Source organism: Ambystoma mexicanum, chromosome 4q (genome assembly GCF_040938575.1).
Source record: "Ambystoma mexicanum isolate Mex_15411 chromosome 4q, UKY_AmexF1_1, whole genome shotgun sequence".
NCBI lineage: Eukaryota > Metazoa > Chordata > Amphibia > Caudata > Ambystomatidae > Ambystoma > Ambystoma mexicanum.
In genome coordinates, this window is record NC_090928.1 from 277,346,238 (window position 1) to 277,490,416 (window position 144,179).

Consider the following 144,179-nt stretch of genomic DNA (forward strand, 5'->3'; position numbering starts at 1 on the left):
CCTCTGGTTTTCCAATTAACCAGGTGCTCCACGAACCCGTTCCGTACATAATCCGAATCTGTGATTATGACCAGTTCGTTGAGTTGATGTTGGACAGCAGTGAGGATGGCCTGATGCACAGCCATCAACTCTGCCACCTGACTACTTCGGGGACCAATTTTGTACCCAGCGGAGGGTTCAGGAAACTCCTTCACCCTTGCGTTCCCTACGCCGGCCACCAGTTCTTTCTCCCTGTGGTTGTCAGCATGGTAAGAGCATCCATCCACATAGACAGTGGGCATTCCCTCACACTTGTCCTCTTGAAAGACTTTGTGTGGGGAATTGAGGTATGCCTCCATGTTGTCCTTGATTTTTAGACTTTCGTCCTCGAGACAGTTTTCTCTGGCACAATCATGCAAGTCAGCCAGACCTTGCGCGAGGGGACTCTTCTTGTTTTGGCCATATCTGACCTCCACAGGAAAGCCTTGCATTGACAGAATCCAGGAAGTAATTCGGGAATTACTCACATTTCCGGCCCGGATTCTGTCACTTTGGAGATATTGCAGAGGCTGGTGTGGAGTCTCCACTATGATGTGTTCCCCCTGGATAAACGGGTGGTAATTCTTCAATGCCCACACCGTTGCCAGGAGTGCCTTCTCACAATCATTGAATTTTTCCTCCACAGAGGATAAAGTTTTGCTCACATAGGAGATTACTTTATTGGCCTTGTCATGCTTTTGGTATAATACTGCCGTCAAGCACGTATTAGAGAACCCTGTCTCCAGGAAGAACTCATTGTTTCTGACAGGGTAAGCTAGGCAAGGCGCTCGTGAGAGGCTTCTCTTGAGTTGTCTTACTGCCTGGGATTGTTCTGGACCCCATTCCCACTTGACCCCCCCCTTCAAGAGATGAATCAGGGGTCTAGTGATCTCTGCGTAGCCCTCAATGAACTTTCTGCTGTAATTAGTCAGTCCAAGGAGGCTCCTTAGTTCCCGCAGAGTTGTGGGATCCTTCAGTTTCTGGAGTACTTCCACTTTCTTTTCCTGGGGACAGAGACCCTGAGGAGTAATCTCATGCCCCAAGAAATTAACACGAGTTCTACACCACTGTGCTTTCTGAAAGGAAAGTTTTGCTCCGGCGGCCCTCAACTGTGTCAGAACATAACGGATCTCCGCTATGTGTTCCTCCACAGATGAACTTTTGATGAGGACATCATCTACATAAGCCAGGTTAGCCCTCGCACCCAGGTCGGGCATGGCCTTGTGTAGGAAAATGTTGAATTCATTGCCGGAGTTGAGGTATCCGAAGGGAGTCCGGGCCCCCAAAGGTAAAAGCCAGTTTGTATTGGTCCTCCCTACTGACAGGCACGGTCCAGTATCCATTGGTCAGGTCTATTGCTGTGAATACCTGTGACCCCTGGATCTGGGCCAGCCCTTGGTCAATGTAGGGCAGAGGCCATCGGGAAGTATGGACCCGTTTGTTGAGCTCCCTAAGGTCAGCGCAGAGTCTCCCCTGGCCGTTTGGCTTCAATATTCCCAGCACCGGATTATTGAAGGTGCTGTGTACTGGACGGATTATTCCCCGCGACTCAAGGTTCTTAATTATTTCAGTAAGGGACTCCATGGATGCGAGAGGCAAACGATATTGCTTCACAAAAACTGGATTCATTCCAGGGTCCGTGGGAATTGTTGTGGTGTGGATGTCGGTGCGACCACAGTCATATGAGTCTACCGCAAAGAGATCTTGAAAATCCAAGAAAACTTGTTTCAACTTTTGCTTCTGTTCCAGAGTCACACAGGCATCAGCTAGGTTGACGCTCTCTTCCACCATCTGCCTGAAGCCTGAAGCTATCTCAGCGGCCTCCTCCAGCTGGGTGGAGAAGTCCCTGGTCAGAGTGCTGATTTGGACCGGAGGCTTCAGGTGGGCAAGGCAGCCCTCATGGACCTGGAAAATCACCTCATCCCCTCTGAAGTCACAAGTCACATCTTCCTTACCATAAGGGCAAGAAGTGTACACCAGGAAGTTCCCCCCATGCCGGGTGAAAATCCTGTCTGGTGTTGTGTTGTCATCACTGTCACTGTCAAAACAGTCCTTGGGGATTGGTCCTAACAGTTCATTTCCTAGATCAATGGAAAAATGTCGGTCATCAACCGCCATTCCAATAATGGTGCCTGCGGCTAGAGTAATACTCTTTAAGTCGCTGTTATCCACCTCTATTGGAATGGTGTCATGTTCTATGTTGACTAATGGAGTTGGGTTTACCCCCAACCCTTGCTGTTGGAGAGAAGCATTTAGATGTTTGTAAGCATCAGGGTTTTTCAATTTTTGTCCTCTTTTAACTTTCACCTCCAGGGAGAATTGTCGGGTCCTTTCTGTGATGATGACTTCCTCTTTGATCTGAATTTCAACTGCATAAGGTAGCAATTGAGCTGACCTAAATGCTTTTTCTGGATCATCAAAGCCCATGGGATTATCCGCTAATCGGGACCAAGCTTTGAAGTTTATTAGGTCCAAACTAATGGCGAAGCGATTGAGAATGTCAATGCCTAAGTAAAAGGCGGCAGTGACATCTCGCACGACCCAACAATTATGGACTATGCTCTTGTTGCCAATGGAGAATTTGAGCATACACCTGCTTGGCAGGAGATGTTTCGAATTGGGTGCTTCCAGGTCCATTTGCCATTTGTCTATCAGTTTGAATGTGGGAATGGCTGGATCTTTTGGGAATTGGCGGAACATGGCTTCGCTGATGAAGCTCTTACCGTTGTTCACACACACTCGGGCGAGAACAGAGTCCTTCCCATCATTTAACTGAACAGGGATGAACAACTGCTCTCCAATTTGCTGAATATCAACCAGTCTCTGAGCTGCGTTCACCTCTTTCTGGACTATAGGAGTGGGAGTGTCTGATTGTGGATTGGTAAAGAATTTCAGAGTGTTTCCTTCCAGTGTGGAATACCACCTTAAACTGGAAGGAAGGTTGATTTTCAGAAATAGAGAGGACCCCCCATCACCAGTCTGTTGTCCTACTGCTATTACTGTCACGTCTGGAATCTGGTTGTTCTGGAAGTGAAATTCTACTTGGTCATATTTTTGTTCAACCATGTGGCCGGTGCCATTTAAACTAACATGGTTGACGCTCTGTTTTAATGTTATTGGTCGGCTAGTCTGGGTCCAGAGGACCTTGTTTACGCAATCTATTAGGGGTGACAACCTTGTCAGGAGGTCATTCCCCAGTAAACAAGGTATGTCCTCTGGAGTTACTACTATGACCGGGTGTTTCACCTTGTGTCGCCCAATTTTAATGTCCAAGTCTGCAGTCCCCTCAACGGGAATTTCCTTCCTGTCAAAGTTCTGCAGTTGTCCAGGAAGAGAGGTGAGAGGAATTCGGTAATTCTCCCCCCTTCCTGCATTTAGTTCATCAAAGGCCCTTTTGGACAGAAGGGTAGCTTGGGATCCAGTGTCCACCAGTGCCAAAATTGTACCCTGCCCCTGTACTTGTACCGGGGCATAATATCTTCCCTCCTTCTCCTCAAGGTGGCACAGATAATGCACATTTTTGGAGAACTGGTTGGCTAACTTTCTGGTTTTGGACATTGCTAGCGAAGAGATTTGGGCAGAATTCTGTGGAGAGCCTGGGGAATCTGAAAGAAAAAGTTGGCAACTGGAAATGGTTTCAGGTTCTGGGCTGCCCCCGCCCTTTTTGGAGGCAGTCATCAGGATGGGTTTGACCCTTGGGATTTTGGTATTGTCGGTTCTGGGATGAGATGATGGGCGGCGGTAGCTCAGTCTCCACATCTCCCCAGTCTGAATTGGCATCCCTGGGGACTCATTTTTCCTTGGGAGGAGTTCCCCCATCTCTGAAGGAGAAGATCCTTTTCCCAGGATCTTCTGAGGATCCCTCTCCCTCAAATTGGAAGACCTGTACCTCCTCCACAAAGTGGGTCTGTTTGGGTCCTTTGTTTCTCCTACCCCCCCTCTGCTCCTTGGGAGGCAGGCTTTCAGGGGCAGGAGATTTTGTTTCCGGTTCCTGGTTTTCCAGGGGCTGTTTACAAGCTGGGAAGGAAGCTTCCTCCAAGGCTTTACACCCCCCTTCCCCTTGTGCCTCCTCCCTGGGAACCGGTGGGTTATCGGGGTGCTGCCCCCGTCATTGTTCTGGAGCACCAGGTCCAGAGTTTGGGGCATTCTGCGGTGGCATACTCATCTGAGGGTTCTGTTGAGCCCTCATTATGTGACCCAGAACTCGTGCCATATTTTGGACCTGGCGCTCAAGTTGTGAAACCCGCTCAGGCTGATAAGGGGCTCTATTTTCTCCCCTGGGCTGATCCCGGTAAGGGTAGCTATCCCTTCTCTGGTAATACCGCGGATTGGGAAGATTTGGGTACCTCTCCACCCTTGGCCTCCCCTCTCCCGGATTAGGTTGTCTGGGCTCAGGGAATTGGGGGAAGAAGGATGGATGATTTTGGGGCTGGAAGTTGGGCGGATACCTGGGGAAAAAGTTCTACCCAGGATTTGGAGAATTTCTGCCCTCCTGTGGGAAGTTGGGAGGGAAGTTCCCTGGGTTAGGTGCTTGGCTGGATCCCCCCCTTGGGCTGGAGGAGTCCACACATAACCCAGGATGGGTCGGTTTCCCTTGTAGAGGGGACTTACATAATCAGGGGAGCGAGGGACCCCATTTGTGGGACTACCTCCTCGACTCCCTGTCTGTGACTGGCCCGAGGGCCTTCTGGGCTGTGAATTATTAGGTGCAGGCAGGTTTTTAGGCCCCCCATCTCCAAATCTAAAACGGGGGTGACCTTTACCTCTGCCACCTTGGCAGCAGCAGGGGTGCTGTTGGTTTTGGGGTTTTTCTGCGAATTATTTTTATTTTCTATGGGCTTCTGCACCTCATAGATCCGGGTAGCCTGTTCAAAGACCCAGTCTAGTGACCTCTTCTCGTGCAAATCTCTCACTAGCTGGGTCATGATGTATTTGGGCAAGGCATGGAAAAAAGTATTAACAAACTCTGTCTGTGCGCACCCTTTTTGTAGTCTGTGCAAAAGCACGCTTTAACTCCTGCACAAATTCTTGTGGGGCCTGATCCTCCCCACATTGCAAATTGTAGGCTGCATTGCGAGCCTCTTGAGGATTTCTATGAACAGAAAAATGTTTCAAGATGGCCGCCCTATATGTGGACCATCTTGAATGATTTTGGTCCTCCAGCCCCGCAAAGAAACTGGAGTATTCAGGGGAGAATGTCCATTTGACGCACTGAATGCAGCTACTGCTGTCCTTCAAATGGAAAAGTCTCCATCATTTGCTCATAGAGCTCCAAGTGTTCCCAAACAGAATACTTGGCGTTCTTATGATAAGGCATGATGACACTCCTTATTGCCTTTATTTGTTTAATGGGTCCTTAAGCAAGGCCCTTTTTGCCTTATTGGCCTTTTTGGTTCGGGTCACCCTGGTCCATTCATCCTCCGACTCAGAAGCGCTGCTCCCAGAAGTGCCCGTCTGATCTTCCAGGTTTTCCCGGATTCTGCGAGCCTGGAAATGGCTGGCAGAATGTGGGGACCTGGTCTCCTGTGTCCTGTGACGCTCAGAGGAGACTTCAGATCCCTCCTTGCTGCCAGGATTCGATGGGTATCCCCCCCACAGACCTAACTGGGCAGAGGTTTTCAGGATGCCCTTAGTGGGCCTACTCTCCTGGGGTTCCCCACTAAATTGCACTGTGCTTGGGTGCCCATACCCGGATGCCCACCCCTCCATTCCTGGGTGGTACTGGCCTATGAGCCCCATACTTTTAGCTGGATAGTAATCTGCCATCCCTGTGGCCCGTGCTCATGTGAGCCAGGGAACATGGTTGTGGCAGAGTCCAGGGACTGGTAGAGGTGAAGGTGAAGGCCTCTGGCACTAGGGCTCCTGAGGTTATGCTCAGGAGTTTCTCTTTCCCAGCGAACCTCATCTCTATCCGCCCCTGTTCCCTGTTGCAATGCAAGAGCCTGCGCTTTCAGTTCCTCAGTTAAGGCCTTACTAGACTCTATCAGTCTCTCCTGCATCGCTACCTGTTGCTGGAGCCTATCATTGTGCTGACAGAGAGCCTCATTTTCTCTCTGTGCCTCCTGATTGGTCCTGGAGTACTGGGCCAGTCTTTGCTGCAGAAGGATTACCTCCTGAACTGTGTCCCTATTGGCCTGCTCCTTTCTTGCCAGAGCATCCTCCACCCTCCTGGTGTGCTCTAACAAGTTCTGGTGTTCTTTTTGGAGGTCATCCAGTCCCTGGAGGGCCAGGTGATTATCTTCCATTTCCTTTTTAAGTGGCAGACTTCCTGGCCTAAGGTATCCCTTTCCTGACTAAAAGCCTGCATCTGTGCTGCCAGGTCATCCCTTTGCCTTTGGAAGGCACCAGCTTTCTGGCGCTCCTGATCAAACTCTGCCTGGGTATCCAGGTCTTTCAGAGTCAATTTATTGCTTTCCTCTTTCTCTCTGTCTAATCGAATTTGCAGGGTGGCTACCTGCTCTGTGCATGCCCTGTTGAAGTCCAGTTGTTGCTCCAGTTTTTTCTGGCTCTGCAGAAGGGAGTCCAAACCGTCTTGGTGCTCCTTCTGCAAAGCCAGAATTCTGGTATCCTGGTCTGGCTTTTCCTTTTGCAGTATATCCATGTCCTCTTTTATTTTAATGATATACTGCCTACTATCATTTTCTGACTCTTGGCTCCTTTGCAGCCTCTGCTCAGAAGAGACCAGGTCAGATTGGGCCTTTTCTAACACCATCTGTTGCCTATTTGCCAAATCTTGGCCTTCAGCACATTTGTCCTACATGACTTCCATATATAGATACAAATATGCCGCTATCCTGGCAATCTTATTGTGTTCATCTTTTGCCTTAGGGGCCATATATAGTTCGCTCAAGGCCACATGTAGGGGACCCTGATCTCTCCATGTATCTGACCCTGTTTCAGTGACCTGTTGCGCGATTGCCTGCAACCAGACCGCCTGGTCCTGATGAGTCCACTCACCTCTCACAAATAGCTTATGTAAGAGGTGCTCCCTCCCTATTTTCATATCTACCAAGGTCGTCATGCTGGAGATTGATCTCCCTCCTGACTTACAACAGTTAGTATTTTATTTTGCAAAACAGACTGTTTCCTTAGAGCGTTCCATTGAGGGGTGCTTTCACAGTGTAAAACAGCGTGGTGATCTAACCGGATATGTGTATCTGGTCAGTTGGCATACTGTATTAATCTGCACAAGTGGTAAATCTAACCCAGAACATCCCGGCTCCGAGCCCCCACTCTGTAAGCGGATTCAATTCAACACTACAGCTAAGTCAATGCCTAGTCTGGGATGCTGATGGAAACCCTTATTTATATATTTTTATGGCAAGTTATAAACTGGATGATGAACCCTTGTATAACACCCCTCTCTGAGAATCCCCCTGACCCCACTGAGACAAGAAGTAGATTTGTTTTGCAAATTTAAAAGGTTTATTTGGAAAATTAAACAATACATATATATATATCACTTCTATAAATAAATTGATAATGGATAGTACACTTGTGAATATGAGCAGTAATCAGCAATAGGTACAGTAGCACAGTTCTTACAATCAATGAGGAGTTAGTATAGGATGGATAAGGTAGCAAAAATACTTGTATGGTTTCAAGGGAAAAGCAATGAGGATGCAGTACAGAAATACTTGATATGATTTTAGCAAAAGATAAGATAATCACTTTTTCTCTGACAATTCACCCCCCCCCCCCTATGCAATGTAAGAAATGGAAGGAGATGGAAAGAGGAGCACACAGTTCTCAGGAAAGCAATGAAATACAATACGAAATTCAGTTCCCCCCCCCCAGCAAGCTGAGAGGAAACAGGTAGAAGTTTGAAACACAGGCCCAAAATGCTTTTAAATGTGATGCAATGGATGGGAAAATGTGCTAACTGATTTTAATTCCCTCTAGAGATTCATGGTGAGTGAGAGATGCTTGTTGGTTTTAGTTCAGGCTCATTTTAGCAATGCTCTATGAGTTATTACCAGGTTGCAAACGGATTTTAACAAAGAAAAGAAGGGAGCTGCTATTTTGACAAGTGGAGAATTGAGCCAAATCGCAAATCGCGGTAAATTTCGCGAGTGCGTAAATCGCGATTGCGGAAAAAGTATAGGAGTAGGAGTAGGAAGTTGGTTTTAGGTTCGTTTTAGGTTAGTTGGAAAGCCTAGAATCACAGCTTTAAAATGAAAGTTAAATTTCGTTCCTAGCCCAAACGGTTCAAGAGATACGGACGATTTAACAAAGGTAGATTTTCGGATTTAAAGTAAAACTCAAAATGACAGGTGACAGTTGCAGCTTTAGAATGACAGATGACAGCTCGCAGCTTTAGAATGAGAGATGACAGGATTACTAGTTGGCAGTTCTAATAGGCTAAAATAGTTTGGATTAGATTATTTTAAACTAAGAGATTGGTTTTGGCACAATGAGTACTCACACTATATTTTTGAAATGAATGGGCCTCGTCACGGATCTGGTCAACACGTCCTGCGGCGGTTCTCTCTGCTCGGCGGGTCAATCAGGCACTGGTTCTACTCACAGCGATCCGGATCTCTGGTTCTGCTCACAGCGGTCTGGGTCAGCTCTCTGGATACAGCGGCCTATGGTTCTCTGGATCTCTGGTCTGGTCTCTGGCAATTGTTCTTGGCAAAGAATTCAAACAGCTCGCCCGGCTGTTGAATAGTTTGGTTAGGTTTGCTGGATTCTGAAGGCCTGCTGAGAATACTTTTGATTGCAGTGGGCCTTCTAGGTTCAAAGTTCTGTAGTCTATGGGTGCCTGGTTCTGGTCTCTGTCTGGAGGGGATGTCGGCCGTCAAAATGCTCCGCAGAAATGGAAAATTAATTTCTCTACCTGTCCCAGCAGTCTCTTTTTATGTGTTTTAAAAAGTGGGTGGAGGGGCTAGCATCACTAAGCCTGCCCCTCTCTTGATTTGATAGGTCAATAGATTCTTTGGTCCCTGATTTGGGAAGGGATAGTGTGTCAGAGTGATGTCATTTTTATGACCTGCAGAAATGACACTCCCCTGGTCAATGTGCACACAAATCTATTCCTGATCCAAATACATATTTCCCAGGTACACAGTTGTTTGACATCACATACACACATCATATATTACTAAAGATAGTCCCTGTCCCGACTCTGGCGTTTCTAGGAGCTTGCATTCAAAAATGGCAACTTATTTTCGATTTTAGTGGGTTTTGCAACATTGGTTTTTCATCAAAAATTATACAAAGGTACATTTCCCTTACTCATATATCCCAGTAACTTTCCATGTCTCTAGCTTAAATACATTGTCTACAATATTGATAATTAGCAGGGTTTTGCCCCAGAACATGGTACAAATTGGAGTTTGGACTCAAATCGTGAGGGCATTTTTCAAACTAAGACTCTCAAAGTTGTACATTCCTGTCATTTGGTTACAATAAGTTATCACAGTTTCTATAAAATATATATTTGTTGCAATTCAACTCCCCAAAGTGTTTGGGTCCGCCTCCAGAAGTCTGAGTGGGTCAGTGATCACATGTCTCTCCTTGCTGGCAGAGGGCTGTTGACAGGAAACACTCAAAATTAACATACCCCATTCAACTGAAAGAGCCTTTTGTGTGGGCTCCAGCAGGCTGCCTGGAAGTCTCTCCTCAATCAATCAACAGGGTCATGTGATATCCTGCCTCCTGGTGTGGGAATCTCTGAGATGTTAAGGTTTCCCAGCCTCTTGGCCTCTGGGAACAGCAGGTGGCTAAGATTTTCAATTAACCAACATGCTTTGAAGTCCCTGCCCCTCTTGCAACTCCTAAATACAGTTTCCCTGTCAGAGTTTAGACCGCTAGCGCCTCCTTGGGGAATTTGTCGGTACTGCATCCATTTTTGAGTTGTCTTGAATTACTGCATTTCAATAGAGTGGTCTTTTGCTTGATAGTATAGGACCCTTGCTTAACATTGTTTTGATGGCATCCTTATAGTAGAGTGGTGATGTGGAACCCCCCACAAGAAGGTTGTATCTTTGGAGTAGTCTCGTGCCAACTGCGCAGTTCTCCTGGATTCTGGCGTGAATGTGGGCGGCGATAGCTCATCCCCACATCCACCCAGTCTATTGATTTTGTTTGTTCTGGGATAGAATATTGGGCGTCGACAGCTCATCCCCACATCTACCCAGTCTATTGATTCAACATGGGTCAAAACCCTTGACAGTGGGCATGGAATGGGTGATCAAATGCCATCAAATATAGGTCATCCTGGACACGTACTACAATTATCATCCGGCCAAGGACACATAGGGGCATTCATGGAATGCACATGGAGCATGAATGGGCACTCATGTCCCTGCGGAGCATCTGCCATCTGCACAGTCCGAGTGAGACACCCTGCATCAAGGCCAAAGAATGTACCCCACTGTATGTGTCTGGCAAGTTGGCAGGGGGGAGTGTGCATGTACACAGGAGCATTGAACAGGCCATTGCAGTACTCCAACATGATACCCACCAGTGCCATGGTGAAATTGGGGTGCAGGGGGTGGAGGGGCATGGGAGCAGGCCTACGTGGAGTACCCTCATGCAGGCAGAACATACATGCAATCAGTCATGCCATGACATAGTCCAAGTGCTGAGTGGAAAGACACCCCAGGCTACAAGCAGAAGGGCCAGTGAGCTGGAACATGGACCAGAGGGGCAGCCGGGTGACTAGCATGTGAGTAGGGTGGAAGTGTGGTGATGAGGACAGTCTCTGTCTGCTCTACATGTCTAGCATGCTGCACAGCAGGCACGCATCAGTGAAGCATTGCATGACTCGCACATGAGAAACATGTACACATAACATGTAGTGGCAGTCAAGCACAACACATCACACATGCAAACCACACATGGTCTGGACAAACACGCAACAACACTCACTGGACTGGGCATCAAAGTCCAGCATCTCTCCCACTCCTTCGTACAATTCTGCTGGTATGAACTCTGCAACGATCGACTCGTGCGGAGTGAGATCTTCCTCCTGAGCTGGTGACCCTCCGCCAGTCAACCCAGTCATGGCATAATTTGAGGCACGCTTCGCCTTAGCACAGCGTCGGAGGTCACCCGAACGCTTTTTACACTCTTGAGCTGTGCGCACCTCATGTCCGAGTGCACTCACACAATCTGCAACATGCTTCCAGCGGGACATAAGATGGGCAGCCGTAGTGTGACATTTCGGCCCCACTAGCATATCACGGTTTTGTTCCCGCACGTAGTACACAAGGAAGTCCAGTTCCTGGAGACAGTAAGGCTTCTTCCTCGACGTTCCAGGGGACGGAGCTGTGTCTGGGGTCAGAGCCTCTATTGCAGGTGCAACCTTCCTCCTCTTGGACAGTGGTCCGGACCCTGACTGGCAAATGCCGTCCTAATCAGTATGGGCAATGGCGCTGGTGGATTGAACCAAGGGAGTGGCAGGTGGAACAAGGATGGAAGCCCTGACTTGCGTTGGTGGCTGCTGGGTGCCCCTGATTTGACCCTGCGCAGCAACATCTGCTGTGCTAAGGTCACCGACCGGACTTTCCTGGATGTTAGACTCACAGCCGGGGTGCTGTCGGGTGCATCTGCCCATGCACTTGCCGACACCCGGCTGCTCGGCGCAGCAGATGATAATACTGCCCCAGGGACATGTGCCTCGGTCAGGGAAGCCCTGCGTGCACTTAGCCTGTACCTCCTGAACTCCTGCAAATCATCCAGGGACTCGTCAGGTGCCAAAGCAGCATACGCTGGCCTACCCTGAGTCTGGGTGATGGTGTCCACAGCTGCACCTGCAGCTACCACTACCCTTGGGCCCATGGCAGTCGATGAAATGGACTTGACGGGTTACATGGTCGCCAGTGCCAGATGCAAGAGCTGCATCTCCCGTAACCACAGGGGGTGGTGGCATGACTGCACCAACATCTGGCACAACATCGTGCCAAACTGGCGCACCCCTGCCTCTTCCCCCTCTGCGGCCACCCTGGACACCCTGGAGTCCCCCTACTCGCTGATCATCCCGGCCATGACCCTGACCATGCCCGCCACATCCAGTACACCCATCTGAGGCACCCCTCACCTTTCATGGCCTCCCAACCATGGCAAAGATGGAGTAGTGCCAATGGGAGTTGTACACGACAATTGTCCTGGGCAATTGGGGTGAAGGGGTGGGATTACAAGATGTTAACAGCATCCCTGTGCACCTGCAAGGCTGTATGTGACCGCGGTGATAAAGTGACAGGTCACGCAACGCTCAGACACCCCAAAACTGCAGTAAAACTCTGTACGCAACCGCCGGTAGCCCACGTGTGTGGAATTAATCCCCTGCAGTACGCGGTGGCACCCAGGGAAACGAACAACACGTACACGTGGGACACGCAGGCTCCTATAACCTCGAAAACAGGTACGTAATACACAGGGGCACCCGCAGTGGGAAAAATAGTATGCGTGACTCACCATCAGACTAGCGTGATAATGAAAAACACGTGTAGCGAATACCCCCGCCAAAAGAAGAGATCCGTCCTCGATCCGCTGTGAAGTTCTGATGGCGCGCGAAACAACCAGAAGTAGCAACACACGTCGGTCTCCACGATAGGCATGTACAGCGAACTGCTGGCCCCGCTCACCTTTAACCCATGCTGAGGGAAACGCCCGCGCGCGTCATGTCACTTACGCGCTTAGGCCCTTTCCTCAAATTACACGCATTAACACGCGGACGTGCTGTTTTTTCATGTGCTGAATCACTATGCACCTGTGATGCGGGGAACGCCCGCGCATGTTACGTCACAGATGCGCTTACGCGCTAATGGCCTTTTCTCGAATTACACGCTGACCTGCAGTTTTTTCACATGCAAAATCACTCAGCATCGGCCAGAGGGCAGTAGGACCCTGGATAGGGAGTGTATTCCGTGTGGCAGCAGTTGGGCTAGCGGATAGATGCGGAGCGGCGGCAGGCGGAAGAGGCATGGCTCACTATGCTCAGGGCAAAGAACTCCATGTGCAGGGCATTGAGGTGGGCTGAGTGCCTCGAGGCAACTCGCAGGGAGTTTGAGAACGTCATGGCTACATCCCTGCGAGACCTTGAGGCCAGGGAAGAAGCCCGCCTCCGGGACGTTGTACAGGAGTTCGATGATGTCCTGGACCGGAACATCAAAGAGTGAGCCGTAGGACTTGCCCACCGCCATTGTACATAGTCATTAGTGTTAGGTTTCCTTTGTTTTTTATTTTATTTTTGAGTAAATGGACATTGCTCCACTTCATGTATATAGTTTTTTCTTCATAGGACTTTTTTGTAGGTTTCATTTGCTTTGTGGATCATGGACCCTTAGGACTTGGATTGTATATAGTTGAAGACTTGTACATACTTTCTTTTTCAATGTTCCCATGGATCAATGGTTTACTTTTATTAGGATTATTTATTTCTTATAGTCATTGGCAATGGACCACTTTTTTCATTCAACATGATGTTCATTTTCTTTTTCATTGGATTACCATTTTTTTGGGGTCATATCTGTCATTGTATATTGCTTTTCAAGTTTGATGTCTTCTTTGTTACTTTGTTATGTTTTTAATGAATTTCTGATAACTTCATGATTGGTGTTGTGTACTATCATTGGTTTTGTGCATGTCTCAATGAACATTGCCTCAGTCATGTGTTGCCACTTACTCATGTCCCCCAGCCATACCACCCGCCCACCATTGACAGGCACCTGCCAGCAGGCCCCGACTCATGTGCCCCACCAACCCACCAGTGACGGGCACCTGCCAGCAGGCCCGACTCATGTCCCCCAGCCAGCCATATGTGACGGGCACCTGCCAGCAGGCCCTGACTCATGTCCCCCACCACCCACCCATCAACTCCCAACGGTGATGGGCACCTGCCAGCAGGCCCCGACTCATGTCCCCCACCAACCCACCAGTAACGAGCGCCTGCCAGCAGGCCCCAACTCGTGTCCACCAGAAACCATGCCACCCACCCACCATTGACGGGCAACTGCTAGCAGGCCCTGACTCATGTCAAAGTGACGGGCACCTGCCAGCAGGCCCCGACTCATGTCTCCCACAAACCCAACAGTGACAGGCACCTGCCAGCAGGCCCCGGCTCATGTCCCCCACAAACCCACCAGTGACAGGCATCTGCCAGCAGGCACCACCTCGATCAAGCACATGTCACAGGCAGAAAAGACAGATGTCAACAAAGAGATGGCACATACCATAAGCATGTCCGAACTGCAAATTGACAACTGCTGCAAATAAATCCAAACACACAATGACACACGTAATATGCATGTACACATGCATCACTAAACCATCATCACCAATATAGCTTCATCCATCTGCAGCTCGGCCTGTACCGGGTGTCATGGGAAATGTAGATATAGTGAATGTCCCAAGCAAAGCAAGGGCCTGCACCAGGCATGAGGGACCATAAAGCCCAGTACGATCCAAGCTGCAGGACATGAAGCCTCCACAACACCCCTCAGGGCCTGATTGAGCACATTGTGCTATGAATGTGCCCTATTCCATCATTCCTTGTGTAAAATCTTCATGGCCAGACCCCACCATATTAGCTAAGTGGGCCTGGGCGTACACATACTGCACAACAGTGCACCTTCAGGATTATGCAAGTTGAACATAACGTGTGCAATGCTGAAATCTCACCAGCATTAACGTCAATCAACTACATATTAGTCAGTCAACTAAAAAGCTGCGGAAGACACATGTGTAAATTAACACTTTCACACACACATACGTGTACGTGAGTAGCCGCAATGTTGCACTACCCAATGTTGAAGCTGCTAGCATATGTACATGTGAAAGCATTAAAAAACACCTCTTTCCCCATACACCTGTATTGTGAACATGAACAGACTCCGATACAGCAAAGCAAGCAGCTACAATGCTGTTTGCTTTGATGTATGTGAAAGTGTACACATACACACGTGAAGGCAGCTCCACAGTCATTGCAACCCGATTGGCAGGCTACATTCAATCTGTGCCCTATGCCAGTTGGTATAGGCCGCAGATTGACCAATTAACTTTGCTAAACAACCACTAGGGAGTTCCAACACTGAGTACATGTGTCACAGGATGCACCTCTGCCCGGGGCATTCATAACAGAGAAGGTATGAAAATCTGACCATACATGCCAGGTCACTTTGACATTGCAGCAGTGAGTAGGCATGCCGATCGGTGTAAAACGGCTCAGAAGTGGGTTGATGCAGTGCAGAACATGTGTACTTTACTCAATATCTACATGAACAAGTACATTATGATGTCTATCAATAAACATGAAGGCAGTGAAAGGCCAAGTTCAGGAATCACGTGCAATGTGCTTGCAATGGGTTGCATGGCTATAAGCAAACTCACCCCCCCCAAGTGAAAATGCAGGGAGGCATTGCATGTCAGCAAAAGGGTGACCAGAGACCTGTGTATTGGCAGGCAGTGTTGACTAGCATCAATTGCATCATCTGAGTCAACTGACAACACAGCAGATGAGAATGGTAGAGTAAGCAGGACACATGATGAACCCTCAGTAGTACACCCATGTGTGCAGAAGCCACTACACCAGTTGAACAGAGTCACAGGGCCTGAAACAAGGGGAGGCCTGTGCCCCACACAGACGGTGATACCCTAAACATGTGCGTGATGCAGGACTGAGCCAGAGTGGGCATGGAATGGATGATCGAATGCCATCAAATATAGGTCATCCTGGACACGTACTACAATTATCATCAGGCCAAGGACACATAGGGGCAGAACTCAGAAGTGGGTTGATGCAGTGCAGAACATGTGTACTTTACTCAATATCTACATGAACAAGTACATTATGATGTCTATCAATAAACATGAAGGCAGTGAAAGGGAAAGTTCAGGAATCACGTGCAATGTGCTTGCAATGGGTTGCATGGCTATAAGCAAACTCACCCCCCCAAGTGAAAATGCAGGGAGGCATTGCATGTCAGCAAAAGGGTGACCAGAGACCTGTGTATTGGCAGGCAGTGTTGACTAGCATCAATTGCATCATCTGAGTCAACTGACAACACAGCAGATGAGAATGGGAGAGTAAGCAGGACACATGATGAACCCTCAGTAGTACACCCATGTGTGCAGAAGCCACTACACCAGTTGAACAGAGTCACAGGGCCTGAAACAAGGGGAGGCCTCTGCCCCACACAGACGGTGATACCCTAAACATGTGCGTGATGCAGGACTGAGCCAGAGTGGGCATGGAATGGATGATCGAATGCCATCAAATATAGGTCATCCTGGACACGTACTACAATTATCATCAGGCCAAGGACACATAGGGGCATTGTTGGAATGCACATGGAGCATGAATGGGCACTCATGTCCCTGCGGAGCATCTGCCATCTACACAGTCCAAGTGAGACACCCTGCATCAAGGCCAAAGAATGTACCCCACTGTATGTGTCTGGCAAGTTGGCAGGGGGGAGTGTGCATGTACACAGGAGCATTGAACAGGCCATTGCAGTACTCCAACATAATACCCACCAGTGCCATGGTGAATTTGGGGTGCAGGTGGTGCAGGGGCATGGGAGCAGGCCTACGTGGAGTACCCTCATGCAGGCAGAACACACATGCACGTCAGTCATGCCATGACATAGTCCCAGTGCTGAGTGGAAAGACACCCCAGGCTACATGCAGAAGGGCCAGTGAGCTGGAACATGGACCGGAGGGGCAGCCGGGTGCCTAGCATGTGAGTAGGGTGCAAGTGTGGTGATGAGGACAGTCCCCGTCTGCTCTACATGTCTAGCATGCTGCACAGCAGGCACGCATCAGTGAAGCACTGCATGACTCGCACATGAGAAACATGTACCCATAACATGTAGTGGCAGTCAAGCACAACAGATCACACATGCAAACCACACATGGTCTGGACAAACACGCGACAACACTCACTGGACTGGGCATCAAAGTCCAGCATCTCTCCCACTCCTTCGTACTATTCTGCCGGTATGAACTCCGCAACGATCGACTCGTGCGGAGTGAGATCTTCCTCCTGAGCTGGTGACCCTCCGCCAGTCAACCCAGTCATGGCATAATTGGAGGCACGCTTCGCTTTAGCACAGCGTCAGAGTTCACCCCAACGCTTTTTACACTCTTGAGCTGTGCGCACCTTATGTCCGAATGCACTCACACAATCTGCAACATGCTTCCAGTGGGACATAAGATGGGCAGCCGTAGTGTGACAATTCGGCCCCACTAGCATATCATGGTTGTGTTCCGGCACATAGTACACAAGGAAGTCCAGTTCCTGGAGACAGAAAGGCTTCTTCCTCGACGAGCCAGAGGCCGGAGCTGTGTCTGGGGTCCCAGCCTCTATTGCAGGTGCAACCTTCCTCCTCTTGGACAGTGGTCCGGACCCTGACTGGCAAATGCCGTCCTAATCAGTATGGGCAATGGCGCTGGTGGATTGAACCAAGGGAATGGCAGGTGGAACAAGGATGGAAGCCCTGACTTGCGTTGGTGGCTGCTGGGTGCCCCTGATTTGACCCTGCGCAGCAACATCTGCTGTGCTAAGGTCACTGACCGGGACTGTCCTGGATGTTAGACTCACAGCCTGGGGGGCTGTCGGTGCATCTACCCATGCACTTGCCGAAACCCGGCTGCTCGGGGCAGCAGATGATAATACTGCCCCAGGGACATGTGCCTCGGTCAGGGCAGCCCTGCGTGCACTTACCCTGTGCCTCCTGAACTCCTGGAAATCATCCAGGGACTCGTCAGGTGCCAAAGCAGCATACGCTGGCCTACCCTGAGTCTGGGTGGTGGTGTCCACAGCTGCACCTGCAGCTACCACTACCCTTGGGCCCATGGCAGTCGATGAAACGGACTTGACAGGTTACATGGGCGCCAGTGCCAGATGCAAGAGCTGCATCTCCCGTAACCACAGGGGGTGGTGGCATGACTGCACCAACATCTGGCACAACATTGTGCCAAACTGGCGCACCCCTGCCTCTTCCCCCTCTGCGGCCAACCTGGACACCCTGGAGTCCCCCTTCTCCCTGGTCATCCTGGCCACATCCCTGACCGTGCCCGCCACGTCCAGTACACCCAGCTGAGGCACCCCTCACCTTTCATGGCCTCCCAACCATGGCACAGATGGAGTAGTGCAAATGGGAGTTGTACACGACAATTGTCCTGGGAAATTGGGGTGAAGGGGTGGGATTACAAGATGTTATCAGCACCCCTGTGCACCTGCAAGGCTGTATGTGACCCCGGTTATAAAGTGACAGGTCACGCAACGCTCAGCCACCCCAAAACTGCAGTAAAACTGTGTACGCAACCGCCGGTAGCCCTTGTGTGTGGAATTAATCCCCTGCAGTATGTGGTGGCACCCAGGGACACGAAAAACACGTACACGTGGGACACACAGGCTCGTATAACCTCGAAAACAGGTACGTGATACACAGGGGCACCCGCAGTGGGAAAAATAGTGTGCGTGACTCACCGTCAGACTAGCATGATAATGAAAAACACGTGTAGCGAATACCCCCACCAAAAGAAGAGATCCGTCCTCGATCCGCTGTGAAGTTCTGATGGCGCGCGAAACAACCAGAAGTAGCAACACACGTCGGTCTCCACGATAGGCATGTACAGCAAATTGCTGGCCCCGCTCACCTTTAACCCATGCTGAGGGAAACGCCCGCGCGCGTCATGTCACTTACGCGCTTAGGCCCTTTCCTCAAATTACACGCATTAATACGCAGACGTGCTGTTTTTTCATGTGCTGAATCACTATGCACCCGTGATGAGGGGAACGCCCGTGCATGTTACATCACAGATGCGCTTACGCGCTAATGGCCTTTTCTCGAATTACACGCTGACCTGCAGTTTTTTCACGTGCAAAATCACTCAGCATCGGCCGGAGGTCAGGAGGACCCTGGATTGGGAGTGTATTCCGTGTGGCAGCAGTTGGGCCAGCGGATAGATGCGGAGCGGCAGCGGGCAGAAGAGGCACGGCTCACTATGGTCAGAGCAAAGAACTCCATGTGCAGGGCATTGAGGTGGGCTGAGTGCCATGAGGCAACTCGCAGGGAGCTTGAGGACGTCATGGCTGCATCCCTGCGAGACCTCGAGGCCAGGGAAGAGGCCCACCTCCGGGACGTTGAACAGGAGTTCGATGATGTCCTGGACCGGAACATCAAAGAGTGAGCCGTACGGCTTGCCCGCCGCCATTGTACATAGTCATTAGTGTTAGGTTTCCTTTGTTTTTTATTTTATTTTTGAGTAAATGGACATTGCTCCACTTCATATGTACAGTTTTATCTTCATAGAACTTTTTTATAGCTTTCATTTGCTTTGTGGATCATGGACCCTTAGGACTTCGATTGTAGATAGTTGAAGACTTGTACATACTTTCTTTTTCAATGTTCCCATGGATGAATGGTTTACTTTTATTAGGATTATTTATTTCTTATAGACATTGGCAATGGACCACTTTTTTCATTCAACATGACGTTCATTTTCTTTTTCATTGGATTACCATTTTTTGGGGTCATATCTGTCATTGTATATTGCATTTCAAGTTTGATGTCCTCTTTGTTACTTCGTTATGTTTTTAATGAATTTCTGATAACTTCATGATTGGTGTTGTGTACTATCATTGGTTTTGTGCATGTCTCAATGAACATTGCCTCAGTCATGTGTTGCCACTGACTCATGTCCCCCAGCCATACCACCCACCCACCATTGACAGGCACCTGCCAGCAGGCCTGACTCATGTGCTCCACCAACCCCCCAGTGACAGGCACCTGCCAGCAGGCCCGACTCATGCCCCCCAGCCAGTCATATGTGACGGGCACCTGCCAGCAGGCCCTGACTCATGTCCCCCATCACCCACCCACCAACTCCCAACGGTGACGGGCACCTGCCAGCAGGCCCCAACTCATGTCCCCCACCAACCCACCAGTGACGGGCACCTGCTAGCAGGTCCCGACTCATGTCCCCCACAAACCCACCAGTGACGGGCACCTGCCAGCAGGCCCCGGCTCATGTCCCCAACAAACCCACCAGTGACGGGCACCTGCCAGCAGGCCCCGGCTCATGTCCCCCAGCCACCCGACCACCCACCCTCCCACCAGCAAGCCCCGACTCATGTCCCCCAGCCACCCATTGACCCATCCACCAGTGACGTGCATCCGCCAGCAGGCCCCGACTTATGTCTCCCAGCCACTCAATCACACACCCACCAGTGACGGGCACTTGCCAGCAAGCCCCGACTCTTGTCCCTCAGCCACCCACCATTGACGGACACCTGCCAGCAGGCCCCGACTCATGTTCCCCACCAACCCACCAGTGACAGGCACCTGCTAGCAGGCCCCGACTCATGTCACCCAGACACCCACCCACCAGTGACAGGCACCTGCCAGCAGGCCCCAACACATGGACCAACAAACAACATGTCATGAGTAAACAGACCCATGTCCCTAATTCCAACCACAATTCCCCCTAACCCCCAGTCCAAGCACGCAAACATCCACTATGCCCACTCCCAAATTACCCATGCCAGACTTAAAAGAACCACCATGCCCATGCATAAATGCACAACGGAGCCACACAATGGCAACACATGATTGAGACAACGTTCATTGAGACATGCACAAATCCAATTATAGTACACAACACCAATCATGAAGTTATCAAAAATTTATTAAAAACATAACAAACTAACATAGAGGACATCAAACTTGAAAATCAATATACAATGACAGATATGACCAAAAGAAAATTGGTAATCTAATTAAAAAGGAAATGAACGTCGTGTTGAATGAAAAAAGTGGTCCATTGCCAATGTCTATGAGAAATAAGAAATCCAAATAAAAGTAAACCATTGATCCATGGGAAAATTGAAAATGAAAGTATGTATACGTCTTCAACAATCTACAATTCAAGTCCAAGGTTCCATGATCCACAAAGCAAATGAAACCTACAAATAAATCCTATGAAGAAAAAACTATATACATGAAGTGGAGGAATGTCCATTTACTCCAAAATAAAATGAAAAACAAAGGAAACCTAACACTAATGAACTATGTACAATGGCGGCAGGCAAGTCCTATGGCTCACTCTTTGATGTTCCGGTCCAGGGCATCATCGAACTCCTGTTCAACGTCCTGGTGGCGGGCCTCTTCCCTAACTCCGAGGTCTCACAGGGATGCAGTCATGGCGTCCTCAAACTGACTGCGAGTTGCCTCGAGGCACTCAGCCTGCCTCAATTCCCTGAGCATGGAGTTCTCCACCCTGACCATAGTGAGCTGTGCCTCTTCCGCCCGCCACCACTCCACATCTATCCACTGGCCCAACTGCTGCCACACAGAAGACACTCCCAATCCAGGGTCCTCCTGCCCTCCGGCCGATGCCTCCCCCTGTGATGTAGATGGCCCCAAGCCATGATGCCTCCCATGCTGAGCCTGCCGCTGCCTCCGACACAGCTGCCTCTGCCACCACGATGGCATCCGGGATGATGGAATCCGCTGGCGCCATCGTGCACGTGCCCTGCCCGATGATGCCGGCAAATCCTCCATCCACTGGGGTCCAGATGGTGGGGTGTCCACCCCTGCTGGACCTCCGACTCCCGACTGTGGCAGGGATGGGATTTCCACCAGGCTGGCTGCGTTGGTTGGGGCAGATCCACACGGGGCCCTGGTTGCATCTGGGCCAGAAGACAGCACGGAGAACGACTGACGTATGGTGTGCACAGCGGAAAAGAGGGCCACAAGACTGGCCGATACATGGAGGAAACCCCCGACCATGGATTCTTCCAACCTCCGAATGTCATGTGTGCGCAACGTGACACCAATCAGGACGGACTCCATCCGGTCACGGGTCCCCTCATCTGCAGGTAGAGGAGTGCCAGATGACGTGGACCTCCCCATTACCTGCGGACGGGCCTGGGACGGGCATCCCTGCTGGTGCATGGTGATGCAGTCACAGTGTCAGGGACAGAGACATGCACAGGCACCTCAGCGGTGACCTGTGCTGTCTCCTGCACCTTCCCCTGGACTGCACCACTTGCACCGGTGGTACCACTCCCACCAGGCCCCATGTGCAGCTGTGTAGCGGCCTCCTCCTCTATACCCACCACCAACCTGGATGGGTGTGCACCGTCTTCCACCGTTGCAAGCCCCTGCGGGGGCTCAACCGCCCCTTCCGCTGCAGCCTGATGTGGCAGACGTGGCACCAGTGCCCTCGCTCCCGGATGATGGTATTTCCTGGGAGGGTGACTGGGCCTTGCGTCGCCAGCCGGTGGAGGCATCCCTGCCGCTTTCCTCCACAGCGCCGTCTACGCCCTCTTCTTCACTCGCCGCTGTGTAAAGGGAGATATTGAACACAAGCATCAGGGTACTGAACTATAGTCCCCTAGACGCAAAGCAATAGCATCATGTCCCTCCAGAACACATGGGTCAGTGCGGGCAACACACATGCAGGAAAAGGCATGGCACATGCAACATACATTGCCATCCATGTCCAAGGAACCGTAGTTGCATCCAATGGTGGGCTAATTCTCACATGCACCATGGGACATGCTGGTCACATGCACACACATCACCGGAGGGTCATGCATTTGGCCCGGTATACCCCCAGACACAGTGGATACAAGGATGACTAGGCTGTATCAGTGAATGGACACATCGTCACGGACATGTGTCATGTATCCATGGCGCACACACTACTCAGACACACGGACATGTACATCATGCATGTCCATGACAGCAGCACACATCTCTCACACCACAAAAATGTCAAAGTACAGACACAGGCATGCATACATGTGTGCGTTCCGCATGCTGGACCGCATGATGCATTGTAACACATAGACCATTGATGTGCCTCACACATGACTGGACTCACATGCAGCAGGCTCATGACCCTGCACATACACATCCATACATGGGCCTTTAAAGACATATGTCCAAGCTGCACACACCTGGCACACCTCAACATGCACTGCGTCCAATCAGTACACATGGACACTTACAGCTCGACTCCAGATGGGTATGCCTCTCAAGGACCTGGAGGTGAAGCGCTGGGCGTATACATTCTAGGACCCTGATCTGGTCATCGGTAAGGCAGACCTGGCACCCCTCTGCATCCACTGCCTCCAAGAGGCACTGGGCCTTCCTGATGGTCCTGGACCTGAAGTTCTCCCTGGGCTTCCGGACGTGTCGTATGTCGCGGGCTGCCACCCCCTCCACGTTGATGGCAGCCATGATGTCCTTCCAGATCCTCTTCCGTCCATCATTGTCTGCACGTGGTCTTCCGAAGAGGGCATCATAATGCCCCAGAACTTGCTCCACCAGGATACCAACTTCCTTTTGACTGAAGCTGGTAGCGCTCTGCCTCTCTGGCTGGGGGTTGCCACTGGTCCCGGAAGGTGCTGTGTCAGACATGGCAACTCTCGAGGCAGGTGTGGGTGGGCAACTGGGTCCTGGGGCTGGGCTGTGGAGTGATGGTACTTCAGTCGGGAGTCTTCTGTTTCAGTAGGGGTGGTCTCTGCAACTGGACCACTGCAGATGACAGATGTGCAGGCACCAAATGGCAGGGCACGGTGGCAGCAGGCAGGCAGGCAGCAGCAGATGGCTCATGGGACGCTGCTCGGGGCTCTGGGAGGCAGTAATTCGGCCTTCTGGGCAGGAGCGTGGTCTTCCGTGTGTTGTTGCATGGCCAGCTTGATATGGAGTGATTTGGCATGTGAAAAAACAGCACATCAGCATGTAATTCTTGGAAAGGCCCTTAGCGCGTAAGCGCGTCGGTGACGTAACATGCGCGGGCATTTCCCTCGCCACAGGTTGAAGGCCTCACGTGGGTTTCCATCGCTCTGTACGTACTCTTCATGGGATGGGGTATGTGTATTCTGGGGGTGCACGTGGACTTTTCCACGTGTTTTCGCTAGCGCGAGTGGGGTACGTGTATTCCGAGGGGTGCGCTGGGAGTTTTCCATGCGTTTTTGTGCTTGGGTGGGGCTGTATGCTGGTCCCCTGGCCTTTGCGCCATGTAGGTGATTTGTGTGATGTTTTTGGCGCACGGGGCGGGGTTGGGGCATTACTGGCGCTGCTGCAGGGTCGCTGCACCGCTCTGCGCCACGGCTGGTCATGGATGTTGAAATCCATGAATACACTGTGCGCCTAAATGGGTTTTGGCGCACGCGGCTGGCGCAGACTGCTGCACGCGCACTCTGTGCGCCAGCCACATGCGCCACTTGTGCACCGAATTCTATGAATTACCTGTGCAATGTACACCAAATTGACCTACAATAGAAATGTGACACTATCTGGGTCAATCAACTGATATAATTTGATCTGTCATACAATTAGTAATAACAGACTATCATTGCGATATAGATCACTACAATTCAAGATACACAGTTCATCATCTTCGCTTTCAAAAGGCAGCAAATGTGCAAAAGCACATTCAAGTTACATTATACTTTCCTTAAAGGATACAAGCCTAGCCTGCTTGTCATTTTTAGATACATTTAAAAGGTTAATTTAATTTTTAGTTTCTTTTATCTGTTTAACATTATTTACTTGTTTTTTTCAGTGCAAATTATCATTTTTATCTTGTATCATTTAATAGACAGCGTTACATTCAGTCATGAAATATTGATGTCTGGTAAGATAGCTCAGCGGGATGAGTGATCCCAGCTGCAATCTGTTTGTGAACTGCAGGTTTCAGGTTTGAATCCTAGCAAGACCAACTCAACCTTTCATCCTTCTGAGGTTGATAAATGAGCAACTTTGGTTGGGTGATAATTGTATGTAGATGTTTTATGTACAGTGCTTGGGCAAAAGTGCTATATAAATTCCAAATATTGCTATTTGTGACATGTTATGGATATTATATGTAGCAAAAATCCTCAGTGAAGTTTTGAAAGCATCAAGGCAAGTATTTTTTATTTTTATTTTTTTATTGTGATATAGTTTATTTAAACGTTTCACAACAACATACAAAACCATAAAAAATCCAAACTTCTAAGTAAAAGTGAGCCGATAATAAAAGTCAGTTAAATATACATGCCGTACATGCCTGTTAACGTGCAAATTAAAATGAAGCTCCATCAAACCAGTATATATTGAACATCTTGACGATTTACCTCAAATAGTAAGGTAAATTATATAATGCATCCCTGGTTGTTCCCACTCATGAACAGCTCCCAGATAGCATGCCCAGGCAAAGTTACTGTCATGCCTGCAGAACGTAGTGCCCCCACCCTTAAAGATGCCAATGCCACACAGTGCCAAAATAACTGCCTGGCGAATTCTATTGCCCCTTCCCTGCAAAGGCGACATTCCCTTCCGTCGCTTGCTGTCTGGGACCAAGCTCCCTCGATTTCCCCTTTCTGATGGTATTCAATTTCAGTTTGAGGTAATCCCACAACAGATAATTACCCACAAACTCTCGGATGTATGAAGGGAAATTTTTTCTGGTCATGAAGTAGGCCGTGAACTCGGTAGCTGAGTTTTTGGTGCTGATATTTATTATCGCCTGTTACTGTGCAAAATGTACTAATACATCCTTCATTATTCTTTTGAATCAGGGCGCCCAGGGGCAGTCTTAGCCATCAATTGGCTAATATTCAGAGCTGGTCCACATTGCTAGACGGCATCAAGGAAGCTCTTGACTGGTGAGCCTCAAATATCAATGCCAGTAATGTGCCCACCGGGGCATTAGTTAACTTCCAAAGGGTTGCAAAACAACTCAGATATATTCTGCAAAGGATGGGCATCAGGTTAAACTCCAATACGACCACCTCATTCACTGTTCACTGTGGTAGGCACAAGAGGCTCTTCAGCAGACCTCTTTCTAATGTAGCCACTTCCTCTAGTCTTGACAGTAACCAGGTTTCGGCTCCATAAAGCACACGAGATACCAGCTTAGTTTAGTAGAGCTGTAGTAGTGATCCAGTAGAGAACCCCCCTCCCTTCAAAGCAAAGGAACGGCTACCTCCAGGGTCACCTTAGATCTGAGCTTAATTTGTTCAAGTTGGATCACTCCTTTGAGACCAGGGTGCTAGTGCATACCCAGATATTTATAGGAGGACCCCCTCTCTAGCCTGGTGCTGTCTATTGTCCAGTGCCCACTTTTCATTTTCCCTCTCAGAGTGTTAATAACCATGAGTGTTGGTCTAGAAATGTTCATCACTAAAGAGTTAGCGTCAGCATCTGCTTTCAGTTTGTTTAGGGACATTTGTAGCCCTCCAGCGGTAAGGTCCTGGATTATCATGTTGTCTGCGTATCACAGACATTGAATCGGTTGGAGCCCAGTTTAGGCGGGATAGCGGAGGACGATGCCAGTGAAAGGCACGTATTTCACAAATGAATCTACACTCTATTTTAGCAAAAGACACACTGCTATTCCAATTTTGGTTGGGTAATGATAATCGTGTATACACATTTTCTATGTGCAATACTTTGGCAAAAGTGCTATGTAAACTGTAATGTTCTTCTTTTCTTTTTTTTTTTTTACCTTAAAGGGTTTACGCAACACTTGTATTGTAAGGTGACACTATTAACAAAGAGTACACTGTATCTGACATCTTTTGAGTGCATGGTTATTCTAAACCATTATCACAGGCTTGCTCAGAAACATTAGTCACATATTGGATTAGTGCAAGCATCATGTGGGGATTCAAGTCTGATGTTTATTATCACCACAACAAGGTACATCGACCGTTTATTATATACATAATCAACAAAGTGTTTTGGGCAGAGACCAGAATTGATGCAAGGCCTGAATTAAAAAATCAATTCTTTCAAGGAAATAGCGTTTGCTACTTTTTAAATGTCACAATCAAAGTAATGCCAACCTAGAGAAAGAACAGGAAAGTGACAATAAATATCCATAGGTGTGCATAGAGTTTGAATCTGTGATGTTTATTCAATATGTGTTCAACTTAGATGAAGAACACAGTTTTGATGGATTGGCAGCTTCAGCATCAGGATTCCAGGTCTCACCATTCCAGGTCCCAGCATTCCAGGTCTCAGCATTCCAGGTCCCAGAATTCCAGGTCTCAGCCTCCCAGGTCTCAGTATTCCAGGTCTCTTGGCAAAATTCACATAGGGTCCTCTTACTACAGAAATCAGGACATCTATGATTCAAGAAATTAATAGCTATGCACACTGAGGCCACAGAGCGACTGAAGTGAATGCTGGTAACATTACAAACAAGTTGCCAGACTACAACTCGTGTCCTGCTGTTTCATTAGGGTTGGCATGCATACAGCAATTCCTGTCAGCACAAAATGTACCAGCCACTGCCTGTTTTGGCTGATTAACCACCCTTTTTGGGGTATTCTTCACATCTGTCACTCTGCTAGGTTTTTAATTGGTTGTCATGACCAATAGGGTGACAGTTGAACACTGAATAGGGCTTTTAGCACTTAACCCGTCTGATGCTATTTAGTATACGATTTAATGTGATGCTCTCCATTATAAAATGCAAACTCAGAATGCTTCACCCTAAAATTTCAAGTAATTAATATGAAAGACAAATTTGAATATTTAGAAAAGCATGCAATGTCATAGGCATTGATAAAATTAAAACAGAATTGAAAGGCATGTTTGCATTTTTGTTGCCATGTGAAAGGGGAATTTGATAAAATGTGTAACTTGAATTTTATTATCCTTGTGTGGAAATTGTACACAGAAAGTCACACAAGAGATCTACTATATTTAAACAGAGCCCACATTGCCAGATTGTCATTGTTAGTGGAAAGGATGTAAATAACACATTTCTGTTGCATAGGACAACGCATTTTTCATGTAGCTTTTACATGCTGTGCACCTAAGCTTTGTAATTTGGTTCACCCAAAACTGTATGTTTGTGCAAGTGACAGCTTTTTGGAAAACAGGAATGCATAGAGCCACCACATTCACTTTGATCAATGCATTAAAACAGATAATGGTCTATCTCTGCTTGACTGAAGACAAAGGCCTCGCTAACAAATTACACAAAGAGTACAAAATGCTTGCTTTATGTTACAGATACAACCCACATGAATGCCCTTGTATTTTTAAGCATACTGCAATGTTAATACACCAAGTGTGATCAGTAAGTTCATTCTTAAGAAAAGAGGCTTTGAAAAGCCCTAACCTCTGACCTTGGCAGAGCAATAGGATATCAAAAAAAATGTACCTGTTCCATTAAAATGATCTTTTTGTTCCACAACCTATCTGTCTAAGCAGATGCATTCTGCTGATAAAAGTGGGTAAACACAGACACACACATACACATGACATTCAAGATGAACTGTACAGTGTAATGTGCACAAAAAACATAGGTCTGCAGAACAAGACAAAGCAAGGGAGTCCGCACAACAAGAAAAAAGCGGATTGGGACTCCAACTGGAAGCAGGTAGGGGCAATCTCCATACATTGGCTTTTGACAGATAGGAAAGGATAGAGAGGCTTCCCCAGCACAAGGCTACCAGAGGGGGATTTTAGAAGCAGGTGGCCAGACGAAAAAGAAGAGCTTGCCTTGAAGGCGCTGCCTGAAGCTAGTTGGTGTCTCTATCTGCCCTGGGCCTTTGAAAGACAAACTAAAAGTGAGCACAATAATTCCAGTTCATTAAGACAAGTGACCCAAGAGTTAATTAAATCCAATTCTCAGTTAAATATATTTTGAGGGAATCCTGTGTACAAACTAATTCACTGAAAGGGAGAATGTAGTATACGGTGCAAGTGCTTTTTTGTTGATAATTAATATTCAAATCCTATGTAGCTTCACCATTATAAGGCTTTTCCCCAGTAATATGGTATCTCTGCAGGCCTTAGATATACTGAAGTAAAAAGTGGATTGGCAACCCTTTCTGAATGGTTCTGCCATAGACGAATCAAACACTTAAATCTATTTCTTAATTAGCACATTGAACATGGGCTTTGTGATAGTAAACCTGAATCCTTGAGAATAGTGAGCGAGTTAGACACTGTTGAGTCTGCGTTCCAAAAAGAAACTCAATTCCTGAACCCAACCAATCAAAGAAAGCAAAACAATTGTAATTAAATCAGCAAAACAAAGATATCCAATTGTATCTTTTCCTACCCAATGAACTAATATTTTGTCACAAATAGTGTCCCATATTTTAGATTTTAAGTAGGCCAAGAATAAGATGGCCATATGTTGCATTAAATATGTATTTCTGATGGCAGTACTTGTCAATAGCCTCATAGAAATATGAGTAAATTGTTTTCATTAAACCATTATTCTGAGATCTGCTTTATCTTTTGTTTCAAAGGGTAGGTGGGTTTCAGACATAATTTTCTATACTGCGCAATAATAATTTCAAAATAATGTTAACTTAAAAAATCAATATCCGTTTTTGTTCACATTGTGAGGTGGTGAATCCTATTGCTCAGAATAGCCGCTCATATGTGTTGCTATGTATATGGATGTTTGTGTGAATTGGAATGAAAACCTAAGACAGATTGTGTTTTTTATTTCTAACGACAGGCTGCTTGGATTTGTTTGATATATTTTTGGTGGCTTAACCTGCATTGTTAGGGGATCGCTTTTAATTCTGTGATTTATTATATTAAATAAAACAAAATATTCAGATAAATTGATGTCTTGTCCCAGATTGTGGAGTGTGATTGTTACATTGGCAAGGGGGTGGTAGATTAGGGTCCTTCTTCCATGGTAAAGAATGATTCTAAAAAGAAAAAAGAATCTTGCTTAGATAGAATTCACTAAACTGACTTAGTTCTATGAATTATTGCCTGATCAATGGACAGAAACACCTTGCAGCTAGAAGCTCATACCAACATAATTAAACAGAACTGCAGCCTTCTCTTTCAACGTTATAGTCTACTTTCTGAATTGCTGCATGTGTTGTTTGTGACATTAGGGAGGTTTGTGCAATCGAATCAAATACACAGATTCAAAATGTATAGCTGCTTTTGTTTTGTTATGTTAATTGTTTATTTTTAAAGTGATAAAACCTAGGGCGTATTAGAACAATGGTGATGAAAAGAAAATTGTAAAGATAATATAAAAATAGTGTATTGTGAGCAAAAGAAGTTTAAAATTGACAAATTAACAAGGTCATATGTGTTTATTGAAGATGGGTCGATCAGAGTTAGAACAAAAAAACAGAAGGAAGTGAACTCCAAGCACTGAAAATATCTACCTCTAGTAGAGGAGAGGATAAATTACAAAACCATGAGTAAGCAATCATTTGAAGATAGGAGATTGTGGCTATATTAACAACTAATAATTGAAGAACCTAAATAGGAAGGGGCCAGGTTATAATTATGGGAACAATTATGATAATGAACAGTGTATTTGAATAAGATTCATGCTGAGATTAGAACCCAATTAAGTCACTGGAAAAGGGAAGAGCTAGGGTTAAATAAGGGACATAATAAACTGTATGTACGTCTTAGTTTTTGAAAATTTGAAGTTTCTTAATGAGTGTTTTAGAGCATTCATCCAGTAAAGAATTAAAATATTACAACTTTGGATATTATATAAACTTGAGCAATATGGCATAAGTCGACTTCAGTAAGAAAAGGGTGAGTTTTCTGTAAAATAAACAGGTAAAGTGTTGCTGAACTGATGACTGAATAAACGTGTACTGACACATCCATAAATAGGTCAAAGAGACCACAACAAGATATAATTTTGTCAAGATTAGGAGCTTTTTTGTTTTCCATAATAACGTGAATATTCCCTAATAGTCTTAAGATTGATTTAGTTATGATAATGGACAATTCTGATTTACAAGTATTTGGGCTAAGCCAATTCTGGATCATCCATTGTTTGTTTTTAGAATTGTTCGATGTTACCTTTTTTGACATTGCAGGGTAACTTGAAAATGAGCCCAGCATCATCATTGTAACATTGAGAATCCACATTAAGACCAAGTAGAAGGATGTGAAGGAGTTTGACATAAACATTCAACAAAAGCAGGGAAAATGTTGATCCATGAGAATCACCAAAATGTATGGGAGTCTGTACTGATGACAAATTGTTTCATTTAACATGAGAAACCTTATTTGAAAGAGAAGACAACAAATCATTTAAGCACTGCATCCAACACCCTCGGCACTGAAGTAAACAATCTAGAATTCTTTGGTGGTTCGTTCAAGGTATCAGTCCAATCCAGACTGACGATCTCCCAAAAAATAGCTTTGCCAAAAAAGAAGCATTGACAGGTGGGCATTATTTGGAGAGTCATTCTGTGTCAACAGAAGCTTTTTTCGCCAGCAAAGCAGAAATCGCAGAAAGGTTATCCAGAAAGGTTTAGCCAGTCAAGTACTAGACCTGGATAAAAAAGAGGTGTTCAAATGTAATTGTCCAAATGGTAAAGGTTCATTCAGACATTCTAGAGCAAGTTATTCGAGGGGCAAGAAGAAGGCTGAATTGTACGAACAATATCAAAGTGCCCCTGTGGTGAGACCAATTTAAAATTAAAAGCTAGATTTTGAGAAAGTCTGGATCAGATGAAGAATAGGAAGAACTATTAGCAATAGGTCCCTGATGTTCAATGTTCTCAGCAATTTGAACGTGTATTTTAGATCTTTTTAACTTAAGAAAAAAAGTCTGAAGGGCTTAAAGTCAACCTGAGGTAATGAGATGCAACGGTATAGGGAAGGTTTGTTCTCTAAAATATGGATGGTTGAGAAAATCTGTTTAGAGGAATTTGGGGCAAGCTCAATTGAAAACCTAAAAAACACTCTGAGTGTGACTTATGAGCGAATAGTTTTTATATACTTCACCAGTCGCACTGTATATTTCTAAGAGTACTGAGGTTTCTCCAAAAGATGGTGAAGTATACCCTTGCCAATGGTATCAGGACTTTACTCAGTGGAGGATTGGAAAAGGTCATTGGGGAAAGGAAAGAAGAAGGGGGTGAATAAATAAAAAAACACTAAAAATACATGCACAGTTACGAAAGGGGATGGAAGGTAGGTATTGTTATTGTGATAGTTTGTATGCCTGTAGGATCAGTAAAGAGCAAAGCGCTGATTAGGAAAGTGACTCATGCATGAGGCTCTGAAGAAGTAGAATGTAACCTTTGAGGGCAGTTTCTAGTAATTTCGTGGAGTGCTGATGTTCATCAGTAAGCAGTCTCATGGTGGGCTGGTAGTGTGCCCCAGTGCACCTTGAAGTATGGAGTTCACATTGTCTTCAAGGTGTTACCATAGCTAGAACTCTGACTGAGATATCTGGGGTTCCCCAGCCAACTCCCAGAAGCAACAGATTCCATAGTGGACTGACTGCAAGGTGAATGGATCTGAAATGAAAGGGGAAAAAGGACAGGAAGAATGGAACAGCCCTTAGAGGGCTATATCTGCATGACCACTTTTTTTGGGTTTACAACAAAGCAAGTACAAAAAGCTATGAAAATATATATCTGCCATGCATGGTCTTTTTTAAATAATACTAAAATGACTTAATATTGTGATTATTTCTAGGAAGGTTGGAGAAACTTGAACAACGTGTCATTGAACTAAACTTGATTTGCAAAAATGTGTAACATGTTGAGATTTGGACATTCGTTTGGCATTTTGGACCCACTCTTGTGTCAGACGAATAGCATTTATGCAAATTACCACTTTTCCTGACCTGTAAAATGAATATACTTTGCATTTTCAGACTCACCATCAAATTCCTTATAAGAATATATTTTGTCTGACTCATTTGGTGGATGATCATATTTCTTTTTTATTTTACAAGTCTGGCCCCTCATATGCAATTTTCAAAATTACCCTTATCATTCCTCCTCAATTTACTAAGTGAACACATTGTCATGTCACATTACTGGGCTTATATGCAGATTTTGAACTTCACCAAATCAATCTTTTAAGGTGCCATTCCTCATCAGTAGTGAGTGGCAATGTTGCCTGGACTGGGCCTGTAAAGGATAGACGCAGGACCGGAGCTCAGGAAACACACATGTCTTTATTGAATACAAACTAGGAACTGAACACGTTCCGTTAACTCTCCTCCCTCCATCCTCAGTGTCATCAGCTCCTCCCTCTGCCTCGGAGGTTGCTTTCCTTAAAGCGACAGGGCTGATAACACCACCCCCGGATGAATGTCCACACCTCCGGGTCAACACTCTTCAACCTAGCGGGTTGGCTTCCGAATCAGGCATTGGGGTGGGGCACATCTGTCACCCCGGTCTTCCGGCACTGGTGACTCAGCTGCCAGCACCCTGGGATGGCCCAATCCATCTGGGGGAACCCGCATGTTGTCTCGTGGCTCCTTCGGATCCGGATCAGGCTCTGGCAGAAACGGCTCCCAGTCCACTCTCTTGACGAGGTGTTTGAACAGGGAACTATTTCTCGTGACCTCCCTATCTTCTTTTTGGGCTGTCACCATCGTTCCCTTGATGGTCACAGTGTTCATCGGCTTCAGGGTATACAGCGAGTCTGTTTTCTTGATCTTGGCTGCTGGACAAGGACTTCGTCCCGAACCTGGAATTCCTTGGATTTTGCTTTTCGCTGCACATACTTACTAGGTCCTCTCTTTTAGCTCAGTGTCACTGCGGATGACTCCTACATCTTCTTCATCCAGAGCTTTGAAATCCCTCACAATCCGAGTGTGCACATCGTAACGTGGCATCAGCTCAGCTGGGGCTTTGTTGGTGGCCTTGTGTGGTGTATTACGATATTCACGCAACAGCCTGCACAGCGCCTGCTTGGGGCTGGTGCCCTCGATGCAAGCTCTTTGCATCGTCTTCTTTATGGAGGCCATGAAGTGCTTTGCCATTCCGTTGGCTTGTGGCCACCTGTGGGTTATTTTCAGATGTTTGAAACCCATATGCTTGGCAAAAGCTGCAAACACTTGGCTATTGAAAGGTGGCCCATTGTCTGAATAGATGACCCTTGGAATGCCCCACTCACTAAAGACTTTGTTGAATGTAGCTGCTACATTAGTGTATGCCGTGGTGGCTACCTTCTTGATGATGGGGAATCGAGAGTATTCGTTCTATCAGTAGTAGGAGGTACCCCCCTGACTCCATCGGTCCATAGAAGTCAACGGCTACTCTCTCCCAGGGTCGATCCGGGATGTGCGTCGGCTGCAATAGTATCAGGGCATCTGCTCTTGCTGTACATTGGTAGGCCAGGCAGTTCTTAACCCAGCTGTCGACCAGAGAGTCTAGGAAGGGGAACCATACATGGTGACGTAGTTGTCTCTTTGTGTTTTCAGCCCCTCAGTGTCCTTCGTGGGCTGTCTTGTCGACTTCAGCTCTTAGCGTCACAAGAATGACGAGCCGGCATCCTCTCAACAGAATGGCGTGGTCTTTGATGGCCAGTTCGGTATGGATCCTTGCCAGTCTCTCAAGCTCCTCTCTGCACACCCCCGGATGGCTCAACATCGCACGTTGGTAATCCTTCCACTTGTCATTGTTGGTTAGGCTAATGGCCAGTGCCATCATTGGGTCAGCTGCCAACGCGGCTGCGACCTCCTCGAGAGATCGTGCGGGAGGCAATGAGTTGGTTGCAACATAGTCAATGAATTCAATGTCACCAGCGCAGGTGGTTGCAGAGCGTGCAGGATGGTGGGATAGGTAGTCTGCCAGATTCAGGTCTCCACCAGGTTGGCGGGCGATGTTGTAGTGGTACTCCTGTAGTCAAATGCCCCATCTTTAGATCGTAGAGGGCATTGTCATGCATGGGTTGCCGAACAGCGATAGTACCGCTTGGTGGTCCATAATGAGTGTAAACTTTTTCTCAATGACGAAGTTGTGGAAATGCTCACAGGCCCAGACGGCTGCCAAACTCTCTTTCTCAGCCTGCAAATATGCATATTCAGGGACGAAGAGGGCTCTGCTTGCATAGGCAATGATGTGCCTAGGGTGGGTGTCTTTGCCGCTCGTCTGTGCCAGGATGGCCCATAGGCCAACAGGACTGGTCGTCCACCATGATTTCAGTGTATAAACTGGGGTCAAAGTACAACTGGCAGTGGGGTTCTGCAAAGGCTCTCTTGATGGAATCGAAGGCTTTCTGACAGGCGGGGGACCAGATGAATGGCGTGTCTTTTTGCAGGAGTTTCTCGATTGTCTTAGTGATAGACGCATAGTGTGGAATATATCTTGCTCAGTATCCGGCCCTGCCTAAAAAGGAAAAAAGTTCTGCTGCTTGTACTGGTTCTTTTAAGTTGATAATAGTGCTGACTTTGTCCTGGTTTGGAGTCATGCCTTCAGCAGAGAAGATTTGGCTGAAGAATTTCAACTTGGATTTGCTGAACCGGCACTTCTCAATGTTGAGCGTCATACCGGTGTCTTGTATCGCTGTGCACGTGGTGAGGAGCACCGCGTCATGCGCCTGATGTGACATGCCAAACACAAGAATGTCATCGCTGTAATTCAGCGCACCCTGGATGGGTCTGATGATCTGCCTTATCACCTCCTGGAAGATTTCGGCAGCCGACAAGATGCCAAAGATCAGGTGCCAATATCGAAACAGGACCTCGTGGGTGGCGAACATTGTGATGCCTCTCGACTCAGGGAAGAGTTCTAGCTGGTGGTAACCCTGGACCAACTCAAGCTGTGAAAACATCACTGATTTGTTGATTTGTACTATCATGTCCTCAATGCACGGTTCTGTGTGTCGCTCAGTGCTTAATTTGTGGGGGTGGTTGCCAGTTCCCAACACCGGCACACTTTTTTGGGTACCGGAACATCAATGGGAGGCTGGCGCACGTGTAATTCCTTTGTTTGCACACTCAAACTAGTTTCATGATCATCATAAATCATTCTGATGCTGCTCTCCTTGCAGAGATATGGCTGGCTCCTGGCTGGCTGGGCCTATAGAGTACAACAACAACAACAGCCAATGAAAACCAACATTCTGTTGTTACTATGTAGTATCTGATACCTTCTGTAAAGTAACACAGAATGCACAGTTTTCATTGGCTGTGTTGTTAACTTGTTGACACCAGGCTCCAGCCAGTGAAATGACATGATGACGTGAGTGTGTGGGGGTGGGTGTCACGTGGGTCCGTTGTTGAGCAGAGGCAGGAGCACACTTGTTAAGGCGTGGTGAGGGTGAGACTTGTGTTCTGTTTGTGCTCCGCCTGCGCGTCCAGGCCTACTTGAGTTCCTCAGGGGCAGGTCAGGCCGCGCTTGCTGAACAACGCAGCGCTGCCGGCGGTAACTGTAAGTGAAGAAAGTTAACTTGTTGACTGTCTTTTTTTCTATCTGTTGTTCGGGCCTGCGGTGCCGCGTCTCCGCCTGCCGCCGTGAAATGTACATGATGCTGTCAGTGCTCAGACAGTTCTGTGACATCCATGGCGGCGGGCCGCGCACGCGTGCTTCCACCATCCATATGACGGTGACTGCAAGTGCAGTGCGGTGCCGCGGTGTGACCCCCCGCACCTGCCCGACACGCCCCCCCCAACTTTGACCCCGGCCGCCGGTGTCGTGTGGCATGAAAAAATGCAATGCTGTATGCATTTGTAGCAGTGTGTGTGCAGTGCCACTGCCGCCGCAGCTGCCTGCCCCGTGGCCACTCTGCCTGCTCTGCAGCCGGGATGGCGCCTGGCCCGAGCGCCCGAGTCCGACTCAGCAGCAGGCCGCGGTCCGCGAGGCAAATGCAAGCAGGCCGCGGCCCGCGAGGCAAATGCCAGCGTGCCGGCGGCGGCACTGGCTAATGGGATCATGATCTGCATGCATCAATATTGATGATGCAGATGATCCCATAGCCAGTGCGGCCGCTGCCCGGCTCCACCGCAATAACAAGCCAAACGTGAAGAAGTGCGGAAAGCGCCCCGCTCCCGCAGTAGCCTTGGTCGGACTCGGAGTCGGACGACCAAGGCTGCCTGGGGGGACATACATGGCCACTGGGGTCACGCAATTTCGTTATATCATGTATTTCTAAAATAGTATGTATAACACGGAATGAGTGATATGTTAAAAAGTGACACGGTTTAGGCGTGCATTTCATTCATTTTATGGCAAAAGTTTCTGTGCACAAGAAAATGGAGGGTTTTAGACTGTCACATGCCTGATTATGCTGGAGACGTGCACGTGGTGAGTCAAAAGGTCACTTGACTTTGTCCTCTGGACCCAGTGGCCATCCCGGTCGCGGGAGGACACAGGAGATATCCCCTGGAGAGGGAGGTTAGTTTACAAATCAAAAAGTTGAGATGTTGGAGGTTGCTCTGAGTCCTGTTACTCAAGTTTTGGGAGATTGGTGGAATTTGCAAGGGTCAACGTAATTAACTATTTGAAGAGTGGTTTGGCTTGGTTGCAAAAAATGCCAGCAAACACTGTAGTGGGGCAAACAATAAAACAGAACAATTACCATGTGAACAGGGAGAGCCACCCCGTTACAATTTGCAATGGAGAATGGTTGTATTGCACCGCGCAACGTTGGCTGCCTTTCCACAACCTCCTTACCCCCGCCCCCGTTAATTTTAAGTTAGAGCTTGGGTAAACAATTATTTATGGCAACCATGACAACTCAGGGGTGGACTGGGAGCTGAAAGAGACCCTGGAAATAACATTTAATGTCACCCTGTGTTACACGTTTTCAGAAACCCCAACCCTTTTAGTATGAGAACATGCAGCAATAAAATAGGTTACCACACAAAAGAGGCCCAATCACTTGCCGTTCGAATAAGACAGCACTTTTCTTCCACAGTTTTGCTTGATATCCCATGTCACAATGAGTCAAATTCCTGTTTGAGGCCCCAAAATGGAACTTGCCATCCAGGCCCTTAACATGGACACGGTAGCTTGGGGAACCTTGTCTAACAGCTCACTGAGGATATCCGTGTATTCTTCCTCGGACTTCAAAGGACACATACGCCTGCAGGAGCTTTCCATGCGCATGGAAGCCACCTGTTCATAGCACCTACCAAAAGCAGGAACATCACATAGGAATCCGTTGCAAATGCTGTCTTCGTGGCATAATTCCCACACGCCATTTACATGTTTTACGAAATGGAGAGTAAAAGGAAAGGGTGAAAGTGATTTTGCCTGTTTTTACTTTTGCCCACATCATTGTTTAGTTGAAATCTGCGTGCAGGGGACCCAGCAGCACATAAGGGCTACCATTGGAGGTCTGCTGCTGTTGCATCCAATTAAAATTCTTTTTACAAAATGACCCCCGGAAGGCTGCACGGTTACAGCTGGAGTGCAGATCCCCACACTACCTGTTTCCCGTTTTCTCTGTTTCACCCCCTCCCCATCGCTCCAAACATATATGTCTTGCTGTCAGTCTCCCTCATTCTCTGTCTCTTTATGCCTTGTTCCCCTTCCCAAATCTCCCTCCCTCTCCCATTCTCACACTCAAACTCCACCTCTGTCTGCCCCCTTCTCTCACGCTTCAACTCCCCTCTCAAGCTCTGTACCTCTCTCCTGCCCTATATATTCCATTATTCTTCCTTTTCAACTCTGTATGCCCCTGTCTCTTGTTCCTAACTGTCTTTCTTGATTTACTCCTAATCGTGTCTGCTTTTCCATTCTTTCTCCCTCTCTCTGCCCCCTCTGTGTGTCTCTCTCCCCTCTCTCTCACTCTCTCTCTCAATATATATATATATATATATATATATATATATATATATATATATATATATATATGTATCTGCTTGTGTGTGACCGCACAAGCGTGCCCCTACATATAATTTCCTCTCTCCCAACTGGATCTCTAAGGATCTCTCCACAAGGGGAAAGATGCAATTATTTCGCTGTTTGCCATTTAAAGTCCATTTGTCATTTTCCCTGCTTGGCTGGCTCCATCTAACATTCAGACCCCCACCCACTCCTCCACGCTCCCCGCCAGGCCACTTCTCCCTCTATCTCTTCAAGCACCCCAGTGGCATCAGCTTCTCTTCAAAAGCAAATCCAGCTCAAACTTTGCATCCATACCTTCGCAAAGGTCAGATAAACCCAGGGATATACCTGCTCACCTTAATGAGCATGTTATAATTCCAGCTAGACAGCAGGCCTGTGGGAGGCCCTCACTGGCAGGTTGCAGATGAGATGAGGGGGCGCCGTAGGGAGGCAGATACACTTATGATGCTGAGCTCGACCCTCTAAATACTGAGATGCCTAATCCACGGGAGCTACTAGCCTGTGCCAGCAGTTGCTGCAGCACCAAACATGTGACATGAAGCAGCAGCAGTGTGATGGGCTGCTGGTGGGCCGATCTAGGTAGATCTAGCACTGAACGGGCGCGGGGCTCGCGTCCGCACTGCGGGACGGCGCCGCACCCGGCATTGTGGGGCCAATATTTTTTGGGCACTGGCACATTTTTTGGATTGAACATATATCCCTCATAATTCAGTGTGGTAAAATCAGGTTGATCCGCAGCGGGAATTGTTTTGACAAGCGTTTTTATCTCAGTGTTGACCAGATTGATGAACACGTCACGTAGGTGGGGAGATTCCCCTTCCCCTGATGCACGCACAAAATGATAGAAATCCTTTATCCATTCGGTCCATCATGGTCCCTTGTCAGCCTGCATAGTCATTGAGAAAGGGAGTGGCATGCGTAGCATTGCTGATTTGGCCCTGTGGACACGGGGTGGCGCAACGGGGTCGCTCATGGCGGGTGGTGCGCCTTTTGATGCAAGACACAATGTTCAGATGTTCAGCGGTGTGAGGTTCCCAGAGAGTCTGCAGTTGTGGTTCGGGTTGTGGGGACACAGAAGTAGCAGGACCTTGCAAGCCAGATGGCCGTGTTCCCGGTGAACAAATACTGCGTAGTGATTCTTGACTGCCTGCAGCACCAACTGTGCAAACGCCTGGCCTCTCTGTATCGTGGTAGAAGCTTGGGTCACGCGGTATCAGAAATGGAGAATGTGGTGGGCAGGGCCGCCGTGCTGCTTGGAGTTTTGCACTTCATGGATGATTCCTCTGGCTTCAAGCTCAATAGAATGTCAGTTATGCCGGAATTATTTCCTCAGTGTTTGTTGACATATTTGTTCTTTAATAAACACACATGCACACGCACGTACTGGGCCTAATTCACAGAATGTTTTCCTATGGCAATGCGCCATTATAAAATGCTTCTGCGAAATAGGCCCATACACACTTAAAGACACTTGCTTGGAACACATCCCAGCTCACAATTATCCATTCTCTGCTCCTCCAAGCTCAGGACGAAATTACCTCACACAACTTGTAGACAAAGGGTCTGATTCATGGAAGTGTTTTATAATGGCGCAATCCCATAGGAAAACGTTCCATGAATCAGGCCCCATATGTCTAATGTTTGAACGGAATGGGCTGGATCGTCAGAAATGGGGTGGGCTGGCTACTGGGATGGTACAAGCAATCCAGTTGCTTGTTCATAGGCAACTCTAATAGCGAGTAATGTGCTCAAAGATATTCACTTGCTGTTGACCTAGCCGTGAGTGATGCCCAATTACAACATTGTCCAAGTGATTTATTCTGCATAAATTGGCTTTGGTGAGACAAGTAGGAAAATCAGTCTCCTCAGTGACGAACCAATCATGATAAATCGTCATGAACTAAATAAACTAATGTCTATATACGTGTCCTAGGGCGTCATGGCTATTACATGGGTAATGCTCAGCTATAAAAGGGTGTCCTCGAAATCTCAGCACCGCTTGATACATCCTCGTAAGGTAAAAAAAGATCAAAGAGGCCAGAAAGAATCCAGTTTGTCAAAATTGTCTTTTGAAGCCAGTTCTAAAAGCTACGAAATTGCATATGTTTTGCTCATGTTCGGTGTTGTACAGCACCTTCCGCCATTTTTGTTGGCATTGCTGTGCATGCGGGAGTGGGGGTTTAGTGGTACTGTACTGTGGCAATGCAATTGGAAAACGCTTCATGTATAAGGATGTAGGTCGGAAGTACCCTGTTCCTGTGTGCTAGTAGGTTTCCATAGGTTTGGAGAGGCACTTCAGTTTATGTAGTCCGAATGGGAGAATCCAAAATCGAAAACTGAAGTGCTTTGGGTACATTTACCTGCCAATACAGAGGAATGTTATTTGGATAGATAGGACAGATAAGTTGCCCCCAGAGCCTGGTGAGTGTTGCCGCCCGTACCATTGCCGCTGAATCCACCCTTCTGGTGGCATCCGTGGTCCCCGTTCCCCCCGCGTAGCCCATCCGCCTCCCATTCCCTCCCCGCATCCATTTCCTCATTCCCCGGCCCTCCCCGCCTCCCGCTCCCGCCCACCCCCTCCCATTGGTCAATCGGACGCTCGCATCCACCCTAAGGACCCGCGTGCCTGGCCCGACTCCCATTGCCCCCAGAGCCTGGTGAGTGTTGCCGCCCGTACCATTGCCGCTGAATCCACCCTTCTGGTGGCATCCGTGGTCCCCGTTCCCCCCGCGTAGCCCATCCGCCTCCCATTCCCTCCCCGCATCCATTTCCTCATTCCCCGGCCCTCCCCGCCTCCCGCTCCCGCCCACCCCCTCCCATTGGTCAATCGGACGCTCGCATCCACCCTAAGGACCCGCGTGCCTGGCCCGACTCCCATTGCCCCCAGAGCCTGGTGAGTGTTGCCGCCCGTACCATTGCCGCTGAATTCACCCTTCTGGTGGCATCCGTGGTCCCCGTTCCCCCCGCGTAGCCCATCCGCCTCCCATTCCCTCCCCGCATCCATTTCCTCATTCCCCGGCCCTCCCCGCTCCCGCCCACCCCCTCCCATTGGTCAATCGGACGCTCGCATCCACCCTAAGGACCCGCGTGCCTGGCCCGACTCCCATTGCCCCCAGAGCCTGGTGAGTGTTGCCGCCCCTACCATTGCCGCTGAATCCACCCTTCTGGTGGCATCCGTGGTCCCCGTTCCCCCCGCGTAGCCCATCCGCCTCCCATTCCCTCCCCGCATCCATTTCCTCATTCCCCGGCCCTCCCCGCCTCCCGCTCCCGCCCACCCCCTCCCATTGGTCAATCGGACGCTCGCATCCACCCTAAGGACCCGCGTGCCTGGCCCGACTCCCATTGCCCCCAGAGCCTGGTGAGTGTTGCCGCCCGTACCATTGCCGCTGAATCCACCCTTCTGGTGGCATCCGTGGTCCCCGTTCCCCCCGCGTAGCCCATCCGCCTCCCATTCCCTCCCCGCATCCATTTCCTCATTCCCCGGCCCTCCCCGCCTCCCGCTCCCGCCCACCCCCTCCCATTGGTCAATCGGACGCTCGCATCCACCCTAAGGACCCGCGTGCCTGGCCCGACTCCCATTGCCCCCAGAGCCTGGTGAGTGTTGCCGCCCCTACCATTGCCGCTGAATCCACCCTTCTGGTGGCATCCGTGGTCCCCGTTCCCCCCGCGTAGCCCATCCACCTCCCATTCCCTCCCCGCATCCATTTCCTCATTCCCCGGCCCTCCCCGCCTCCCGCTCCCGCCCACCCCCTCCCATTGGTCAATCGGACGCTCGCATCCACCCTAAGGACCCGCGTGCCTGGCCCGACTCCCATTGCCCCCAGAGCCTGGTGAGTGTTGCCGCCCCTACCATTGCCGCTGAATCCACCCTTCTGGTGGCATCCGTGGTCCCCGTTCCCCCCGCGTAGCCCATCCGCCTCCCATTCCCTCCCCGCATCCATTTCCTCATTCCCCGGCCCTCCCCGCCTCCCGCTCCCGCCCACCCCCTCCCATTGGTCAATCGGACGCTCGCATCCACCCTAAGGACCCGCGTGCCTGGCCCGACTCCCATTGCCCCCAGAGCCTGGTGAGTGTTGCCGCCCCTACCATTGCCGCTGAATCCACCCTTCTGGTGGCATCCGTGGTCCCCGTTCCCCCCGCGTAGCCCATCCGCCTCCCATTCCCTCCCCGCATCCATTTCCTCATTCCCCGGCCCTCCCCGCTCCCGCCCACCCCCTCCCATTGGTCAATCGGACGCTCGCATCCACCCTAAGGACCCGCGTGCCTGGCCCGACTCCCATTGCCCCCAGAGCCTGGTGAGTGTTGCCGCCCCTACCATTGCCGCTGAATCCACCCTTCTGGTGGCATCCGTGGTCCCCGTTCCCCCCGCGTAGCCCATCCGCCTCCCATTCCCTCCCCGCATCCATTTCCTCATTCCCCGGCCCTCCCCGCCTCCCGCTCCCGCCCACCCCCTCCCATTGGTCAATCGGACGCTCGCATCCACCCTAAGGACCCGCGTGCCTGGCCCGACTCCCATTGCCCCCAGAGCCTGGTGAGTGTTGCCGCCCGTACCATTGCCGCTGAATCCACCCTTCTGGTGGCATCCGTGGTCCCCGTTCCCCCCGCGTAGCCCATCCGCCTCCCATTCCCTCCCCGCATCCATTTCCTCATTCCCCGGCCCTCCCCGCCTCCCGCTCCCGCCCACCCCCTCCCATTGGTCAATCGGACGCTCGCATCCACCCTAAGGACCCGCGTGCCTGGCCCGACTCCCATTGCCCCCAGAGCCTGGTGAGTGTTGCCGCCCCTACCATTGCCGCTGAATCCACCCTTCTGGTGGCATCCGTGGTCCCCGTTCCCCCCGCGTAGCCCATCCACCTCCCATTCCCTCCCCGCATCCATTTCCTCATTCCCCGGCCCTCCCCGCCTCCCGCTCCCGCCCACCCCCTCCCATTGGTCAATCGGACGCTCGCATCCACCCTAAGGACCCGCGTGCCTGGCCCGACTCCCATTGCCCCCAGAGCCTGGTGAGTGTTGCCGCCCCTACCATTGCCGCTGAATCCACCCTTCTGGTGGCATCCGTGGTCCCCGTTCCCCCCGCGTAGCCCATCCGCCTCCCATTCCCTCCCCGCATCCATTTCCTCATTCCCCGGCCCTCCCCGCCTCCCGCTCCCGCCCACCCCCTCCCATTGGTCAATCGGACGCTCGCATCCACCCTAAGGACCCGCGTGCCTGGCCCGACTCCCATTGCCCCCAGAGCCTGGTGAGTGTTGCCGCCCCTACCATTGCCGCTGAATCCACCCTTCTGGTGGCATCCGTGGTCCCCGTTCCCCCCGCGTAGCCCATCCGCCTCCCATTCCCTCCCCGCATCCATTTCCTCATTCCCCGGCCCTCCCCGCCTCCCGCTCCCGCCCACCCCCTCCCATTGGTCAATCGGACGCTCGCATCCACCCTAAGGACCCGCGTGCCTGGCCCGACTCCCATTGCCCCCAGAGCCTGGTGAGTGTTGCCGCCCGTACCATTGCCGCTGAATCCACCCTTCTGGTGGCATCCGTGGTCCCCGTTCCCCCCGCGTAGCCCATCCGCCTCCCATTCCCTCCCCGCATCCATTTCCTCATTCCCCGGCCCTCCCCGCCTCCCGCTCCCGCCCACCCCCTCCCATTGGTCAATCGGACGCTCGCATCCACCCTAAGGACCCGCGTGCCTGGCCCGACTCCCATTGCCCCCAGAGCCTGGTGAGTGTTGCCGCCCGTACCATTGCCGCTGAATCCACCCTTCTGGTGGCATCCGTGGTCCCCGTTCCCCCCGCGTAGCCCATCCGCCTCCCATTCCCTCCCCGCATCCATTTCCTCATTCCCCGGCCCTCCCCGCCTCCCGCTCCCGCCCACCCCCTCCCATTGGTCAATCGGACGCTCGCATCCACCCTAAGGACCCGCGTGCCTGGCCCGACTCCCATTGCCCCCAGAGCCTGGTGAGTGTTGCCGCCCGTACCATTGCCGCTGAATCCACCCTTCTGGTGGCATCCGTGGTCGCCGTTCCCCCCGCGTAGCCCATCCGCCTCCCATTCCCTCCCCGCATCCATTCCTCATTCCCCGGCCCTCCCCGCCTCCCGCTCCCGCCCACCCCCTCCCATTGGTCAATCGGACGCTCGCATCCACCCTAAGGACCCGCGTGCCTGGCCCGACTCCCATTGCCCCCAGAGCCTGGTGAGTGTTGCCGCCCGTACCATTGCCGCTGAATCCACCCTTCTGGTGGCATCCGTGGTCCCCGTTCCCCCCGCGTAGCCCATCCGCCTCCCATTCCCTCCCCGCATCCATTTCCTCATTCCCCGGCCCTCCCCGCCTCCCGCTCCCGCCCACCCCCTCCCATTGGTCAATCGGACGCTCGCATCCACCCTAAGGACCCGCGTGCCTGGCCCGACTCCCATTGCCCCCAGAGCCTGGTGAGTGTTGCCGCCCGTACCATTGCCGCTGAATCCACCCTTCTGGTGGCATCCGTGGTCGCCGTTCCCCCCGCGTAGCCCATCCGCCTCCCATTCCCTCCCCGCATCCATTCCTCATTCCCCGGCCCTCCCCGCCTCCCGCTCCCGCCCACCCCCTCCCATTGGTCAATCGGACGCTCGCATCCACCCTAAGGACCCGCGTGCCTGGCCCGACTCCCATTGCCCCCAGAGCCTGGTGAGTGTTGCCGCCCGTACCATTGCCGCTGAATCCACCCTTCTGGTGGCATCCGTGGTCCCCGTTCCCCCCGCGTAGCCCATCCGCCTCCCATTCCCTCCCCGCATCCATTTCCTCATTCCCCGGCCCTCCCCGCCTCCCGCTCCCGCCCACCCCCTCCCATTGGTCACATCAAGAGGACTTCCATTCATAGCCAATCTCCCCAGGGCAGCCCCTGCCCGGCAGCCCCATCGGCGAAGGACCCAAAGCAAAGGACGGCTCCAACTAAACGGCTCCAGATCGTATCTGCAGGTATCCGCAGGAGAAGCAAGAAGCCAACAATAAGTAAGTGCGGCAAGGGCGGGGCCAGAAGAAACCACCTCAGGCCATACTACCCTGCCACCCCTCTAAGTGTCCCAATCGCATTCTGAAGTTACGCCCAATAGCCTCTCTGAGGAAAGCTGCATTAGAAGTGTTCTTAATTGCTTTTAGTAGTGTTCCCAACTGCATTTAGAAGTGTTCCCAACTGCATTTAGAAGTGTTCTCAATTGCTTTTAGAAGTGTCCCCAACTGCATTCTAGAAGTGTCCCCAACTGCATTCTAGAAGTGTCCCCAACTGCATTCTAGAAGTGTTCCCAACTACATTTTAGAAGTGTTCCCAACTACATTTTAGAAGTGTTCCCAACTGCATTTAGAAGTGTTCCCAACTGCATTTAGAAATGTTCTTAATTGCTTTTAGTAGTGTTCCGAGCTACATTTTAGAAGTGTTCCCAACTACATTTTAGAAGTGTTCCCAACTGCATTTAGAAGTATTCTCAATTGCTTTTAGTAGTGTTCCCTGCTACATTTAGAAGTGTTCCCAACTGCATTTAGAAGTATTCCCAACTGCATTTAGAAGTGTCCTCAATTGCTTTTAGTAGTGTTCCCAGCTACTTTTAGAAGTGTTCCCAACTACATTTAAAAGTGTTCCCAACTACATTTAGAAGTGTTCCCAACTGCATTTAGAAGTGTTCCCAACTGCATTTAGAAGTGTTCTCAATTGCTTTTAGTAGTGCTCTCAATTGCTTTAGTAGTGTTCCCAACTGCAGGCAGCCGACGCGAGGTAAGGAGGCCCATCCGGGCATGCCGCCGATTTCCGGGCGCCAACTGGGCCCCCAGGCCCTCTGAGCGTCCCTCTCCCACCCCGCACCCTCTTCCTGCTTCCCGCTCCCCTCCCGCCTCCCAACCCGCCCACCGCCGCTCTGATTGGGCCGTGAGCCCAGCTGTAAGGGTCTAGCAACCCTCCTCGCACCGGCACCTGCATTCATTGCAGGCAGCCGACGCGAGGTAAGGAGGCCCATCCGGGCATGCCGCCGATTTCTGGGCGCCAACTGGGCCCCCAGGCCCTCCGAGCGTCCCTCTCCCACCCCGCACCCTCTTCCTGCTTCCCGCTCCCCTCCCGCCTCCCAACCCGCCCACCGCCGCTCTGATTGGGCCGTGAGCCCAGCTGTAAGGGTCTAGCAACCCTCCTCGCACCGGCCCCTGCATTCATTGCAGGCAGCCGACGCGAGGTAAGGAGGCCCATCCGGGCATGCCGCCGATTTCCGGGCGCCAACTGGGCCCCCAGGCCCTCCGAGCGTCCCTCTCCCACCCCGCACCCTCTTCCTGCTTCCCGCTCCCCTCCCGCCTCCCAACCCGCCCACCGCCGCTCTGATTGGGCCGTGAGCCCAGCTGTAAGGGTCTAGCAACCCTCCTCGCACCGGCCCCTGCATTCATTGCAGGCAGCCGACGCGATGTAAGGAGGCCCATCCGGGCATGCCGCCGATTTCCGGGCGCCAACTGGGCCCCCAGGCCCTCCGAGCGTCCCTCTCCCACCCCGCACCCTCTTCCTGCTTCCCGCTCCCCTCCCGCCTCCCAACCCGCCCACCGCCGCTCTGATTGGGCCGTGAGCCCAGCTGTAAGGGTCTAGCAACCCTCCTCGCACCGGCCCCTGCATTCATTGCAGGCAGCCGACGCGAGGTAAGGAGGCCCATCCGGGCATGCCGCCGATTTCCGGGCGCCAACTGGGCCCCCAGGCCCTCCGAGCGTCCCTCTCCCACCCCGCACCCTCTTCCTGCTTCCCGCTCCCCTCCCGCCTCCCAACCCGCCCACCGCCGCTCTGATTGGGCCGTGAGCCCAGCTGTAAGGGTCTAGCAACCCTCCTCGCACCGGCCCCTGCATTCATTGCAGGCAGCCGACGCGAGGTAAGGAGGCCCATCCGGGCATGCCGCCGATTTCCGGGCGCCAACTGGGCCCCCAGGCCCTCCGAGCGTCCCTCTCCCACCCCGCACCCTCTTCCTGCTTCCCGCTCCCCTCCCGCCTCCCAACCCGCCCACCGCCGCTCTGATTGGGCCGTGAGCCCAGCTGTAAGGGTCTAGCAACCCTCCTCGCACCGGCCCCTGCATTCATTGCAGGCAGCCGACGCAAGGTAAGGAGGCCCATCCGGGCATGCCGCCGATTTCCGGGCGCCAACTGGGCCCCCAGGCCCTCCGAGCGTCCCTCTCCCACCCCGCACCCTCTTCCTGCTTCCCGCTCCCCTCCCGCCTCCCAACCCGCCCACCGCCGCTCTGATTGGGCCGTGAGCCCAGCTGTAAGGGTCTAGCAACCCTCCTCGCACCGGCCCCTGCATTCATTGCAGGCAGCCGACGCGAGGTAAGGAGGCCCATCCGGGCATGCCGCCGATTTCCGGGCGCCAACTGGGCCCCCAGGCCCTCCGAGCGTCCCTCTCCCACCCCGCACCCTCTTCCTGCTTCCCGCTCCCCTCCCGCCTCCCAACCCGCCCACCGCCGCTCTGATTGGGCCGTGAGCCCTTCATCACTGGTCCTCCCAGGGCAGCCCTCTGCCCGGCAGCCCCAGCGGCTAAGGGCCCCAAGGCCAAGGGCGGCTCCAGGAAGTGTCAGCAGGTGTCCGCAGGGGAAGCCAAGGAAGCCACCAGACACCGACAAAACTGTAAGTGCTGGCTTGGGTGGGGGGTAGAGCAATTACTCTACTCCAGAAAGCTCCTGCCACTCTCACTTACCTTTCAATAGCCTGCAGTCTAATGTTAACCAGCACCATTGCCCTAGAGAACCACACTGATTAGACTGCGCCACTTCTAGGCAGTAAGGTGATTGTAAGCATATGCCGCACTTAGATGACATCTCTAATAGCCTCTCTGTGAAAAATAGAATTTAGATATACATTTAGAAAGTTGCATTTAGATGTGTACCCAATAGCTGTGAAATGTTGCATTTAGAAGTGTGCCCAATAGCCTCTCTGTGAAAAGTTGAATTTAGAAGTGTGCCCAATAGCCTCTCTGTGAAAAGTAGAATATAGAAGTGTGCCCAATAGCATCTCTGTGAAAAGTTGAATTTAGAAGTGTGCCCAATAGCCTCTCTGTGAAAAGTTGAATTTAGAAGTGTGCCCAATAGCCTCTCTGTGAAAAGTAGAATATAGAAGTGTGCCCAATAGCATCTCTGTGAAAAGTTGAATTTAGAAGTACATTTAGAAAGCTGCATTTAGAAGTGTACCCAACAGCTTCTCTGTGGAAAGTTGAATTTAGAAGTGTGCCCAATAGCCTCTCTGTGAAAAGTTGAATTTAGAAGTGTGCACAAGAGCCTCTCTGTGAAAAGTAGAATATAGAAGTGTGCCCAATAGCATCTCTGTGAAAAGTTGAATTTAGAAGTGTGCCCAATAGCCTCTCTGTGAAAAGTTGAATTTAGAAGTGTGCCCAATAGCCTCTCTGTGAAAAGTAGAATATAGAAGTGTACCCAATAGCTTCTCTGTGGAAAGTTGAATATAGAAGTGTGCCCAATAGCATCTCTGTGAAAAGTTGAATTTAGAAGTACATTTAGAAAGCTGCATTTAGAAGTGTACCCAATAGCTTCTCTGTGGAAAGTTGAATTTAGAAGTGTGCCCAATAGCCTCTCTGTGAAAAGTTGAATTTAGAAGTGTGCACAATAGCCTCTCTGTGAAAAGTAGAATATAGAAGTGTGCCCAATAGCATCTCTGTGAAAAGTTGAATTTAGAAGTGTGCCCAATAGCCTCTCTGTGAAAAGTTGAATTTAGAAGTGTGCCCAATAGCCTCTCTGTGAAAAGTAGAATATAGAAGTGTACCCAATAGCTTCTCTGTGGAAAGTTGAATTTAGAAGGGTGCCCAATAGCATCTCTGTGAAAAGTTGAATTTAGAAGTGTGCCCAATAGCCTCTCTGTGAAAAGTTGAATTTAGAAGTGTGCCCAATAGCCTCTCTGTGAAAAGTAGAATATAGAAGTGTACCCAATAGCTTCTCTGTGGAAAGTTGAATTTAGAAGGGTGCCCAATAGCCACTCTGTGAAAAGTTGAATTTAGAAGTACATTTAGAAAGTTGCATTTAGAAGTGTACCCAATAGCTTCTCTGTGGAAAGTTGAATTTAGAAGGGTGCCCAATAGCCTCTCTGTGAAAAGTTGAATTTAGAAGTGTGCCCAATAGCCTCTCTGTGAAAAGTAGAATATAGAAGTGTGCTCAACAGCATCTCTGTGAAAAGTCGAATTTAGAAGTGTGCCCAATAGCCTCTATGTGAAAAGTAGAATTTGAAGTGTGCCCAATAGCCTCTCTGTGAAAAGTTGAATTTAGAAGTGTGCCCAATAGCCTCTCTGTGAAAAATAGAATATAGAAGTGTGCCCAATAGCCTCTCTGTGAAAAGTAGAATATAGAAGTGTGCCCAATAGCATCTCTGTGAAAAGTTGAATTTAGAAGTACATTTAGAAAGTTGCATTTAGAAGTGTACCCAATAGCTTCTCTGTGGAAAGTTGAATTTAGAAGGGTGCCCAATAGCCTCTCTGTGAAAAGCTGAATTTAGAAGTGTGCCCAATAGCCTCTCTGTGAAAAGTAGAATATAGAAGTGTGCCCAATAGCCTCTCTGTGAAAAGTAGAATATAGAAGTGTGCCCAATAGCATCTCTGTGAAAAGTCGAATTTAGAAGTACATTTAGAAAGTTGCATTTAGAAGTGTACCCAATTAGCTTCTCTGTGGAAAGTTGAATTTAGAAGTGTGCCCAATAACCTCTCTGTGAAAAGTAGAATATAGAAGTGTGCCCAATAGCATCTCTGTGAAAAGTTGAATTTAGAAGTACATTTAGAAAGTTGCATTTAGAAGTGTACCCAATAGCCTCTCTGTGAAAAGTTGAATTTAGAAGTGTGCCCAATAGCCTCTCTGTGGAAAGTTGAATTTAGAAGTGTGCCCAATAACCTCTCTGTGAAAAGTAGAATATAGAAGTGTGCCCAATAGCATCTCTGTGAAAAGTAGAATTTAGAAGTACATTTAGAAAGTTGCATTTAGAAGTGTAGCCAATAGCTTCTCTGTGAAAAGTTGAATTTAGAAGTACATTTAGAAAGTTGAATTCAGAAGTGCACCCAATAGCTGTGAAATGTTGCATTTAGAATTGTGCTCAATAGCCTCTCTGTGAAAGTTAAATTTAGAAATGTGCCCAATAGCCTCTCCCTGAAAGTTGATTTTAGAAATGTGCCCAATAGCCTCTCTATGAAGTTGAATTTAGAAGTGTCCCCAATAGCCTCCCTGTGAAGTAGAAGTCTCTGAAAGGGCATGAAACCCATCATATCTCACCAACACGCTTACTCTCTCCTTACATCACCACTCAACTAGAACACAGAGATACTATGACACCATTCGGTATAACTGTTCTCATATCAACATTCGCCGCTCTCTCCACATCATTCTAAATAATCACTGCTGGTTACACACCCCCCAGCGAGGCGTTCTCCTCAGGCCTAACGCAGCCACATCCGATCTGGATTAATCCTGCCAGAACGAACACATACTCCTGACCTCTCAACCACCACACCTACCGCTAGAAAGCAGCTATTACATTGATACTGCACGAGCTGTACACATACCCGGTGCTCACACGCACCTTTTTGACTCTCTCTACTCTCTCTACTGATATGAACTTCGGTTCCCAAGGGCGTTCAACCTACCAGCGCCTTCAGACCATACCAATGGTATATAAGGCGCTATATAAATGCAAAATAACAATAACAATAACAATAACAATCGCTTAGTGTTTGAGTGGTATCAGCTAGGTCGGTGGCGGCTGCCTGGGGGCAATGTGTCTGCTTAGTGTTTGGTGTTGAAGTTTAGACAGGAACAGGTTAGTAGATCAAGGGCCCCGTTTCATGGAACTTTTAGCACAGTAAACACCCTGATTCACAGAGCGGTGCAAAGTGTATTTTTGCAGTGCAAATGTGCAAAATTGGTGTAAAGTCACTTTACACTGCAAAAATACACTTTGCACTGCTCTGTGAATCAGGGTGTTTGTTTGCAGTGCAAAGTGACTTTGCACCACGCTGAATGGAGTGACGATGCTGTGTGATGAAATGGTAATGTTCTCAACTTGGCGCAGTGAAGATGTGCCAAAAGAGGATGCCCAGGCTCCACTAGTATTCTCAAGTGGGCCTGGGTGTCCTCCTAGAGCATGACACTGTACTGTGTGGATTGCACCTCTTTCTAGTTTATGAATGTGGTAGTTGCTAGATTGGTTTCCAACCCATCCTAGCAAACGCCACATGTATTCCGAAAGTGGCACATTCCTTCCGACTTCGGAAGAAAGCGCCACCTTCAGAATAGGTCTTAAGTAACCCATAAAGGTGTACATGAACACTTTCCTATACACCATCCTGCAATGTTGAAGCTGCTCACTTTGGTATATAGGAACGTGTTCATCTGTGTTCTCGGCAGCATTTTTGTAAAAAAACCGAATATGTCATTATTTTACAAAAATGCTGCCGAGATTGGATTGCGCCCGTTAGAACTAAAAACAGGCGCAATCCACACAGATCACTGACGTGCTCTAGGAGGACACCCAGGCCCACTTGAGAATAGCAGTGGAGCCTGGCCGTCCTCTTTTGGCACAGTGAATTGTGCTGTTTAGCAACTTCACTGCGCCAAGCTGAGAATAGGGCCCTCAGTGTAAGGGCGACTATTGAGTACTCAGAACAGTATGAAAGCAGAAATACAGTTTATTTTTGCAAAACTGAAAAATGTACGTCATTTGGCTCTGGCCTTACTGTAAAATAAGCACATTTGAAATACAAGAGTCAAAGTGCTCCATTCGTTATATTTTTCAAGGTCAAATTTATTAGCTGCTCCGATTACCCTAAAAATAAAATCATGACATATTTATTTTCTGAAAAAATACATTTTTAGGCATAAGATAGATTTTTTCAGTATGATGATTTAGCAGCCTGATAAGGGGAAAAATATAAAGAGCACCGTGGGTTTTCTCAAACAATAAATGCAAACGATATTAAAACTGAAATTACTGTGTTCAGTGCTTTTTCAGCCATAGCATTTATTGCAGAATGAACGGAAAGGGAAAAGCCTGACGGAGTCCAGTTCCGGCCAGCTCTGAGAGCCCTTTTTGTGATAGGCAAAGTGATTGAAAATGTAGTTCTGTAACAGAGGCGTGTATTTTCAAAGGGCTTGGGCATGTTTTGCAGTTCACTGGAGGCCAACTGTGTCCCCGCTGTTCCTTGGCACACACGGCGAAATGAAGCGAAAGCAAGAAAGAAATTGCAGAGAGAGTGCAGATTTCATTGTTCCACGCTAAAGCTGCCCTTGGTTTGCTTCAGTCGCTGTTAACAATAACTCCCGCCAACTGTTGACATACTCTCCATTGTGTTGCTGTTGGCAAGGAAATGGACGGCTCGCTGGGATTTTCTGTCTCTCTGCACTCGGGGAACTGTGGGAGATCTCTGCGACTTCACAGGCAGGCAAATATTCGCTTTCCAAGAAATGAGAGGCCACAGAGAAACATGCCGACAGCACCCAAGGAAAATAAAGGAACGGGTCAGGGCTGACAAATTACAGCAATGTCAAATAGAGAAGGAGGGCGCTCGGCAATGGAACTGCCACTTAAGACATAAGCCAAAAAAGGCAGTTATAAGTCACTGCAAACAGAACTGAGCATCCATACAATATCCATGTGGAGAAATCAGGCTTAATTAAGCATGTTTTCACTTCATTTGTCTCTGGAGGGTAGCTCATGGGCAACGTGCTCGCCTTGGAAACAAGACAACACAGAGCAACACAGGTTTGATTGCTGGGCCCGCGCTTAGAAACCCCTCGGTATTAAGCGTGTTATAAATAACCTATCATATCATATGCAGCTATCCTACCTAGCTTGGCATTGAACAAGGTCTTGAAAGAGAATGATGCATTTCTCAGATACAGTTCCTGCTGTGACCCAATGAAAATTCCTTCTGAATAATGATTTTGGGCCTCATTATGAGTATGGCCGTAAGTGGTAAAACTGGCGATAACTCCGTAACTGCCAATTTTATCACTATGCCAAATGATAAGGTCGGGCCTGGAGAGGAAGATTTACCTCCAGGAAAATCCAGAGGTAAATTCTGCTATTCACCGCTGAAAAAATGGCAGAATCGGCTGAAATCCCCATTGAGACCAATGGACAAAAAAATAAATGGGGAATTACATTCCCACTGCCACTTGTATTAAGGCGGTAATTCCGCCAGACCAAGTGGCGGTTACTGTAGTTCAGTTGGGCGTTATTCTGCTGGATTTACTGCTGGGATAGTGCCCAACTCATTATGAGGCCCAAATTGCTCTCCCATGGGGAAATTATGGGGGTCATTACGACCTGGGTGCAAAGGGATACCGGGCACCAGTAATGACCCCGGTGCCGGTAATCCCTTTGTGCCCTATTCCAAGGTCCCTTTGCGGGTCCCTCCCTTAACGCCTGGTTTTACCAGGCATTATGGACGGGACCAGCAAACAAATACCGGGTTCAATAACAGTACCGCAATTTGCGGTACCGTTATTGACGCCTTCCCATGGAGCCCTATGGGGGCTCAAATGGGAATGGGGAATGGCTTTTCAAATGGGAACTTACCTGTCCCGTAAAGGTCGGAATAGACCGGTAAGTCCATACCACCAAGTCGGTGGCGGTACCGGTAACCTCGGAATGAGGGCCTATGTCTCTATAAGAGAAAGAACTTACCTGATATCGTAGAACATGTTTTTCTAAAGTTTGGAAATCTGATCGTATTTATTTATACTTAAGCTTTATAGACCTAGCCCGATGGCAGTACTGGAATCTATGGGCACTGAAGACTGAATTATTAAATAGGGTCAACCAACTCCCGGTACTAGCCCTTCAAGGGGCTTGGGGAAAGATACCAATATAGTGAAGATTATGCCGAATTTGCAGGTCATTAGAAAACATAGAAACACCACGTCATGTCCTGACACCGTGCCCTAAGATGGGAGCTACATACACAACATTGTTGGGGCCTTTTGTAGGAAGGTATGATGCCATCAAATCTGACAAATTTTGGGACTTTTTTTTCTAATTGCTGAACTGGAAAAGGTACATATAGAGTTACACCAAGAATGGAGTTGATATGGCCACAATTAAAGTGCCAAATGCAATAAGAAAGATACAGTGAATTTAACAAAAGAACCAGGTTTGGCATCATAAGGTATGACGCTTGATATTGTACATTTAAATAGAATGCAGCCTAGCTACACACAGAAACTCGCAGAAATGTGTAGAATTGTGTTTTTTATCACTGACAATTCTGTGCTGGGACAATTCTATTATTTTTTAGAAATTTTAAGAAATGTTTAGAGTCTAAAGAGATTCAAGGGTTTTACTATTTTATCTTAACTGCTTATAGATGTGATGTAAGGATACAAAATTAAATGAAATGTGTAATGAGTTATGGATGTAAACACAAGGTATGTTTTATGTTTTAATGTTTTGATTTCTGTTTCATGTTTGATGTTAAGGTGTATGTTTTATATTTTTTCTGTATATTTTTGTAAAGGTTCTTGTACGAACTGAAACAAATAAATAAATAGTAATTATTAAAGGCCCAAACACAGCAAGGGCCTTAAACGATATTTAGAGGACCATAACTCCAGGTACAGCCAGAGGGCATTGTCTATAAAACCTTTATGTCCGTTAAGGGGATACAGAATTAAAGAAAACTGAAAAAGGCAATATGCCTTGAAAACTGGGTAGTTCCCAGCAACCATGTACAACTTGATGAGGAGGGAGGGGCGGGTCTCCGATTCCATCTGAGTTGTGTCTGCCATGTGTTGCACGGCAAAGATTTTGTCAAGTGCAGGGACGGAGTGATCTGCCCCCCCCACATCAATAAGGTAAGGAATGGGAGAAGGCAGGGGAATTAGCGTGCCCAAGACACATTTGTCAGGTGTGGAAAAGGTGAGGTGGGGAGCGATGCTGGCATCAGGCGTCTCGGCATGGTACTCCCTCTCCTCAGCACAGGGAAATTATGCAGAATCCATCTCATATGCCAATTTCCGGGCCCTACAGAATTCTGAGCCTTGCAAGTTTGTCTGGCCTGGAAATTGGCCAATGGGGGAGTGACATCAAAGGCAACAGTTTGAAACCCTGTCATGTCCACCGATACAGCAACCGGAATCACCTTGCCATGCTCTGCGAGGAATAAGGATTGTGCCATTTTGCAAAGGTATGCCACCAAGAGTTCAGAAAAGTGATGGCCATGATGTGTATGAGACAGTAAATGAAAAGAACTCCCAATATGAATTTACAATACTAGCCATACTAGCCTTAAACACAAGCTGAAAGTCCAACTACTTTGCCCAGATTGACAGAAAAGCAGTCGATATCATGGTAGACAAAAGATCAGAACTCACAGAAATACCCATCACCACTTACAAAACAGTGGTAGGAAACAAATCTATAAACGCCTTGAAAGCAAACATTAAACAGAGAACATATAGAGGATTTCCTGCAAACCGTTTGTGGTGTGTCAACTGGAATTGAGAGGTCAAAGGGTGTACAGTATTGACAAATGTATAATTCTCACAAATACAGAACGGCAGTACTAGGAAGACATGAACAAGGAAATTTGAACATATTGTTAGATCTCAGTATCGAAGAATAAGTACTCAGAATTAAAGTAACTTAATGGGAAGACCTTGTAGAACAACATAGATGTAAGTGAAATGGAAAGCTGGTTTGCATTGAGAACTGCGTTCACAAAAATAAAGTGTGTCCAGGAACAGTCCCAGAGAAACACAAGCAACTTCCTTACAAGCACTGAGAGATTTACTACAGAAGATAAAAGGTGGCCATACTATAAAACCTGTGGAAGCCTCATAGTGGCTGTGTCCTGTGGACATTCTTAATTAAGAAAACTTCATCTATGCTTTGGTTTGAGAAGCTTAAATTAGGAGATTGTCACCAACAACTATCCAACACCCAGCATCTCGGAATTAGGACTGATGCTACCAGATGAAAATACTTTCACAAGGTTGGACATGAGTGATGCCTACCATCAAATAAGACTTCACAAGGAGTCCAAGTCTATAAAATCATTCATTCAGCATATATAGAATGACAAGAAGACCTTTTGTATTGTCGTCATCCACATAAGTGTTCCAAACAATTATAGATTCCCTACTCAAAGGCGTAGAAAATGTTACATATTTCCAACGTGGAACCTTGACCCATGGTCCAAATGAGATAAGCTACAACACAATGCTCAAAGCATTACTGCAGAAACAGATAATATCAGGCATGTTCCTTAGGAAGGAGAAGTGTTACTTTCATGTAGAGTCTGTCGAATATTTAGGGTATACACTTTAGACTGGATGCATTACACCCAAGCTCATTGTAATGGCAGCCATAGAAGAAGCAGCATCCCCCATGTCTAAGGAAGAAATAAAGTCTTATTTGGGATAACAGGAATACTACTAAAAGTTCATACCAGTATTCTCCAAGAAGACTGGACCCCTCCACACCGTCATTTAAAAAAGGCAGAGTTTGAATGGCAAGACCCCCAGCAAAAGGCCTCTGAAGAAGTTAATGCATTTATGCTAGATTATCCAGGCTTAAAGACATTAGATCCTATGTTAAAAATCTACTTCATGGTACATGCAATAGCATATGCACTAGGGGCCTTGCTCATCCAAGCAAGCAGGGATGTGAGCATGTCATGGCATTTGCATCCAAGACACTCTCTGCAGCTAAATGGAGCTACTCCATACTCACAAAGGAGATGCTAGCCTACACATGAGATACTGAATGTTACAGAACACATGTATGGGGAAACAAGTTCCAGTTCTTCGTGTGACAAGCCATTAGTACATCTTCTATGCCCAAGTGCCAATATCATCCACCCAAAATTTGGGCAGACTGGCTGCCAAATTACCAGAAACCACATGCCCTGGCTCGCGAAAACAGGAAGCCTCCACCAGTGTTTTCCTGCAAGCCAAGTGTGTGGTTGCCTGAGATCTGTGTGGAAAAGGCACACAAGCCATCAGTGAGGATATGTTTAAAGCAGTGATGGAAACAGTGTCTTTAGTCAAATGCTTTGTTACCAGTTGTTGGCCTGATTAATGATCACTCACACCAATACTACAATAGTTCTAGCATATAGCTCCTGAATTTTCCATAGTAGCATCAGTATTGCTCTGAGGAGAAAAAGCAATATCTCCCTCAAACGTCTGACCCACGATAATAATAGAAAAATCCCACTATGGACACCTAGGGGTCACTCTAACCAAAAGATGAATGTTAGACACATTGGCCCTCATTACGAGTTCGGCGGTAACCATGCCGCTATTGGCGGCATGGCTGCCGCCGAAATCGCGTCGGGGTCTGGGTCCTCGGAATGAGGATGAACCGGGCCATTCCGAGTTCAGAAGGCCCGGTAATTCCTCCCTCCAAGGACCCGGACACAGTCCTTCCCCATTCCCTTTTCAGCCCCCATAGGGCTGAATGGGAATGGGAGAGGGAGCAAACAATGGGCCATTACGAGATGTCCCGTTGTTTGCTCCCTCTTCCCCTCACGGGACCCGGTAAGCACGCCTGGTTTTCCCAGGCGTGCTTACCATGTCCCGCGAGGGGAACTCGTAATGCGGCAGTACGGAGTGAACGGCGCTGGCACCTTTTACGGCGCTATTCACTCCGTACCGCCAGGGTCCTAATGAGGCCCATTCTACAGACAGACCGTGCAATCGACAACGCTGCATAACATTGTCAGCCAGTCAGACAAGTTTATTTTGGAATTCATATCAATGAAACTCGCATAAAATCAAACAGACATAGTGAGTACATAAGAAAAAGCTCCAACCACAGACCCTTTATCATCTTATTTGTAATTCCTGTAGCCACCCACTTAAATGAGAAAGAGGCATCCAATCAACGATTAGAGCAACTTCCATTAAAATGTAATACATTGCAAGTCTGCTCTGTGCAAAATTCATATTTCTCAATAATGGGACCAACGTATATTTGCGAAAATGTACAAAGGCTGGACAAGAAAACAAAAAGTGCAATAAATATTTACGTCCTGCATTACATAGTAATTTGGAGGATGGTGAAGTAGACCATTTGGCTCTTACTAGCTGTTATTGCTCTCAGATGTAGAGCATTTAACTGAGCTCTTGTAATGAGAGAATGTTCATATACATGTCTTGACTACATCAAATAATTTTGTAACAAATTCATTGTAAAAATCGCATGTGATTGATTAAACGGTTTCATGATTTCACAAGATTTTCTCTCTGAGTCACTGGACTCTAACAGCTTTGCATTAGCTATCAAAACAGATGGGTCATGAACAGATCCAGGGTTTAGAAAAACATTGCGTGTATTTACCAAGATAGTCACATGTTTAATATTCATTAGCCAGGGAATTGACAAATAATTACCTTCAGATAGCATGGTTAAGAATAAGGTGTGTCAAAACCAATTCTCATTGTTCTCATTGCGCCATATAAGTAATCTTGGTTACATAAGTAGCTCATTTTCCAAAACCGTAATACCTAGTTCTTGATACACTCCATAATTCACAGCCAAAGTGGGGAGAACCAATAACTTCATTATGGCGTGATTTTATCACCCCTGCCTTCAGAGCCTTGCCTCCACCCCCATAGAGTGTTCAGGACCCTGCAGCAGGGGCTGTGGTAGGAGTAGGGGTAGGGAAAAGCATATTCCTCTCACTGAGCATCAATAATGAGAGCAGGCGATTAACCCTCTGCAGTGGTTGGCTTCTGCTCATTCATCCGTACAGGAGGGTTTTACCAATGTCACAAATATTTATATTGATAGTCCACTGCTCACACCATCTAGGAGCCCTTCACATAAGTGTTAAATTTGCATGCACATATACATGACATCAATACAAAATACATTTAGATAGATGCCCCATTCTTCAAGTTAATTTTCAAGTACTTCTCACTCAATAAGGAACACTCAATGAATGCTTCTTATGCTCTCATGTAAAAATTAATCTTTTAATTATGAGAAATATATAATAAAGGAACATTGCTATTGTTATTGTCACTATACACAACACACTTAAAATGGAAAAATGTCATTAATAAAAAAGATGAAATCATTGCCATTGCCTCTAACTCAAATCAAGACTAAGACTGCTCAACCTTCTCCAAGAAACCATAGTCACCTTATAAACCAACTAGCTCCCTCACCAGTTCATGCTAGATGACCTACCTCACAAACCATGCTAGGCAATCTAGCACCTGCCTCACAAAATCATTACAGGAAACCTCATAGGAGCTTCTGCCTCAATCAGTACCTCAACACCTTTCTCAATGTGATATCAAATGAATGGTAGAGGGCCTCTCATACTCAATAACAGTAGGAGCTAGAGAGTGGAGAGGGTCTGATGCTTCGCATTATCCACAATTCAAGAACAAATTGAAAAATGGCAAAAAGGAAAAATTCCAAAAACTTTAAAAAAAAACACCCTTTAATGCAACATGATCTGTGCACCAAAAGAACCTCAAAAACAAGATATCGCTATGTTCAGGGCCGGAAGCTTGTTTTATTTATAGCCTTTGGGTGTTCACTGATCCACACCTACAACCGACAAAGTTCATCCAGCACTAAAAATCTTTCTAAACAAAAATATCAGTGACTGAATCTCTCTTGTGTTGGCAATAAGGATAATCTCATCATCTAGCACTAAGAATCTTTCCCAAAAAAGTAGGACAGCACTGACCCTGTGCAAAAGAACAGTAAAGACGGTGTTTTGTAGTTCTCTGTGGTGCAGTGATATCTTATTAGAACAGTGAACTGTGTTTGTTTATACAATAGGACTGAGGTGTACCAAGCTCAAGGTTGCTAGCGCCTAGCCAGGAAAATTGAAAAAAACCTCTAATGTAGTGCTCTTCAATTGTTTTAAGTTAATGGTCATAGCTCACATTCACTGAATATGAAAGTATTTACATCACGCTCTGCATTAGCAACAAGGCCGGGCCTACAGTTCACAATATGACACTTTTAACCATGGCTGACCCAGGTAGACACATGCAGTGGAGGCGTCATGGGTATCATGGGAATAAGAGAGAAGAGACAAAGGAGCATCTAAAAAATGACAGAATATGTATTTGCAGAAACGTATTGACGGGAGGGAGAACACGGTGGGCCAATGGACAATATAAGGATCTCCCTTAGTTGGCTCTTGCTGAATTAAAAAATAAAAACTGCTTGAACTGTTTTCCCTGATTTTGATAAAATTATTTGAGCCAACAGTGACACGCCCCTTAAATAGTTGGAGTCAATAACACTTTGTAAAGTGGCAGAAAAGAGTTTAAAGCTTAACTCTGGAATCCAGCAATCTGGTGGAAGTGCTTTATTAACTGTGTGGCTCATCAGCTCAGCATATGCTTGCTACATTTGCTCTGATTTCACCATCCTCAAGTTAAAAACAAATGAAAGTTAATTTCTTCTCTTTCTGAGCTACTTTCAGGCACGGATCATGGAAATAACTGAGATTGCTCGTTTGAGCACTTGTCGCTCATGTCTCTGACTTGTGGTACAGAAGAGGAAATATGGATTACAGATGTGGTAGCCGTGGTGTTTATGAGAGGGTTCTGTGGCTGCTACACTGAATACATGCAGAGGGAGTTGTCTAAGTTTTCTCCTCATTTAAAAATGCATCCTGTTTGTGAATTTGGGATGCACTTTTAAACACAGAAAAAATACCCTCTGATTTTTTGCAAATGCACAAAGGGGGGAAAAAGGGAATCGGAATGGGTGCATGTAAGATACATCCATAGAGCTGCAAAAGTAGATGGGCAGATGCATCTGATCCCTGGCCCTACAGAATGTTTTGAGAACTTGGCACTTTGTGTTTTATTTTTAAAACAGTGTTTTTGGCAAACATAATCATTTTCACATGTGTTTTTTAATCCCAATTGATGTGGAGGTGGTATTATTAAAAACCCTTCATAGTGTCTGAATCAATTGTTCTTATTTTAATGTTTCTAGTCCTCTGGTGATCACCTGCCCATTGAAGAAGCTCCATTATGCCATAGGGGAATGAAACATGTCAGAAGTTTTGAAACACACAATGAGATAGACCCGCGTAATTGAGAGACCTATTACAAAAACATCTGATTATACAAATGTGGGATGTATTAAAGTAGCCATAGAAGTTGAATTACTACATAAAGTTCTGCACAATCTATATCTGGACCAATTGGACTTCTGACAATTTTGCAACATATTATCAAAAGGCATCATTTGTATTATCTATACATCTAGGTCTTGGGATCATTTATGTGTAAGAATGTATTTATGTTTTTTCACATCTTTGTGCTTCTCAAATATTATGTATGTTTTTACACTGTGACTTCAGCCACCTTTGCACAGCTCATATCAATGAATAATTAACAACTGTGTATTAATAATTTTCCCTAACTACATGGAAGAGGGTATAACCAATCATAGTTAGGAAAACATTTAAGGTTGGAGAATAATCTGAGGCATTAGTGGGCATTCAAGTTAACCAGGAGCAATATAAAATAACCCAGGTGTCAACAGGCATTTGAGTGGATCCGGTTTGAGTATAGAGCAGAGATCAGAAACCAGGGGGTGAGGACAATAGATCACAAAGATGCCTTATCCAGTCCCCTTTTCCACTTGTGCTTGTGAATCCTCGAGAGCAGGCCTGAGTGTTGAAAACTCTAACAAGAAGATAGGAAACTGGTCTGAGGTGGGTTGATGCGCGGCTGGTGGGTAATAATCTCTCAGCCTGACAAAAGCCATGAGAAAGGGGAGAGAAATACTTGCTGATAGGAGAATGTCAAGCAATGAGCATGGCACTAAATGCCTATGAATAAGAAAAGTAGTGGCAGGCCATTATATTCCCATGGCTGTAATTGGAAAACAAGAATAGGATTTGGTGCTATAATGCTGAGACTCTTTCATTGTTTTGGGAATTCTGTGAATTGCAGTGATCTTCCAGATTGGACATTGGCACACAAAGATAACATGGTTAATAAACTGACACTATTCGACTTTGATTGTTCTCAGAGAGGATTTACTTTGTTTGTTGTAGAACATTATTTTACTTGCCTTGTAATATTAGGTTTTCTGCTGATTTTTCGTTATTCAAATCAGTGTCATATTCCAGGCCCAGATATTGCAGTGGTGCAGGTTTCCATAGCAGAGTAGTGGCAGAATCAATCATGTCTTGATACTGTAACAGTATACCAGAGGATGAGGGGTGTTCGTACCAATAATGTCACAAGTTAGCAATGTATTTGGGGCACATCCAAACCCTTCCCCCAGCAATAACGGAGAACTCAGCCATGGGGCAAACGAACCGTTCCCCAAAAGAGAGGGTTAATACAGGAAACAACATCTCCGTCAATCACAACTCCTGAGCACACGTCACTTGGTTTTGTTTCTTAGTGACGTCACAACCACCAACCCAACCCGGAAACCTAAGGCCTGTATTCATTAGGTAGATCGGTGATATCACATATGGAAATCCCCTATGTGAGTTATTTCATTGGTCTTCCCATGTCAGGTGGGTTCACCTGAGACTTCCCCAAAAACGATCTATTAATTTGTTTCAGGGTCACAGAATGACCATTGGCCCCTGCAACATTATACAACGCACCCAGATTAGAGCGTCTGGATTGGCTGGAGCTGGTTCCCCCAGGCCTGGGTCCCTGTTCTGTTCACGGCGCTTGATGTACCATTTCAAGGGAATGGGAAAGACTGCATGTCCCCATTGTTGCCACTGATATAGCCACCTAGACAGGGAGAGTTTCTGCAGGTTGCAATGTTCTGTGTACAACGAATGTATCCTCTTGACTGCTATGCTGGGACAGCTCCTCTTCCCACCATGAGTATAAGGCTATTGTTTGGCTTGACTGGGTCATGTGGGCGAGGACCATGAAACTGAGCCTTTTGGTCTGCAATTATTGAGGATTTTTATTCTGTATTTCGCAGGTGGATCACTGCCTTGGAAGCCACACATTTTCCACCCACCCTTGTCCTTGGCTGCAAACACTGGCTCTGTCCTTCACGCTGTAGAATCTGCATCTCTTGTTTCATTTTTTGATGTCTATGGCCCTCATTCTGAGTATGGAGGTAGTCATGGTGCTATTTTCACCATGACTACCTCCCATACCGGTAGCGACTCCAACTTGGTTCAATGGGGACTTACTTGTGTAGTCCGACCTTTGCGGGACCGGTAAGTCCCCAATGAAAAATCCATTCCCCATTCCCATTTGAGCCCCAACAGGGCTCAATGGGAATGGGGAAGTAGCTAATAATGGTACCGCAATTTGCAGTACCTTTATTAGCTCTGAAGTCCCTTAATGGGTCCCGTCCATAACGCCTGTTCAGACCAGGCGTTAAAGGAGGGACCCGCTAAGGGACCTCGGAATAGGGCGCAAAGTGTTTACCGGCACCAGTGTCTTTACCGGTGCCGGTTATCCCTTTGCGCCCAACTCGGAATGAGGCACTATGGCTTCATGCAAATTCATTACAGTCCTTCTATGGTTCCCAATATGTACTAGTACTTTCTACTTTGTAAATTAGTATTGATCTAGCCCTTATTGGTTCCTTATATATCCCCATAGCTCCATATGGTTAGTTGTGATGAAGCGATTGCAAGCTAGCTCCATATATGCTTTGCTGTCTTGTGTTTCTGCATTTGGCTATTGAAAAGGAAATGTATTTGACAGTATGTATATGTGTTTGTCCTCTATCTACAGAACAGTGTAAGCATGTTCTCTGTGTTTGCAGGCATGCGAGTTTACTTCGTGACTAACGTTGTTATGTCCTGTTGTCACTAGTGACATTAGCACAGCTGGTTGTTATTATCAGTCTACCTTATCCAGTGATGAGGCTCCTGTCTCAGCAAAGACATCAGCTGGATAGGGTTTGAATGGTTGTCTAAGAGAATATCTGTTCCCATACGTGGGATACAATGGTTCATCCAATGGTTGGCGAAACAGCGAGTGGCAACTGTCATTTCTTATCCTTTGGGCTGACATGCCATTCCGGTGACCCTCTCTTCAGTCCCCCCTCTGGTCGACTTGTCGACTACTCCTCCAAACCTATTCACCTTCACCTTCGGGAGCCAAATCTTTTTTACTCCTCCTAAGTTTCAATAAAATCTTCCATGGTCATCTAAACTACATGTCATGAAACAGCAATCTCCTTCAGGGTTACACCACATCCATTTTCACCAATATTCATTGTATTGGTTGGGGTCCTTGAACACTACTTGATTTGATTTGATTTGATTTTTTTATTTGTAAAGCACACACAGCCCTGGGGCAACTGGCGCTTTTCTTGAGGTTACACAGTACATATATACATTGCAGTGGTACACAGATAAAAGAATACAAAAATACAGTATTTACATCCTGCATATGCTAAACATTGGGCATTGAGCATGTTAATTGTAGACATATTCACATGATTACAGGTGAGTTCGCAAGTAGCGGGTGGGCGTAGTCGTAGCGTCTAGTGCTGAGGGGCTAGTGATCTTGCACTAGGAGACAGATTTTGACTTTGCTTCAAAAGGAGTGAAGGAAGCTTCAGATCTCAGTGAGGTGGGTAGAGTGGTCCGTAGCTTAGCAGCAAGCACAAGGAAAGCTGCTGCACCAAGCCTTCTGAAGCTTGAACATTGGGACCTTAAGGAAGTATGCTTGAGCAGCTCTAACAGGATGGTTAGAAGTGTTGCGAGTGAATAGATTTGACAGGTAACTCAGTGAAAGGTTTGCGAGGCACTTGTGCATGAGTGACAGTGATTTGAGGGTGAGTCTTTGGTTGACCGATAGCCAGTTTAGACTACGTCTGAGTTCCGAGATGTGATGGGTTCTAGGGATATTCAGCGCTACCCTAATTGCATTGTTTTGAATTACTTGTAGTTTGTTAGTATTCTGTTGGCAAGCCCCTAAATAGAGCGTGTTGCAGTAGTCGCGTTTCGACAGGGCCAGTGTTCTGGCTAGAGTAGTGCAATTGTTGGTGGTTAGAAAGTGTCGGCAGGCGGTGATGAGTTTGCATGTGTAGGCCGCTGAGGAGGTTATTGCGTTAGTCTTTCTGGCTAGTGTTAGGGTAGAGTCTAAGTAGATACCAGGTATTTTGCATCCTTAGAGACCTTGATGGAGTTACCATATATGGTGAAGGAATCAAAGTTGGGATCTAACTTATTGAGTCTGTGTTGTGAGCCAAGGAGGAGTAGCTCTGTCTTATCATCATTAAGACAGAGGCTGTGTTGTGCCATCCTGTCCTGGGTGACAAGGTAAATGCCATTGAGTGCTTTGGAATCTGCCTTAGGGTCTCCAGTGATGTGGATGAGTATTTAGGTGTCATCTGCATAGTTTGTGTAGGTGACACCGAAACGATCGAGGATATCGAAGAGGGGCTTTGTAAACACATTGTATAGTGTTGGGGATACGCAAGAGCGTTGGGGAACTCCATACAAGACTGGTGCAGGTTCGGCAGAGTATGACGGTGAAAAGACCCTCATTGATCTGTTCTCAAGGAATGATCTAATCCAGGTAGTAGCTTTGTCTGAGAAGTGTGCTGAGGATAACCGAGTCAAATGCAGCCAACAAGTCAAGCAGTAGGAGGAGGGCCAACTTGCCATTATCTTTTAAGTCTTCTATTTGCGTCTTCAAGTCAATCAAGGCCGTCTCGTCCCATGCCTAGGTCTGAAGCCTGATTGCCTGAGGCCAGCGAGGTTATTAGATTCTGGGTGATCCTGGATCTGCAGGTAGGCTGCTCTATCCAGGATTTTCAAAGGGAAGGGGACTGTGGTGATGGGTCTATAGTTTGTGGGGATGCTCTGGTCTAATGATGGCTTCTTAAGTAAAGGGAGAACCCAGGCGTTTTTGAGGTTTTTGGGGATGATGCCAGTATTAAAAGAGGCGTTTATTAGGGAGGTGATGAAAGGAGCTGGTTCTTTCATTGACTCCTTGATGATGGGGGCAGGGCACATGTCTCCTTGACAATTAGATGGTTCGAGTTTAAGAATTATGTTTTCTAAATCTTTGTTGGAGGGTGGGAAGGAATTGAATAGCTTACGGGTATATTGTAGAGGGGCCGAAGAGGTACTTTGGTGTGTGTCGAGTGAAAGGCTGATTTTTTGTATTTTATTTTATTTTGGAGCATAGTAATTTTATCTAATAGTGCTTTTTGAATATTGGAACACCATATGATGTCTTTGACGCAGGTGTTAAGGGGGCTGCTGGGGATTCTAATTCTCTGAGTATTTTAAAGAGTTTGTTAGTACTTGATTTTACTTGGATGATCCGATTGTTGTATGTGTCTTTTTTGTTTTGAAAGATCGCCTCTTTTTTATTGAGGGATGCTATCATGAGGTTGTCCTTGTTGGATGCTATAGGTAAGCTCTTCCAGAGGGCCTCTGCGTTTCTTTTTATCTTGCGTAATGCTCTGAAAGTCGGCGTAAACCAAAAGTTGTGGTGTGCGCGTGGTTTAGACTTGCATAGTTTAAGTGGGGCAACAGTATTGATAGCTTTGAGGAGAGTTTGATTGTAGATATCAACTAATGCTGTGGGGTCTGTGTGCGACTCAATGGAGTTATTGAGGATGGGTAGTATCAATGGAAGCAGTTTCTCCCTGGTTACATCCCTATTGTTTCTGGTGAAAATGGGAGGGGAAATGTTCTGATTGGTGCGCTGATTATCGTACTTGATGGTGAATGTGATCAGATGGTGATCTGACCAGGCACAATGTGTGTTGGATAGGATGTTGATGCTGCAGTTGAGGTCTGCGAGCCAATCAAGGGTCCTGCCTTTGATATGGGTGGGTTCCAGATGCAGTGGAGGAAGCCTATATCAGTTATTGTGTTGGCGATGTCTAGGGCTTTGGCATCCTTAGCACCTTGGAAGCCCAGGCTGAGGTCACCCTGTAGGATGATTTGAGAGCTAAGCTTGGTTGTTGTGCAGAGGAGGCTGGTAATGTCTTCTTCAAAAGTGGATACTGGCCCAGGTGGCCTGTAGATAAGGTGCATGGTAAGTGTTTGTGCGGCTGAGACAAGGAGCTTGGCGAACAATAGTTCTGCTGAGGGGAAATGCTGACTTGATATAGGTTTGAGGCCCAAGGAGGTTCTGGATATGAAGGCACCACCCCCGCCTTTTGATTGTTTGGAGTCTATGTCGTATTTGGTGATGGAGTAGTCATTAGGGATGACAAGAGAGAGAGAAGGCCCCGCTGCAGCATTTAGCCAAGTCTGAGTAATCACTAGGAAGTTGAGGTCTTGTGCTGTGATAAAGTCTGGGATATCTAAAGCATGTGCTGGGAGTGATCTAGCATCGATTAGTGAACCTTTAATGGGGGAGGTGGCTTTGTCAGGGGTTTGTTTAATGTTGGTAGAGGTAGTGAATTCCCTAGGCAGGGTATACTCAGTGGATACGATCTTAGGGATGTCTGCTGATTTAATAGGGGTATTGTGGGTTGTTATTGTGGTAATAGTATTAGGCGCTGACGGGACTGGTAGAATTCTGGTGCCTTATCTGAGGTTTCTATGGTTCAGAGTGCAGGGTTAATTCGGTGTGGGTTTAGTGGTAAAGTGTTTAAGCCACAAAGCTGGTGTGTTTAGGTAGGGGTTGTGTGATGATGTGGTGGTGGTGGTGGTGTGAGTGATTCTAACAATAGGGTGCAGGCAAGAAGGCAGAAAGGCTGAAGGTGGAATGCTATCTGATGGAGGGACCGAATTGCTCAAGGTTAAAGATGTGCAGGCTATTTTGTGCATGTTGTTAGAGAAACAAGAGGGCTGGAATGATGGGTAGCTGGCGTTCTTAGTGGCCATGCTAGGCAGTAGCAGATTGCCAAGTAGTAGTAGCGGGGAGCGTATTACGTAGAGCAAGTACATAGTCAGGTACAGGTGGTGAGGTAAATGTTCGGTATACTTTCAAAGGGGTGTAGTGGTAGGGAGAGCTAGGCTCTTGGCTAGATAAACTTTTGTAAAATTAGCTAGAATACAATTTATCTGACTATTTGATCATGGCAAAGCACAGCGAGAGGTATCAGGTTGCCTGAGCAGGACGGTCATGCAAGACAGGTCCAATTGACTACGAGTGGGTAAATAGACAGATCGTTTGATGAGTAGCGGGAATGGCTAGCTGTGCGAGCCATGTTACTGTGCAAGCAGATTGGGCAGGAGAAGTCCGGCAGCTTACTTAGGCTGATGGTCTATTGTGGAGGGAGTTTTGTGGGATGGCTATGCATATAAAATCAATATGAATGAAAATTATATAAGGCATGTTATGCTATTTATGCTAAATATGTAGTGAGGAGCAATTCAGATGGGCAGTGCGAGATAAGCATAAGAGGCTTGTTAGACTGAATGTGCAGGGTAGTCAAGCAATACAATTGGCAAGATACAGTGTTACAGTATATGTCTGTATTGTTACTTCTTATGACTATGGGTTAACATGCAGTCATAGCATGTGATGACATCGTGGCTGCATCAGTATTAGCATTTGAGGGTGATTAATAGTGTGGATGCAAGCGTGGCTATGCATGTCAACCAACGGTGCACTGGGAACAGACGAGAGTGCGGTGCGCTCAGGGCTGAGGTGTTGTGGTAGCGGTTGCCAATGAAGAGTGTTATGGTAGGCAGTGGGGTGTTTGCAGCGGGTCGGGCATGCAAATGAGGCTTACCCTAGGTCAGAATTGGTTGCTGTGAGCAGGTCAGAGTCCGACATGGCGGTAGAGTGGCAGAGTCGGGCATCTTGCGGCCACGGGTCGTCCTGGACACGCACAGACAGGCAAGTGCCTTAAGTAGGGTGCCTTCAGTAGAAGGGCCGGCTTATGCCTTCTGGTGGAGCTGGGCCAGACAAATAGCAGCGTCACACCAATGAGCCTCAGGGAGGTTGCTAGGCAACCCGTAAATGAAGAGTGGCAATGGCCAGTTCGTAAGGCTCCACGTGTTTGTGCCTGGTGCGACAGGCATGGAGATAATGGGAGAATGAAGCAAAATATGTTTTCAGCAGGTCTGAGGGGGCTAGGGTCCTTCCTGTCAGTGGGGATCAATGTGGCAGAGCGAATAAGCATTCAGGTCTGCTTACCCCGCATCAGCGGTCTCAGTGCAGTGGGATTATACTTCTCCTGCGGCCAGCGACGTGGGTGCGGGCTGCGCTCCTGACCACCCGCGGAATCGAGAATCAGAGGCAACAGAAAGGGAAGAGCCTTAAGTAGGGTGCCTTCAGTCGAAGGGCCGGCTTACGCCTTCCGATGGCGCTGAGCCAGACAAATAGCAGCGTCCCACCAATGAGCTGCAGGGAGGTTGCTAGGCAACCTGTAAATGAAGAGTGGCGAAGGCCATTTTGTAAGGCTCCACATGTTCGTGCACAGTGCTACAGGTATGGAGATAATGAAAGAATGAAGCAAAATACATTTTCAGCAAGTCTGAGGGGACAAGGGTCCTTCCTGGCAGTGGGGATAAATGTGGCAGAGCAAATAGGCATTCAGGTCTACTTACCCCGCATCAGCAGTCTCAGTGCAGTGGGATTGTCCTTCTCCTGTGGCTGGTGATGAGGATGCAGGCTGGGCTCCTGCCCATCCGAGGAATTGAGGATTAGAGGCAACAGGCACAGACAGGCAAGTACCTTAAGTAAGGTGCCTTCAGTAGACGGGATGGCTTACGCCTTCCGCCTTCCTTGCGGGGAGGTTACTAGGCAACCTGTAAATAAAGAGTGGAGACTGCCATTTTGCAAGGCTTCATGCACGGTGCTACAGGCAGAGAGATAATGGCAGAGTGAAGGAAAATAGGTTTTCAGCAAAAATTACGTTGTTCCTGACTCAGGTCAGGAACAATGGATACCCTGTTATTTGTGTCCTGAGGGTATCTTGAGCTGCTATTATTTTGTCTACTTGGGCGTTGTTTCTACTAGTATTTTAATTCCTATAGTTTTCTCTGTCGTCTTTAGGCATTGTGTGATGAAGATTCTGATCACATAGAGTGTCAGTAGCAATAGAACTAATGCTGCCAGAAACAGTCTAATGGCAATCCATGTGGGTATCCATGATAAGATGTATAATGGGCAACTTTCATCTTTCTCAGCACATTTTGCTTCTTCCTCCATTGTGGCATGTAATTTATGATAGCTTGATAACTGCCTCAGTGAGGGTCCAGTTGGCTTCACCATTTGCTGAAATGAACTTACAGCAAGAAGATCTAATCTTGGCACAAACTCCTCCTTCCATTGCTGTGAGGAGATCCAGAACATATCTATTCTAAAGGCCCATTAACCTCACAACATGCTCTTTTTTATTGATGTTGAAGCCGTTGACGGTCGAGTTTATTGTTCGCATCAGCTCCAATCTCGGGATCTAGCGCCATTTCGCATTTGCGTACGTCTGGAATGCTGGAACAATGGAGGCGAAGAACATTTCTGTCCTGAATAATCGATGCTTGGGTGGTAAATCGTCTAGAGAGTCTTCCATTGCTGACGATATGTATTTTCCTCTTTTCACTCTAGTTAAATTGACAGACCTCTTCATTCTTCTGGTAGAGTCCATTTTAGGGAATTTGTCAATTTTTATGACACTTCTAAAGCTGGTGTGTTAATGTGTACCAGTGAGCATACTCCTCCCCAGTTTGCTGGTAGCTTCTAGTATGCATTAGATCTGCAAGCCCAATAGTGATCCATTAGTACTGCCATTCCATCTTTCATGCCTGGAGCATTCACTGTCTGTTTGCATTCCTTGTTCTCTCCAACTTTTACTGCTCCGTCATTCTAGAAACATAGTGTTGCTCCTTTCAATGGAACTATGGGCATGTGCCCAGCCTTATTGTTTACCCATGATACTATCTTTGCACTTGCTTCCAATTCTTTTAGGCATTTGTCATTCTCTTCTTGCACTATACCAAGTGGAATGGTTAGGAGCATATGTGCCCTGCTCCCCGCTACTCCCTCTTTCCATCCTTCGGTTGTGTATACTTGGCCATATACAAGCATTCGTAGTCTTTCCAGCATCTTGTTTCTCCTCCTAGTTCTCCGGTCCTTTCTTGCAGCAAGGTACTTCTTTAAATGTTATTGTTTTTGCCTCTCCTTTCTGTGGGCTGTCATTGATATATTCTACAGGTTGGCTCTATTTCCAATAACTGTCTATCATGTCCCATGTTTTTATATAGTTGTGTTCATAGGGAAAAGTTGTCTTGGAGATAGACCTCAAGGTTGCTATTTTCCCTTGGAATCTTCATTGGGTGGTACATATTGATAGTTACATAAGGCACTGTGGTCTTTCTGCCTGTATTTCTGTTGCCACAAATGTTCTGGTTGTACTCACAGCATAGGCGATGAGAGAGCAGACATAGCAGTTCACTCCAGTGGTCTGTTTACAAACTTTAGTCACATGCTTGTCCCACATGTTATTGGATACTCAAGAAGTATCAGTAAGGTAGGAATCAACCCCTCCTACATCTCCATCAACACTGCATCTACCTCTCCTTACTGGTCTGGCAGAGCTTACCTCCCGACCTGACATGGTAGCCACACCTGCCGGAATTGGGGTTATGCTGGTAGGGGTCACAGCTTTGTTTTCTACGACAAAATACATTTGCAAAAAATTAGGGCAAAAAAGCTTAGCGAAAAAAGGACACAAGTCAACATTATCACACTTTTAATAATGTCATTCATAATTTATTCAGCTTCGGAAGCTTGTGTAGCTTTGGAGATATTGATGAACCGCCTGCAATGCTCTAGAAATGCATTATTATGGTGTTACCATATAAGAACTTCAGTTACAGAGGGACTTCCTTGATGAAGTCGTGGGTATGTTTGGGACAAATAGGCAAGGAAAATACAAAAGAATAAACTGGGGGAGGGCTTTCTTACACAGTGTGAAAAATTGATACTCTGTAATTTGTGTCCTGAGTATCTCGAGCTGCGATTTGTTTGTCTTCTTGGGCGTTGTTTCTACTAGTTTTGTCAGTCGTCTTTCAGCATTGCGTGATGCAGATTCTGATCACATAGAGTGTCAGTAGCAATAGTACTAATGGTGCCAGCAACACCTTCAATCCGTTGACCATCCATGTAGGTTTCTATGAGAAGATGTCTAATGGCCAACTTTCATCTTTCTTAGCACTTTTTGCTTCTTGTTCCATTTTGGCATGAATATATGATAGCTTGGTAACAGCATCAGTGAGGATTCTGTTGGCTTCATCGTTTGCTGGATGGAACTTACAGCAAGAGGTTCTGATCTAGGCACAGACTCCTCCTTCCATTGCTGTGAGGAGATCCAAAACATATATTTTCTAGAGGGCCATTAACCGCACTGCTGGAGCTCTTCTTTTATGGTGCTGAAGCCGTTGACGGTCGAGTTTATTGTTTGCATCAGCTCCAATCTCGTTATTTGGAGCCATTTCACATTTGCATATGTCTGGACTGCTGGAACAATGGAGGTGAAGAACATTTCTGTCCTGAGCAATCGATGTGTGGGTGGTACATCGTCTATAGAGTCTTCCATTGCTGATGATATGTTTTTTCCTCTATTCACTCTAGTTACATTGACACACCTCTTCTTTCTTCTGGTAGAGTGCTGTTTGAGGAATTTGTCTATCTTGACATCCTTTTGTGGCACTTCTAAAGCTGGTTTGTTAATGTGTACCAGTGAGCGTACTCCTCCACAGTTTAGTGGAAGTTTCATTCTGGAAACATAATATTGATCCGTTCAGTGGTACTATGGGCATTTGCCCTGCCTTATTGTCTGGAACAGTTAGGAGCATATGCGCCTTGCTCCCCACTACTCCCTCTTTCCATCCATTCGGTTTTGTATACTTGGCCATATACAAGCATTTGTGGTCTTTCCCAGCATTTTGGTTCTCCTCCTATTTCTGTTTGTCCTTTTTTCAGCAAAGCCATTCTTTAAATGTTATCTTTTTTTTCTCTCCTCTCTGTGGGTCATCAGTGATATATTGTATAGCTTGGCTCTTTTTCCAATAACTGTATATCATATCCAGTGTTTTTCTATAGTAGTATTCACAAGGAAAAAGTTGTCTTGGAGAAACTCCTCAAAGTTGACGTTTTCCCTTGGAATCTTCCTCGGGTGGTACACAATGATAGTTACATAAGGCACTGTGGTCTTGCTGCTGGCATTTCTGCTGCCACAAATGTTGTGGTGGCACTCACAGCATAGGGGATGAGAGAGTAGACATAGCAGTTCTCCCCAGTGGTCTGTGTACCTACTTTCATCATGCGCTTGTAACATGTGTTACTAGAAAATAGAGCAGTATCAGTAAGGTGGGAATCAACCCCTGCTACATCTCTATTAACACTGCATCTACCTCTTCTTACTGGTATGGCAGTGCTTACCTCCCGACCTGACATGGTAGCCACACCTGCCGGAAATGGGGTCATGCTGGTAGGGGTCACAACGTTGAGTTCTACAACAAAAGACATTTGCAAAAAATGAGGGCAAAAACGCCAAGCAAAAAAAGGACACAAGTCAACATTATCCCACTTTTAATAATGGCATTCATAGCTTACTCCGCTTCAGAAGCTTGTGTAGCTTTGAAGATATGGATGAACCACCTGCAATGCACTAGAAATGCGTTATTATGATGTTAGCATATTGGCAATGCGTATTCTAGGGTCACTAAGAACTTTAATTACAGAGGGACTTCTTTAATGAAGTCAAGAGTATGTTTGAGACAAATAGGTCAGGAAAATACAAAAGAACAAACTGGGATAGGGCTTTCTTACATGGTTCGACCTACTAACAAAATTGACAAACTGGCCTTGGACGGTCCTGGGGTGAGGGTCTTGGGTAAACATGGGACGATGGAGAAATCACAGTTGATACTTTCACGATGAATGCTGAAAGTGTGCGAAATGAACTTATTAAACGAACAGTGTATCCACACTCTGGATGTGTAGTGAGTCCTTTCCCTATCTTTCCCGCTCGAGTAATCAAAGACTGGCCTTTGCTCGGTTGTAATACTCTTTGTTGCTCCATTCCTTCTTCTTCTTGCCAGACATTGTCCCTTTCACTGTCTTTGCAGGGAGAGGCCACTGCTCAACAGGGCTTGATGTCACTGAGGACATTTCAGGCCTTCCTGCCCTTTATCTTCACCGCTCGATCTGTTACTTCCTCAATTTTGTGTGGGCCTGTAAATCCGGGCTTAAACAAGGTTCTGGTGAAGTCCTGGAGTAGTACGGTATCCACAGGGTAGAGTTTTGGTGGTTTGAGACATTCTTTGTTGGTTTCTTTATCGTTACCTCTTTCCTTTCCTTTGGGCCTCTCTCGTCATGACTGCAGTTGGTGACAAATAAAAGAGGAACTAGCCATATACATTAAACATTGCTTCTGCTTCTGTCAAAGCCCTAGTGTGAGGAGCCAGAGGAAGTTGCATCCACTGTCCGGTTACCACCTCTTGTGGGGTTAAGTGATGTTCGGATCCTGTTTTTTTCCGCAATGTGAATAATGCTAAAGACAGACAGTGGAGCAAACTTTTATTTAAGGTCAATTTTATCTTGGTGATGCACTATTTGAGCAGCCCATTGAGACACTTGCAAAACTTGTTCACCCATGGGTGGTACGCAGAGGATAATGTGTGTTGAATACCTAGCAAACCTAGCAAACCAAGTAATGTGATGGAACATCTCATTGGCAAAGTGAAGGCTGTTGTCAGACCGCAGGGCCTCACATATGCCTCAACTTGGGAACATTTATCTAACCAGGAATTTTGCCCCCATTTTGCCCCCTGAAGGGCATCAGGATGGGAACAGGGACCAGCTTCAATCCATCGGGAGAATGGGTATACAACCACTATCATGTAGATGTAGCCCTGTCATACTTGGAGCATGTCTACATCATTGACATGAATATATCGGAATGGACCCAGTGAACGAGGTATGGCTCCTGTCGCTACCCTTACTGTAGGGGCTTCTGTGAATTGCCTGCAACAGGCAGTTATTCATAAATTCTGCCACGTTCTCCGACATGTTGTGAAAGAACCAATCTTCTCCAATGTGAGCAGAAAATACATCCTTCCCCATTTGGGTAGGATGGTGTAGTTGTGTCAGTGCTGTGTTTAACCGTGATAGGGGCATTACTACAATACCCATGCTTTCTTGCTGCCATAAGGCACCTGAAGGTGATATAGAACACCCCCTTTTTACCTATAATTCCTTCTCCTCTCTTGGTGCGCTTCCCAGTAATTCCATTATTTGTGTCAATGGTAGTGTATTGTAGCCTGCCTTCAGTGCCATTGTTCGTACATAATTATGTGCATGAGATGGGGACTCCATATATAAGATGTCCTCGAAATATGCTGCACATTTTGCTTCTGCATCTGCTGCCTTTTTGCCTCTGGATATGGGATCCTCCCCCCTTGTATGGACCTGGCATTTGCGACCGCTATGCATATTGGGATTTGGGGCTCTTCTATCAGTCTACCCAATAAAAGCGTGTGCTGCATTTGTGACCCTTCAGTATGTCAGAAGCCCCTCCTTAGCCAGCGTGACAGTCCAGAATGGACTGTAGACGTTGCATAGGCTGCATCTGAATATACTGCCACTTTCTTGTTCTTACTCTGTTTCAGTGCCAGTATTAGAGCTTCTAGCCCCGCAGCTTGTGCTGAATATTGTGACGATAAGTGTGTGCTTACCAACACCTCACTTTTCCCATCCTCCTTTATCCTCACTATGGGCATCCAAATATGTCTGTCGCCTGTGGTCTGTTCTATAGTTGACAAACTGTCAATGTAAAGTACTTCTCTGCCCTCAAGTGTATTATCTCTCACTCACTGGATGTAGTTGTATCTTTCTATATTTGTAGTGCAGTTGTGTACATAATCTCCCTCCTTTATGTGGTCGGTGATGTATCTCGCTGGGTTCACCAGTCGGCATCTTACTACTTTGATGACTGGATTTGCTAGTATCACCTGATATCTCGAATCCCTTTATGTAGTCAGTTCACTTTTGGGTCATTCTAGTTTTGCGAAGAGAGCATGTTCCACAAAAAGAGTGGTACTGCATCTCATGGTAATACTTGCTTATTTTTCCACTACAAATGCGGCAGCAGCTAGTGCCTGCTCACTAGAGTAGTGACCTCTCATCACCGGGTCTACTTTCCCACTATAAAAAGCTAATGGCTGGTGACCCATGATGGTCTTCTGTGTCAGTACGGCAATCCTTACAACTCTGTTGGAGTGTGAGAACAAGTGAAATTTGTCTTGATAGTCTGGTGTCCCTAACACTGGAGCTGTACATATTGCAATTTTCAGCTCCTCAAACTCCCAAGTCATTTATTCTGTCCATTGTAATATGCTGTCCACTTTTTGTGCTTCTTAGCGTGCTCTCAACAAGGCTGTGTTTTAGTCGAAACCCCATGCTCTGGAGTAATTGCAGAGACTTAAAAACTGCTGCATTTGTTTTATAGTCATGGTATTTGGAGTCTTGCAAATTGCCTCTGCCCTTTCTGGTGTCACTTTTTGTCCATCTTGTGATTTCAGTTGTCCAATATATAACACCTCTTTTTGACAATATTGTAGTTTGGCTTTGTCTACATTATACCCCTTTTCTGCGAGCACAGTTATCATGTGTACTGAGTCATTTCTGCACTGTACTTCTGTTTTTCTGCAGATCAAGATGTCATCTATGTATTGTATAACAGTATTTTCCAATTGTACATTCCTAAGTCCATCTGCAGTACTCTGTTGAATATGGAAGGGGACTTGGAGTACCCTTGTGGAAGCTGAGGGTGTTTTCAGTTTTTTAGTCTGGATGGAGTAGTATAGAGAAGACGGCATTCTTCAAGTCTATAACCGTGAAGTGGGTAGCTTCCGTAGCAATGCTTTACAAAATTGACGCTGGATTCGGTACTAGAGGAAATTCTGCCTCAACAATGTGGGTCAAAGGGCCTAAATCCTGTATAAAATGCCATGACCCGCTTTTCCGAACACATAGAAGGTGAATCCCATGTGTGAAACACACTTTCCCTTGATCAGTGAATGAGTTGGTAATGTTGAGTTTGTTTGTGATACAGGATCTAGTCACCCCTGTGTCTCTGAGAAAGGAAAAAGTTGTGTCACCTATGGCCACCCCTATATGTGGTTTCTCTGCCAGCTTAGGTGTAATCAATAGGATGGAACACAACAGATCCATCTGTGGGCTATCCTATTGTGGGTACAACGACATTCGATTCCCTGTGAACGGGTTGGCCCCCACCACAGTCACCTCTCCCAACTTTCGAATGGGAGTCATTCCCCTTGAGTTTTTGTGTGTCAGTGTCCCATCATTTTGCTGTGTCGTGTATGGTGGCTGTGCATTATTCTGTGTCTATGGTGCAGCTGGTACCTGTGAATATTGCTGTGCAGGCCATTGTACCTGGGGTGTCTGTGTCATAGGCTGGTATGCTTGTGTGTGTACGTCCGATAACTGCACTAGTCGCTGTGTTTGGTCTGGAGTATAGTAGGAAGTCTGTTTTCCCTGGTATGTGTGCTGACATTGCATCACCCCATTCTTTTGCATTCTCCCTGCTTCTATACACTTGAGAAATGTGCCCTATTTGTCCACAAACCCAACACTTGGGTGGTCATCCCATTTGTCTCTGATATCCCCCTGAGAACCCTTTTGACCATGCTACATCTGATACCTGTACCCTCTTCCTCTAGGTGGCCCCTCTCTTCCTCTAAACCCATGCTACACGTCACCCCACCCCATTCAACTTCCTCTCGCGGGTGTTGGTCTGTACTGCACATGTGGGGTTCCTGGTCATTCCGTGCTCATTAACACCGGCTCTTCCATCGCATACTTTGACAACTTCTTCTGCATTAAATTTGCTGCTTCCTGCTTTCTTTCCTCTCGCTTCTTTCTCATGTTATTTTGCATTAGCCTACAATAGTGCACTATAGTGAGTTGGATTTTGGACCATGGTTTAGCCTCCATCCCCACCAACTTCTTATGCTGTTTTTGTAGCTTCTCCAGCAACCCTTGACATAGTATATGGTAAAACAACCCCCACTGGTTTTTCCTACTTTTTTTGCGTTTCAAGTCTCCATTTCTCTTGACTAGCTTGAGTATACTGCAAGGGGTCTTTGTCGGCCCCGATTTTGCTTGCCATAATCACGTGAATGTCTGAGGTGTCTGGTTACTGTACTCGCAGAGTGCGCCAGATGGCCGCTCGACAGTTGTTAAACGGTGAGCCATTGTGCACCGTATTTTGTGCGTTTAATCCTGGGTGCCGGCCCTTTCTTACATCATCGGAAACCTCCCACAGAACGCCCAAAAGCACATTGTTCATGTCACCCACTGTTAGTGTTGTGACTGCCGTTAGTCTCTCTATCTCATATATTCACTACCCCACCTGCTGTCAATGAGGATAACTTACACCTCAGGTTGTCCTTATCAATCTGTTGCCATGGTATGCATTGAGCCCCCCCCCCTTCTCTAATATTGGGCATTGAGTCAGTACAGTCTTTCAACCATGTCTCTGTGTGTCTTTGGCGGTGGTAAACGCCCTCCCCAATTCTCTCTTCCTTTGGGCTTGGAGGTCTGGGAGCCTTTGCATGTATGGGGTAACTCTGTCTGCGCTGCATGGAATTTCCCTAGAGTGCTGTTATCCTTCACCCCTGTCCTCCCTTACTCTGTATGTGGCCTTGTCCTCTCCCCACACTGTGTCTCGATCCGGCTCTTCCCTTGATGATGGTGGAAAGATCGCTCCACTCCCTAATCCACGCTCTCTAATAAATCATCATTGGACCCTGTACCTCCACCTTCGCTGTCAAGGTTGTCTTGGAAGCTAACCATCCTTTTAACACTGCGCCTTCCTGCTGCCTGTCTTATATGTTATTTGTGTTTCTGCATTCCGCCCTCACAGAGGATGTGATGTTGTCATTGTCTTGTAGCGGGTTTGCTCCGCTATGTCTCCTGCCTCGGTTTCACTCTCTTCTCCTCTGCTCCTCTCTTTCTTTGTCATCACTAAAATATGCTAAACCCAACTTTACTCTCACTTCCCTTAAAGCGTGCTTATCTTCTCTGTGCTGTCGCTCTCTAAGGATCAGCTCCACTACCAACTTCCTCTTGTCCTTCTTTATTTTCATTTGTCTTTCCCTTTCTTCTTCTACCCTCCTTCTCGCCATATCATCGAGCTATCATTGACTCTGCGCCTCTCACTCCTCGCGCACTTGCGCTTATGCTTTTTGTTTCTCCCTTTGTGTTCTCTTGCCCTCCTCTTTTTTCTCTTTCTCTCGCCTCTCTTCTTCTTCCATTATCACTGCCCATTCTGTTGCTTCACTCATGTCCTGCACCCTGCTACTTCTTGGGCAGTGTCTCCCAATTCTGCCACTACCTTCCTGTCTAGTTTGAGTAATATTTGTCTACCTACCCACTCGATCAGTGTGAACTATATTCTCTGATCCCACTTTTCTCTATCCCAATGTTTTTCTCTTTTATGCATCCTTGGATCTTGCTGTGCTCTCTCTTTTCACCTCCTGCACTTTCAGCTCCCTCAACCACTTGCCCGGTCTCGTCCTGCGCTGCCTCTTGCTGTATGCTGGAGGTGCGAATATTGGATTTGTATACCCCACTGCTTTTCTTAATTCCATCGCTAATATAATCACTGTACCCCGGCTGCTGCACCTTCGCTCTCATGTTCGGGAGGAGGAGGGGTGGGGCCGAGGGTTTTTCACCTACAGCATCCTGTTGGATCAGCATCCAGTGATGCCGCACCACATCCCCTCCATCGTACTGGTACATTTTCCACAACTCAAATATAACTTCTTCCCCTTGTAAGCCCTGTGTATATGTGTGTATAATGGTTGCTGCACACATTTAGAGATGCTCCCTCTGGCCATGGATTAGGCAGTTTACCAAAAACAAAGAGGTGATGGCTGGAAGGTTTAGAGTGAATATTAACCTCTTGCATTGATCTAGGCAACCCCCCAGACCATTGTTCTTCATCTGCCAAGCCATTACAGAAGGGGAAAGACCATATGCAAATCAGGCTTGATCCCACCCAATAGGGGTAGCCCAGCCCGAACTGCAAGCTACCCCTCGCTGATGAGGCCCAACAAAACAAATGCATTTGTACATCATTCAGAGATTAAGCTGTCTGCACACCCACATCACATGAAGTGCTTTCAGACTTTGTTATAAAACAAATAATTAGGTAATATTTACTTGCAAGGTAGTTTTGGCAAAGTTTTTGCGTTTTGCATAAGGGTGAGTGAAGTTTTCGCCCGCAACCCGAAAAGTGCATAATCCACACTGGAGTTTGCTTCTGCCTGTTCCGTGAAATCAGCATTATTGTTCTGCTGCCACTGAACTTTTGCCCAGTTTTATGCAGTTTTCGAGTGATGCTTGGTGTTTTGTTCCCATGTTAGTTTCATAAAGCACAATGAGAAAATGTTCACAGGTCTTTTTTCGATCTGTGCTAGTTTTGGGCAGCGACCCAAGAAACTTTGTGCAGGTTTTTCCAAACTGTGCTAGTCTTGTGCTGATTCATGATAGGCTTGTGCAGTGACAAAGGAAATTTCAAGCAGGTCTTTTTTCGATTAATACTAGGTTTGCAACACACAAACATTCTTGCAGGTCTCTTTTGATACATACTAGTTTCATGCAGCGGAATGAGAACGTTTGTGTGGGCCTTTTTCGATCTGTTGATTTTTTTCGAGCAACGGCACGCGAAACTCTGCATGGTTTTGCACAATCCATGCTAGATTTGCACAGCGACACGAGAAACTCTGCAGGTCCTTATTTTAGATCAGTACTAGTTTTGCGTTGTGACATGAGAAACTTTGCACAGATTTTTGTTTGAATCGTGGTATGTTCACTAAGCGGAATACGAAACTTCATGCCACTCTTTTTGATTTGTGCTAGGCAAGTGGAACTTCGTGCCACACTTTTTGATGCATGCTAGGTTCATGCAGCAGCACATTAAGCTTTGCATGGGTCATTTCGGTTGCAAGACAGCACAATACACTTTGCGATACTCTTTTCAATATGCTGGGGTGGCGGTATTGTGGATTTCGGCCAAACGGATTGAAATCTTACCGTTCTCTCTTCTGCAGCTGGCAAAACGGAATTTAACATTCAGTTTAAATTGGCCAAGTCTCATGTATATATATGTATTTGAATCGCTGCATGCTGAAAATAAAACCAAACAAATGCAGTCTCTGAATCAGTGACATATCTGCATTAACACATCGAAATTATAGACTAAGAAATAATATGTTGCTGTGTACAAAAATTATGTTTTAAATTGTGGTCAGATTTGTAACTGTGCATTTTGAACTCAGTAATGTCACATTGGTAAATAGTGCTTCTTGCCAGATTCTGCCCGCATTTAAGTGCTGTATTAATAGGTGATACATCATTCCAATTATTGTAACTGTGGGATATATTGACCCACTCAACAGTATTTCCCCACATCACCAAGCTGCATGTGCGCAGAAACATCAAAATGGCTGCGCTGGCTCCTTTGTGCGCTATGGCCTCAACACTGCATTCTTGCAGCAACAAAAAGATGGTTGCACCTTCTTGCCAAGCACACGGGTAGGATGGAACAGGGGAACACACTGAAAGAGTGTGCCAGTGTGTTCTGACATATACAAAAGGAAGAAAGTGAAAAGGAAGCACTGCTTTGCTGAAAACCCCAAGATCTCCATTATAAAGGAAACTTTTCACCTTTAAAATAATGCTGCTGACGCTATTTCCATCTTTTCTTCCTTAAATCACTGTGATTAATAAGGCCCTGCCAAGCCCAGTATCGCATTATGCCTCAGAAAAACCAGGCATGATATTTGAATGACAGGCCCTGTCAAACCAACTCTGAGAGAAATCAATAAGGAACCTCACTTTTACTTGCACAGGAAAACGCATTAATTTCTTTATGTATCAAAAGCTGAGTAGTTCAAAAGAGACTCCAGCTATCTAAGCCATGTCAGTTTCAATGCATCTGTGCTTCAAATAAACTACTGCCTAGAAGAAAATAAATATGGCTATGAGGCAATATTGGGAAGTCAGATGGCAAAATCGAATTTGAAAGGAAATGCTAGCAGTTTTCAACACATGTGTTAAAATGGGCTTTTGCAAAACTAAAATGCCTGTTTGAAAAGTAAACTGTTGAAGGAAAGCCTGCCATTACCTAGCAATGTGAAGGGGTTTGTGGCTGGTGAAAATATATACATGGGCTATTTTATTCCACAGGATTGTTTTAAGTCAGGACCAAATATCAGAAAATAAAGGTTTTAAACTGCCTTAGCTGGATTTGCAAGCAGTGAAAACGGGTTATTCCGGTTGGCAGAGTTAAAGCTTCACCCTAGGAAGGGAGCCACACCATAAACTTCCAGGACACGAAAGTGATAATTGCTAGCTTGAAAAACTTTGAATGGACGAGGACAAAGAAAGTTCATACGCTCGTCAGACATTTGTCTGTGCTCCAGGCTGGGACAATAGAAGTCCTGGGACACTAACCTGTGAATTGAAGGGGGCCATAAATCTTCAATCAAACTGGGAACCCCCACCCCACACATGGCTGAAGTGACAGTGGGTTGCAGCTGAAACAGAAAAATAAATGGTCCAGTGCAAGACAAAGGACTGCCATTTGCTCCCAAAGACTATTTTATAAATAAACTTTAAAGACTTTTTATCTCTGCAGCAAGAATTTGTAAAAATGTGAAAATGTTGTAGTTTAAATGTGGGCTTTCAGTTAAGACGTCATAGACTTCATTGCTGCATGGGGAACAGAAGTGACAAAGTATTGTGGATTACAAGAAAAGCATCCATGTTGCAAATTCACATTGTTGCACATACATCCCTAATGATAATCCACACTCATATATAAAGTTATAGAATTTTGAGTAATATAAATCCCATTTGAAAAGCGTGAAAAACTGATAAAAGGACAAAACAATGTCTCACATATTGCAGGATTGGACGGCTGGGCTCTACATAAAACATGCAACCTGATTATGTCATTTATTAAGGTGCCACAACTGTACAAATGTCTACATTCTGGTATGACAGAGTTTTGGCAAAAAGATCTGTGGGAAGTGTTTTCACATCATAAAATGCAACCTCCTGAACTGAGTCACATTCCAGGGGAGGCAACCAACATTGATTGTCCAATTCAGTTGTTTAGAGGCAGGCTTAGCTAAGCTGGCACAGCAATATAGCCTATGATGTCACTATGCATTATATATAAGAGTACCTGACAAGACTCCAAACACACACACACACACACTCTTCCTGACGTTCCTGCGCTGCGTTCCTGTTCACCCATCCAGAATCCAGATTCCAACTACAAGGCCAAAGCATTGCTGACCATACTCCAGGTCCCGCTGAAAACCCAAGCATTGCTGATCCTATCCTAGCAAGACCTCAATTCTGAAATTCCACTAAAATTCCCATTTAAAAGGGGAAAGCTGTGGTATTCTTTTGAGAAACATCCTGAACCAGCCTGGCTTGCTGCCCCCTAACTGCATGCTATCCTGCCATCCAGATGACCTTTAGTATCCAGTGACCAGAATTGTCAGTCCAGAAGTGCCTACGGTGAACAGAACTGCCCAGCTGTTTGCCAGGCGCGCTGCCGTGTAGTGACCAGAACCGTTGAAGGTCCAATAATCCAAAAACGAAAAAATGGACTGTGAGTATAATCGCCATCCCATAGAAACCAATAGCATATCTTGTCTTTGTCCTTATCCTACTCTCTAAGCCATCCTATCCTTATCCTGATAACTTGCTAAAACGTCAGAATTATCCCTGCAAACTGGCCCTTGGTTTCTAGTGCTAGCGCCATCTCTTTAGTAATTTTGTCTTGTGTAATCCTAAGCCATTAGTCCTATTTCGAGTGATCGGACTGTTTTCTGGCAGGGTCAGGCGCTGAGGTGGCGGGTTGAAGTCGTGAATCAACCCTGGCTCTCACTATGTCTGTCTTTGGTAGCCTAGCCTGAATACTCAAGTGTAAAGTAAAACTGTTCTTGTCACAACTGATTTCCTTTCCTATTTCACAGCTCCATTTTACTCAAAGCGCACCATTTTATATCTTGCATAACTCACCCAATTTACCAGCTAGAGACTTAATTTCACTTACATATTGTTCCTTTGATGTACCTCTACATCCCAACCAAAGAAACCACACTCCAAATCAGTGTATTTGACCCGTTTTTAATTTCAGGTGGGAATTCGAAAAATTGCAAAGTTTCCAACGTGTCATTTTGCTGCAATCTGTTTTAAACTTTCCACTCATTTTTGAACTGTATGCTTTAATCCATTGTTTGTGATTGTTAGTATCTTTGCATTGTTGCATTAGTGCTGAATTATATTTGCTTCAAGGTTTTTAACACATATTCATTATTTATTTGTTCATTTCCGAGTGTCATTTCATAACATTGCAAGGGGTTTAAAATCAGTTTTTTGCTCTTATTTGGAGAGGGAAGGTCAGATTTGAGTTATGTTTCCTGTTTCTCATTTCTGATTACTTGTTGCTTCTGTTTATCCACTAAGAATTGATTATTTGTGGTTTGAGGAACTTTGCAGGGGGAAATTCTTACTTGGGTGCTATCTTTCCTAAACCAAAAAGTGCTCCTATTCCGCTGTGCCGTGTCTCTGTTCCACTAGCAGGTTAAACCCAGTGGGTATCATACAAAAATGTTGCCCTCATTGGTGCAGCCCTGCAGTCACTGCAACTTTGGAGATGCACAAAATGAGGGTGACATTTACTGCGCCCAAGCAGAGCAAGGGTTGCAGGGGTTTGCTCCGCTCTTCCTGAGTGCAGTAATGGGGGTCAGAGGTTGCAGGGGTGTCCCCCGCTTACCATTTCGGAAAGCGGGGGACACATAAAATAAAGAAAAAAAAGCACGTTAGTGGGAAAAGCTGACACTGCAGGGATCACAGAGTGTGGGCGGCACACGCAGAAGTGAAAGCGGGCACAGTGATCCATACGGCGTTTCAGTTGCGGGTGGCGCAGTGATCACATAGATCCACCCAGTGCATTGCTCGCATTATACTAGTAATTATCACCCCATTGGTGATTGCTGCCCCATATTAAAAAGTGTATAATTTCTTTAGAATTTTACAACAAATAAATAAATATTGCATTTTACCAACCAGCCTGGTTCATGGTTCGTTGTGACCCAGGGTATTTGAAAAGGGTGTGTGATATGAGTGGTGTACCATCTCAATATTGAATCTATATAATATAAAGAGATAAGCATTTTGGTTGTGCATTGCATGCTAGGCCACGACCAAGGTGTGTGTCAGCTCATTGAAATCCTTAACAAATTTGGGGTCTCGAGTCCGGAATTGAGTTTGGTTGTCCACCTACTGACCTTGCTGTATTATATTGCTATGTTGTAATCAATTCAAGCGCCTGTATGCCCCAGGGCCAGGCGGCGCTATACAAATAATAAACTAAACCCGTGCAGTCTGGCACAGCACACTAACCTGCAGGGTAGTGATACTTTGTGTGGTTGGGGTACTTTGTGACACTGTACAAGCACCCCCCAAAACAAATACTCTAAGTACCAGGCCTGTGTCTAAAAGTAAAACTAAAATCAACCCCAAAATAGACAGTAAAGCAACAGAATACAGGTTACCCTTAAATAAATAAATTAATTAATAAAGAAAGAACATGTCGAAAATGACTGTAGTAGAAATGAACATGGCTAGGGAGCACCTTCTGCACAAGCTATTTGTCAGAGGTGAGTGGCCAGAACAGGATGAAAAAGTCTGGCTACAAGAAATAACACAACACGTCACTGCCATGAACCTGGACATGTGGCAGGACGGTGGCCTATTACACCATGCTTTGAGTGAATTATATATGACTCAAACAATTAAAGCGGAGCAAATTATAATTGCCAGAATCACGGCCTACATGTATCTCGGCATGGGAGTGATGCGAGAAAGGCATGAGGAAAATGAAACTCTAGAGCAGAATCTATCTGAACTATTAAATAAAATCCAGGCTGAACTAAAATTATCAGAACAAGAATTACAAAAGAGCAAAGAGTTGGAGGTAGAATCTGGAAATTACATAAAAAAATTAAAAGAGGACTTGGTCCTCCAACAAAAGAATAATGTAGACCAAGAGGCCCAATTAGACACATTAAGACTAGAGTGTCAGGAAAAGGATGACTCCCTGGAAGAGAGTCAACAGAAGCTGACTCAACAATTAACCTATAACAGGGTCTGCTCAGGACAAATAACCATGTTGCAAGATCAGGTCATAAGGTTGAAAGATGAAAATAATAAATTAATTAAGAGAGACCACCACTCTGATGCAGAATTCGATCAAGAACGCCAAAAATTAAATACCATCAAGCAACAAAGGGATGACCTGGCTGAACAGAGAGGCACCCTAAATAAGGAGAAAGACAGCCTATGCCAGGAAGTAAGCAAGCCCTCTGTGAAAAGAATGATGGGCTCCACAAACAAGTGGCAGCGCAAGAGCTGATCATAGAGTCCAGTAAAGCCTTGATAGCTGAGCAAAAGGCTAAGATCTTTGCTTGTTATCAAGAGGTAGGGGATGATAAGGAGATACTAGCAAGGTTGGAGAAAGAGGGTGCTAGATTTAATCCTAACTGGAAGGATCCCGAACAGGTAGATATGGACAGGGTAACTGCTGATCATAGTATATGGACCTCTCTACTACGGGACTCAAACACATTTAATACGGTGAACACTGCCAACTTCATGTTTACCGGTTCACATGAGCCGGAAACCATGAGGCTGGCAGAATTCAATAGGCCAAGCATGATGGAACTGACAGGTCAGCGCCCCCCTGAAATTGATGGATGGGCGTCCCTGTATAGATTTCAAATATTAAGGCTAATGTCTCTGACAAGGAAGACTCCGATGAGGGGAGAGTCAGGGAATTAAACCCACAGAAATACTAACTTCCAAGGGACCAGTTGGTTCAATGTGAGGAAAAACCAAATTAAAAAAGGCCCAAAAAGAGCATCCTAAAGACCTCTACCCAATTAGGGCAGTGGGAGGTATACTTTTCCAACCCCGGGAGCAGGGAAGAGTCAGAAGACTACTCTCCTGAGCACCACAGGAATAGAGAAACTAGGCCCCTCCTTTCTGTGAGCCCCTCTCAAGCTCACAGAATCAAGGAGTGCCTAGATGATCATGAAGGGACCTCAAGTAGAAGCGCCTCTGAGTCTGAGGGTGAGTGGACTTGGGTGACTAAGCCAAAGAAGGCAAAGGCAGATAAACTCAAGAGAATTATGACAAAAGGCCCCATTAGGCAGATTAAGGCCCTTAGGAGTGTCATAACCCCCTCCCATAAAAACGCAAAATATTCTGTTTGGGAACACTTGGAACTCTAAGAGCAGATGATGGACACTTTACATTTTGCAAGACAACCCGAACTGCATAGAGTATATAAAATGGACATTCTACCCCGGGTTCTCCAGCTTCTTTGCTGGACTGGAGCACCAGAACCATTCAAGATGGTCCACCTATAGGGAGGCCATCTTCAAAGACTTTTCCGGCCACAAAAACCCCTAAGAGGCTTGCAAAGCGGTCTACAATCTGCAGTGCGGGGAAGATCAGGACCTACGAGAATTTGTGCAGCTCAAACGCGTCTTTGCACAGACCACTAGGAGGGTGCACACGGATAGCAGGGAGTTTGTAACCACCTTCTTTCATGCACTCCCAAAGTATATTATGACCCAGCTGGTGAGGGATTTCAATGACAAAAGATCTCTGGACTGGGTCATAGAGCAGGCGACCAACATTTATGAGGTCTAATAACCTGCAGAAAATAGAAATCTGAACAAAAACCCCAATCTAGCCAACACCCCTGCTGCTGCTAAGGTGGCTGAGGTGAAGGTTGCCCCTATTTTAGACCTAGAGATGGGGGGAGCCTAAAAATATACCTGCAAAACATCAGCAAAATCAAAGATCCAGAAGGCCTTCAGGCCAATCACAAACAGGAGGCAGTCAGGGAGGTAATCCCACAAATGGGATCCCTAACTCCCCATATTATATCAGCTCCCAATACAAGAGCATCCGACCAATCCCGGGGTATGTATGGACTCCCCCAGCCCAAGGGTGGGGATTCAATCAGGTAAGTACCGCCCTGGTAAAATTTCCTCCTAACTTCCCCCAGAAGGGCAGTAATCCCCCAAATGTTGGCTTACGTTTCTTCCCCTGATACTCACAAAACCCCCACCTGCAGGACAACCCTCGTTTCATTCCCGATTTCAGATCCCAGACAACCCAATCCAGGAGAGGGAAGGCCAAGGGTGGAGAGTTACCAAAATTCTCCATATCCAGGGTACTACGGGAGAAGGGATAGTTACCCTTCCCATTATCCACCTAGAGTTGACGAAAAAACCCCGTACCAGCCAGAACGGGTGTCCCAAATGGAGCGCCAGGTCCAAAACCTTACCCAGGATTTGGGTCGCAAGTTGAGTGTTCAACAGAACCCTCAGATGAACATTACGGCTCAGAACCCCAAAAACCAATGGTCTGGTACCCCAGAACAATGACGGGACGAGACCCTGAGAACTCACCGGTTCAATGGGAGGAGGCACAGGGGAAGGTGTAAAGCCCTGGAGGAAGCTTCCTTCCTCACTCGTGAAAAGCCCCCGGACACCCAGGAACTGGAACAAAAATCTCCTGCCCCCGAAAATCTGCAACACAAGGAGCAGAGGGTGGGTAGGAGAAATGAAGAACTCAGAAAGATTAATTTTGTGGAGGAAGTTAGTGTCCTCCAATTTGAAGGGGAAGAATCCCTAGAGGATTCTGGGAAAAAGATCTTCTCCTTCAGGGGCGGCAGGACTCCTCCCAAAGAAAAATGGGTCTCAAGCGATTTAAATGAAGACTGGGTGGATGTGGGGACTGAGTCAGAATCGGCCATCCTTGTACCCCAGAATGAGCATCCAGGAAACCCAATAGTAACAGAGGGATCCCAAACCTCACAAACTAATTCTGGTGACTGCCTCCAAAAAGAGGGTGGGGGGCAGCCCAGAATCAGAAAAAGGGGAGCCCAAAACTCCCCAAATATCGAAATGTCACATCTTTCTTTCAGATCCCCAAACTCCCACAAAATATTATGTCAGAAATAAGGAAATTGACCACCCAGCTTGCCCAAAATGCATATTATCTTTGCCCCCTTGAGGAGAAGGAGGGCCTTTGATTAGCTAAATTCAGGAAGGGGGGAGAGATAGCATATCCCTCTTCCTGGACAACTCCAGAGTTTCGATGGGAATAAAATTCCTGTCGATGGGACTGCGCATTTGGAAATAAAAATTGGGTGACACAAGATGAAACACCACCGGTCATAGTCGTGACTCCAAAGGGCACACCCTGTCTACTGGGGAATGATATCCTGCGCAGGCTGTCTCCCCTAATAGACTGTGAGAACAAGGTCCTCTGGACTCAGAATAACAGGCCAATAAAATTGAAACAGAGTGTCAACCATATTAGTTTAAACGGCACATGCCACATGGTTGAACAAAAACCTGATCATATTGAGTTTCATTTTCAGAGCAATCTAATACCTGACGTGACAGTATTTGCTGTAGGACAACAAACTGGTGATGGGAACTCCTCTCCATTCCTGAAAATCAACCTTCCTTCCAGTTTCAAGTGGCATTCCACACTGGAAGGAAATACTTTGAAATTCTATACCAATTCACAATCTGAAAATCCCAATTCCATAGTCAAAAGTGATGAGAAACCAGCTCAAAGTTTAGCTGATATTCAGACAATTACAGAACAGTTATTCATCCCTATTCAGTTAAATGAGGAGAAGGAATCTGTTCTTGCCCGAGTGTGCGTGAACAATGGCACGAGATTCATCAGTGAAGCCATGTTCCGAGAGTTCCCAAAAGATCCAGCCATTCCCAAATTTAAATTGATTGATAAGTGGGAAATGGGCCGGGAAACTCCCAATTCCAAACATCTCCTGCCTAGCAGGTGTATGCTCAAAATTTCTATAGGAAACAAAAGCACAGTACATAATTGTTGGGTCGTGAGAGATGTCCCTGCTGCATTCTATTTAGGCAGTGACATTCTCAATCAGTTTGCCATTAATTTAGACCTGATAAATTACACAGCCTGGTCCCGACTACAGGGTAATCCCATGGACTTTGAGGATTCAGAAAAAGCATTTCGGTCAGCCCAATTGCTGCCGTATGCAGTTGAAGTTCAAATTGGAGAGGAGGTCACCATCCCAGGACTGACACAACTATTCCCACTTTACTTACAAATTAAAAGAGCACAAAAACTGCAAAATCCTGAAGCATATGTACACCTCAATGCCCATCTCCATCAGCAGGGGTTGGGGTTAAACCAACACCATTAGTCAATGTAGAACACAAAACCATTCCAATATTGATGGATAACAGCAACCTTAGGAGTATCACTCTGGGCGCAGGCACCATTGTTGGAATGGCGGTTGATAACTGACATTTTTCCCTGAATCTAGGTAACAAACTGATAGGACCAATCTCCAATGACTGCTTTTACAGTGATAGTGACAATGACTTACCACCAGACAGGGTCTTCACCCAGCAAGGGGGGAATTTCCTGGTGTACTCTTCCAGCCCTTACGGTGAGGGAGAGGTGACCTGTGACATTAGGCAGGATGAGGTGATATTCCAAGTCCACAAGGACTGCCTCTCATACCTGAAACCCTCTGTCCACGTCAATACTCAAACCAGGGACCTCTCCACCCAGATGGAGGAGGCCACTGAGATATCAAAACCGGAAATCTGTCCATGCTTCAGGCAAATGGTTGAAGAATGAGTCAACCTAGCTGATGGCTGTGTGTCTCCGGAGCAAAAGCAAAAGTTGAAACAGGTTTTCTTAGATTTTCAAAATCTCTTTGCGGTGGACTTGTATGACTGTGGTCGCACCGAAATCTATACAACAACATTTCCGACGGACCTTGGAATGACTCCAGTGTTTGTTAAGCAATTCCGCTTGCCTCTCGCATCCATGGAGTCCCAGACGGAAATCATCAAAAACCTTGCCTCCCATGGGATAATTCGTCCAGTCCACAGCACCTTTAATAATCTGGTGCTGGGGATTTTAAAACCGAACGGCCAGTGGAGACTCTGTGCTGACCTGAAGGAACTAAATAAATGGGTCCACATGTCCCGATGGCCTCTCCCCTACATTGACCAGGGGCTGGCCCAGATCCAGGGGCCAAAGGTATACACTGCCATTGACCTGACCAATGGGTACTGGACCGTGCCTGTTAGTAGGGAGGACCAATACAAGCTGGCCTTTACCTTCAGGGGGCAGACCCGAACTCCCTTCGGTTACATCAACTCCAGCAACAAATTCAACACCTTCTTACATAAGATCATGCCCAACTTGGGTGAAAGGGGTAACCTGGCCTATGTGGATGATGTCCTGATAAAAAGCTCAACTGTGGAGGAGCACATAGCGGAAATCCGTTATGTTCTGACACAGTTGAAGGTTGCCAGAGCAAAACTGTCCTTTCAAAAGGTGCAGTGGTGCAGAACCTGTGTCAACTTCTTGGGGCATGAGATAACTCCTGAGGGTCTCTGTCCCCAGGAAAAGAAAGTGGAAGCACTCCTACAACTAAAAGACCCCACAACTCTGCGGGAGCTAAGAAGCCTCTTTGGACTGACTAATTACAGTAGGAAGTTCATTGAAAGTTACGTAGAGATCACAAGACCCCTGATCCATCTGTTGAAAGGGGGGTCAGGTGGGAGTGGGGTCCAGAACAAGCTGAGGGAGTAAAGGAGCTCAAAAGATGCCTCTCACAAGCGCCTCGTCTAGCTTACCCTGTCAAAAACAAGGAGTTCTTCTTGGAGACAGGGTTCTCGAATACATGCTTGACCGCAATATTATATCAAAAGCATGACAAGGTCAATAAAGTCATTTCCTATGCAAGTAAGACTTTATCCTCTGCGGAGGAAAAATTAAACGATTGTGAGAAGGTACTCATGGCAACAGAGTGGGCATTGAAAAATTACCACCCGTTCATCCAGGGGGAACACATCATAGTGGAGACTCCCCACCCGCCTTTGAAAATGTGAGTAATTCCAGAATTACTTCCTGGATTCTGTCAATGCAAGGCTTTCCAGTGGAGGTCAGATATGGCCAAATCAAGAAGAGTCCCCTGGCGCAAGGTCTGGTTGACTTGCATGATTGTGCCAGAGAAAACTGTCTCGAGGACAGAAGTCTTAAAACCCAGGACAACAAGAAGGCATACCTGAATGCCCAGCACAAAGTCTATGAAGAAGACAAGTGCGAGGGAATGCCCACAGTTTAAGTCGACAGGTGCACCTACCATGTTGACAACAACGGGGAAAAGGAACTTGTGGTCGGCATTGGGAATGCCTGGGTGAATGATGTCCCAGTACACTCCGCTGGGTACAAAATCGGTCCCCGCAGTAGTCAGGTGGCAGAGTTGATGGCGGTTCATCAAGCCATCCTCACTGCCGTCCAACACCAACTCCACAAACTGGTCATAATCACTGATTCAGATTATGTCCGGAATGGGTTTGTGGAGCATGTGGTTAGTCGGAAAACCAGAGGCATGCTATGTGCTAACAATAAACTGCTTAAACATGGCAAGCTCATCCAAAATATTGATTATCTGCTCGCCTCTGGTGGGATGACCATCTAATGGAAGAAGATCAAGGGTCATTCCAGAATAGAGCAACCAGACAAAACTGGAAACGACCTAGCCGATCAGCTGGCAAAAACCAGAGCCATCCAGGGAGATCTCCTTGAGATCGAGTCCCTGTTGGGGCAAATCCAGGTCACTGCTATCACTAGGTCCCAGTCAAATGCTCACAATGAACTCTCAACTGCCCAATGGAGTAAAGAGACCCCAGATGCTGATTTAATCACGGCACAAAAAGGGGATCCGATTATTGGTAAATTTTATCAACACATTGAGGACCCTGAGAACTTTCCCCTGACGGACACCGATTACATTGGGAAAGAGGACCGCAGAGTGTTGATGAAATGTCCAAAAATGTTCTGAATCCAAGACAGTTTGTTGGTAAGGAGATCCATATCTGGCTGTGACCAGTGGGTGGTCCCTACCTCATTCCGAAGCCTGATGTTAAATCACGCCCAGGATGCGGCCACAGCCGGTCATCGGGGGTTTCACACTACTTTAGAAATTTTGCGAGAGGATGCATACTGGCCACACATGGGGCAGGACCTCGGCCAATACTTGAAGGGGTGTCTTGTGTGTACACAGTTCCAGCCAACATCACTCACACACCAAGTTCCCCTCCAGAAGAGGGGGATGACACTGCCTTGGTCAGATTTACAAGTAGATTTCATCAGGCCCGTGATTCGCTCCTCTAGGGGGAACAAATACATATTAACTGTGACATGCTAGTTTACCAAATGGGTGGAATGTCTCCCGGCCCCAAATTGCAAAGCAGAAAAAACAGCTGCCCTGATGATCAATCACATCTTCTCGCATTTTGGCCTAGCCCAAAGGATTGAGTCAGACCGAGGTAGTCACTTCACCAGTGAAGTGATGACAAAGATGTGTGAGATACTTGGGGTAAAAAGGAAACTTCATATTGCAAACCGCAGTCCTCTAGTGGTGGAGTTCAGAGGTACAATAAAACCATTGTGAGCATTCTAAAAAAGTTTGTGGCAGATTCTGGGCAAAGTTGGGACATTTGATTACCGCTTGTCCTGATGGCCATCAGATCTTCACCTTCTTCTGCAACTAAGATGTCTAATTTGAGCTGATGACTGGATGAAGGATGGTGCTACCTCAGCATCTGCTCTATAGAACACAAGAGCAGATGCTGATCAACGCCTTCACAACTCATGAGTCTGTTGAGAATCTAAGAAAACACCTTTGACATTCTTTTGCGTATGCTCAGCAGAATCTAGAAAGATCTGCAGAGAGCATGAAGACTCAGTATGATCTAAAAACAACCAAAAAGGAATACCAAGTAGGAGACAGGATCTACTTGCCCAATTTCCAAAGGAACCAGACCAAAGAGCATACATGTTTGCCCAGTTGGCGCAGTGCTTTTGAAACTGTAAATAGAATTTCACCTGTCGCCTACAAAATCTGCATCACCAAAGACGAATTGACAGAAGAGAAATGGGTCCATATTAACAAGCTAAAGAGATGTCACCCTAGGCACACTTTGCAATAAATTGAGGAGCCCAGAGAGAATCAAATAGAGGAGACATCTGAAACATGAGAATAAGAAAAAGAAGAACCAGAAGGGAACAGATAGAGTTTTTGGAAGAATTATGTAACAGGGAGTATTTTTGTTCATTATGAATTGTCGTCATTGAATGCCTGCATATCCCACTTCTGTCAACCCAATTGGAGGGCAGTTAGTGGGAAATGGTAGTAACCAGGTTGTGTTCTCTTTCATAGATTTGTACTGGTTGCACCTTCATACTAAGGAGGATCTGCTCGGGGGTCATGGAAGGTAGACACCAAAGAATATTGGGGTTGTTGCTCAACACCATAAAGTAAGTTCCAAGAGAAAGCTGGGGGTGTTGTTCCACGTTCCAACCAGAGACAGTGAGAGGAGTGTTACGCACCACTCTCTGATGGATGAAGGACTCATACCTGACTGATCTTGCTCTGCCCCATTGAGAAATCCCACTTGCCCGATTCTCCCTCGAGTTGGAATTGCAGAAGAAGTCGGGGGCGGGATATGTGGGACATACTGACCCACTCAAAAGTATTTCCCAACATCACCAAGATGCATGTTCGCAGAAACAGCAAAATGGCTGCTCTGGCTTCTGTGATTGCTATGGCCTCAAAACTGCATTTTGCAGCAACAAAAAGATGGCTGCACCTTCTTGCCAAGCACACCGGGGCAGGATGGAACAAGGGGTCACACTGAAAGAGTGTGCCAGTATGTTCTGACATATATAAAAGGTAAGTGAAAAGGCAGCAGTGCTTTGCTGAAAACCCCAGGATCTCCATTATAAAGGAAAACTTGTCACCTTTAAAATAATGCTGCTGATGCTATTTCCATGTGTTCTTCCTTAATCACTGTGATTAATAAGGCCCTGCCATGCCCAGTATCTCATTATGCCTCAGCAAAACGAGGCATGATTTCTGAATGACAGGCCCAGTCAAACCAACTCTGAGAGAAATCAAGAACGAACCTCACTTTTACTCGCACGGGAAAACACATTAATTTCTTTACAAATGTATCAAAGCTCTGTAGTTCAAAAGAGACTCTATCTGAACTATGTCAGTTTCAATGCATCTATGCTTCACATGTGTAAACATGGGCTTTTGCAAAACTAAAGGAGAAAAATGCCTGTTTGAAAAGAAAACTGTTGAAGGAAAGCCTGTCATTACCTAGCAATGTGAAGGGGTGTGTGGCTGGTGGAAATACATACATGGGCTATTTTATTCCACAGGTTTGTTTTAAGTCAGGACCAAATATCAGAAAATAAAAGTTTTAAACTGCCTTGGCTGGATTTGCAAGCTGTCAAAAACAGGTCATTCCGAATGGCAGAGTTAGAGCTTCCCCCTTGGAAGGGAGCCACACCATAAACTTCCAGGATACGAAAGTGATAATTGCTGCTAGCTTGAAAAACTTTGAATGGACCAAGCCAAAGAAAGTTCACATGCTCGTCAGACATTTATCTGTGCTCCAGGCTAGGACAATATAAGTCCTGGGACAGTAACCTCTGAAGTGAAGGGGGCCATAAAACCTTCAATCAAACTGGGAACCCCCACCCCACACAGGGCTGAAGTGAAAGTGGGTGGCAGCTGAAAAATAAAAATAAATGGTCCAGTGCAAGACAAAGGACTGCCATTTGCTCCCAAAGACTATTTTATAAATACACTTTAAAGACTGTTTATCTCTGCATCAAGAATTTGTAAAAATTTGAAAATGTTATAGTTTAAATATGATTTTATGGGCTTTCATTTAAGACATCATAGACTTCATTGCCTTGTGGGGAACAGAAGTGACAAAGTATTGCGGATTACAAAAAACGCATCCATGTTGCAAATGCACATTTTTGTACATACATCCCTTCTGATAATCCACACCCATGTATAAAGTTATAGAATTTGAGTAATATAAATCCCATTGAAAAGTGTGAAAAACTGATAAAACGACAACACAATGTCTCACAGATTGCAGGATTGGACGACTGGGCTCTACATAAAATATGTAACCTGATTATGTCATTTATTAAGGTGCCACAACTGTAAAAATGAGTAAATTCTGGTATGACAGATTTCTGCCAAAAAGGTCTGTGGGACGTCTTTTTACATCATAAAATGCAACCTCCTGAACTGAGTCACATCCCAGGGGAGGCAACCAACATTGATTGTCCAATCCAGTTGTTTAGAGGCGGGCTTAGCTAAGCTGGCCCAGCAATATAGTCTTTGATGTTACTATGAATTATAAATAAGAGTCCCTGACAAGACTCCACACAAACACTCATCCTGACGTTCCTGCACTGCGTTCCTGTTCCATCCATCCGGAATCCAGATTCCAACTGCAATGCCAAAAAATTGCTGACCATACTCCAGGGCCCACTGCAAAACCCAAGCATTGCTGATCCTACCACAGCAAGGCCTCAAATCTGAAATCCCACTCAAATTCCCATTAAAAAGGGGAAAGCTGTGGTATTCTTTTGGGAAACATCCTGAACCAGCCTGGCTTGCTGCCCCCTGCTATTCAGCTGACCTTTAGTATTCAGTGACCAGAATTGCCAGTCCATAAGTGCCATCCGGTGACCAGAACTGCCCAGCTATTTTCCAGGCGCACTGCCGTGTAGTGACCAGAACCATCGACGGTCCAAAAATCCCAAAAATCAAAAGTGGACTGTTAGTATAATCCCCACCCCATAGAAACCATTAGCATATCTTGTCTTTGTTCCTATCCCACTCTCTAAGCCATCCTATTCTTATCCTGATAACTTGTTAAAACTGTCAGAATAATCCCTGCAACCTTGCCCTTCATTTCTAGTGCTAGCGCCATATCTTTAGTAATTTTGTCTTGTGTAATCCTAAACTTTTAGTCCTATTTTGAGTGATCGGACTAGTTTCCGCCAGGGTCGAGCGCTGGGGTGGCGGGGTTGAAGTTGCGAATCATCCCTGGCTCTTACTGTGTCCATCTTTGATGGCTTAGCCTGAATACTCTAGTGTAAGGTAAAACTGTTCTTGTCACAACTGATTTCCTTTCCTATTTCACAGCTCCATTTTACTCAAAGCGCAACTTTTTATATCTTGCATAACACACCCAATTTACCAGCTAGAGACTTAATTTCACTTCCATATTGTTCCTGTGATGTACCTCTTGTTCTCTTGTTTTTATTAAAAACTGATTGGTTCATTTCAGGTGTGAATTAGAAAAATTGAAAACTTTCCAACGTGTCATTTTGCTACAATGGGCCTCATTACGACCCAGGCGGTAAATTACCGCCTGGGTCGTACCTTTACCACCATGGCGTAAACTTACCGCCCCATTCCGAGGTGAGTGGGGCGGTAAGTCCCCATTAACCCATTTACCCTTCCCCATTCCCATTTTTGCCCCATAGGGCATAATGGGAGTGGGGAAGGCGTTAATTACGCCACCGTAAATTACGGTGGCGTAATTAACAACAAGGTCCCTTAGCGCCATGGATTTTAACACCTGCTAAAAGCAGGTGTTAAAACCTCCATGCCGCTAAGGGACCTCGGAATCAGGCGGTAAGGGTCGGCGCTGTTTACGCCGCCGTAAACCCCTTACCGCCTGGGTCCTAATGAGGCCCAATATGTTTTAAACTTTCCACTCATTTTTGAACTGTATGCTTTTGGTAATCCATTCTTTATGATTGTTAGTGTCTTTGCATTGTTGCTTTAGTGAGGAATTATATTTGCTACAAGGTTTTTAATACACATTCATTATTTATTTGTTCATTTCTGAGTGTCATTTCATAACATTGCAGGGGGTTTAATATCCGTTTTTCTCTCTTATTTGGGGAGGGAATGTCAGATTTGAATTCTGTTTCCTGTTTCTTATTCCTGATCACCTGCTGCTTCTGTTTATCCAAATTGATTATTTGTGGGTTTAGGGAACATTGCAGGGGGAAATTCTAACTTGGGTGCTATCTTTCCTGAACCAAAAAGTGCTCCTATTAGGCTGTGCTGTGTCTATTTTCCACTAGCAGGTTAAACCCAGTGCATTGCTCACATTCTCATTATAATTATCACCCCATTGGTGATTGCTGCCCCATATTAAAAAGTGTATTATTTCTTTTGAATTTTAAAATAAATAATTAAATATTGTATTTTACAAACCAGCCTGGTTTATGGTCCATTGTGACCTGGGGTATTTGAAAAAGAGGTGTGATATGAGTGGTGTACCATCTCAATATTGATTCTATATAATATAAAGAGATAAGCATTTCGGTTGTGCAGTGCATAATAGGCCGAGACCAAGGTGTGTGTCGCCTGATTGAAATTCTTAACATTATTTAATGCATCAACCACTAGATGATGAAGGGCTGATTTGGCACTAATTGGATTTAAACCTGTGTTCTGCAGGTTGCACGTGGATACCTTGTGCAAGCCCATTACTCATATTAACACCTCACCTTAAGATTGCGTCACATTTATGACAGTGCTCTTGTTTGTGAACTTGTATTGCGGCTAATGATTTCAAGAATCAAAAACAGATGAATAAACAATGGCACTTAGAACTGGGTAGACAGCTAGCTACACATATGTGAACATATATCTCATTCTATATCCCTCTCTGCTGCTCGAACTCCAGTTCAATAGTCAAAACAGTGAAAGTGCTAATCCACGTAAACATTGTACATGAATTCAAGCATTTCCAAATTACTACCATACACTGAATAAATAAACAAGCTTGGCTGCTGTGGTTTCTTAACACGGCCTGTCAGTCCAGTCAAGAATATCTGTAATATTAATGAAAACTAGAGGAATACAAATTGTGCTTACTGTGCTTAATGTGGTCTGCCCATAGGGTGACATAAATGTCTTGGGGATTTAGTCTGTAAATAATGCATTGTGTTCGTGGGCGCTGAACTGCGGCCTTCTTATCTATGATTTGTAGCGTGATTGATTTATTGGAAAATAATATTATGCCTCCCAGGGTTACAGTATGACCTATTCTTATCTTGTTTAAGGCAATGGCATTCATTAGAAGTTTCCTGCAAAAAAACGCTGGTAATTTCGGTGTGCCGCTATTACTGTTACCGGGAGGCCGTCTGCCATAATCATCCGGCACATTATAGGTCCACGGCTGCGCGCACAGACACTTGCATGAAACGCTAGTACCGTTGGGTGTGAATTATCAGCATCGACATCAAAGTGCCAGTGTTTCTGACATAAATGTGCCGGCAATCCAGATACCAGCATCCCAAACTGCCGGAATCACCAGCACTACAATTACCGGTACCGGAAATAGCATGATCGCAGGAACAGGAAGCTTGCCAGTGGCCATTTTAAAAACTCAATCCACTTTAAATCCCTCAGTTCCTGATGCCATCCACCCCATCTGAAAAGTGCATAAATCATGCCAGGAAGTGGGAAATCTCAAGTCCTGGATGTCCGGCTTTGCAAGCAGTGATTCAAAGGAGCTGACTGCCCTTGTGGACAATGTGGTCTGCAATGCAGAGGCCTTCCATGGGGCTGGGAATCGCAGGACTAGGCAGCAGAGGAAGACAGGCATCTGGCAGGAGGTGGTAGACAAAGTCACAGCTGTGGAGACGCCCCACATGTCACGGGACTGCCGCAAGCAATGGAACGACTTGTGTCTGAGCGTCGGTAACATCCTGGCTGCCCATTGGAGGGAATTTGCTGCCACAGGAGGATGCACGGTGGCACCCCAGACCCTCATGCCATCAGAGGAGAGGTGCATCTCCATCCTGAACATGGAGGTCATTGAGGGAGTAGGGACAGCAGAGGCCAGAGTTCGGACACAGGGTGACGGAGGTAAGTACAACAAACCCCATGTAAATACAAATGGTGAGTTCAAATACATGCATTACCAGGCAGAGAAACACCAAAATGGCCAAGGGAACAGGTCCAACGTGTGTCAGCTGCAGCAAATGGACAAATCACTCACACATGCCAGGAGTTGCAGGCAGGTGTAGCCATACACAAGCACTGTTGTCCAAATGCACTGCCCCACACATGGACACATGACATGCACCCATGTGTGCCAAGGGAGAACAGGACAGGAATCATAAGGCCACCGCACACATAAGAACAAACCTGACAGACTAACAGTCAATGTACATTCCAGCCACCCACATGTAAAAGTACACATCAGAGCAAACAGACCAACAAAACAGCATGACAAGAGCAGGATACACAAAATGTTGCATGAGTGTAATGCAAGCCCGCAGATGTAACTCCCAGAAAGATAACTGCATGCTCATCTCACGCTAACAGGCACATCCTCTGACAGCAATGTGGCTGGACCGTTGTCAGGCCAAGCATGTGCAGGCAGGAAGGCCACATCACCACACACCTCCTGAAGCACAAGCACCACCACTACCTGCTGTGTCAGCTGCACATCCACTACCACCTCCTTCTGTGCCAGATGCACAACCACCAGCTCCTGCTGGGCCAGCTGCGCAACCACCACTACCACCACCTCCTGCTGTGACAGATGCCCAACCACTACCACCACCAACATCGCCACCAGCTGCCAGCAACCCCACACCTGTAGTCAGTGGTCCCACCATCCCACCTGTGCACTATACAACTCCATTGCCACACCAGCCACTGCCATATCGTGGCAGGTACAGCACAGAGCTGGAGGAGGAGGATAACCACACCCCCTACAGCCTCGTCATTCAGAATAGCAAGAATGCACAGCCCCCCCTCCACCAATGCCCAAAATCTGGGACATTGATGTTTAGCTCTGTGTAATGGAGTACCAGCATGGGGCGATGACTGAACTTGCCAGGCAGCAGATCAGTGATCTGCAGCTACTGCAGGAGTGCATCTGTGACAGCAGCCACAGGAGCACACGGGCACAAGGCAATCCCACTGCTGCCATGCTCAAGCTAACACAAAGGGTCAGCGAGGGGAATGAGGGGTCCGCGTCACGGCTCAGTCCCTCTCACACACCCTTCATGTCACCCTAGAGCACTTGGGGGCCCAGGGATGTGACCCACATCCATGATCACTACCCCTGGGATCTTGCAGCAGTGCAGCCCAAGGAACTGCTCCCAGTGGATTTCTTTGACACCTGGGCCAGCCAAGAGCCCTGTGACCAATAGGCATCAAAAATGACTCTTGGTGTGACACTTTGGTTCACTTACTGACTATGGAGTATTTTGGGTGTGTGAGTCGGGTGAAAGGGGCTAGCGACAGGATGGGGAGGGTGGTGTGTGGGGATGGGGGAGTGGGGAGGGGCAGAGGTGCACAGGGTGTTGTATTTTGGATTAATTCAAGCAATGAGTGTACATTCCTTATTTTGGTGCAAGTATTTATTGTGTGTGTGCATCACATGCAGTAAGGTGCAAGGGAAGTGCAGTGTGAAAGGGGTACATAGAACAAGTTATCTTTGAGCTCTTGACAGGCCATGTGCTCATTGATAGCCCCCATGTGCATGTGCATAAGCCTGGCTGCGCTGCATTATCATCATCATTGTCTGGCATAGGAATGTTGAGTCTGGGGGCAGGGGTATGTCCAGATCTGGGGGCAGGGGTATGTTGCGTATGACACAGATATTTTGCAACATTGATCAGTCAAGGGCTATCTGTCCCACCCTCTCTGGCCTGTACATGAGTCCACCCACAGACCTGGTGCCCACATGCACCATGTTGTATGCCATTTCCTCCTGTGTCTGGGGATCCTTCAGAGGGGTCATCAGCCATGGAAGCAGCTGGTATTCTGAAACACCTGCAGGGGTTAGGGCACATGTGTCAGTAATGATACTCAGCAGTGGTGTTGCCTGTGACAGCAGAATCTCAAAGGTCAGTCTGTGCATGCATGCTCCATGTCTAACCAGCACATACTTCTCATGGCGGTAGGTGGGCTAATCAACGGATCTCCTGGTATTGGAAGGAGGGGTGTTGCATTCAGGTACATTACATTGCATTACATGTGGATGTCCTTTTGGGTGTGTAATGGCCTGGCCAATGACTGCTACATTTCCAGTCATGTGCTACTCCTGTGTTTTATGTCCTGTCAATTAATGGCGTGAGCTGGTTGGTCCTGGATGTGCAGGGTGCTTCCTGGACGTGCATTTGTGACATAGTCTCCCACCTTTGCCTCTGCCTCATGCCCCATGCTGCAATGTAGGTGTAAATTTACATGTACTCACCCAACATCCAGGTGCTTTGTCCTCTATGACGTGCCATGTAAGCCGACAGAGTGCTTTTCCGCAGGACCATGGAGTCATGGGTTGATCCTGGGAACCAGGCACAGCAGTGCATGATGGCCAGTCTGAGTCACATGTCACTTGGGCATTGAAAGAATGGAACTGCTTCCGGTTCCTGTAGACATCCACTGAGGCATGGCCGGGGCAACAGCTCTACTGCATGCAGTGCAATGCTGAATAAAACACATTGTGCATGCCAGCAATCACATAGAAGCGGGCCTTGTGGCATTTACCTGGGTGCTGTGCTTGTCCACATGGCAGTGGAGGGCCTCCAGTACTTGCACCAGCACTCTGGAGAAGGCTGGCTGCAAAATGCCATGCAGCTGGCTCAAGGAGTGGTGGAAAATGCTAGTAGCCAGAAAGAGCAGGAGTGAAACCAGCTTCAACAGCGGTGGTATGGCTGCCCTGATGCCGGTCCTGCTCCCAATGTCATCCTGGATAAGGATCAGGAGGTCATGAATGGTCTCCTTGATTAGGCAGTACAGGATTTGTATCTGGCTGTTTATGAGGGTCCAGGGTGTGGCCATTGTATGAGGCATGCTTCTGACTTGCCACCTACATCACCTGTATCCCCATCCTCATCCTTCTCCTCGTTTCCCTGGCCTCCTGTCACCAATGCTGCTGGACATTAGCATGGAGCAGTTTCAGGTCAATGATAGCGGCAATGAGTGGCAGCATGGTTGTGTTGGAAATTGTTCCTGGTGAGTACTGCTCCTGTGTATATTGGGTGCACCTGTGTGGATTGGCTGCATCTGTAGCCTTATTTTCTTCACCTGTGTCCATTTACTGGCTGCTATGAGGCGATGTTATCTCTGCCTTGGTTTTGGCGGTGTTTCTGGTAATTATCTGCTGGTATTACCAGCAAATCCGTTCTCGTAAATCTTTTGTGCCGGTACTACCGGCATAGTTTTCCTGCATTGCTGATATTTAATTTGACAGAATGACCCACAACTGTGATTTTTGGTGAGGTGCTATCGGCGCTGGAAATTTCAGCAAATGTGTTCCCACAAATTTAAAAGTGCCAGTAACTGGTTTAACCAGTATTTGTACTGTTTTCTGGCAAAGTTGTAATGAGGGCCAGTGTGTGGTGTATTAATCATGTGAATGTAGTAGATGGAATTGCATACAGATTTTAACATTTTATATAAATAGTATCACTATATCATGAATAACCTCTTTACCGAAAACTCCCCAAGGTGTATAGTACATCAGGGCGAACCGGTGCAAGCAAAAGTGGAAATTTCAAAATATTTGGGCATTTTGAGAAAATGAGAGCTTCAGGAAAAGTGTTTGAAGCAGTTTGGGCTTAAACAGTATATGTTAGGCATGTGCGGTTCAATTTCAGAAGCAGTTTTTTTTACATAGAGACAGGACGTTGCCAGAGAAGTGGGGGGAATAGACTTTTGCAGAGGGAGAACATTAAAAGTGACATTTCTTTAAACAATTGATTAGGGGCAGGCATGATATTCTATTCAGCGGCTGTATATTAGTTGTTGTGGCCACACCAAATACTTGTTGCATGTAGGATGTGAAAAACAAATCTTAGCTTTCTTTTTAAGCAAGAGAGTCCATTTAGTGGTTATAACTGAGTAGGGATCAACAGATAAATCACTGTCCAAAAAGACAATCTGAAATGGTTTTATTTTACAAAGAAAAAGCACCAGGTGTTAGGGTAAACTGGAAGCAAGGTTATGAACAACAGAAGGAAATAAAAGGTGAGCAAATGTATCTGTATTAAGGACCCAGGTCCATCAGTCCCTTTCTCTCTTCCTTTCGGCTATGCCAGATGGCAAACAAAATCGCTCAGAGTCTTTGTGTTTTAAGTGTCCCAGCACTTATTTCTTGACATTGGTTGATAGTCGTCCTTTAGCTGCACCAGTCTGCATCTCACTCTCCTTTGCAGAGATACCACCAACTTGGCTCTTGGAGTCTTTGGGGCAGGGCCATGTTGCAAAGCTGTGATAATGAAGGACCAGAGCAATTTTACCCCAGAAATGGACAAACGCAGACTCCCGGCTTTCGCCCAGTGCTGTCGGCAGACTCTGCCCAGTCTCCACCAGCACAGGGGTGGCAGGCCTCCTACCAGCCTGATATACTTGGATTGGGGAATCGACTCTACTCTCTTGCTCTGCTCTCATGCATCGTCTATGCCACAAAATGCACTGCTTCATCAACTTAAACAAAGAAATGTTAGCAAAGAAGGGGGATGAAAAACAAACATGTTAAAAAGTGGGGAAAGGAAATTAAAAGGATCCACTAGTAGCAAAGTGAAAGGGTTATGGGGACTTACCCCCATAAAATGTAAAAAATACAATGTCCCAAAAAATGAAAATTTTACTCATATTTCATGGAAATGAAAAAATAAGCAATTTGCATATCTGAGATACAATTGGATGTTCTCCTTCTTCCTTTCCATGGTACCACTGGTACCACTGACTCTACACACTTGCCTTGGTGGTGCCTCCATCCTCCATTCAGATCCACTTCTCCCCTGCTTCACCTGCTACCTGCCACTTTTTCCCAACTCCCTTGCCTAGAATCACTTGGCATCTTTGTTTGTACTCCGTCTACCTCGTCTCCATCTTCTCTGTACCCCTGCTCTCCCTCCTCAACAATTTATTCCACCACCTTGTGATCTTTTCCAAATTCCTCTGCTCTCTTTCTCTTCTTACTCCCATCGACTCCTAATTTCACTCCCCCATCTCCTGGACTTTTCCACCTACTCTGTTCTCTTTTTCTCACCCTGCTTCACCTCCTGCTCCTAAATCTGCTCCACCACTACCAGTCTATCTCTTTACTCCTGTTTCAGCTCATTCACTTCATTCTGCTTCTTGTCACAGCAATCCACAACCTCTCTCCCACTGAATATGTACCCTCTAATTCCCACACCAGCTGCTAGATATTTTGTACATTTATACTTACAAAGCCTGGCCACAGGGCCTGTATGTAGGCATTATATTGATCTGGTTTCTTGTTTTAGCCAATTTTGATGTGGATCCACAGCTATAGCACTCATTAGGACAGTCATCCATTGTGGACTTTGTTCTTTGTTGCTGATGCTTTGTCTCAGTCCTGCAGCTTCAAGTGAACATGTTCTGAGAAGGCACTGTTGCTATTCTGAACTGGTGTCCATGAACATGTATGTTCCTTGCTCAGCTCTGTGGGTGTTTGTGGTGTCCACAGATTGGCATCTCTGCTTACCATACTAACAAATGATTCTCAGAATTGGTATCAATGGTACCCGCATTTATTTGTACATTAACACATACTATAAAAGGAAATTCAATTGGCAAAGTCCCTCTAATATGACACGGTTTCCTGTGATCCAGTGGCCAGCAAGTGCAGAATTCACCAGATTGGAACAAACACATCATCAGGCACATTGGGAAAACTACCAGTAACTAATATCTGTGGAGGGTGAAAGTGTCCTTTAGACCTAAAAGAGGGTTTTGATATTACTCCAGGTTCAGACACAGACAAATGCGTTCACTTGTTTGGAGGGCATTTGACAGACTTACTGTAGGTGGTAAATATACAATTGTTTCATGTTAAAGTGGAGGATTTATATATGTATTTGAATTTGATTGAACTAGAATTGTGCTGTCGCCAAAGGTAGATAAATAACCAACACAATCATACAGCATGTGAAACCTAGAGGGAAGTCACTGGGACTGATTCCAAAGATAATACTGTAGCATTTTAGGGCAAAATATACTCTCACTATATTCAAAGTCAAGACAGATCTTATATAAACCAGAATATGTAACATTTTCTGTGCATAATGTGCAGTGCCGTATAAACCATAACCAAGTAAATTCAACCTGCTGCTTTCAGAGGTTCAGTCAAAGATTGGCACTATAAAGCAGTGTTCAATGCTCTATAGCCTGTAGTGGATTAATAAATTCTGACTTGTGAAGGTCATAGCTTTTAAAAAGAGAAATGCTCAGAGAACTCAAATCATTTTAGTGGGATGAAAGGGGGCTTATCTAGGCACCCTCCATTCCCTTGAAAATCACACAATTTTAAATGAACATTCAAGTCTTGCCAATGACATTGTGCGGAAGTAGAAGGACCCTGAATTGCATAGACTCAAATCATACAAATGGAATTTTGGGGGCAAGTTGTTCTGTTTTCTGAAGACCACAATATTATATGCTTGAAGCCAGCAGCCCCACACCTGCACATGATAATACAATAACAATGGGGAATACGTACTAGGTGTAATCTAGGGGGGTGGTGTGGTTAGTGTACCTATTTCTCTGATATCAATACTTGATGTTGATATTGGAGAAAACAAAGTGTTTTAAATAGTCTGCCATAAAATAAGGAAGTGAATGAACTGGTGATAATTTGAGCAAGGTTTGACTACAATGGCAGACAAGTGACAACATTACCATTAAAATGCATTGAGCTGCTTAGAAATTGCATTATGCTATTCAGGTGTCTAGATATATAGTATTTATTGATTCACATAATTGTGTGTCGTTGCAAAAGTAGTGAGACTTTTATAGGCATGTGCATTCTTCTTTTTGTTGACAAGCTGCCAGTGGCTGTGCACGCATTTAAATAAAATAGCATTTTTTGGTGGGACAGATGTAACAGGGGGTGTAAGATTAAAGGTGCCTCCTTAGAAGAAGTAGGAACTTGATTCATTAACAATCCAGCACTCCCCTGGTATGACTCATAAAATTGATTAGCACATTCATGGCATACACAATAGAAAAATGCCCAGACCTCATTATCTTGTTTTTCCAAGAGAAAATGGATCTGGGTACACTCGTGCTTAGCCTCAGATGTATTGATACATTGCAGATAATTCTGTTCCTCATGAACAATAATTAGGAAACCCAACATAACATTTTAACACATAATTAAAGTGAGTTCCCAAGGGAGGGTAAGCCTCAATGGACTTCTGTGCACCTTCATGCCAACACATCAAAACATACATGTGTTATCAAAAACACTACTAGTTTCTGTTCTATTGCATATCCCGCACAATTTCAAATCACCATGTGCACACAGTATAACGTCCTAAATTGCATCTGTACCTTTTGTTTTTCAATTACTGTTTTACTGACTTTTCTGGGATGACTCAAAATCAGATCAGAGACATTATCAAATAAACACCTATGTGATGAGCACAATGAGAGGGCCTAACAATTTCAACATTAGGGTTTCCCAAAAGTAACCTGACCCTTTTCCAAGAAACCTTGCATCATGAGTGAGTGCAACAGTTTGTTGGCCGTCTACACTGTATGTAAAGGCAGTTAATGGCCACTTGGAGTTGTCTCTACTGGAATCTCCATACAAAATCAAGTGTTGTCTCCCACAGCTAAACTGTGATCCTTTCAGACTAAATGGGAACATGATGTTATCACATAATGTCATAGCTGCTGTCTGCCTTTGAAGAGCAATGACAGCAAAGCCAAGACCTTGGGCCTCATTACACGGAAGGCGGTGGTCCAGGGTGCTATTAGCACCCTGGACCATGCCGTTAAAATACCGGCACCGCCTTGGCGGAAAGGGGATTTACCGCCCCATTCCAGGGTTGGAGGGGCGGTAAATCCCCTTTCCGCCATTGCCCTTCCCCATTCCCATTTCTGCCCCATAGGGCTCTATGGGACTGGGGAAGGCGCTAATTACGGCACCGCAATTTTGCGGTTCCGTAATTAGCTCCGAGGTCCCTTAGCGGGTTGGTATTTAACGCCTGCAAAAAGCAGGCGTTAAAACTCCTACCCGCTAAGGGACCTCGTAGTACGGCGGTAAGGGTTAACGGTCACCGTTGCCAATAACGGTGACCGTTAACCCTTACCTCCGTCCGTGTAATGAGGCCCCATATCTATTTAGATGCTGCAATGTTGTCTGGATTCCATATCATAATACATATTGGACTTAAAGCCCATGAAGGTACCAATAAATATTTGCATGTACTGTGAAGACACCCAGTGATTGGGTGTTTGCCAAAAAATGTAAAGAATGAACATTATTGATTAACATCTGAGTGTTCACTCAGTTCCCGTTTTGCCAATTTAGCCACATTGTCTGCATTAACCCTTTTTCGAGTAACAGAAGGATAGCTTTGGGACAGTTCCTGGCAAAAAGGTGAAGTTCTACCTAAGTGGACCAAGTAGAAGCTGTGCCAGACTGAATCTTGCAAAAACTGTTTTGATGTAGTGGTGCGGCCAGTGACTGTAACAAGTGAACAAAGGGAACCCAGGTGCCATCACTCTCCCCACTTAACCAATAAGGCACAGTATAGTTGTAAGATCCAAGTAAACTTTGCTCTCATCAGTATAAATGAGGATTGTCCCTGTGTCAACCCAGCATGAGTAAGCATGAGCAACTGAAAAACGGAGCAATAACATGAAACAGAAACAGAGGCCTATTCGCATGAAAAGCAACAAACAAGAAATTAACAGTGAACAAATTGCAAGGGCTTCAGAAAGCAATAATCCTAACTGAACTGGACTATAGTCACACTTTCTGGGAACTAAATCCATGACTTCTGCTTCCATAGGAGGCACTTGATGCCCCAGCCTAAGTAGTTCTCTGCTTTGATGCAGCACCTTCTTGAATGGCCCTTTCCTACACCAAATCCATGTAGTGCAACTGCGAGCCGTTACCAATGGAAACTGATATTGAGCCACCAGGCTACCCAAGAGAGAACCAGAAATAAATTGGTGAGTCTTAGTGGCCATGTAGTGTACTGCCACTCTCAGGCTACTGAACATGAAGTTGTACAGCAGCCTCTGTTTTTCCTCTCTTTCCCCCCTAAAGCCAACCTTTGGGAAACCGACTTTGAAGCACAGCTTTGCTTGAAGCGATAAATGACCCATCATAACTGTGGGGTGATTTGTCCCCCAATACCACATGGATACTTCATCCTGATAGGTATGTTTTAGATGTGTCCCATACAGTTTAGGATGTCTGTTTTAACTTACCCGCCTGGGTCCTTTGATGACTCAGTCCCTGTGATGAAATATCGCACTTTGTAGGAACCAAGTTATGTGCTCTTCATCTGGCGTGCCAGCATGGCACACATGAATATCAGAAGAGATCCCTCTGTTCCCTTTTAAATAAAACAAAAATATTTCTAGAGGAACTTTGCCTGTTTAACTAAAGGTGAGCCCACTGGTTATGGGTAGCACCTCACATGCTTGATAGAGAATGTAATCACAAGATTTTGGATTTGACTTTTGTAATGGTGTCCTTTACTCATTGGGCTTTTCCCTTGGTGTTACATTGTGGCCTATCAATTAGAAAACCTCACAGTGTTTTTATTTAGTGAAGTTCAGTATAGTGATCTCACCATTTTATTTTTTGGTACTCAGGGGTTCCTTTTTTGGTCCTGAGGAAGGCGGAGCACTACTACCTTTGCTGTCAAAATGTATTGAAGCAATTACAGACGTAGGTACGCGACTGCACAGTCACAACGATTAGAACTGTGCTCTAGGTAAAACCCTGATCCAATGATTAGCTGTTGAGTTACATGTTTGATCAGATAGCAAGGCATTTGGTCAAATTGTATTGACTGTAATGTTTTGACAAACTGTCCCTCCCTTTTTTGCCACCTGACAAGCATATACCCTTCCTGTGAACAAGCTAATTGGTTTGCTGTATGACACATTTCTGTCTAGTAGATTTACTGTGTCACACTGTGAGTGTATATGTGTGTTCCCTTTGTCTGAAGATTCGGTATATCAATTGAATAATTTAGTAAATTAACTTTGCAATATGCAAGGCATACAGCAATGAGTTGCCCTTTTCAATCTTACCACTTTTCTGTCTTAGATTCAGACTGCCAGGAATGAGCATAATGTATCAAGCACTCTGCAACCACCAACACCAATTATTTACTAAGAATGTTTCAATATGCCAATCATTGCCTGGCAGGACTCTTCTCTGCTTTTATATTCATACAAAAAGCACAAAACAAGTTAATAACAGTGAACACACTACAATGGATTTAGAAAGCAATAATCTTAACTGAACTGGACTATGGTCACACTTTCTGGGAAATAGATCCATGATACCTGCTTCCAGAGGAGCTACTCGACTCCCCAACCTAAGTAGTTATCTGCATTGATGCAGCACCTTCTAGAATGACCCTTGCCAACACCAGATTGCTTGCATATCTTCAATGCCACAGTATCTGTCACCGCATCAATGGAGACCAGGACCCACAACCATCGTGCAAAAAAAAGGGGGGTCCTGGGAGTCTCTCTGCCAGACATTAGTCCTGGTTACGAGAGCCTTACCCAGATTCTTTAGCTCACAATCTTTTACAGAGGAGAAATATCCCAAACATATCAGTCTTTGTCCTGCCCTGGTGCAGTCCAGCACTGAAATGCTAGGCAATTCTACTCTGGACAAGAGTACCAACAGCAACCCCAGACACGTGCTTCGGTCTGGTTGGACCTCATCAGTTGGGTGGAGCTGTGCCTCTCTAAAAATAGTGAGCAAGGCCTGAAGCTGCTGATGACTAGACACCACAAGTGATGAAGATGCCTATTCATAAGCTTCCTCTGTATTCAATTTCCACCAGAGAAGAATCTGGTTATTTGAAACTGTTGCCCTATCTATAACATTAAATCTATATTTAACATGTTGGGTCTGTTGGGTCCTGCATCATCAGAACCAGTATCCTGGACAGCCAATCCGAAGGTGGTCCTTTTCTCACATTGATTCCTATGAGATATTAACTTCCAGTTGAGCACAGTTGAGAGACAGGCCCCAAGTGCCCCCAGAGGAAATACCAGCCAAAATCAATACCTAAAGGACCAGTTTCACTTTGGATATTGACTGTAATTTGATTGGGAAGGATTGTAACCCAGTTCTCTGACAAGTCTTTCTAAACAACATGTGCTTGCCTCAAAACTCTACATCATGTACCTACCCTCCAGAAGAAAGAATGTGATATATTATTAATATCTCTGGTTACACTTTATCTGATTTAATATTCAAAGTTGAACATAGTATTTTGCATCTACCCTCCTTAGACTTCTCTGCTCAGTCATCGCTAACACAAGCTGAGCCAGGGAATTCTTGCAGGAAATGATTGAAGCCTTGTAGTTGGTCAGTGACTCTCATCCCCTGAATGAAGGGCATAGAGAAATCATTGTAACATCTGACAGCAGAGGCAGGACATTAGAAAACACCTCTCACTGCAAATAAGATCACACAAAAGTCAGTGCAGGATTTACTAGAGAGTAGATGGTTGCACCAGTATACACCATCCCTGGGAAATCCTAACCACCGTGGAGGTAGAACCTCTTTGAAAGTTATGTAAAGTAAGGAAGGTCAAGACAATTGGCCAGAGCAAAATGTAATTGCTGAAGGCAATTCAGAAGTATCAATGGGAGACAATCTGAGCTTCCACAAAATGACAAGTGGAAGAAGATCTGGGGACACAGAATGCTACAGCCATGATCACAGCACCAACCTCCTCTTCTGCGCCATCCATCTCAGAAACCAGCTCTGCAGAGAAAGAAATGCTTTGGTGGAAAGAACTGTAAAAGGAGAACCAGAGGGTGAGCAAAAGCCTGTGCAATGCCTGCAAATGTATTATCGGGAACTGGAAAGGCTTAAATGGCTGTCTCAAGTTGCGGAGAAAGAGGCTGAGCACTTCAAAAGTAGCTGAAATTAATTGGAACTGGAGGCAGTGACAAGAAACACATGCTGGGAGCCCAGAGTCATAGGAGGGGGCTTGAGAGTGCATCACTGATCAAGAGAAGTCCCAGTTCCAGTGTATGTGCCGTAATGCAAAATAGAGCAGAGTTCCCAGTACCAACCCCCTGGAAGTGATGGTAAGCGCGAGGGATCATGTTGTAGACAGAGGATCTGGGGATTCTCACCTTGGAGGGAAATTTGGGCCACCCCTTTGGGAAAGGATGTCTGGAAATCATAGCCGGGATTTTGTGTAACTGGGTTGCGTAGGCTGATCTGTTAGCCTTGACACCACAGTGAACAGAAGACTGGCAGCTGGGGGAAACAGGTTTTAGCACTGGGCAAAGACACCAACCTGCATGGAACTCTCACAGCAACATCATATTGGAATTGGGCTGAGCAAGTGAGGAGCATGTCTGACTTCAAGATGGAAGACCAATGTGTTATGTTATCCATCCACAGAGTGGCAGCCAATGGGGAAAGCCAGGAAGCTGGTTGAGGTTCGGTTAATCAGAAGTCTGACTGTGCGGCTCATAGCTGACAATGGTTTAGCCAGCAAAGTCCCAGCCATCTCCTGGAGGGGTCAAAAGTGAAGAAAAAAAGGATAAAATGGAGTAGTAGGCAAGTGACAACAAGACATAAGAGGAGAAAAAGCAGAGGAGACACAGAAAAGAATAGAAGAAGAAGAAAGAGGGAGAGAAGGAGAAGAACAGGGGAGAACAAAATGAAAAAGGAACATAGTGGAGAAAATAGGCGATAGGAAAAGGAGCAGAAGGGGGACAGAGGTAAAGTGAAGAGGAGGTAAAATAAATCATTAAAGCAGTGTTTGGAGACAACGGTAGTGAGGCTGGACCTAAGAGGAAATGTAGAGAGAAAGGGGAAAGAGAACAAAATTCACCAGAGCAAATGATGAGGTACAGTGAAGGAGGAAGGAAAAAGGAAGAGGGGAGAAGGGACATGAACACAGAGAATAAGAGGAGGGTTGGAAAGAGAAAAAATAAGAGGTGGAGAAGAGGAGAGTACATAGAACTAGAGATGGAAGTGAAAAGGGGAACACACTTCAGGAGAGATGGAAATAAGAGGAAGTAGAAACATGGAGAGCACGTTGAAAGGTGGCGGATATAGGGAAGCAGACAGAGAGGAAAGGAAGAGGAGAAAAGGCAAAGGGGAGCTGAATGGGGAGAATGCCGGTTCTGCACAGACCACAACAAAACAGAGGAGTAAGGAGAAACCCCCAAACTAAAAAACAGTGGCAATTGTGAAAGGAACCAAACAGAAACACCCCGGTAGAGAATAAGGGGTGAAGGCGCACAGGAGCTGGCTGTTACAGCCACTTTCCTCATGCCCACTCCAAGATGGCACTGCCTTCTGTCCATACCAAGATAGCAGAATAATGCACAGCCCTTCAACGTCCCAGGACGTCGGATGCATGGCAGCAGTGTGTCTCAATGCTTCGGATCTCAGCCTGTGCTGTTACTGTTGCTGTGCCTCTCTCTTCCTCGTGCTTGTTCCTTCCTGTGTTCAGGACCCATACTTCTTCAGCTTCCATCTGTGCTTCTGCTTCTCTGCATCCTGCTCCTGTTCACCTCCTTTCCTATCAGTCTGTGCTCCCGTCATCCTGCATTCAGTCACTCCATTCCCACTACTTGTCTACTTGTTTTCTGCTGCTTACATTTTAACCTGGAACATCAGGACTACTTCCAGCTTCTTTTTTCGAGATTCCACCCCACCACTTTGTGTTGCCTATGGGTTTTTCCACACTGGGCTTTTCCCCAGGGACTTACTCTCCCATAGGCCACACAGCATCATCGGAGGTCAAGGTGGCTTCAGGGACCGCCACCCTTTTCTGCATGACATACTTACAAGAAGCAAAGTAAGGTGTTCCACAAGACCCTCCCTTAGGAGTGGCACGCCCAGACAGAAAAGGGTGCTAAGATATATGGAGATGAAGAAACTCAACGCCAATACACAGAAAATGAAATGGGGGTGAGGAAAGCAAGATCAGTCAAGGCAGGTCTGATGAGAAAGACATGCATAAAGGTGAATGAGAAAAGAAAATATGCAAAGAGAAAGAAAAGGATGGCATACTAAGAGCAGACAAGGAATGACCACCCAACAGAAAATCAAGAAAGGTGGACAAATATAAGGAAATATGTTGGGGAACACTCGTGGAGAGGAACAAGTAATACAGACAGAGAGAAAGCTCTAGAATTCTGGTATCTGACTGGCAGAGATAGACAGAAGGGTCCAGAAAGGAAATCATGTGGTTATGGAACCTGAGCACCTGCTTGCCCCAGTGGGTCCAAGCAACAGAATACCGAGGTGGGCAAGAGCATGGAGTACCCAAGGTAGGTTACCTGAATCTGGAAAAATTGTGAGTAGTGCCCGAGGTCTAAACCTTCACCTCAACAAAAGGTACTCTGTTTTATTACCAATTCTCGAAAACAGGGAGTAAAATGGTCATCAATGGATGTCTCATAACAAGGTCTCAATGATTTACATAAAAACACACTTTTATAGTAAAAAAATGTTTTAAACATATTTTATTAGGTTTTGCATAACATAACAATTACGCCAGACAGAGCAACAGGCTCCACTATAATGCTCCCTCTTCTCTCCCCGATTTCTCCCACTACCCCACTCTGACCTCCAACCCCCCAGCCTGCTCACCTGTCTTTTAAGCAATCATGATTATTACATCTTCCTCCACCCTCCATACTTCCACATTCTCATTAACTTCCATGTTCTCAAACAGCGATACCATCAGTGATATCCATCTTTGTAAACCTATCCTGGTCTCCTCCATTTGAGTGCTCTCTCCCACACCCCTGCCTCCGCCGGGCACCACTTCTCCAGGTCCCGCCACCATCTGTCTACTCTTGGTGCTCTTGTATCTTTCCATCCCATGGCTATGCTATGCTTCCCTGTAATATATATCAAGTCCCTTAATTTATTCAACGGTGTGTCTTTGTTATTCCTTTTGAATCGTCCTAACATGCAGGCTTCCAGTGTGTTGATATCAAGGTTTATACCGCCCTGGGCTACCTTTAATGCCACTTTCTCCCAAAAACCTTGTACCACCGGGCATCCCCAGAACATGTGTGTGAGCCCGGCCTCCTCCCCCTTACACTTGGGGCACACTTGGTTCCCAGCCCCTTTGAATGTGGAGACCACAGCCGGTGTAAGATACGCTCTGTGCACAACATACAGTTGTACCAATTGTAACCTGGCATTTCTGGGACTTTCTTATGGTACCGCTGAATCCCCCGGCACTACTCCTCCTCAAATGCCCTCCCCAGTTCCCTCTCCCATTTGCTTCTACAATGCAGTTTGGCCCAAGCAGTACAGCCCAGCAACACATTGTAAATTCTAGACACCTCATGTCCCCCTTCTGCCGCTGTAAGAATCATCTCAACATCTGCTTTTTCAATTTCCCCTTTCATGGTGTTAGGCCATCTTCCGCGGAGCAATCCCAGGACCATAATGTGTAGCAAGAACTGGCCTGCACATATCCCGGACCCCTCCCACAATTCCTCGAAGGTTTTCCACCTCCCCTCACCCGCAGATCACCCACCGTAGCTACACCATAAGTCTCCCACCTTGCCTCTATTGTGCTCCTGTCACCACTCTGTTTCCCAACACTGCCACTATCGGTATCTGCGGAGAGAGCGGGTCAGCTATCCCGACCACCCTGCAAGCCCTGCACCAGATTCGAGTGCCCAGTGTCACAAGGTAACAGCTCCCTGACTGTGTCCCTGCAGGAGCCCAGAGGAGGTCTCTCAGGTGCCATCCCCTTAGCGTGAGCAGCAGTAGCGTTGTCTCAATCGTGGATTCGTCCACCATCATTTCACCACATGCCACAGCTGGCATGCCAGGAAATACAGCTCAATATGTGGCACCCGCAGCCCTCTCTGGTCATACGGCCTCTGCAATGTGTGAAGAACCACCCTATGTCGCCCTTCCTGCCACAGGAACCCTCTGCACAATTTCTCCAGTTCCCTGAAGAAGCGCCCGGTATGTCATATGGGACATTCCCAAAGCAGTGCATGAGTCGCGGCAACGTCACCATTTTCAGCGGTGCTACCCTCCCCATCACTGACAATGGCAGTTTACTCCAGAACCCCATGGAAACAACTAAACCTGCCTTGGCACCCATTGTATTAAATTCATGCTCTTGGGAGGGATTTCGGTGAATGTTAATACCCAGATATCTGAATGTAGTCCTGCACCAGGGTAGGGGGGGGGGGCGGCAGCGTATCTGCTTCCAAGGAGGTAGTGGCCACCAGAGGGACCAGGCATGATTTCATCTTGTTCACTTTAATACCTGAACGCTTGCTAGAGTTATCCAGAACCTCCAACATATATGGCAAGTTCACTTCGGGGTTTCGCACATATAATAGCACATCATCTGCATACATCAATATCACATGTCTGCCCCCATCCACCTCTATGCCCACATCCCCATATTCCTTTCTCAGGTATGCCGCCATGGGTTCTGCTGCCCGTATGTATAACATTGGGGACAGATGGCATCTCTGCCTAGTGCCTCTCTACAGTTGCCAAGCCACTGAGTATCTCTTGCCCGTCTTGACCCTGGTGATGTGTATATCAGGAGCACCCATCTCATGTACCGTGGACCAATCCCCATATTTTCCATTGTTGCATACAACCAGTCCCAGTGCACTGAATGGTATGCCTTAATAGCGTCTAGGGAGGCTACAGCCCCATGGACGGGACTGTCTGTCGCGCTGTATATTACATGATGGAGCTGCCTCAGGTTCTCCGAGATACTTCTGCCAGGTACATACCCCATCTGATCTGGGTGGATCAGTTTGTGTATCACTCTCTGGAGCCTGCCTGCCAGGACTGCGGTTAGGATTTTGCTGTCCTGATTCAATAGGGACAATGGTCTATAGGATCCGGAGTCCTTACCATCCTTGTCTGGTTTAAGCAGCGGCACTATCAGGGCCTCTCTCATACTTGCAGGCAATAACTCAGTCTCAAAAGACTCTTTGCATACCTTCGTCATCAGGGGGCCAAAATGTCTGCATATGTCTTGTAGAACTCACCCGGAAGACCATCCGTGCGCGGCGCCTTCCCTGTAGGCAGAGATCTGATAATGGCCACCACCTCCTCTGACGTTATGGGAGCCTCTAGTGACTCTGCCTGCGAGTCCTCCAATCTGGGCAGATCTATTTGCTCAACTACATCCTGTATCTCTTTGGCTTTGCTTTCCTGGGGCGTTGCTTTGTAGTATTCAGAAAACACCTTGTTTATCCCTTCCTGCGTCCTTACTTAATCCATCTTCGCATTTCTGATTAGACAAATAGGAGTCCTGATGTTCTCTCGCCTGCACAGCCACACCAGCATCTTCCCTGGCTTGTTTCCTGACGCATGGCTCCTCTCCATATATTTGGTATAATTAAACTTTCCCAGCCTGTCCCATTGTGAGAGCCCAGTTTGTTATAGTGCTATCATCTCCTCCAGCTGCTGCTGTCCCACCAAGGCCTCCCCCTCCTGCTCCCTCAATTCCCCCTCCGTTTTCTCCAGTTCCCTCACCAGTAACTTCTGTACTCCCCCTGATTCGGCTATCATCACACCCCTGATTACCACTTTATATGCTTCCCAGCCTATGCTCACCTCATTAACGCTACCCTTGTTAACTTCAATATATTCTACAGTTTCTTTCCTGACATGTTCGGGAAATGCAGCATCCTGCAGCACCTCACTCCTCACTCTCCACGTAGGGATCGGTGGTCTAGGGGCTGACACCCTCCATCTCGCAGCCAGCGGAGAGTGATCCAATAATATTCTATCTAGTTACTCCATCTCCGGGAATTCATGTCCGCTCTCTTGCCCTGTGAACATATAATCTATCCCGGTGTGCACCTTATGTGTCGCAGAGTAATGGGAATATCCTCTCATTTCGCCATGCTCTGCCCTTCACAAGTCTCGCAATTTTAAGTGTTCTACTAGTGAGTTCAGTACCTTAGCTGGGGGTATGGCATTGTATGCTTGGAATCAGACCTTTCCAGGCCTGGTTCCCTTGTAGAATTATAGTCCCCAACACTTCTGTACAACCCCAACCTTGTGTGCAACAATTTAAAAAACACTGTGATGTCATGATTAGGAGCTTATGGATTCACCACACAAACCTCATGGTTCTCTACTAACCCATTTACCATCACCATCCTCCCCTTATTGTCGAGTTTCACTGCCAATACTTTTAATGGTATGTCAGGAGCTATCCAAATCAGAACTCCTCTTGCATACGTCAAATATGTAGAGCCCACCAGCACCCCTCCCCAAGCTCTCTCTGGGTTATTTTGCTTCTGTCTTTATAAATGTGTCTCCTGCAATGACGCAATTCCCACCTTGTGGCGCCGGATATACATGCTCACCCTCTTCCGCTTCCCATAATTATTCAGCCCTCTCACATTCCAGGTCGAGATTCTTATCGTGTTAGCCATCATTGCCTGTGCTGGAGGATTCGTGAGGCCAACACCCTGTGGCAAGACTAAGGAGAAGTTCGATGCACCTTGTGACTTGTGACAGGCCCCCCATTACCTTCCCTCTCCCCCATCTGCCCCCACACGCCCAACTACCACTACTATAACCATTACAATAACTACAAACATAACTATTCCCGCTATGCGATGCGTGCTGGGATAATCCTGTTTCGTCTCCTTTCCACCTGTCATATGACAAGTTTCCTGGTGCCCTGCGGGCGGACCCTACCAACTTGGTCCTCAACAACTCTGAAAGGGCGGGGTATAGGATTCGCTTGGCGTTCCCTCTACCAGGGTTCCACAACACCCGTTATGCTCCTGGGCTGTTAACATATAATAATTAGTTATTGCATTCTGTTGGCACGTTTAGCAGCAATAAAAGGCCCACGTCATCTCACGAGCACCTGGTTGGTTTGGACGTCTTCCCAATGTGCAGCACGACCCCAGCACTATCCGGGTCCTTGGCCGGTCTCTGGCTTCTCTGGCAACTGTGTCCTATCCATCCATTTGTGCTCTTATTCAAGCGATTCGAAAAAAAGGGATTTGCCATTGTGGATCACTTTCAGTCTCGTGGGGTACATGAGCATTTACCTGAAGCCCGCTTTTCATAGTCTAGCCTTTGTGACAATGAACTCTGCCCTCCTTTTCTGGACTTGAAACATATAGTACGGGTACATAGCTACTTTTGCTGAATCTCTTTGTATCCATCCACCTTCTCTGGAAAAGGCTAGTATCTTCTCACAGTCTCTGTAGTTGAGCACCTTGGCCATCACCGGCCTGGGTGGCGCGCCCACGGGCGGTCTCCTGCCAAGGGAGCATTGTGCTCTTTCAATTGTAAACCCCTGGGAAAGTTTCCCCTCGCAATTTCCTGGAGCAGTAGATTCTCCACATAGTTATTGGGGTCCGCACCCTCAGCACCTTCCGGCAGGCCCACAATGCGTATGTTATTTCTGCGGGCAGCCCTTCCGCCTCTTCCGCCCTGTCTTCATGATATTCTTTGGAGATCTTATGTCCGATCCTCCCTTCCTGCAGGCAGTACTCTGCTCCTTCTTCCCCAGTCCCTGCTCGCAATCACAAAGTGCCTGTTATGTCCGTTGTTCAGGACTCACTGTAGGTGCCCACGATTGCCTTTGTCTCAGTGTTTGCCTGTCCATATGTTTTGAGTGGCTGGGTCAGCATAAACCAGGGAGATGTCGCTTTGTCTTTGCACATGCAGCCGTTCTACACTGCCGATGTTCAACAAATGTATCATTGGGCTACGCTGTAAGTAAGTTGCCTGTTTGTAGCATAATCTCCTCCTCATACCACTGTTACACTGTAACAAGTGTATCTTGAAAACGCCAGTATGCTACCAGCTGTACATTCATATCTGCAAACTTTGTTCCTCCACCGCTGCGCCTCGCCGAGTGGTACAGTTCCTTTGGTGTTATTCCTCCTTGAGCCGCTCACTCAGTGTATGGGGCAGCTGCCTGCTCCTCGAATTGGACGCTTCCCAGTTGGTAGATCCGGTGGCTTGCTCACCCGTCCCTCTAAGCACCCAGCCCAGGCCAGCTACACAGCAACAGTGAATCTGCAATGCTGTCTCTGGATCCGAGATGGTTCCAGTCCTTGCTCCACTCGCTAGCGGGCAGTAGTCCTTGCACGTGTTCTGACCTCAGCGTTAGTCCCTTTGTTCATAGCGGGCCACCATTTTCGTTTTTGCATCAAAGCCGCTGTAATCTCCTTCAGGCTGGATCTATGTGAATCTCTGTGCCATTCCGATCCAAACAGCGCTCCAGTCGTGCCTTGGCCATTCATCAGTCTGCACCTGCGTTTTCATTCGGCTTAAAGAGTTTAATGCAGGTCCATTTCCAGGATCAGTTCAGGATCAGCAGTAGTTTCTCGGTACCCACGTCTTCTTACATGGCCCTGTAGCCACGCCCCCTGGCACCATAGATGGTTATGCCAAATTAGGTTATCCACACCACATGGCAAAGATCTAGTCTAAGCTGATGGATGCAGTAATCGACAACAATGATGAGAGACTGTTTCACGACAAGGAGACAAACCTGACTTTGAGATGCAGGAGAGAGAAAGAGAAGGAGTAAAGTCTGCACAACCAACTTGTGAAAGGCACAGTATGTGTAAAAAAAGAAATGACAAGGAAAATGGTGAAAGGTCTTGAGTCATCCATTAATGTTATATATGCAACACAGCATACAAACAACCTGACCAAAACTCTCCAGACCGTTAAATAAACAAACAGTCCTCTGTGTTCAGTTTGCTGAAAGAGTCTACAGGAATGACAATGGTTGGTTTGGATTTCCTTTCTCAGTTAGTGCAATTTGATTTTGGCATGCACTATGTGGTTGAGGTGCATGCACTATGCAGAGAATGAGTGGGGATGATAAGGATTACTACTAATTCAGTAATTTGCCTCAGAATGGAAGTGCAATGGTTCAGAAGAAGATTGGAAGTGACCAGAACAAATGTTTGGATTTCTCACTAGAAATACAGATCACGACTTCCAACCAGACATGATCCTCTCCATGATTAATAACAGAAGTTATTTCCTAATGGGAAGGTCTCAATGAATGGTCCAAACAGAAAACGCTGGGGGTATATGTTTTCTAATCCTAGATGACTGGCTAGTAAGAGCACTGATGGGAAAATTGTCAAAGGGACGCATGAAGGTTCTGTATGCAGTATAGTAGAAATCGGGCATGTTAATCAACTGGAGAAAATTGACGATGGTTCAATCACAGGGTCTCCAGTTTACTGGTGCCAGATTCTGGACAGCAAGGAAACGGGTGCTACTCAAAATGGACAGGGTCAACAGGCTGCAGGTCTGGCTGTCACCCATTCTTGCAGCTTAATTAGTACCAGTACTTCACCTGTTGCAACTACAAATGGCAGGATGTGGTTTTGTAGTACCACATGCCATGCTTCACTTGAGACCCCTAGTTTCCTTCATATTGGAGCACTGGCACCCACAATCCTTCCTCTGTCTTGGTAGAACAAATGGTTTTAAGACTGCATGAGATTTTCATATAGGTCTGAACCCAAAGTATTCCTATGGAAGATGCCTTGGTTCGCACCTGCTTAAGACCAAGTGAATTCCATTACAAAAAATAATCTGTAAAGTGTAATTTACCAGCAGCGTATTATTAATCACTGCTGTAAAGCAGTCTCCTGGGACACTTCATCAGGGTTCCTCAGGTAAGCTTTATTTTCAGTGACAAAGTTAAGATGTTACAATGAGCCACAGTGTCCCATCACCCAGGCTAGCTTCTTCCAACTGCTGAATCCAGGAACCTCACAGCAGCATTCACACCCAAACGTTCTCTCAGCACGTCGGCATTCTCTCATCATCAGCATGCACACGCATTCACTCCATATACTATATAACACATCTCTCGCCTTTACACTCACACACAAGACCACAGAAAGAAACACACAAGGGATACACAAACACAGCATCTTTTTAAAGAGAGATGCAACTCAGTAAAGGCGTACACATGCAGAGGACTACCCCCCTATCCAACCTGGCTGAAACTCACACGTTCCGCAACCATTCTCACTATGTGGAGGACTACCCCCATGTAACCTGGTTGCAACTCACCCGTTTCGCAAGCGCTCTCATAATGCGTAAGAAAATCTCCCCTATCTAACCTGGCTGAAACTCACACGTTTCACAACCACTGTCATAATGCGGAGGGCTACCCCCCCCCCCCCCCATCTAACGTGTTTGAAACTCACACGTTTCACAACCACTCTCACTATGCAGAGGACAAGCCCCCTATCTAACCTGTCTGAAACTCACACGTTTCACAACCACTGTAAATATGGGGAGGCCTACTCCCCTATCTAACCCGGTTGCAACTCACACGTTTCACAACCACTCTCATAATGCAAAGAGCAGCCGTCCTATCCAACCTGGGTGAATCTCCCCTGTTTCACAACCACTATCACTATGCGAAGAACAACCCCCCTATCTAACCTGGCTGAAACACGTTTCACAACCACTCTGAACATGCAGAGGACGTCACCCCCTTATCTAACCTCAGTTGGCTTAGACAACTCTCCCAACCTTTCTCACTAGACACTCAGTGCAACAACCTGCATATCCCCCAGCCATTACGTCTATGCAAGTACAATACATCATACATGTGGACCCACATACCACTAACATTGCCCACTTGTAAAGGCCTAAAAGTGCATAGATGTGTGGCTCTAACCTACAAATTCTCAAATATGGTAGTACCTACAAATATGCTCACATAAAATCCCACCACTTCCATTGCATCTATACACATCAAATCACAAGGGCCCACAGCGGCACAATACCCAAAAGTCAGGGATGTTATTTGGGGGTTGCCAGGGGTCGCACATGTGACCCGTGTGGTCTTCCTTGCTACCCCTGTGGTCTCCTTTGCTACCCCTAAAAAGTTTTTTTTTAAAGAATGTTTTTTGTTTTTTACAAATCGAAGCTCCTGGACTGTGGCCAGTGCTATGTGGCTCTTTGTTTTTTGAGTGGTTGGCTTTCTTACTCAGACTTCTTACAAAACAGGCGGATCCACAGTTCAACACTTTGAGCAGGGACCCTAAGAAAGAATAGGAATAACACATAATGTGTCTTTCCATAATTCTAAACAATAATTTCTAGACTTTTCAAAGGTTTATTTCAAGCACATTTCAGGATGTGAGTCACTGATTTAGTCTGTTCTTAAACACCTCAAATTCACAATGCAGACAAAAACCTCCAAAAAACATAAGCATCCATTTCGGACTATGTGTTTTGTTTTTTTCAAGTTGCAGTATAGCATTTTTTCCTGCCATTGTCTCTGTTATGATCATCACAAGACATTCCATCTCGGTGTCCTCAGTCACTTGACAAAATCCTTGTGCCTAAAAGCTTGTGTACAGTGTATAAATGTTTAACCATAACACATAATGTGACCCTTCTTTTCATTGTGCCACAATTGATGCTGGCTGATATTGTATGTATATGTGTTCTATAAAAAGCGCTTAAGCGTAAGTGCTATACATTAACACATCATTATCATTTGTTCTTGTACATCTGCTTGCTTTTACAGTGATTTGGTAACATGGTCCTATACACACGGATATTATCGATACATATGGTGATCCATTCTTGCATGAAATGTATATCACATTGCAGTGATATTGTTACCATATTTTCTTTAGTGTACTTAGGAACAATGCTATGTGATGCCACTTCCTGTTTTGTCAAGAGGTGAAAGGTCATGTTCAATTGCTTCCTGTGATGTCACTTTCGGTTAGGGGTCAAATGATATCACTTCCTGTGATGTCATCTGAGGTCAAGGGTCATGTGATGACACTTCCGCTACCGCAGGCATTTTGGTGGAATGACATCACTGCTAAAAGTCCATGTTGCTCTGCATCTTAAAAGTCCATGCCTTCCCAACTATAAGCAAATAACAAGGGGGGTCCTGGGAGACTCTCTCACAGTCATGTGTCCTGGTTACAAGAGCCTTACCCAGAGTCTTTAGCTAACAATTTTTCACAGAGAAGAAATATCCTAAACATATCAGTCTTTGTCCTGCCCTGGGGCAGTCCAGCACCGAAATGCTTGGCAATTCTCCACTGAACAAGAGTCCCAACAGCAACCCCAGACACGTGTTTCGGTCTGGTTGAACCCCATCAGTAGGGTGTAGCTGTGCCTCTCTAAGAATAGTGAGCAAGGGGTCCACGTCTGGATTCCCCTAGTAATTTAGGGTGAGACCCAGAGTTACTTGAAATATGCAAATACCAAGGGGAGACCTGGGAGACTCTCTGCCAGACATGAGTCCTGGAACAAGAGCCTTATCCAGAGTCTTTAGCTCACTATCTTTCACGGAGAAGAAATATCCCAAACATATCAGTCTTTGTCCTTCCCTGGAACAGTCCAGCACTGAAATGCTAGGCAATTCTCCTCTGAACAAGAGTACCACCAGCAACCCCAGACACGTGTTTTGGTCTGGTTGAACTTCATCAGTAGGGTGTAGCTGTGCCTCTCTAAGAATAGTGAGCAAGGGGTCCACGTCTGGATTCCCCTAGTAACTTAGGGTGAGACCCAAAGTTACTTGAAATATGCAAATAACAAGGGGGTCCTGGGAGACTCTCTGACAGACATGAGTCCTGGTTACAAGATCCTTACCCAGAGTCTTTAGCTCACTATCTTTTCACAGAGAAGAAATATCCCAAACATATCAGTCTTTGTCCTGCCCTGGGGCAGTCCAGCACCGAAATGCTAGGCTATTCTCCTCTGAACAAGAGTACCAACAGCAACCATAGGAAAGCTAAAGACTCTGGGTAAGGCTCTTGTAACCATGACTCATGTCTGGCAGAGAGTCTCCCAGGATCCCCCTTGTTATTTGCATATTCCCAACTATAAGTCCTTGACTCGGCAGCAACCACTAAATTGAAACTTCCTCAAAAGGTCAAACTCTGGCCCTCCTACTCAGTTTCTCAACACACACACACCACTTCAAGCACACTTAAAGCCCTTCCCTTACCTCCTAACAACAATGACTGTAATCACTAAAAGTCCATATGCAAGGTAGCTCTGAGCTGCAATTCCTCAAACTGTTATGCTAGCTCAGTCACACACACACACATTACCCTTATATGTTGTCTACACACAACAAATATCAAAGTCATCACTACATGAAAACCTTCATTCTACCCAGGACAATATCGCAGACAACTCCTGCATAAGTCAGAATGGCAATCCACCCATCACATTTTTTTCGACCCGGAACTCATGGCACTTCCGTTTGAAGTTTCTTCTTTGCCCCGTCTCTGAGACATCCACTGGAAACATACCATTATACGCTACCCCACCGTACACAATACTTTAGAAACCTGAGGTTTATACGCTTCACTTCCTGACTAACTCCAGCCTTCCCCTCCACGCGAGTATTGGAGACAAGGAGCATTTTCTACCCTCCCCTTTTTGGATGCATTACTGTTTAAATTACTTCCGATCCCTCCCCGACAAGAAAAACTCATAGAACGCATCACCGGCCTCATTTCCTCTCCACATCCTTGCATGTTTGTTGGTTTCATCCGGACAGACTGCCTCTATGCCCCTCGCCCTCTCTGCGACGGATGCGTAAAAAGAGATTTCTCTTTATGTAATCCCTTCTGACTGTTAACACAGAACATGTCACGTCAACAGGCTCAGGGTACTTTACGTTCAGCCTGGGTTGGCTCTCCTCCGGACGTGGCAACCCAACTTGCATACACCAGAAGCAAACCGTTGGACTCCTTACCAAGCACAACAGCACTTCCATATGAACACAGAACAGTGCTACATCACTTCACCATCAGATCTCCTATCGCCACATCGGCCTCAGGCCTTTCACAGTGCCAATGGTTCCTACAGCATGACTTGTACTTCAACAGAGTTGCATCCCATCCGGCTGCTCATCGCTGCCACCATTCACCAGCTCACCGTCGCAAAGGTAAAATCTACGTTAGAGTGTTCTTTCTCTCGACATCTCTGCCAGCCCGCAATGTGACGTCATTAGTCCTAAGATCGCAGCTGAGCACTTCAGAGCTCCTGCTGCTCAACGGCCACTAAGTGCCCCAGCGGATCCGGGCTTCTCATTGTCCCTAAGGTGCTTGCAACACGACCTGTAATTCTGCAAGGAGTTTTTCTCCAACATTAACACCTTTATTCCTAGGGCACTGTCTCCTACTGTTGCTTTCAGGCAAAGCTCCAGCTTCTAGTGCACCCTTCCAGGGCCCTCTGTATCTGACCAGGGCTCTGGGCTTTCTCCCAGCTCCTGCATTTCTTCTGTCTTGCCCCAACTGCTTCTGGTTTGGCCCCTATTCAATCTTCTCTGGGCATGGGGTTTCTCCCTTATCAGGGCTGTGGCCTCTCAATGGCACAGGACCACTTCTGCCTTTGCCCCCCTTCTTTCTCTTACCTGGTCTCTGCTCTGCGGCTTCTTTTCCACTTATTTTTCCCCTGGGAGGTGGGACTTACTTTACAGGGGGACAGTGGTTCCTCTCCTTCTCTTCTGCTCCCCCTCAGCAGGCAGGTAATCTTTTTCTTCTCTTTTCCACGTAGGTTATTTTCCTTTACTTGAGACTCGTCGCCGGTGTTGTAAAGCAGGCTCCTGGGACACTTCATTAAGGTTCCTCAGGTAAGCTTTATTCTCAGTTACACATTTAAGATGTTACAATAAACCACTGGGTCCCATCACCCAGGCTACCTTCTTCCAACTGCTCAATACTGGAACCTCACAACAGTATTCACACCCAAACATTCTCTCAGCACGTCAACGCACGTCAACATTCTTTCATCATCAGCATGCACCTGCATTCACTCCAGACACTATATAACACACAAAGGGGAAAGTAAAAGTGAAGAGAACAGGTGATTTTGCCTTCATTAACTCTTCACAATTACGCTCAGCTTTGTAAGTGTATAAAAAGTGCATGCAGGGGACCAGCAACACAAGTGTTAGCATTGGTTGCGCTCTCCATGCAGTTAGCATATAGTATGACATGCCCCACATTAGCACACACACTGATCAAACTACCCTTAACCCCATTGCATGGCAGCATCTGTCATGGTCAAAGGAGCGCATCTGCTAATCTCTGCGTTCTGTAAAATGGGCACAGAAGCATACATAGAGAGTAGCAGGTGAAGGCTGGGGGAGTCCTAAGGGACAGGCTGTTGAAGTGACCAGGGGTGTAGTTCCACTGCTGAATTGGGGGCCATTGTTTCATTGAAACTGCGATTAAGCCTGACACAGTGTGATGGGAAGAGGAAAGAGGTGAGGAGCCCAGGACAAGAATCCTTCCAGTAGTGTTGAGAGAGGAAATGCAGGAGTCCTCCTGGGAATACTAAGCGCAAGGGGAGCATGTGGGGAGACTGGTGCCAACACTGTTGAATAGAAGGGTAGAAATGGTGCCATGTTTGATACTTAACACCTAACCCCAACCACTAACTCATAACCGCAACAGGTGCCAATCGTTCAGAATGTGTAACCACAGCCATTATATAACCTGAGACTGCAAGCTTCTCTAGCCTAACAGTGACTGTAGCTTCTAGGCATCGGCTGTGTAACCCACTATTTAGCATTGTGCACACAGCCTATGATCTGAGAGCCCAACTTGTTGCCTCAACCTGTAAATACTTGAGGCTGAATAAACCTATGAATATGTCCCCTGAAATCCTAAAAGCTAAAAGCTCAATTGAACCAGCAACTGCTATCTGTTTTTAGTTTTCCCTAAAATAATGTCCATCCTAATGTTGCTGTGTTCACACTTTGTTTAACGCTCTATCTATAGTGTACATTTTTACTCAATGCTCCCCTTTATTGAGATTCTGGAAGGAAGAAGATATGTATATATATATATAAGAAATAGCTCAATGCCTTTTCGATATTTCTGCAGCTCATCTGATTTGAGTGATTTGAATAAATAAAACGATTTGAATAAAAAATAGAGTTGGAAAGCAGCGATGTATCATTAAAATGTAAAGGCATTAGGAATGCATGTAAAAGTGTAATTTGTCTGTCACAAGTTTGTATGATTTGCTATTAAAAAAAGTACTGTAAGATTTAAAAGTCATTGGCTCCTGTTAACACGGGGGAGAAAGAAGAAATTAAAAATAGAGTGCAAGACCAGTTCAGAACACGTTACATGTTTCTAACTAAAGTGTTTTGTGGTTCTAATCTTCTATTGCTTAAACCTCTTTTCATAAGCTCGTAGGTTAGTAAAAATAAATGCATGCTTCATTGCTTAGGAGCTGGACACATTGCAATGGCAAGTGTATCGAGTCATTGTCGCAGTTGAACTCTGAAACGAGCTCTTGTGTATCCAGCAGTTCTCGTTAATTCCATCAAAGATCACTTGCTCTGCAGTAGGACAATCTGAGTTTACTTTACAATCTATTATGCTCTGTTAGCACTTTTTCTTTCTTTTCCAAGTGTCAGGAATGAGAACATTTGAAATTTGGGACATGGAGGGGGATTACCCAAAAAGAAAAGTTAGACCACTTAATGACGAGCACATTTTTGTGATTTGAAAGACAGCAGATTTTCGTGAAATAATTTGTTACCTGTGACACTATGTGGCTCTTTTAAAACTTTCCCCATTATTTGTGCTCCTTTCCACAAACGCGGGAAACAGCTTCCACTGGAACAACGAAGGGGATGGAGATCCATTCAGACGAGGCTGATTGGTATTCCGCTGTGTACACATTCTTCATCCTCCTCAGCACATTTCAATGTTTTTCCAACCGCATAAAAGATCAGTGTGGTGTCACCACAGAGCCCCTGTGTTCGGTGGCCTGTGAATTCCAGAAATGTGTCCTTGTTCATAATTGGCTCCCATTTTACCCGCGCCACTGTTAGCTCTGCAGATCCGAGCGGCCTTTGACAACACGGGCCGCCATGTTGCCATGAACTTGGCAGTGGAATGCACGGATGATAGACACCTTCCAGTAGATTTCAGCGCGGCGCCATTTTACATCCCGCCGCATGCCCTCGCCTGACCGGCAACAGCAATGTAATTGATTTCCCATTGCCGTTCAAAGGATTAACATGTAACAATTAATCTTTTTGCAGTGTTGGTTACGGTTAATCCCACAAAGCTGCCTAATATGCTTAGAGCAGAGGCAGATCACCGACTAACTTGCTTCCACGCTGTATATGCCCCGCTTATCGCCGTCCAATGTTGTTAACTTTCTGTCGGATGAGATGCTGAAGAGCGTTGAACAATATCAGTGGCTTCTGGTCTCCCCTCCCCACCCCCCAGCCCTCAATTAAACAATCTCACAGCAATGGAGCATAGCCTCAAAGGTTTTGTGACAAGCAAAAGAAATAAACTGAAATCGTAAAACAACGAAATCTGTTCACCAGGTGTATAAGTATAACACAAATGTTATGGTAAAAACAAATCTTTAAAAGTGGTAAAAGGTTATTTTTTTTTCTATTTAAGGAACAATGTGGTCACTTTATCAATTAAGGGGAACATTCATTAATTTTAAAAAAGTGAGTTGATTTATATCTATTCTGTCGGAGGCCAGATTTTGAATGTGAACTTTGCAAAGAGCTTTAAAATGATACGAACAAGGGCGAATTAGTGATCCTTGCATTCCAAGCAGCTTATACAAGTGATAAACTGCTGCCTAAAACACTTCTTGAACTATTCTTTGGCAAGTATCAAGATAATCTTCCACACTCGTCGAAAGTAATTTAAATTTCATGAACAGTTTTTCTTTGCAAAATTTTAATCTTGGAAATGTCTTTATCATTCCTTCTTGGCATCGCCTATATTTGAAAATGTGCACCTATTGTATTTTTTAGTTCAAACCTTGGAATGAATTCATCATTTCTTTAACCCAACAACTATATACTCCAAAGAAACAAGTGTCACACGCCAGGTGCTTTATCGAGACAGTTTGAGGGGGAATGTACATTTTTTGTTACTTAGTATCATAGCATTCAATTTCGGAAATGGAACCAATCAGAAAAAATATATATGAGGCCCGTGGGCGAGTCATTGCCTTATAAAAATTCTGTAGAATAGAATAGAATATGTTCATAAAGGTTTTATTACAGATTGTTTTAAAACAGGAATCGTTGATTGCGCATTTAAACAAATTGTAGTTTTTAAATTGTGTTACCTGAATTACAGCAGTGTTTTATTTGAGTATTTTCTGCATTTTTACTTCCATTTCTTTGGAAATATTGAAACCACATATTATTTTGCTGATTAGCGGGATGGTATTCTGGGAAGTGAGTTACCCTACAATTTCCATGTATAATTGAATGTCTGAGTGAAAGAGCAATTTATATCTGTCATTAGTCTGACCCTATCAATTCTTGTTCTTGGTGGAGGAAGCATTGTGTTTTAAAAACCGTAATAAAGCAATTCATGCACCCTCCTAGTGTTCTTCACAGATAATGTCTCAACTGATGATCTGAAGTGCTTAAATCAATAGTTATTTAGATATAGCTGAGTCATGCAATAACCACGTTCTCCACAGCATTTAGCTCACGTTTGAAAGGGCGCAGAGTACCGCGTGTTCCGAGCTATTGTCCATTAGACATCGAAAATTGTTCATATGTATTTTATGCCCCCTTCAAGTGGTGTTAACTCAGTTTTTCCAAGTATCTATCATTAGGAACTTTACTTGCTTTTAAGGAGGATGCTAGTCCCCGTTAAAAATAAAGTTAGCTCATTAAACTCCAAATGGTAAATGACTCATGTTCAAGCGGTTGCCAAGTGCTGCATGTTGCTCAGTTTATTTTTTCCATAGACATAAAACAAAGATGTCTAGCATGAATTTGTAGCAGCATCTTTGTCTAGTTTTTGATAAACTATTGTGTGGCTACTTCAGCCAAGATGGCCGATGGAGCAGACGGCCTGTAGCAGGCTCTGTCCCATCTTCCCCCTTGAGATGCCGAAATAACGGTGAAGTCAGTCCTACAGGCTTGCAGATCATGTAAGCCCCAAGGCGAGATTGAGGAGTGCCCTGTCAATAAAGACAGTCACCCTGTGCATGATAGAGGGGAGAAACGCGTCGGCACACTGGAGTGGACCGGTCAGTGGCAAGATGCTGGGCCGACCAGAGTGAGGTGGAGAGAGAGGAGAAAAGGTGGGACAGAGGGGCAGAGTGTGGTGGGAGATCCTCATCGCTTCTCGGGGCGAGAGGCAGTGTTTCCGGTGCAGAGTGCCTGAACTCATGATGGTAACCACGGGAGACTGAGGAAAGAGATCACAGTGATCGGCCCAGCGAAGCACCACCTGTCGGGAACAAGTCACTTCAGGAGGTGGGCCGATCTGACATCATTGGGGAGAGGACCTTGCCACCCCTGGGGAGAGTGTTAGCCGTGTGGTGGGAGGCTGCCCTATAACACAGAAGGGCCGCAAACTAGGGGTGGAGGGAGAGCAGAGCGGTGACATGGCATAGAATTGAGGGCAGAGGAACGTGGAGGGCAAAAGCGGTCTCAGCAACCCCCATTCCTGGCCCGATGCATGGAGGAGACAGCTGAACCCTTTTGATCACCACCAGCAAGAGTGGAGAGCCTAAAAGCAACTTCAATATGATTAAGCTGCATGGATGCCTCAGAGCAGGAGTCATAGGCAGATAGAGGTGACAGAGCTCGGAGCTGGCCGGGCACCAGAACACATTGGCAAAACAGAGCGAGCCAAACTGGAGAGTGGAGGAAGATAAGGATAATGCACCCTTGAGAGACGGGTGGAAAGAGCAGAACTTATAGAACCACACCAGTGGAACTTATAGAACGGCACCAGAGACATGACAAAGACCAGTAAGTAACCCAAATCAATGTCCCTAAAATCCTACCTCCAGGGCACTACAAGCACATATAAAAGAGAAAAAATACACAGAATGTCAGAAGAAGTGAGAAGGAAGGACACTACACAGACAAAAGGCAGGATGCTCTTCATAGCTGCTGGTTTTAGGGAGGATATCCATGCCCTTCTCAGAGCCAAAACGGCAGCGATCAAAGATAAACTTACCAAGGCAATAGTGGACACCAAGAAGGAAGTCTGAGAGCTGGGCAAAATGGTATCTGAGAATGAGCAATAGATAATGGCGCTGGAAGAAGGTGCTATTAATCTGAGGCAAGAATTACAGAATCTAGCAGAGAGCTACCAAACCCTACAGAGCAGGTGTGACGGTCTTGAGAACCGCTGCAGAAGAGACAATCTACAGATTCATTCATGAAGGAGGGAGTGGAACGAAGTGATATCAAGGAGTGCATTATGTAGCTATTCTCAGGGCTATATGAATTGTTTTTAAAGATTAAAGTTTTTTATATGAATACAAATATATTTTGCAGAACAAAGTGAACATTTAAATATCAAAAAAACAAATAGACTGAAGTTATTTGAGTGTTACATAAAATCCTTGATCACTTGTAGTTTATGCAATTTATTGGGAGCATAAATAGAAGCTATCGTTAGCATGCTATTCCCAATAATTCCATTCACAATCACATACTAGCCTCCCTGTTTTTAGTGGTTCCATCCACAGAAAAGATGACATTTGTGTGAATTAAGATTGCTACACCCACTCGTTAAGAAGTCACAATGGAATGCAATTGTATGGCGTAAATCTTACAGCTTAGTCTTGCTTGGTCCTGGGTTACTAGGTGTGGCTCCTGCAGTGTCACTATATCTGCCCTCTCCCACCACAGTTCTCTCTACAGCTGGACTCTTTTTTTAGGGGTGTTAAACTTCATACATTTCCTGACCACATCTTGACAGTGTCATTCATTTGGGCCATGGGTGGACATTGTTCCTTTGCTCATTAATGTGAACATCACCCCGTCCCAAGCATTGTGTATTAACACCTTCCCCAACCAACATAAACAGTAACTGCAGCCACCCTTCCCTTGCCCCATCTTGCTTACCCATTGGTGTCTCCTTCATCTAAACCCACTAAATGTTTCTTGCCCCAATAACAAACATTGTCAGCAAAGTCAACCATCAAAACTAAGAGGCTGATCCTGCCCCACTTGGCCACGTTTGCAAATCCAACTCTTAGTAGTGGTAAACCAGAAATGTTGACTTTTATCCCCCTTTGCATACACCACCTAGTCTGTGAATGTCCCATGGTGGAACACCACCTCAAGCAGCCACCGTCTGAACCTTAATCTACACACAATTGATGTACCTTCTCACTCCCACCCTTATCTACTATCAGCACTGTCCCGCCTTCTGTCTCTTCTTCCTGCCTGTGTCCACTCTCTCGGGTGCCCTTCACTCTATCGTCTCCTTCCTCCACCATGCCCAGTTCCAGGCCAAGGAGGGTGTCTCCCTCTTCTGCATTGAACAAGGTGACCACCTTTTCCTTCCATTGAAATTGCAGCCCGAACAGGTAGGTCCGGCAATATCGAACCCCCTCCTTAGTCAGTTTCTCTGAGACTGGTTTCATGTTTCTCCTCTTTGCTAGTGTGTGTTGTTACATCCTGGAAGATTTGGACTTTCACCCCTTTAAACTCGATGGTCCCTCACTTCCTAGCTTCCCTGAGGTGAACTTGCCTGGTCTGAAATGATGTAGTTTGACCAGGACATCTTGAGGTGGCCCATTCCTATCTCTCTTCCTGCCCACTCTGTGGACTCTCTTGATTCCTGTCAGCATTTTGGTCAGTAATTACAACTGGGATGCCAGTCAGAGGATCCTATTTCCCTCCGGCGAGTTACTCCGGGGTCTGCCAGTAACGAAATGAACACTCATTTTGTTACTGGCAGACCCCGGAGTAACTTTTCAGAGAAGCATAGATAAGCACCTGTATGGATTAACCTACACGGCGCAGATGCAGTAACCTATGGGTCCTGGATTTTTGACCAGACAGGAGGGCTATCGGTACCCCCTCTTGAGGATGGGCATCTACCAAAGACACAAAATGCACATTTGTGTATTAGAAATTGAACACATCCTGATGAAGTCCGCACATCTGGGGAACCACAGGTTTGGTTCATGAGACGGTAGAAACACACTGGGCCTCATTACGATTTTGGATACTTTACCAAGCATTGACCCTGACATAGAGATCCAGGGAAAATTACGGTCCTTAATTGCGCAAGCAAAGATACTTATGGCCAAATTTGGCAAATTCACGTGTAAACATATTCTCACCTTCTTTCTTCAGAAGGTGATGCCAATCTTGACCTATGGGTCTGAGGCTTGCAGTCCTAAACCTGTGGAGTGGTGGGATAGAATTGAATCCTTGTTTTGGAAACAAGTACTACATCTGCCCGCTTGCACACCTTTACCATTGATTCGATTTGAATTGGGATCACTCTCAATGTTCTCATTCGTAATTTGGAAATATTGTGCCTTTTTCCGTAAATGTCTATTGTCTTTAGAGCGATCAGACATTTTGGGAAAGATGGCCTGTCATCTTTTAGAGCAAAATCAGGCTTTTTCAAAACAATGGTGTATTTTTACTATGAATGCAACGTCTGATGCCTCAGTTGATTTAGAGTTACTTTTGAACAATGAAGCTCGTGCCAAAATGAAAGTCCAGCAACATGATTGGATTCTGACCCAAAATAAATGTCTCAACTACAAGGATTTTGATCGAGCGCTATTTGGGCACAAGCAATGTAGAACAATGTCTGACTATTTGGCCAAATGTCCTTGTTCAAAGACTCGTCAGACGTTTCTCTGTTTTCGGTTGAACCTTTGGCCGACATTAGATGTTCAGGCCCGCAGAAATCAAATTATGCAATCAGAAAATGTATGTCGCTTTTGTAAGAATGTTGACAAAAAAGAAACGTTGGAGCATTGTTTAGTGTTTTGTACAAATGTAACCACTATTCGACAAAAATGCTTTGGAAATTTTTTTGAAGACCAAAACGCACATATTAATAAGAACGTGTGGCATTGTATCTTTTCATCAACTGCCTTAAGGACCAAAATAGCAATTGTACGATTTTTGGATGAAATATTTAGTGTATACCCATAGTTAGCGTAATTGAGTTAAACTAAATTTGAATTTTAACTGTAGTGAATGAACAAACTGCAAATTTTCTTTTATGAATTGTAGTGTTTTGATATTGTGATACCTCTTGATATTTGAAAGGTTGATTTTATTAACCATATAAATAAAAAAATAAAAAAAAAAATTACGAATTTGGCGGTAGCCATGCTGCTATTGGCGGCATGGCGGCCGCCAAAATCGGGTCCGGGTTCCCAGAATGGGGAATTACCGGGCCATTCCGAGTTCAGAGGGCCCGGTAATTCCTCCCTCCAGGAACCCGGGCCCGGACCTTCCCCATTCCCATTTCAGCCCCCATAGGCTGAATGGGAATGGGGGAGGGAGCAAACAACGGGCCGATTACGAGCAGCCCGTTGTTTGCTTCCTCCTCCCCTCGCGGGACCCGCTCTGCACGTCTGGTAAAACCAGAGGGGACCTCATAATGAGGCGGTACGGGGTTAACGGCGCCAGCACCTTTACCGGCGCCATTAACCCCTTACCGCCTCACATATAATGAGGTCCACTGTGTCGACTTTAAACACAGCAACAACCGACACTTCAAACAAAGGACAGATCTAACATAAGCAAGATTTATCCTGGACTCTCAGGTTTTTCTACAAATTGCACTGAGATGAGAGATCTATGCTGTTCATAGTTTTCAACTTTGTACAACCAGGGTTTCTTTTGTGTCCGAGAATGAAATTATCTGCTATTGTTGATTATATACATTTGTATTTAGGCTCAAGATGGGTCCCATGATGTGTATATATGAATTGTTTTTAAAGATAAGAGTTTGATTATATCAATAAAACATATATTTTGTAGTAAAAAAGTGAAAAGTTAAATATAAAAAAAACAAATAGACTGAAGTTATTTGGGTGTGATATAAAAGCCTTGATCATCTGTACTTTATACACTTTATTGTAAACCTGGAGGATCAAGGCTCACCAGGTACACTTAATATACAAAATGCACTAAATAAAGGCCAGGAGCACTTCCATCTGAGCTCCCCACAAATACTCGAAAACATTTGAGAGGGGGAATGCATCGCAGTGGGGGAATGAAATTCGGTTATGGAGGGGGGCAAAGATATGTCATCTATGTCCAAGTTCCCACAGATGGGGGTGATCATGGGGTGAGTACATTTTTACTTATTGTGCATTTATAAGGCACTTATACATCGAGTACATTTTGTTTCAAAGTGCCCACAGAGCAACAGGGGGGGAGCATGGAAATTAAATGCAAATATAACAATGAGAGATAGAGGAGGCCCTGCAAGGCCTTGTGAGTATTCACAACATGTAAGTGCAGAGAGAGAGAAGTGCTAGGGAGTAAGCAGTTGTTAAGGATTTCCTGAGACAGATGGGCCTGATGCACACATGGCAATATCTGCTGCCAGGAGTTAGGCACTACACTCACTATTCTGTCGTACACCAGTCTTACTTGTGAATAGATCATATCATATTTTCCTAGCAGCAACATCACTCAAATATGTCCACTCAATGGATATACACATCAGTACGATGTCCGATCATTCATTGGTCTTATTGAAGATAGAGACAAAAGGGAGACCAAGTACAAGGCCATTGTGGAGGCTTAATGAGTTTCTCCTACAGGACGAATTGGTGAGGGATAACCGAAAGAAGGCACCGACGGACTAACTTGAACTTAATTGGGTAAGCGACACATCGGCACAGACGTATTGGGATGCTTTAAAGACAGTACTGAGAGGGAGTCTGATTGCTTCAGCAGCTGCTCGCAATAAGATTCGAAAGCAACCAGGGAATTATCTTAATGCAGACACTGAAATGAAAACGTTTTAAAAAGGAACATTTTACAATGCTGGCATATGTTATGGGGACAGCTGCAGCATCATTAGATTTTACATTTTTACTGTGGCACTGATCACGTATATTTTGGGCACGAGAGTTCTGGACATGTTTTGCAATGTGAACACTGACACATATTGTGAGCACTGACCTCATGAAAAGGTTGTACAATGATCCTATGTACATTTGGTGGTATGCTGTCTATTGGATTCTTTCATGTTATCTATTCATCCAAATGTACGGTTGTGTATGCACATTGTTTCACAAATTGCCCAATTTCAATTCATTATCCAAAAAAAGAAAATGTTTTATGGAAATCTCCAACATCCGACTACAATACTTAGATGTCCGTCCTGACTCTTGATCCCTCAAACTAATTTAAGAGGAATTTGAATGCCCCTCAACGGAATGTTTATCAGCCACCAGTAAACTGGAATCATTTGGAATGCTGTGACCCCTCTGGAGCCACATACTACTGCTTCATCAGCTGAAATGTAGTCATCTCTCTCCCCACAAATTAAAACTGTGAAAACCAGGACAGGAGGTTTCCGGTGAAAGACCTTCATGGGTCCTGTCAAGTTCCGGGCTTTCGTTCAGTTAGTGCCTACATCATCACTTTTGTACCCTCACTTGATGTGTCATGTATTGTCAAACTTCCCGCTTGCAAACAGTGGTATCAAGTGCTGTGACTTTCATGAGAGCTACACAGTGAACTACACAATACAAGGTGATGTAATGAAACTGGTTAAACTTTGCACACAGGTAGTATGATTTACATCTACTGCCACATTTTGAAGATTGTGAAGAAAACAGATCAATCGTATATAGCAACCTTCTGCCAATAAAGTTGGCCTTGCTGCAAATGGCTGTGCAAGAAAGGGGTTGAGGTAATTTTTCTTAGTAGAATAGTAGCAACGGCAGGGAGCAGAACATCTGTTGAGCTGATGATTGCATGCCAGAAGCACCTGCTCCTATGAGATTAGAATACATCTGCTGTATTATCGCAGGAAAACATACTATATGGTGTTTTAGCCATGATAAGAGCCATCTTTTATGTAGTTTCATACAAGCGTGCTCATTTGCTTCCAGATGGATGTTATTGTGTATGGATTTCCAAAGTGTAGTGGCTATCAGTTATGACAAGGTCAGTTATCCGGCCTTGTCAACAGGAAATGGGAACCCCTCTCAGCCAGGGGTGGGATGCCAATCAGGGAGAAATCCAGAGCCAGTCCTACCCCTGAGGTAGATAGGGCAGTTGAGAGGGCTCCGACTCCCGCCCCTCCCCTCGAGGCAGCATGTTTCATTGGAGACCTGCGTGCTCCCCAGCATTGTCTCTAAGGTCTGATACTCACCAGTGGCTTTGATTCCAGAGCTACCACATCAGAAGTAAAGTAAAACCACCAAGAGATATCATAACCATGGCCTGACTGCTGCAGGGATTGGCAGTGGGGACAGTGTGACAGAGATGTTGACAGGAAAATAAATGGAACTGCTGCATCAAACCTATGCCAAAGATGCCAGAGCTATGCAATGAATAGAGTGAGATGCTGCTTCCATACGTGGCAGTGCAGAGGACCTCACGGAGCTGCCGAACAAATTAGGCAAGCCCACACAGCAACCCAAAGACCCTCCAGATCACCAGGAACTGAGTGGGAAGAAGGTTACACTGTGCGCTAATAAGCTTACTATGAGACCCCACTGAACAGGGTCCCGTAACATGGTCATTTGCCTTCCTGGGCCTGCTGTCTATGGTACTGAGTGAGCCCAGTGGCAGAAGTTAGTAGTACTTAACCTCCTACTTTTGACTTTCCACATTACACTGATGCCCTTGTTGGGGAAGACCAGGCCCGAAAAAGAGATCCAATTCTGGAAAAAAAGAGGGGAATATAAACTGGGAGCTGGGAACTGGGAACTGGGAGCAGGAAGGGTGGCTTTATCGAGTGAGGTCAGAAGTGGAGGCAGAGGTTACCATGAGATTATCAGGAGGAAGGATGGATTGTTGGATAGTGGAGGTGGTATGTGGAGCAATTGAGGTATTGGCTGAGGGGTGTAAGTGTACTGCAATGTGAGTGTGAGCGTTTGTGTGGTGAATGTATAGGCAAGGTAGTGTAAAGAGTGATTGTGAAGCGGATGATTACTGTGCGTAAGGAGGGTGTTTTAGTCATTTGGATGAGGGAGTAAGTAGTGTGGAGGAAGGAGAAATAACATCAAAGGGTGGAGGCAAGGGCTAGGAGGAGTGAGAACATTGACAGGGACATAACGCTTGATGGGAGGAGTTAGGTGGAGTGCAGAACGTGTTATAGTAGAAAAGGGAGAGGTAAGAGTGATTGTGTTAGACGGAACATAAATCAAACTGCATATTTGCAAGGAGTTGTACCAATTCCCATAACCGTTGAAAAGTAAGGGCAGACTTACGATATCCAGGGGTAATTTTAGTGAGATAAGGCATTCATCCTTTAGATTACCACGACTAGCTGAAGTTAGAACTAGACAATAGGGGTCAACCTTCCGTATATACTAACCTGGGGTCAGGGATTGCTGGGTTAGGGGGGGAGGTTCTACATGAAAGATAGAGATCCAGGATGATGTAATTGGGTAACATCTAATTCAGGGGAATGTGCCACCCACCACAAATCAGGTGTGCACAATTTGTATTTATTTAACAAAGTTATGTTTATGAACGTGGAACACGCCATTTTAACAGTATTGATTCTCTACATCAACCCCTCTTCGCCCCCCACCCTAAGGAACACTTAGTGTTGCACACAAGATCAGGTCTATTTTTTTTTAATTAAAAAATCAAATCAACTTAAAATATGAACAATTTATACATCTTTACTATTCTCTATGAAATCCAAATGTGAATGATTAATAGAATAACACATTATCAATACACTGGTATATTCAATTGTCAAAGCTGCATTTAACTTGATTATATTATTTTGGGAAAACACACGTCACCATAAGTACATTTGGTTTACCCTGAAAGCACATTCACCCTGTGCTGAAAAGTGAATGAGGATTTTGGAAACATCTTTCATTTTATAGAAAGCAAAATGAAATCCAGCCTATATAAATCTTTATTCTTTTCATTCATTAAAAATAAATACCTCCTTTTTTCTCAATGGATATGTCAGTGTTTCAAATAGTACTTTAGAAAACCCAGTTTAAAGACAGGGTAATTGACAATGTTGCATGTAAATTGCTTGCAAAAAGAAATATTTCTATTTGATGTGTATGTTTTTTCCCTTCAATGGTGTTTCAATTACATTAATTTGTACTAATTGCACATTTGTCCCATTCCAGTTTGCAGTTTAAAGTGGGAAAAACTTAGTGGCAGTTAAACACACTTTGTCTGTCTTTGAGTGATTTGGAGACAAACAGAGGACTCTGCTCAGTGACATAACCAGGCAATTACTTCAATGGCATTATTTTCTTAGGCATATGCAAAGTGTGAGGTATTATGTGGCTTGCACAGAAAGGGAGTCTGGGAACTCCCAATACACACACCATTTGCATCTTTTTAAAAATCAAATCCAAAGTTTTCAGAAGCACTTAAACCTCTGAAATATTTACTAATGCCCCAGGATGTACAGTTAGTTAAAATAAACCCCTCAGTAGTTTCACAAACAGTAGTGGTTGGGAGTTAATCTATTCCCCTTTTATGGTATACCTCCCCATAGAATTGTATCACACTTACAAAGGAATTTTATTTGACTGTCTCACAGACAGGTGGATACCTTTTCAAGGAATGTTCCAATTCCCCCCTTTGAGGAATGGGGGGCATCAATCAGCAAGATGGGGCAGTTTCACTCCACTGCCTGGTTTCCCTCTTGAATTGGGCCTGTCTGCATCCTTTTCAAATAAGGAAGACCTGGGGTTGAATTCCATATAAGCGTCTCACAATGTTCTGGCAGCAATCTAAAACGTGTATTGTATTGTATTGTTTATTTATTTATAGAGCACACCTGGCCGTTAAGCAACTGGGCGCTTGCAAAGAATAAAAATCTTAAATTACAGGTACATAAATAAGTTACATTTCTTATGTTACAGGATCATATATCAAGCATTTCTTATGTTACAATGTCGGATGACTTACATGTGGGATGTGTTACAGTTTCAAGTATTTTACAATAAATGTACAGAGTGTACAAAGGATATCAAGCTTTTCTATTGTGCCTCCTGTTGTTGTCAGCAATTCCTTCTACTTCTTCCTTGCAGTCAGACCATCAGTCTGTCCCCTGAAATCAGGGGTTTGGACATAAAGACTACTCTGTTTAGAGGTGTGTACAATTTCTCAATTTTTATTATTGGTCAGTGTGTGGGATTGGACAGCATTCCAAAACTGACATCACACTAACCCATCCCATTTTTATTCATTGGGTATATTAATGAAGAAGGCAGTCTAATGGGAGAAACATTCAAACCCAGTTGTCCCATTTTACAATGGCACCTTGGATATTTGACATTAGAAATTGTGCTTTTCTAAAATGCCATGTTCCACGCATGTGAAGTTACTCATTAATTTGCCCGATTTCTTAGGTGAATCAAATTATGCTACTCTCATCTCGGGATGATATGTGATGTGCATGTGACAGATTTCTGCTCTTTATTCTTTGATATTCACTGACATTTTTTATTCCCATCTTAAAATATTAGCATAGCTGGCACCAACACAAGGGTATATGAATCAAAGATGTGCACATTTTGTGTGCTGAAATACCTATACTTTAATTTGCATACTTAAACAAATACCATACAAATACCCTTTTATATTAAGCTGATTGTTTGTTTTTCACTATGAACAGTTAAATTAAAGTGAGTTGCAATGCCACTCCTATCAGAAGATATCAAGGAAAATAAGATCCCATATGCAAGATTTAGAAATGCATTTTTTTCCTGTACATATAATGGGTATACAATAGCATTCTCTTCCCTGGTCTGTCAACAACCTTAAGGTGTTGTTCCTTTGATACTCAGAGCTAAGCCATGTATGACCCACGAGAGGCCTCGTTGTCATGGCACTATTGGCAGGAGGATCTTTGAATTTAGGTTGGTTAGGGCCAAGTCTTGACACAGTCCTATGCCCCTTAAGTGATCACAGCAATATGTTTGATGAAAGGTGCTGATAATTTTGAACAATTCACGTATCCCATCTTTCAGGATATATTTCTCTGTATTTTTAGGGAATTGTTAGACAGATCCAGCGACAAATGGAAACTGTTAAAAGGCATCATTTGTTCTGTTCCCCAATAACATAGAACATTTGGCCCTTTGGTGGAATTAAGGCCGTGTTTCAGAGTTTATAGCCCAGCCTTAAAGGCCTGATGTCATTTACTTTGAACAAGAATATGCAATGTTGCTTTGTAGCCCAAATCTTCTATCTTCATTCACAAATGTAGCATTTAAAGTCACTTTAATGTCCACACGCAGGCTTCTGTGAATACAATCTACACTTAAAGTCTCTGTAAGTTTCATTTTGTAAGTCTGATTCCCAGTCCTGTACAGAGAAAGCAGAAATAATACAGGCCTCAATTTGATGTTCACGTTTCTATAAAATGCTGTGCTTTTACATCCCACATGAAACAATTTCCATTTTATCCAGATTGCTGTATGCTTCCATGTAACTGAAAATAATTATTTTTGGCCTTTTGATTTACTGTGAACAATTATACGTTTGTTGGAGCTGGCCTGCTTACATCACAACGTTTTCCTAACATGCGTATTTTTAAAATGTTATCCACAGGATGCAGTTCATATGTTTGTTTTTAAAAGTGCAATTTGTATTTGAATCCTTTCCTTTTGTATAGATTTCTCCACAAAGGGTCAGCCATACACCCCAAAAAAATCATCCAATAAAAATCATTGCACCTGCCTATGATACTGGGAGTGATTCATGAGTCATCTGTAACAAAGTGAGAGAGAACATTGAATAGTTTTAGTATTTGTGAAAAAAGAGGATAATCCCCGAGGCAAAAAGGCATGTTGTGTAGAATAGAGAAGTCCCTATTTATGAGGAGAGAACCTGGTTGTTTATAAGAGTTGTTTTTATTATTGGTTGATATTGAGAAGGTATTGGTTGTTGAATTAATGTAGGATAGGAGTTTCTGAGTTCTGAATAAGGAAAGGTATGATGATTGAGATGGTGTGATGATGTGTGTGGATGAATGGGAAGTGAATTTGTTGAGGAATTTTAAATACTTTTTGAGGTATATAATCAAAGATGGGAGGGTGATTTGGTTTAAGGAGAAAACAGAGGATAAGGTGAGAGACGCTGCTGGAACAGTGTCAATTGAAATTGGTAAGTAGAATGTATTGTGGTGCATGATGGATTCCCCATTGGCCCATATTTGAAAGTCAGTCCCCCAATATCAGGAGAAAATAGTAAAAATGTCATAGAGAATGGGTATATAAGCAGCAGGTAGGATGTTTAAGCCATAGCCCACAGAAGGAACACAAATGAAGGCAGTGTTACAACACTTGTTTACACATTTGACTGACACATATAAGCAAAAGATTTTGAAAAATAGACTAAGTATTCTTGAGCTGTGGAATATGTTTGAGAAGGAAGAGGAAAGCAAGTCTGAGAGCAATGAAAGGAAGCGCAATCTAATATGCATGCCGCCGACTGCTCCTCTTCCTTTGCAATGCTCTCCAGCATCAAAAGTGCCCGGACAATATCCATTAATGCCAGCTGTGGGATATACTAATCTTCAGTTTGTACCCCCAGATGAAGACTGTGACAAAATGACCAGACAGATAAAGGAGGACACATAATCTTTGCTGTCGTGCAGGTAGAGAATGGTGCACAGTGACATTTAGAAGATCAAGTACGAGAAGCGCAGGAAGAACTAAAGAAAGAGAGGCAAGCAAGAAGAGCAAGACAGGGAATAGGCACAGCTCCAGATAAATAGAGGGCAGGACAAATGATGTTTAAAATTGACAGCAG